This window comes from Hippocampus zosterae, chromosome 11 (genome assembly GCF_025434085.1).
Source record: "Hippocampus zosterae strain Florida chromosome 11, ASM2543408v3, whole genome shotgun sequence".
In the NCBI taxonomy this organism is placed as follows: Eukaryota; Metazoa; Chordata; class Actinopteri; order Syngnathiformes; family Syngnathidae; genus Hippocampus; species Hippocampus zosterae.
In genome coordinates this window covers 16,605,984-16,713,362 of record NC_067461.1, presented here as the reverse complement: position 1 = coordinate 16,713,362, position 107,379 = coordinate 16,605,984, and the positions used below count along the sequence as shown (strand labels likewise).

Here is a 107,379-nt window from a genome sequence, read left to right as displayed (position 1 = left end):
CTTCCCAGCGACAGCACACTCTCGAGCGATAGCACACTGAGCAGTGACAGCACACTCTCGGGCGATAGCACACTGAGCAGTGACAGCACACTCTCGAGCGATAGCACACTGAGCAGTGACAGCACACTCTCGAGCGATAGCACACTGAGCAGTGACAGCACACTCTCAAGCGATAGCACACTGAGCAGTGACAGCACACTCTTAAGCGATAGCACACTGAGCAGTGACAGCACACTCTCGAGCGACAGCACATTAAGCAGTGACAGCACACTCTCGAGCGATAGCACACTGAGCAGTGACAGCACCCTCTCAAGCGATATCACCCTTTCCAGCGACAGCACACTCTCGAGCGATAGCACACTGAGCAGTGACAGCACACTCTCGAGGGATAGCACACTGAGCAGTGACATTACCCTTTCAGGTGACAGCACACTGAGCAGTGGCAGCACCCTTTCAAGTGATAGCACCCTTTCCAGCGACAGCACACTGAGCAGTGACAGCACACTCTCGGGCGATAGTACACTGAGCAGTGACAGCACACTCTCGAGCGATAGCACACTGAGCAGTGACAGCACACTTTCGAGCGATAGCACACTGAGCAGTGACAGCACACTCTCGAGCGATAGCACACTGAGCAGTGACATCACCCTTTCCAGCGACAGCACATTAAGCAGTGACAGCACACTCTCGAGCGATAGCACACTGAACAGTGACAGCACACTCTCGAGCGATAGCACACTGAGCAGTGACAGCACACTCTCAAGCGATAGCACACTGAGCAGTGACAGCACACTCTCGAGCGATAGCACACTGAGCAGTGGCAGCACCCTTTCAAGTGATATCACCCTTTCCAGCGACAGCACACTCTCGAGCGATAGCACACTGAGCAGTGACAGCACACTCTCGAGCGATAGCACACTGAGCAGTGCCAGCACCCTTTCCAGCGACATCACACTGAGCAGTGACAGCACCCTCTCGAGCGATAGCACACTGAGCAGTGACAGCACATTCTCGAGTGATAGCACACTGAGCAGTGACAGCACACTCTCAAGCGACAGCACACTGAGCAGTGACAGCACACTCTTGAGCGATAGCACACTGAGCAGTGACAGCACACTCTCGAGCGATAGCACACTGAGCAGTGACAGCACACTCTCAAGCGATAGCACACTGAGCAGTGACAGCACACTCTCGAGCGATAGCACACTGAGCAGTGACATCACCCTTTTAAGTGACAGCACACTGAGCAGTGGCAGCACCCTCTCGAGCGATAGCACACTGAGCAGTGTCAGCACACTTTCAAGCGATAGCACCCTTTCCAGTGATAGCACACTGAGCAGTGACAGCACCCTTTCCAGCGACAGCACACTGAGCAGTGACAGCACACTCTCGAGCGATAGCACACTGAGCAGTGACAGCACACTCTCGAGCGATAGCACACTGAGCAGTGACAGCACCCTCTCAAGCGATATCACCCTTCCCAGCGACAGCACACTCTCGAGCGATAGCACACTGAGCAGTGACAGCACACTCTCGAGCGATAGCACACTGAGCAGTGACAGCACACTTTCAAGCGATAGCACCCTTTCCAGTGATAGCACACTGAGCAGTGGCAGCACACTCTCGAGCGATAGCACACTGAGCAGTGACAGCACACTCTCGAGCGATAGCACACTGAGCAGTGACAGCACACTCTCAAGCGATAGCACACTGAGCAGTGACAGCACACTCTCGAGCGATAGCACACTGAGCAGTGACAGCACACTCTCAAGCGATAGCACACTGAGCAGTGACAGCACACTCTCGAGTGATAGCACACTGAGCAGTGACAGCACACTCTCGAGCGATAGCACACTGAGCAGTGACAGCACACTCTCGAGCGATAGCACACTGAGCAGTGGCAGCACCCTTTCAAGCGATAGCATACTCAGTAGTGACAGCACCCTTTCCAGCGATACTACGCTGAGCAGTAGCAGCACCCTTTCCAGCGATAGTCCGCTGAGTAGTGGCGGCACCCTTTCAAGCGATATCACATTGAGCAGTGGCAGCACCCTCTCAACCGAGAGAACCCTTTCCAGTGACAGCACACAGAGCAGTGATAGCGCCCTTTCCAGCGGCAGCACACTGAGCAGTGACAGCACACTCTCGAGCGATAGCACACTGAGCATTGACAGCACCCTCTCAAGCGATATCACCCTTCCCAGCGACAGCACACTCTCGAGCGATAGCACACTGAGCAGTGACAGCACACTCTCGAGCGATAGCACACTGAGCAGTGACAGCACACTCTCAAGCGATAGCACACTGAGCAGTGACAGCACACTCTCGAGCGATAGCACATTGAGCAGTGACAGCACACTCTCGAGCGATAGCACACTGAGCAGTGACAGCACACTCTCGAGCGATAGCACACTGAGCAGTGACATCACCCTTTCAAGTGACAGCACACTGAGCAGTGGCAGCACCCTCTCGAGCGATAGCACACTGAGCAGTGTCAGCACACTTTCAAGCGATAGCACCCTTTCCAGTGATAGCACACTGAGCAGTGACAGCACCCTCTCGAGCGATAGCACACTGAGCAGTGACAGCACACTCTCAAGCGATAGCACACAGAGCAGTGACAGCACTCTTTCGAGCGACAGCATACTCAGTAGTGACAGCACCCTTTCCAGCGATACTACGCTGAGCAGTAGCAGCACCCTTTCGAGTGATAGTCCGCTGAGTAGTGGCAGCACACTCTCGAGCGACAGCATACTCAGTAGTGACAGCACACTTTCCAGCGATACTACGCTGAGCAGTAGCAGCACCCTTTCGAGCGATAGTCCACTGAGTAGTGGCAGCACCCTCTCAACCGAGAGCACCCTTTCCAGTGACAGCACACTGAGCAGTGGCAGCACCCTTTCAAGCGATAGCATACTCAGTAGTGACAGCACCCTTTCCAGCGATACTACGCTGAGCAGTAGCAGCACCCTTTCCAGCGATAGTCCGCTAAGTAGTGGCGGCACCCTTTCAAGCGAGAGCCCCCTTTCCAGTGACAGCACACAGAGCAGTGATAGCGCCCTTTCCAGTGACAGCACACAGAGCAGTGACAGCACTCTCTCGAGCAACAGCATACTCAGTAGTGACAGCACCCTTTCCAGCGATACTACGCTGAGCAGTAGCAGCACCCTTTCGAGCGATAGTCCACTGAGTAGTGGCAGCACCCTCTCAAGCGATAGCACTCTCTCGAGCGACAGCACACTGAGCAGTGGTAGTGCCCTTTCCAGCGGCAGCACACTGAGCAGTGGCAGCACCCTTTCAAGCGATACTACGCTGAGCAGTAGCAGCACCCTTTCGAGCGATAGTCCGCTGAGTAGTGGCAGCACCCTCTCAAGCGATAGCACTCTCTCGAGCGACAGCACACTGAGCAGTGGTAGCACCCTTTCAAGCGATAGCACACTGAGCAGTGGCAGCACCCTCTCAACCGAGAGCACCCTTTCCAGTGACAGCACACTGAGCAGTGGCAGCACCCTTTCAAGCGATACTACGCTGAGCAGTAGCAGCACCCTTTCCAGCGAGATCACATTGAGCAGTGGCAGCACCCTCTCGAGTGATAGCACACAGAGCAGTGACAGCACTCTCTCGAGCGACAGCATACTCAGTAGTGACAGCACCCTTTCCAGCGATACTACGCTGAGCAGTAGCAGCACCCTTTCGAGCGATAGTCCGCTGAGTAGTGGCAGCACCCTCTCAAGCGATAGCACTCTCTCGAGCGACAGCACACTGAGCAGTGGTAGCACCCTTTCAAGCGATACTACGCTGAGCAGTAGCAGCACCCTTTCGAGCGATAGTCCGCTGAGTAGTGGCAGCACCCTCTCAAGCGATAGCACCCTTTCCAGTGACAGCACACAGAGCAGTGATAGCGCCCTTTCCAGCGGCAGCACACTGAGCAGTGGCAGCACCCTTTCAAGCGATTTCATACTCAGTAGTGACAGCACCCTTTCCAGCGATACTACGCTGAGCAGTAGCAGCACCCTTTACAGCGATAGTCCGCTGAGTAGTGGCGGCACCCTTTCAAGCGATATCACATTGAGCAGTGGCAGCACCCTCTCAACCGAGAGCCCCCTTTCCAGTGACAGCACACAGAGCAGTGATAGCGCCCTTTCCAGTGACAGCACACAGAGCAGTGACAGCACTCTTTCGAGCGACAGCATACTCAGTAGTGACAGCACCCTTTCCAGCGATACTACGCTGAGCAGTAGCAGCACCCTTTCGAGCGATAGTCCGCTGAGTAGTGGCAGCACCCTCTCAAGCGATAGCACCCTTTCCAGTGACAGCACACAGAGCAGTGATAGCGCCCTTTCCAGCGGCAGCACACTGAGCAGTGGCAGCACCCTTTCAAGCGATTTCATACTCAGTAGTGACAGCACCCTTTCCAGCGATACTACGCTGAGCAGTAGCAGCACCCTTTCCAGCGATAGTCCGCTGAGTAGTGGCGGCACCCTTTCAAGCGATAGCATACTCAGTAGTGACAGCACCCTTTCCAGCGATACTACGCTGAGCAGTAGCAGCACCCTTTCGAGCGATAGTCCGCTGAGTAGTGGCAGCACCCTCTCAAGCGATAGCACTCTCTCAAGCGACAGCACACTGAGCAGTGGCAGCACCCTCTCAACCGAGAGCCCCCTTTCCAGTGACAGCACACAGAGCAGTGATAGCGCCCTTTCCAGCGGCAGCACACTGAGCAGTGGCAGCACCCTTTCAAGCGATACTACGCTGAGCAGTAGCAGCACCCTTTCCAGCGATAGTCCGCTGAGTAGTGGCGGCACCCTTTCAAGCGATATCACATTGAGCAGTGGCAGCACCCTCTCAACTGAGAGCCCCCTTTCCAGTGACAGCACACAGAGCAGTGATAGCGCCCTTTCCAGCGACAGCACACTCAGCAGTGACAGCACTCTCTCGAGCGACAGCATACTCAGTAGTGACAGCACCCTTTCCAGCGATACTACGCTGAGCAGTAGCAGCATCCTTTCTACCGATAGTCCGCTGAGCAGTGGCAGCACCCTTTCAAGTGAAAGCACCCTTTCCAGTGACAGCACACAGAGCAGTGATAGCGACCTTTCGAGCGAAAGCACTCTTTCCAGTGACAACATGCTTTCCAGTGATAGCACCCTTTCAAGTGATCGCACCCTTTCCAGTGATCGTACGCTGAGCAGTGACAGCACCCTGTCAAGTACTGGCATCCTTTCCAGCGACAGCACACAGAGCAGTGATCGCACCCTTTCAAGCGATATCACCGTTTCCAGTGATAGTACACAAAGCAGTGACAGCACCCTTTCAAGTGATACTACGCTGAGCAGTAGCAGCATCCTTTCTAGCGATAGCACACTGAGCAGTGACAGCACCCCCTCACGTGATAGCACCCTTTCCAGCGACAGCACACTGAGCAGTGGCAGCACCCTTTCAAGCGATACTACGCTGAGCAGTAGCAGCATCCTTTCTAGCGATAGTCCGCTGAGTAGTGGCAGCACCCTCTCAAGCGATAGCATCCTTCCCAGTGGCAGCACCCTCTCAAGCGATACCACTCTAAGCAGTGACAGCACCCTTTCAAGTGATAGCACAGTCACTGAATCAATAGCAGAAGTTGCAATCCGAAGATCAGCAGAGACCGCCGTGGCAGCATCCACAACTGCTGCATCAGCAGCAGCATCATTGGCAAGCTCAGCCTCAGCAGCAACAGCTGCGTTATCAGGAGGATCAACTCAAACAGAAGAAGCTGCAAAAGATCTTTCATTTCTTGCAAACGAGGCAGCCACTGCTGCATCTTCATTTTCACAAGGCAAAATAAGTGCAGTTGCAGCAGCAGCTGCAGCAAACAGTGCAGCAGAGGCATCTGAAATTTCTGCAAAAAGAGCACAAGAAGCTGCGGAGGGAGCAAACGGGATGTTGGCCCTGATTGCACTCCAATTCTCTGAAGCTGCGCAAAATGCAGCTACCATCGCGAGATCAGCTGCAACTACAACTGCCTTAGCAGTGAATATTACAGCTTGTTGTGCTTCTGCAGAAAATGCAGCATCTATAATAGAAGATGCGAGAATTGCAAACCAAGAGGCTGAGATGGCAGCACGAGAACTACAAGCTTTACTCAATTCAGGGGACTTACCGGAAGATGTAGAGGCCAGCATAAGAGGAGCTCTTGAGGCAGTCGAAAGCTCAGCTTTGTTGGCAGAACAAACAGCATCTCAGGCTTTAGCGGCACTCGACACAGCACAACGAGCTGCGGCCCCAACTGATGGCGATACAGAAGCTGAATTAGCTGGTGAATTATCTCTCCTACAAGTACAAATTGCAGCACAAAGCGCAAGTGCAGCGGCAGAAGTTGCGGGAGCACCAACAGCAGCTATCCAAGCTTCAAGAGAAGCCTCCCTAGCAGCTGCGGCGGTGTCCCTCGCAGCCTCAGCGGCAACAGTTACCCGGGCAGGAAGTGGAGCGGATCTCGACGATCTTATCAACATCGCCTTTGACATCGCAGAGGGAGCAAATCGTGCGGCTATATCAGTTTCAAATGGAGAGGCAAAGCCGCAAGATGCTAGAGATGCCGCAGCAAGAGCGGCAGACGTGGCAGAAGCATTGGCTGAAGCGGCGGAAGCAGCATCATCGCGAGGAAGCATTGATTTGGAAGCGGCACAAGTTTCGCTTAAAGCGGCGGCGGTGGCCAGACGAGCAGTGATGGCAGGACCAGATGAATTTTCCAACACCGCGACACAATTTGTGGTGACATCCAGAGATGCTGCAGAATTGTTTGCACGTCAGATGTCATCTATGCTGACACCTGAAATGTTTGCAACAATTCAGTCTGCAGAAGAGGTTGCCTTGCTGGCAGAAGCAACAGGAATTGTAGCAGGAACTACAGACAATTTTGAAGCCACAAGACTCTTAGCGAGATCTGCAAGTACAACCACACAAACAGCGAAAGAAAAGATGCGAGATCTTCCGCAAAGAACGGCACTTAGCTTAGCACAAGACTCACTAGTGGTCGGCTTGACAGCTTCAGCTGCAGCTATAACTGCAACGAGCTCGGCAACAGCAGCAGCAGCCGGGCCAGGGGCAGAATCAGCAGCCAGAGCCGCGTTAACTGCCGCAGAGGAAGCGGCGAGCGCCGCCACCTTACTGAGTAATAGTGAATTTACCCTGAACTCCACAGTCAATGCTGGACTTGAGGCGTCACTCAAAGCCAAAAATGCAGCTGACGTAGCCATCGCAGCATCACAAAATGGCTCGGCTCTGGACATGCAGTTGGCCGCCCTGGCTATGGAGGCAGCTGGAATAGCGTCCAGGGCAATAGGAGCTGCACAAAACGTCACCTCAGCAGAAGCAACGACGCAAACAATAATGGATGCTCGCCAAATGGCCAAAGAGGTTGATGACGACTGGAGAGCATTCACGACGAGGGTGCAAAACATGCTGACAGGGACCATGCAGGAATGCTCAGGGGGGTTAGTGGACCAACTGGCGATCTTGACTGTGGCGTCCACAGGGCAGGTGTGCACGGACTTTACCAGACAGGTGGCAGAGTTGGCTTTGACGACAAGCACGGCAGGCCAACCCCTTAACTCCGAGACGGACGAGATGCGAGCTCTGGCGTCTGCCACAGCCTCGTCCGCAAATGTTGCAGTGCGAACGGCAAACACAACGTTGGCCACAGCTACGCAGTCAAACAGAGCTCACGTCCAGATGTTCTCACTCACCACCATTCTCGCCACCACAGTGCTCACGCTGATATTGTGAAGTGTTTAAATCGTTTAAATTAAGGACTTTTGAATTTAATGGACAAAGCCATCTATTTATGCTTGTGATATAATGTATATTTCATATATGCACCTCATCATTTATTCAGTTATACTTACTAAAGATAAATGTCATTATCTGTTGTCATGAAAGATAAAACAAACAAAAGAGTGAAACACATGAATTGCGCTTCAACTAATGCTGTGACTCACTACAAAGAGTGTATTGCAATTGTGTATAAGATGAAAATCTTACCAAAGTCATGAGCGAAAAGTTTGACTGTTTCCAACACGTGAGCAAGCGGAAATCCTCGCGGAGCTTCTTAAAAGGAGTGTGTGTGTTTGCAAATAGACCACTATTTGCAAAACAAAAGTGGATCATTGCGGTATGGTGAGATGCGCTCTGCTCTGTTTCACACGTTTGCATTTTTGGTTGTGTTGTTGCACTATTGTTCCTTTCTTGATCAAACACAATAAAAAATACTCGACTGATTGCTTCCTTCCTGCCTCTGCATCCACACCACAGCAACACTACTGTAGCTCTAGCTATACCAAGGCTTGATAAGCTTTTGAAAAGGAGAGCTATTTCTTGAGAACCAAAGAATCCTTCCAGAAGACATGGCAGAGAATTGTCAGTGAAAGTGTAAGGCTGGGAAAACACAGAAAGACAATGGGACTTTTTTTTGTCCTAATTTTGCCCCTTTCTGACCATGGATGTCAATGCCAGAGTAGCCCCTGTCTTAGATTGTCCTATGAGATTATCTTTCGGTCTTAGGTGTTTTAAGATAGGATCTGTTCCAATAATCGTGTCTGAAATAAGGTCAGGGCCAACCATCGTATTATTACGGCGTTCAATATTTATGAGCAAAAATCTTCCTTGGTGTAGGGAAAGCAGACGACACTTGAGTCCCGATAATGAACTGTTTCGTGAGTGGACTGTAGCCAGTCAAAGAACCACCTTAACCGATGAACATGGAAGCTGCGGTATATAAAATATATACACATATTAATATTCATACATGATAATATCCATCCATCCATCATCTGAGTCGCTTATCCTCACGAGGGTAGCGTCCGTGCTGGAGCCTATCCCAGCTGTCGGCGAGCAGTAGGCAGAGTACACCCTGAACTGGTTGCCAGCCAATCGCTCACAGGGACGAACAACTATTCACACTCAAAATCACATTTTGAGACCATTCAGAGCAGGGGTGGCCACACTTTTTGGACAGAAGATCTACTTTTCGATCAACTAACCTCCCGGGATCACAAACAGACACACACACACGCGCGCGCACACACACACACATACGCACACGCCATGATGAGAAACAGCCTGAAACTGAGGCATACGGCGCACTTTTGCAGCCTGTTAACAATCGTAGCTCACAGGTACCGTTTTAAAGTGTTTCCCTGAACCCTCCTAGATTCCTGTTCTTTGCCCGTGCCCTCGGTGAATTGTACATGAAGCAAACTCTGAATGAGAATATAGAGCGCAACAGCTATGATCACAAGCTGCAATTGCAGACTGCTGAGCGCTAACAACTTCCGGTGACGTAATCACGCGCCATCGTAAATTCAAGATTTACCTGCTTTATTTTATTTTTTAAATGTTTTTTTGTGAAAATGAGACTGATAGGATGATTAGGGTGCAGCGTACATTAACACAAAAAATATATTAGTGACATGTACAAAGACACACAAATGGTTGTTTGTTTTTTTTCTCCTCAACACTCCTCGGATCTACTTGGGATCTGTCTTAGATCTACCGGTAGATCAGGATCCACGTAATGGGCACCCCTGATTTAGAGTGTTTAATTAACCTATGACATGTGTTTTTTGGAATGTGGAAGGAAACCGGAGTACTCAGAGAAAACCATGTAGGTAGTGGGGATAATATGCAAACTCCACACAGGAGGTCGCACCCATGACCTCTGAATTGTGAGGCAAAGACATCTGCACACTTGTTGTACCACAAATACTGCTACTGGTCTAAAAATTGTGCAATGATTTTCTGCACCAACTGCACAACTGTTATAGTATTGTATTCTACCACTGATCACTTTAGCTCTGCTTGATACTTTGCACTTTGTCTCACAGCGGTCATGTGTGGTACCATCGCATAACGGTCCCCTTACATTGCGGAATGTCCTTCCATACTTATTTGTCATGTCCTTGTTTATGATGATACAAGTGTAGCCTGCAGTACCGGAGACAAATTCCTTGTGTGTTTTACATACTTGGTCAATAAAGATGATGCTGATTCGGATGCCGATTCTGATAACAGATAGCTGGTTTTGCCTGGTTATGCTAAGGTGCAGCTGAGAGTTATTTCACTGGGCTGGAAAAAGTATAAAGTGTATTGTAATACGCCAAAGAACAGTGAACTGCCCGGCTACCACATCAAAGATCCATTCTGACCAGTAAATAGTCGTAAATTCAATTATCTGTGCTCTGTTATTAAACTCATTTCAGTACCGCAGAAAATTCATCCCCACCAATAAGTTATCTTAAAAACTGAATTTACCAGTGGTGTTTACAGCAAACAGTAGTTGTATGGACACAGCCGGCCAATGGGATGCAAAATCTTTTTTCTCTTTTCTTTAATCATAAAAACTCTCCTGTGAGTAGAACTATATTACTTTGTTGAAGCTGTAATACATCCTTCCTGATAAGAGACGCAAGGCGATTTTAGCAATGACCATTTCTCGTCAAAGATTAAAGCAAAAGAAAATAAAAAGCACCATGTAATGCGAACGGAATGTGCTTGTAATGTGACATCCATGCACACAAAATAATGTCACGTGGGGCAGTATGTTTAACACGAAAGGAAGCACGCCCCCTTGTTTCCTGACGCGTTTATGATAGTTGCGAGGATGTCATTTTGTTCACCAGATCATTTCATGTCATCTTATTTTGGCCACTGACTGTTTTTCTACTCCTTCATCCACCAAACAATGCTATAGGTCAGATGAGCGTGACTGCAGCAGATTTACTGTATTGGCCCGAATATAAGACAGTGTTTTTTGCATTGAATTAAGACTAAAAAAGTGGGGGTCGTCTTATATTCGAGGTCTAGACATTATACCCATTCATGACGCCAGATGGTACCAGATATTAAGGAAGCAAATGCTGAACTTGACTCCCCAGGCCAAAGTAAACCCCTGCCATGAAGAATACAAATAAAAATAGCGGGAGTACGAAGAAGAAAAATAGCGGTAAGAAGGAAAAGAGAAGAAAATAATAGAAGAGATAACAGAAAATGGAGAAACGTAGTGACAATCTGGAGAAAAGTGGGTCAAAGATCAGCCAGGTTAACTGGCAGCTAAGGAGAAGTTATACAATACAATACAATACATGCTGATTTATATAGCGCTTTCACAACAGCGGCGGCTGTAACAAAGCGCTTAACAAAACAGTTAACATCAAGTAAAACAATAAACACAACACATAACATAAAACACGGATAGTCATGCAGTTCTAAACCACTTTTCCATCACACGCTTTGTTGTTTGAAGCAGTTTGAGATGAAAGAGGAGAGAATCAAAGTTTCCTTTAACCAGTGGATCAGAGACACGTCAGCTACAAGCTAAGTTTCAAAGTCAACAAGAAGCTGTAGCATCCATTGACGAAAAAAAGAGATTGCTTCACTTCTCCTGTCCCATGGAAATCCATTTCAATTCCAAGCGGCGACTCACGGTTCCAAATGCGCATCGGCGCTTTGCGCCAACGCTCCTCTCTCCTCACCCTCAACTTCAGCAGCCATCCATTCAGCCGCACTGAATGGTTAATAATCTCCTATAAATGCCACAAGGTGATGGCAAAGCACTACTTTTGTCAAAATGGAAGCTCCTCAAATCACGTTACTCCATTAGATGACAGAAAAGCACTATTTTTTTTTTATAAATGAAGCAGTACAACTCATTTCAAAAACCAGAAGCCATTCATTTACGAATGTGATTGCACTTTAGATTTGAATGAGGTAAAATAACATTCTTTTTCTTTCAAATATATTGTTATAATCATTTGTTTCAGACGTACTGTCATTATTTTCTGTATAAAAATTAATTTGGTGTTCAAAAAGTCTTTTTCAAACTGGAGTCTTGAAAAAGAGGGGGTCGTCTTATAATCAGGGCTGTCTTATATTCGGGCCAATATGGTATATCCACATATGAAAGAGGTCTGGGTTGGAGTGGGAAAAAAAAAAATATATATATATATATATATATATTAGAGCTGTCAGTTTAGCGCGTTTTTATTGGCATTAATTTAAATGAATTTTAACGGGATTAATTTTTTTCTCGCGATATTAACGCGGCACACGTCACAAGCGGATGTTACGGTGCTCTATAAATACACCAGAAACAAAACAACAAGCGCACTGCAGAAGTCCACGCCCATGTCTGTTTTGCCAGCCATGGCAGCGCGAGACACCGAAAACGGATACTTTTAAGAGTTTATGAATGGAAAGTTTACTTTTAAAAAGTTGCCAGATTGCTCCACTGACAAGACCAAAGTTACCTGTTCTTCTCTCTCTGTGTATGATACAGGTATACGATGTATGGAACTATTTTGTGTGGAAGGTTACAGCGTTCCGTGTCCATATAAATGGAGCGGGTGGAGCTTCTCTGTGTTCTTCTGACAGTGATAGTGCGCTGCAGTGGTAGCGACCTAGCGGAAATAAAACGTCTCCAGTGTTGTCATCGAACCAAGTGTAGTCATCCGAAATGAGGTAGACACAAAAACCGTAGAGAGACTTCCACGCAAGAAGGACCAACATAATCAACATAGCCTGACTTAGTTAGGAGGAGTGAAACCCCCCTCTTTCCGAATGGTTTGCCCCAACAGCACGGGGGAAGTGCTTGAGCTTGTTTGTACGGCCGGCAGTTTTGAATACAGCGGCACATAACGAACGCTAGTGTCCGGGGTCTCGTTATTCTCCAACAAACATACAGAAACAGACTGCTGTGTTCAAAGCAAACTTGAGAAAAACGAAGTATGCAACCATGGTTTAAATCCACTATAGGCTGAGTACTAGTTTACCTGAGATGTGCACATTATGTTATATTGCTCTGTTTTAATTTCATTAAAACATCTGTTAAAGCAGCTGTTGTGTGACAAAATATTTTTTTTCACTGTTGTTGATGGACAGTAATATTGTGTGAGAGATTATGTGTGAACAACTGCTCCAAGTGAAAAATGTTCATGTAAAATTGAAAATTGAAATTGTTATTTCAGTAAATATTTCCATTTGGCACGTAGAAAACTGATTCATGATTCCAAGTTGATGAGAGCATTAAAATTGGGAAAAATAGGACAAAAAATGTAAAAGGAAATTCAGAAACGATAAAAAATGTGAGTAATCACGATTAATTTTTTAGTTCACTTGAGTTAATTATGACAGTTGCATTTTTAATTAGATTAAATATTTTAATCGTTTGACAGCTCTAATATATATATATATATGAATTCTACTGTTGATTCATATTGACATAATAATAATTCAGACACATGTCACATTGGGTTAGCACGTCGGCTTCACAGTGCAGAGGTACCGGGTTCGATTCCAGCTCCGGCCTCCCTGTGTGGAGTTTGCATGTTCTCCCCGGGCCTGCGTGGGTTTTCTCCGGGTGCTCCGGTTTCCTCCCACATTCCAAAAACATGCGTGGCAGGCTGATTGGACGCTCTAAATTGTCCCTAGGTGTGAGTGTGAGTGCGAATGGTTGTTCATTTCTGTGTGCCCTGCGATTGGATGGCAACCGATTCAGGGTGTCCCCCGCCTACTGCCCGAAGACAGCTGGGATAGGCTCCAGCACCCCCCGCGACCCTAGTGAGGATCAAGCGGCTCGGAAGATGAATGAATGAATGTCACATTGGGGGGAAATTACGGAATTCACTAGCAGGACATACACTAAGTAACTTGCTTGAAAGTTGCATGTGCGACTTGACTCCAATCATACTATCATATTTAGGGCTTTGTTTGTGTCGCCCTGCAATTGGCTGGCAACCGTTTCAGGGTGTCCCCCGCCTACCGCCCAAAGACGGCTGGGATAGGCTCCAGCACTCCCTGCAACCCTTGTGAGGATCAAGCGGATCGGAAAATGGATGGATGGATGTTTTTGTTGTGGTTTGAATGTGGATATGCTCAGTGCAGTTGCAGACATATTCCTGTAAGATACAGGGCCTCCAGTGACACACCTCAAAATCCTGGAAATTCCAACACTATTATCTTTATCGATTTACCGTATTTAGTTATTCCTCACTGTTTGTAGTCATGTTTTTGTTTCGTTTCGTTGCACTGACAACACTGTACATTTAGGGTCATGAGAACGTCTGACAGTCTGTGTAAAAGTCCCAATCACATTCACAATTGTTGCTAAAATTGATTGATCTGTGTGCACATATGTAAGGGTCTGTGTGTGCATGTGTCCGCAAGTGGGTGTGGTTGTTGCTCAACTGCATTATATAGATTAAAATTCCATTGTTTCATGTGACGAAGTCTCAGGTACACACCTGCGAGAGCCATCAATCAGGGAACTCAACAAACAAGATTTCAAAATGAAGAAATGCTTTTATTGTCAAACGCCAATATGGGCGAATCATACAGAGGATCGAGCAAAAAGAAGGCAAGGGAATGAACAGATTATGCGCGGGTGCCTCGCATCGCCCGCAATTATGGTCGCTCTTCGAATGAGGCGGGTGTTGAATGTGTCAAATGATTTTTTTTCCAGTTGTGCTCACAATGCGCTGCAGGGCATTTCTTTTGTAGTCAGTGCAGCTCTCGCCCCACAAAGTGATGCAGCTGGAAAGGATGCCCTCTCTGATTTCTCTGCCGAATGTAGCGGAACCATGCTCTCACTTGTTCCTTCATTCTACAGAGGGGAGAGCATGAGCCATAGTGAACACAGCTGGAATTGAACTTGTCACTCGTGGACCATTGGTGAGATGAGTTAACCTCCACTACACACTTAATTCTTTAGTTAACAAACCCATATGATGACAAGTAGGATTTGATCACATTTTTATTTGAATAAAATATTAATGTAGATGACAGACCAATAAAACAAAAACGAAAGGTTTAAAAACAATCAGCATGTGAGTACCCCTGAGATATCTTTTAAAAAGTATTTTAACTTGGGGAAAAAAAGGAAAAAGAAATAAATAACCTTCTACGGGTGAGGCGCTTCATGGTAAGCTGATTAAAAATACCTCAAAAGGGTCCCAATATTTTAACAGGTTAAAAAGAAAACTGCGAGGAATAAAACCATCGCTGTGAACATGACGACAAGTAAAAAGTTCTTTGTCGGGTGATGTCTAGCTCCTCTACAAAAAGCTTATACAGGACTGTGACATCATTATTGAAGTGTTGCATCTCCTGTTCAACTTGAACACGAGGCTCTACCGTGAATCACAACTATGGTGACCTGTATCTCTATTACACACATTAGTTTCCAAGCATCTCCTAATGGATCCAGCCTGCTTGCTCACACATTCATATGTACTCCACTAAACACACACATGCAGGTTTCAGTCAGATCCGAGTCTTTCCGACATTCCGCTGTGGCATGGGCCCAGCGCGTGCACGTGGCCACACTCGCTCACAGTTTGGCTGCCATGAAGTTGATGTGAGGCCTGACCAGAGGGAAAAGAGGCAAGCTCCGCTTGAACTCTGTCATGTCCCGGACCAACGACGGCTGCGGAAACACATCAACAGTTCCATCTTTAAAGATCCTCTTTTCAAGCGTACTCCTGACATACTGTTGTCACCCGACATGTAATCAAAAGATTGGAGAAGGTGTTAAGAGTATATTTTAGCTACATTCCAAACGTTTCCCTGAAAGCCCATTATCGTTAACCACAAAGTCCCCTAACCTGAAATCTTTGCGGCACAATGAGGAGGAGGACACACTCTAAACCGACTTGCAAATTAAACATTTCACTATGTTATTGATAAATTGGCTGAAATACGGAGCAGAAGTTTGGTCGGCAAAGTTAAATACCGCTATTCAAATATAGAATTAAAAAAAATCTGGCTGCACTGGCGCGAGTGGATGAAAATTGAAAATTGTAGGTGCACTGTCAAAAATTTTAAGGGGACTCTGGAGCTCTGGACAAGTTTCTTTATATGCCTCATTTCATTCACAAGGTAAACTCATTGGGCTTCACGTAATTAAGAGTAAAATTGTTAAAAGCAAACAAAAGAAAATTGGACATTTCAATTCAAATTAAATAAAAAAGTAGCTTTCTAAAATTTCGAAAATAATTTACAGTGCAAGAACAAGATTTTGGAATAGATGATTGTGAAAATGCTTTGGATTACCTTATAGTATAGTTGTGGGAAGAGAGCATCGTTTGTATTCTAGATTTAAAAGCATTTACACTTCATTCATTCATTGATATTATTCATTCTGATCATAAAGGATACCGGCAAATGGGCAATACTACAAAAGCACAGAGAAAAACCTGAAGACAAAATTGTTTAAACTAACTCTACGTTGCGCCTGGTGGGAGTAAATAAGCATAATACGACAAAGAAGTTTCACATGCACTCACTCATTCATACATTGGTGTAAATAGTGTTCACCTCGGGCAAAGAGGGTGCCGGGGCCAAGTTGACATCATTCTGAGCTGGAAATTCTCCAACGAGGGGACCTAGGAGACACACGGTAAGGTGAGCCCAGACCGTGCTGTGTGGTGTCCTTCCAATTGGTCACGCGACAGCAGATACTTACAGGTGTCCATCTCTCTGGACAGCACGTGAACTGACATCTTGTGTCTTTTGGGAGCGTGCAAGGTCAGGCGCTCCTTTTGGGAGGGATACAAAGGATCAAGTTAAGCCCGATTCTGATCTATGGGGATTTTGTTGCGTAATTTGTGAAAAATACTGTATGTCCTCTGGACTGAAGTATTTTATTGGCTTCATCTAAAGTGCAGCCACAGAAAAGAACCAAAAGCAAACAAAAAATGCATCAGGTATATTCAAGAGGGCAATTTGCTATGCATTTTTTCCACTTAAAATGTGTTTTAGAAAAAGACACTGATCTTGTCAATTTTTTGGGTGACAATTTTATACCCAGTTTTCCTTTTATTTTACTTTCCCAATTGTTAGACTGACATGTACATACAATATACTATTGCTTAATGAATGATGTGTGTAAATGTCTTACTGTATTGTGAGTCACAAATATTGCTGTTGACCCCATGATTTAGCATCTGCCCAAAAATTACTGACAGAATATCACATTTTATGGCACTACAATAAATACCAGGTTTAAAGTGGTAAAGTCTCCATCTTAATCCAGAAGTCCAAATCATCTACTTGTCAACTTGACCCTCTCCCTACTGTTTTAGTCAAAGCTTCTATCCCGGCCCTCTCCCCTCTCATCACTAACATTATTCAAACTTCCCTCTCTACTAGCATTGTACCATCTCATCTCAAAACTGCTGCTGTCACTCCCATACTGAAGAAACCTGGCTCTGATCCCTGCGACTTGAACAACTTTCGTCCCATATCAAACCTTCCGTTCATCTCCAAACTTCTAGAGAAAACAGTAGCTGCTCAACTTCACACCCATCTTTCCTCCAATAAGCTCTACGAACAATTTCAATCTGGCTTCCGTCCCCTCCACAGTACCGAAACTGCCCTCCTCAAAATATGCAATGACCTTCTTCTCTCTGCTGACTCCGGTTCACTCGCCATCCTCCTCCTGCTTGACCTCAGTGCAGCCTTTGACACCATCTCTCACCCCATCCTCCTCGACAGACTCTCCTCCATTGGCATCACCAGCATCCCCCTCTCCTGGTTCCGCTCCTGTCTTTCTGACCGCACCCAGTTTATCCAGCTCAAACGTTTTAGATCTCACCCCTTTCCCCTCACTTCAGGTGTTCCTCAGGGTTCTGTCCTTGGCCCATTGCTATTTCTAATATATCTTCTTCCCCTTGGTAATATCTTCAGGAAACATCACATTCATTTTCATTGCTACGCGGATGACACCCAGCTCTACATCTCTACCAAACCTAATACCATACTTCCACCATCCTCCCTAACCAACTGCCTGCAGGAATTAAAATCTTGGTTCACCTCAAATTTCCTCAAACTGAATAGCAATAAAACTGAATTCCTCCTTATTGGCACTAAATCCAATCTAAACAAAATAAACAATTTCTCCATTCCCTTCGAAAGCTCTTCCATCTCCCCCTCCCCTCAGGTCAAGAGTCTGGGTGTCATCCTTGATAGCACCCTCTCCTTCACCTCACATATCAACCACATCACTCGTTCTGCATATTATCATCTTCGAAACATCCACCGGCTCCGCTCTTCTCTCACTCCTCAGTCCACTGCTATACTTGTACACACCCTCGTCACCGCGCGACTCGATTACTGTAATTCCCTTCTGTTTGGTCTCCCCCAAAAAACCCTCCATAAGCTTCAGCTGGTCCAAAATTCAGCCGCCCGCATTATCACACTCACGCCATACATAAACCATATTACACCTGTCCTTCAACATCTCCACTGGCTCCCCATTTTACACCGCATTCAATATAAAATCCTGCTCCTCACATTCAAATCCATTCATGACCTAGCCCCTCCATACCTATTTGACCTCATCCATATTCCTACGCCTGTCCGCTCTCTTCGTTCCTCCTCCTCTGTCCTCCTCTCTGTCCCCCCTGCTCGCCTCGTCACCATGGGAAATAGAGCCTTCAGTCGCTCTGCTCCCCAGCTATGGAACTCACTCCCCGCTGACCTTCGTAATACAGCCTCATTAACACATTTCAAATCCCGCCTCAAAACACATCTGTTTCGACAAGCCTATTCACTCAGACCATAAAGCCATTATTTTATTTATTTATTTATTTTTTCTTATCTTATTTGATGTAGTTTTTAACATTGTACTCGTGATTTTAACTGCTTATTGTAAGGTGTCCTTGAGTTTCTAGAAAGGCGCCCACAAATAAAATGTATTATTATTATTATTATTATTATTAAAGTGTCAAACTCAAGATGATTTGAATGTTTACACCATCGTTAAGTTTGGCATTGACCAACTTCTGAAGTAAATTTGTGGCATGTGGAATAAATGCACTTGTGCGCGCACACACACGCACACAAAACTAATCACATTTTTATTTATGTTTGAAGCCCATGTCTGAAGGTTAAACAGTTCAAGGAGGGCCAAAAATGTTCCCAACCAACAATAGATAAAATTCTCCTGTCTAATGTTGTCATACAGTAGCCTATACTGTACGAAGTCCTCTCTTTTCTCCATACGTCATTTCAAACCGTGTTGCATCCAGAGTGCAAAAAATATTCATCTCAACACAAATGATAATAGAGGGAGGGTATCATCAATCTCGCGGCTTCCACAGTGAAACTGTTCCAGCATGCTCCACCACATCGCAGCAGCCACAGGACAGAATGAATAGAATTTATAAGTAAGATTTACTTACGCGGTAGAATTGCGTGATGTCATCTTTAGTTAACGCCTTCAGGTGGGAAACCTCAATATTATCTACGGCACAACACAAATATTAGAGTGTTCTTTCAGTCACAATCTTGGCGGTCCTGCAATCATTCAGTTTTACACTGGGTCAGGCTTCTGTTAACAGCTTATTTTGTGATTAAAGAGATACCAAAATAAATACATTTAATTTGACCTACAAAAAATGTGGGTGCATAAATATGCACACTCTCAAGATCATGCTGCACTTTATTGCAGCACCTTTGGCTTTTATCACAGGATGCAGTCTTAGGCTAAGAGTCTATCATTGTTGCACATCTTGATGTGGCAACTATCTGAACACTCATCTTGGCAAAAACACCCCAAAAATATGAGATTGCGAGGGCGTTTCCTGTTCACGGCCCTCTTTCGACCACCCCACATATATTTGACCGGATCAAGGTTTGGACCAAGACTGGGCCATTCCATAACCTCAATCTTAAAATTACAGCTCTTCTATCTATATATATATTGCGCGTCGTCCCGCACGCGGTCTGTCCTTCCGTCTGTCCCTTTTCAAAACGTACCTACTTCACCGCGCCGCTGCGCGCCGCCACTGCGCGCCGCCACTGCGCCGCTCAGGCAGTGGCTCACTACGATCGCGCGGGCATCTTAGCGAAAAAATGTTGTCTACCCACAAGCATTGCAATAAAATTGTTAGTTATTTAGTAGAGCTAAACATCTCTTTATTTTCGCGATAAGCAATGAAGATGAACAAAAAGTTGAACCAAGCAACAACACTTTTGTGGGCCGAACCACCACCTTACCAGCCTTCCGCAGGAACTAGCTGATGAGCCGCCCAGAGGGCGGCGAACCAGCTAGTTTTTTATATGTGGGTAAACTAAAACTGACCCACCACCCCCCTCAAATGAACACAATCCATTTTATTTTTAAACAAAAATAGTCATACCTCGGTTTTCGACCATAATCCATTGCAGAAGGCTGTTCGAAAACTGATTTGTTCAAAAACCAAAACCACGCTTTAAAAAAAAAAAATCTTGACTGAACACGTCTGTTCACAATGGAACGCTACACGAGGAAGCGTCACTTCCTCATGTAAGGAAGGCGAGAGGAGTCAAGTGACGCATTTAAGTGCGCTCAGTTTGTTCGAGAACCGAAATTCGGTCGTCATCCGAGGCATAAAAAAACTCAACATTTTTGGTCGAAAACCGATTTGGTCGAGAACAGAGACATTTGAAAACCGAGGTTTGACGGTATACAATATTTGGTACATGAAGCAACCTCGAGCCTCCCGCCTAATCGCTCCATCCACCCACCCCTTTCTGCATAGCTATGTGTTGAGGAGGAAAAAAAAAAGTTAATGAAGCAATTACAGTAACTTCAAAGACGTGGCTCTTTTACTCGACTCTGCAATCAGCTCATCATATTGTGCACCGTTTAAAGATCCCCTCATTAAGAAGACAAGAGCACATTACCGGTGAGAGACAGTATGAGCACATATTGAAACAGTGGCTTTTTAAAACCACAGCAATTCGTCAATCCGGTTATCGCCCATGCCTTCTTGTCTTATTGTAACACAACATGTGAAACAACACAAATAGGTTGTTGTAACTGCACATGAAGTAGTTCTCACAACTAAAAAAAAAAAACTATTAATTATCGCACAAGAGGAGAGTGGCTGACTTTGTCAAACCTCTGCAAGGGGAGATGAGATCTGGGGAGAAGATCGGTTTCATTTAAGGAGTTGGCTGATTGCAGGTGCCCCAATAATAAGGAAATGGGTGCTGATCGCGACTGATTGATTGGTGCAACACAAACTGTAATACGTCAGACGAGCAACAATATCAGAGATGATCATTCTAATTTGACTACTCAAATATGAGTCAGATGTAGCTGTGAGGTGAGGAGGACCTTTGCAGCAGCTCACCTCGATCAAAATTGTACTGTTGGGAAGTGATCTCCGCCCAGTACTTGGCACACTCGGCAGACAGCTTTTTGGGCTTGTCCAGGCGGCGGATGGCCAAGGCCTGGATGTGTTTCTGGAAGGCTTCCTCGCTCATCTCCTCCACTGATCTCTCCATGGTGCAAAGGAAGGCCTCGATGCGGCTCTCCAAGTAGTGAGGCGCCTTTTCTGACTGGATGATGAAGCGAAGGCCTTGGACCCCGTTGGCCCGTCTTGGCCCGCTGAACACAATGTAGCCTTTAAGGGCACAAAGGAGAAATTGGGTCAGGGCTCAGCGTAACGCAGTGTTATCACCAATCAAGGCCATTTTCAACCCTGTTCTTGTATTTTCCCACAAGGAGTCGAGGTGGCAGGCTGAGGTCTTTGATCGTAAATATGAAGGGTATTCAATTCACTTCCATTCCTACGGCTACGACATAACCTGAATTTTTACGCAAGGTGGCATGCATCAGTTAACCACAAACCTATGCTAACAATAGTCACGTCATAATTACAGTAAATATCACTTCTTGGCCAGCGGTTTGAACATTAAACATTTAGTCTTTGTACTGTATCGGTATTCAATTAAATATAGATTGAACATGATTTCAAACTATTGTATTCATTTTTTTAGTTATGTTTAACACAAACTTCACTGGAATGTACTTTGTACATATTAAATATACATGCACGCACACCCACATGCACACACTCAAATGTGTAGAGGCCATTCAATGAACGAATAGCGTCTCACCCAGCTGCTCTTTAGTTCTCAGCGTGTTGAAGCACGGCTCGGAGATGATCTGACAGAATAACTCCAGCAGCATGTTCTCATGGGTGGTCTGCATGTCAGTCTGGTAATAGATCTCGATGCCGCAGTTGTTGTGCACTTCATTCCTCTGCTGATAAACATACCAGCCACCTGCCAGGAACATGACAATGTTCACTTTTTTTGCACCAGTGGCAAAAAGAAGTAATATGCTCTTCAAGTTTATCGTATCTGTGTTGCTTATCAGTGCATCCGACAAGTATATAAAGCTAGCGTTTGACATTTTATGTTACAGCCTGGAAAAAATTTTAACCCTTCAAATTCTACACACAGTAAAAATGTTTTTTTTTTTAAATTCTTTTTAATGTTTGCAAATGTATTGGGAAAAAAAATCCTAAGCCATCACGCGTACTGTAGATATGTAATCACAGCCTTTGCTCAATACTGCATTTTTGGCAGTAATTACAGCTTTTTCAGCACCCATCAGGTTGGACGGGGAGCATCGGAGCACAGCTATTTTCATCTCTCCAGAGACGTTTGATCGTATTCAAGTGTGCCAGCTGTGCCACTCAAGGACATACAAAGAGTTGACCTGAAGCCACTCCATTATCTTGGCTGTCTGCTGAGGGTTGTTGTCCTGTTGGAAGGTAACCCCCCCCCCGGTTTGAGCAAAGCAGGTTTTCCCCCAGGACACCTCTGTACATTGCTGCATTCATCTTTCCCGCAATCTTGACAGGTTTCCCAAATTTTCCAGCTAAAAAACATCCCCACACCATGCTACATTGTAGGCGTCCCGCGCGTATTAGTCAGGTGATCAGCAGTTCCTGGTTTTCTCCAACATGATGGCTGTCATTGACATCAACAAACTAAATTTTTGCCTCATCAGATCAGAGAATTTTCTATCTCGTGATCTCCATGAACTCCACGGGGCCTGCCATGAGCCTTTTACAAAAGAGCGGCTTTGGTTTGGCCACTCTGACATAGAGGCATGATTGAATAAAGTGCTATTTATCACTCTCGATAGAGAGAGAGAGAAAGTAAGGGAGAGAGAAAGAGGGAGGGAAAGAGATTGTATTTGTTTACTTATTTTTTCATTTAGCTACTTAATTTTCAGTCAGTCGCTGATGGTGTAGTGCTACACACGTCAGACTCATGTGCGGGCAGTGCGGGATCGGTTCCCACTCGGTGACGGCGTGCATATGGGTGTGAATGGTTGTTTGTCTCTCAATGTGCCCTGCGACTGACTGGCAACCAAATCAAGTTGTAGTCTGCCTTCCGCCCAAAGTCAATTGAGAAAGGCTCCAGCAGCTCCCGGTGTTCCTGTTCAGGATAAACTGTGTTGAAAATGGATGGATGGCTCATTAGCGTTCATTTTATGGAGGCCAAGTATTTATTAATCTTTATTTTTAGCTTATTTTTCTCTTGCCAACTTCTCAGTTTTCTGATTTAAAAAAATGTTAAAAGTCCTAACACCAGTGTCACCTCGTGGCAGGCTCCACGCAGAGAGGTGTGCTTGGTCTGCCTGCAAGCATGACATCCTGCCATCAGGGCAACTGGGTGAAGGGGCTTTTCTGGAAGCGCTTGTAAATAACCTTGAAAAATGCGCTTCAGCAGTTTGTTGTGGATGCCCTTTTTTATTTTTACTTTTTTTTTAACAAACAAGGAAGTGTGGATGGAAATATTTTTCTATACGGAGAAGGGGAACTGTATATATATATTTTAAGCCCGGCTGCATATAGACCAGGCCACTAAGAGCTGTTTCTGTACTGTGAAAAAAAATCTAAAACCTAATTGAAATTCATCAAAAAGGCTCAGCATTAACAACCACTTTCCTGAAAATCTTGGTTAAGAAGGGAACATTTGAGGTGGGTCTATAATTTTCCAAAAAGGATATATTCATTGTTTAGAAGGGGCTTGATGGTGGTACAACGCCTCCTTTTCCGGCATTAATGTAAAAGAAATGCATGAACAATGGTAGTGCTGGGTTAGAATTTGCTATTGCCAGTTTGGTTCAACAGCTGTAAACAAGTCCACATATTTACTAACCAGCTCCAAAGTAGCCAACGCCTACACCTTTTTGGTATGCATTGTATAGTACGGGTGACCACAAACCACAATGATTATTTTGTCCGACAGTGTTTGTTCAGTATCTATGTTTTACCTGCCCTGTATTCGACGGAGTAAGCACACTAGGGAATGGGGATGCGATGCTTAACTCCCGATTCGATACATATCACAATACTAGCGATAAGTTGAATCATGTATGTCAATGCAGCCAGATGAAAAGTCAGTCACTCTTACTGACATTTATTTCAGAAAGAGCCGCTGCATGGCTCGGGCACTGGCTTACTCAGATGCCGTAGGGCAGGGGTGTCCAAAGTCGTTCCTCAAGGGCCGCTGTCCTGCCTGTTTTCCAGCTTTCCCTGGAGCAACACACCGATTCAACTAATCAGAATCGTTCTAATGCTGCTTCAGAGCTGGCTGATGATCTGATCATCTGAATCAGGTGTGTTGCAGCTCAGAGAGATGGAAAACAGGCCCGGAGCTGGACATGCCTGCAGTAGGGTGACTACCGGTAGGCTGAATGCTTATGTCCATTGACTCCGCACAACAAATTGACTCCGCACTGCCATCTGCTGGAAGAAGATGGTACCTTCAGGTTTGTCTGAGAAAAATGAGAATCGATTCTGTACTTTGACATACATCGGTATTGAATCTTGCTTGGCATGTAAAACCCCGATTTTTTTTTTTGCACACCACTACCATTTAAGCTGTTTGGCTACATACATATTCTAAGGAATCAAATTAGTTTGGTGAACATTTTTTAGATTGTTCATATGTATCTGAACTGAGATTAAGGAATTACTACCATGAGAGCTATGAACTAAGGTAGCTTCAGACGCCACCAAATCACAAACATCCTCGTAGCTGTGCGCTGTGTGCCAAACCAACATTAAGTTGTTTGCTGTTCTTGGTGTATGCATTTAGAAAAATATATGATGTATTGATGCATCAATGAGTCAAAAACATAATAGAATGGGCACTCAGAAAGCAGTCATGGGTATTTTTACAGGTTTTACAGGATCAACATAACATGCCAGCATGCATGTGACTTGAGGAGCATTTTTATTTCCATGAAAGCAGTTCGCAAATGTTATAAGCATTTCTGACAAGGATGCAAATCTTATTTTGTATTTTTTTGCAAAACCGTAAAAAATGTGAGAAGTTTTAGTTTTGTACTATATTAAAAAAAAAACACACACAACCAGGTGAGTACGCAAATGGTGCTTTTGTAAAACCGGCAAGGGTTGGCCATGTTGCTTTTTATGCATCACTTGTTTAGGATATTATTAAATTGCGCAGGTTTTGCCAGCCTGAGACCAGTGAGTGTATGTCAGCTATTTTCCCTTTTTTTTTACATTGGCAGGCAGTGACTCAGCAGAGCATCAGTGTTTTTACATCTTGTACTCCCTGCCACCTGGAACCAAGCCCGTAAACCTCTCTGCATCCGTCGGTGAGACACAGGTTTTTTGCTGATAGCCCCACATGACCCTGGTTTTCGTCTACAAATCACTCAATGTGCATAACATAATCAGGGCGGTAGCACAGGTGACTTGCTAAGCATGTGTGTGTGTACCTGCCAAGAGGAATGTGTGTACCGGGACTTTTTTTGAGTGAATGAAATCAATTCGCAAGAGGTGACCACAGGTCTCCCTCAGGTGGAAATTAGAAATGTTTAATTTGATTGAAGCCTCTTTCAGTGTAAGGACAACATGCACCTGCAAGAAGGGCGAGTCCCTTTCTGTGTGGTTGCGGTGGAGCCGGGCTGGGTGTTGATTACGAGTACTTAAGCGCAGTGTGAAGGAGTACAAGACCTACCGTCTGGAACCTGCACCTCTCTGTAGCGGATGAGTTGGCTGGGTAGGAGAGGCTTTGTGCGTGCGTGCTCAATGAGAGTGTCCTCCACCATTTGTATCATCCCAAGTGCAGACTAAAAAACATTACCGAGAGGACAGGAAGAAATTAATAAGCATCGAATGAGAACGCAGAAAAACATCGAGCAGCAAACACTATGCCCACATTTCATTTTGTTCCTTAAGTAGGTGCCCTTTTTATATATTTTTTAAAGAAATAAAAATAAATGTTCAGAATAAGCAAAGTTGTTGTGTCTATTTACAGAATATACATGCACTCACACTTCTTGAAATGGTTTTAATTTTGTTTAAATAAAAGATGAATGCATCCATATTCATATTCAGGGTATCAAATGTTGTACATTTTCACCATGTGCTGTTGGACCTTTACATTTTGCACCCAGGCCAAAATACAGCATACCTTTACAAGTGTCCCATTACTTAGGATTATTATACGGGCTGCCGTGGCTCACAAGATAGAGCGAAGGGACCCTCTGTTAGAATTTCACTATGTCCAAGTCATGTGTCGTTGTCTCCTCAGGGCAAGATGTTTACTTCACCCACCTTGCCTCCAGTGCCACTCACACTGGTCTACGAGTGGACGTAAATGCGGTTGGAGAGGCAGTAGGCGCACAATGGCAGCCGCGCTTCAGTCAGCCTGCCCTTGGCTGCATGCGTATCTAACCGCAACCAGCGTGTGAATGTGCGAGTGCATGAAAAAAATATCCATTGTGGTCACTTTCAGTGGGCGGGGCATTACGCTGCTGTCAATTGCCATCAAGGTATTCTGCAGTGTTCTGCTACATCGCCTTAGAGATGAAGTGGATAACATGTTGAGGGAAGAGCAAGCCGGTTTCAGGAAGGGAAGGTCTTACGCCGAACAGATCTTTACCCTTCGAAACATCATAGAGCAGTGCCAAGAACTTCAGATACCACTCATGATCAACTATATCGATTTCAAGAAAGCCTTCGACAGCCTCCACCAGGAGTCACTGTGGCAGATCGTCCAGCTGTATGGTGTACCCCTCAAGTACATCAACATCTTCAGGTCATTATACCACAACTCAACCTGTTGTGTCAAAACCAACAGTGGCACAACCGATGATTTTGACATTGTCACTGGTGTAAGACAGAGTTGCATTCTGTCAAGCTACGCCTCTATATGTCAGTGGTTATCCCAACAGCGATTTACGCTTTGTGAGACATGGATGAAGACAGCCAACATAACCAACAAGTTAGATGTCTTCCATCGGCGTTGCCTGAGATCCATCCTGAGGATCTCATGGAGAGACCACGTCACCAACGAGGAGGTGATGAAGAAGGCAGGAGTGGCTGAACTGTCAGACATTGTCTCTGAAAGGAGAAGGAAAATGATCGGCCACGTACTCCGACTGCCAAGAGAGAGACCGGCAAGTGTGGCCATGGACTGGATGCCAGAGGGTGGAAAGAGGAAGAGAGGTAGGCCAAAGAAGACGTGGAGACAGACTGCCAAAGAAGACCTCAGTGAGATGGCTGTCAGCTGGCATGGGGCAAGAAGGGTCGCCAGTGACCGGACCAAATGGAGGAAACTCGTCGCCCAATGTTCCAAATAGGAACGGGCGGAACTAACTAACTAAACTAACTAACACTTTTAGTGTTACAGAAAAGTGCCGTATAAATCGGATACAGTACTGTTGTCATTATAAATTGTGGTGTTGAATTGGATGAAAGCTGAATACTGACTACCAAACCGTTCTGCTGTTACAATGCAGATAACATTACCGCTATAAAATGTGTTCATTATAACATTTCTACTTCAGATGAATTTTATATGAATATCATTTGCTTTTAAAGATTGTCTATCAGGGAAAATTTATTAGATTACTCATCCTCCCCCTCATTACATGTTATGTCTTGTGATTTGTTGTAACTGTCATGTGCTTATTTATGTGCTGGGGACTTTTTTTTTATCCTGGACTTAAATTATCCTCAGAAGAGGATAGTTTGAGCGTGTTTTTTTCCCCTCTCCCTACCTTGTGGTTTCCTTTCTGAACTCTGACTGTAAATTTCCCCATTGCGGGACAAATGAAGGATATCCTAGTTACTTATTTTCCGCGCTATAAAGTCACACCTAAAATCATTCAATTATATAATCCGATGCGCCTTACAGTGCGGAAAATATGGTATTCTTGGACTTTCTCCACTAAAATATTATTTTCCACAATATTGCTACTTGAACAAACACCAGAAAGTGAATACATTTTCTTTACGGAGTAAAACACAAACAAACCTCCTTGGTGATGTTACCATGGAGAAGGGCTTCAATATGTAACCGTGACAACAGCTGAGGTATGAAAGCCTTGAGTCGCGGGAGAGTTACATCTGCAATACAGATCACAGCTATCATTCGAAGAGCAACGTCATAATGAAATGACTCACTTTCGGCCAAAGAACAAGCCGTTAAAGAAAATTGAGCTCAACTAATGCATTTGAAGATGTATATGAGGGGTCTCAAACTCAATTTATGTGGGGGCTGGGGTATAGAATCTGAGTGTGTCTGGGCCACATCAAGTATTCCACAAAAAAGAGGTTCAGGTATTAAAAAAAAGATGATAGTAAGCGTATACCTTTAAGCCACATTTATAGCAGAGAACTCCATTTGGTTATCGGAGTAAAAGGTCAGCTATTACCACATTCCAGAAATTTGAAAATGTCACTCTTTAAGTTGCTGTCTTTCTTGTTTTATATATATATTTATTTATGTTGAAAAAGTATTATCTCACCTTCTAGAGCATCTCTGAGTTCATCTTTGGTCCAGGCCACCTCAGTCATGAGTAGACGAAGGTAGTACATGGCGTGCTGGTGCGGTTGTTCTGCTCTGAAATTATTCAGAGACCTCATGTACTGCAGAAAGAAATGGAGAAAAAATGTGAGCACAGCGAACACTGCGGTTTACAATCTCCTAGAGCGGGCTGGCTAGAACAGAGTAATGGTGTTTATGACAATAGTAATTACCGCTTCCTTGATGATGTCGAACCGCTTCTCATCGATCTCAAACGTGGCCATCTTCTCAATGATCTTCTTCAAAAGGATGTCCTGCTTGTCATTGTAACCTTTAACAGAGAGCTGGCGCAGTGACAGAGTAGATGGTTTAACAGGATCATTGTGGGTGTCAAATATTGGATTTATTCATTTAGGAATATGATGGTCATCTCCTGGCCTATGAAGGACTATTGGGTCTGGAGACAAGACGGGATGAACAAAATGGCCTCTCAACAGCTGATGTACACAGTCTGTTGAACGAGAAATTAAGTCTCTCATTATCAGATTTGTTTTTGGATACCTGATCTTGTTATAGTCAAATATATAACTTTCAACATAGTTGTATTCCGCTATAGGGAGAAAGGAACATCCATTGCAAGTAAGAGTGGGGTTTTTTTTCGATGCAAATGCACAATTTAATAATGGCAGAAGCGAGGAGAGAAAAAAGGGCGACTGAAACAGGACAAAGTGCCATCTACATCCTTCAAGACCCATCCCGATTCAGCAATCACACCAATTTCTACCCGCATCACAAAGTCCCTTGGTTGACAGACATGTGGTAAAAGTCTCTATCTCTAATATCATTAACCTTGACAAATGGCCACTCTGATACTGCTGACTGCAATCTATTAGGCACAGGTCACAGATACACCAACAGACTGTCCCCAAGGAGAGACCACCATCATTTTGAGAGGTTGTTAATTATCAATACGAGCAGATTATGGTAGAGATGCCCAAATCCGGTGCTTGTTGTGTATGTTTCCCTCATCCAACAGATCCATCTCAAATGCACGGCTCATCAGCAAACTTTGCAGAAGCCTGATAACGATCCTGATCATTGGAATGAGTTGTGTTGGAGGAGGGAAACGTAAAACAGACTGGATAGCTATTAAGGACCGCATTTGGGCAGCTGTTGATAAGCGGGAACGGATTACTCCAAACAGTGCAGAATGTTAGTAATAGAGGGGACAAGTCTGTTGTAGTCAGGTAAAAACATTTTATTGGCATTTGTTAATAGTAAAACCGCAAATTTCTAAATTTTAAGGAGCTCTTTGTCTTGTTAGGTGTGGAGAATGTGCCGTAACAAGGAAAACAAATTGCAGTTACTTGTAAGCAAAGTGAATTAAGCAGATTTGAATTCTAAAAAGGAAAACCAAAACTATGTCAATGCTAGTTTTAAAATGTTTTACAATACATTGGTGGTTAACCTTTTACAATTGTGTGACCACTGATGTTAAAAAATAGATTCTTTACGACTGTAAAAAATTGTGTTCTGTGATGTGAAACGTTGCCTGTATATACAGTAAAAGTTTTTGACACATTATTTCTATTTATGTAATGATCGAAACGTCACGATATATATGAACCTCATGATAAGTTAATTATCACAATATTGTGGGGAGGTTGACAATATAAGCTCACAATTCTGGATAAAAACTCAAAATACTGCTCAATTTTTTCCAGGATATTAGGAAAAGCACAATTATGTTTTTATAGATAATAGCAGCAGTGACAAAGATAGGCCAGCCAGTGATTTTATTGTCATGTACAGTATTCCTATTGCCCCAGCGGCGCAAAATATCATGGCCTTTGTAGGTCACAATGCAGGTTTGGCTGAAGGTGAAAAGTAAGGCAGAGATGTGCTACTTTTAACTCATTCAGTACGAGCCAATTCTGGACCAAGTATGAAAAGACGTTTAAAAATGTCATTGGGAGTGAATGAGTTAATAATGTAATGTGACGTGAGGATACCATTACAACTTTAATTGCACGATATAGCCTTTATCGTTAAATCCCTACTATTAACACCTAAATTGGAATATCCCAGAAAGGATTGTGTTCGACCACAGAGGTTGCACTGTAAAACAAACCACGGTAATACAATGTGGGCAGGTATCTTGTCTTAAGTACAAAAAAACCCCTCAAAATGACATGAATCTAAATTTTTGGACTTTAATTTGAACCCAGAGCCTGAACCTCTGTATAGATTCTTCCCATCAACCTCCAACTGGATTTTAGCTTGAGTTTAATTCCTACAACCTGGAATTGATTCCACTATAGGTTCAAAACATTTTCATTTATTTGAATAGGTTTACAAAGGCCTTCGTGTATCCATTTTTATTTGGCAAAAAAAGTTAGTTTATAATGCTGTGAGGGACTGAAAGCCCCATTTTTAAAATACATGCTGTAATGCAACGGCCAGCAAAATCTCATTACAGAACCCTCCAGCTTAGAAACCATAGCAACTACAACAAACCAAAGTGAGCGGGGACAAGCAAGCAATTTTACTTTCACACTTGAAATGCCTCAAAAACGACAGACCACAACACTTGCTCCACTTGTCTGCAGGACTCAGACGTCTTACTCACTAGGATGGCATTCATCCCGGAGGCTAGGCCATATACCAGCCCTGCCAGGCGGGCTGCATATGTATACTCTCTTAAATCATTCTTCAGTAACCTGAGCAACAGGTCGGTCATATTGCAGTGCAGCGGATTTGCATATAAATAGCGACTACAGAAGGGAGGGGCGGGGACAAAAACAACAAGACAGTTTATGAGAAGGAGAGACATGACGTGAAGAATGACAGGAAGAGTATGTATATGCAGCCTCATTACTGGCTTTGTGTCCCGCATAAACATCTGGAGAAGTCTCATCTTACTTTGTTAGATTCACAGCACAGGTACAGTATAACAAAAACAACAACAGCAATGCTGTGCCTGACGTTGTGATGCACAAGGGAAAGGATTCATAGGAATTAATGTTTTGGGGGAGGTGAACGATTAAAAAAGGGGAGGGGATTGATGAAGGATGAACAGATGTGCATAGAACAAAAGCTATAATGACACAAGCCAGGTCTAGTTTGCGGAGATCAATTCTGTACTTGAACTACCACATGGAAGTTTTTGGGTGTAATAGAAAAAGTGCTGGTATGTTATTTTTCACAATTAATGCCACTGAGGTATGGCTGAGCCACTATAGCCCAGTCGAGGGAAGTGTAGGAGGTTTGGGATGTAACACGAACCTTAGAGTGAGGGAATCTGAATACTTACATACATCCCATAGACGGTATTCTGAAGGTCATAGTTCAAACCAGCTAGTTCGGCTGCATATGCATACTCGTTGAGGGAGTCTTTTAGAAGCTCCAGGTATAAATAAGCCATGTTACAATGTAATGGGTCCACGTATGCAAAAGGGCTGTAGAAAAATAGCAGAGGTCAAAGAAAGAAAGTGCACTGACTACAAATTACAATGCTTTGCTTTGGTGGCCAAAGAAGCTAAAGCCAGGAAAAAAAGAATATGAAGACAATGTAATGTTATTAACTTTAGCACTGACAATTTGGTTCCACATTAAAATGTTGCCTGCTATGAACCATCCAATAGTAAAATGATCAAATAAAAAAAATATATACCGGTACTTGATATTAAAGTCAGCAGTTGTTAAATCTAGAAAGAATAGTCCTGCTCATTCATGTGAAAGCTACATTTTGAACGCAACTGTAAGTTTCCTTTAAATTATTTTGAGAATTTGGGAAATATTTATTGTCATAGTACAAATATTGTTGTCTCGTGTCAGCATTTGTATGAAAACTGACATTCCAACAGACTGCATAGAAGAAGAAAAAAAAGAGGGCTGCAAAATTAGCGCTTGTCTGCTTTTGCTTCTGAGCTTCCCATGATGCAACGTTCTGGGATATTTTCCATGGGTAACGTTCTCTGGGTTATGTTACGAAAACAGAAAAAAGGAGTGAAAGCAGTTTTTTCTGATGCTATTATCACCAACTAATCCATAAATGAACTATTTCATGTTCTCATAGAAGAAGCGGTAATTTTACTGGGTACTTTGCTATTTGTGACATTTCCATCAGCAACTAAATTATTACATACCTGAAGAACTCAAAGTTCAGACATGCTTTGGGAAGAAAGAATTTGTCATCCTGCTTGAACCACACCTTGCTCATTGCTGTGTCCTAAAAGAAGACAGAAACGCGTTTCATTTTGATGCACCGTGATCACAAATGCAGAAACACAGAGAATCCAGTTCCAGTTCAAACTAATTGTGCAATAATAAAATATACCGTCGGCATTATTTTAGCAAACAGCATCACTCATTGGAATTTTTTTTATGTAATCTGCAGTTAAAATCTGACTGCTTGAGTAAGGTATGAACATATGAAAGGTGGCTTTAATGTCAAAACAGCAGCAAACCCACTTGCCTTGATTAAAACAGGGACGGCAGGAGAATCTTTCTCAAGAGGGTAAATTTCCAAGTTGGTCGGAATGAACTCATTTTTCATTGGTAACTTGAACTTGCCGTTGAGGTCCGCACCGGCCCATTTCTGAAACACATACACGACTTAATCTGATGTCATTCATCAAAATCATTTCTCTCAAGAAGAAGAATACCACTGCCTGCACAGTGATTTGCTCGGCACTGTATTTGCAGTGATTCACCTTGATGGTCTCCTCAGAGATAGCCTCCTGTTTGTACTGTGTACCATACCATTCTTCTGCCTTGTCTGTCCGTCCGTCAAATGATTTTGAAACCAAAACAACCCTGGAAAGAGAATACTTTCAGAACTGTGTCATTATAAGCAATTCAGTGTTGCAGCCAGATTAGCAGGAAAGTGGTAGAATATATACATGAGTATTGCCATTATGTCCGTCTACATGTTCTGCTCCGATGTTTGTGTTCCAATAGCTATTGCATAAAGGGTACGATAACTATGACTAAGAATGCTTGTCAATAGCGATTTGCAGTAGACGTTGGCGTTAAGCTAATGGACCATTCTTAAGGCAATATTGCTTTGTTGTTTTAAATACCTGTAATTGGTTTATTTTGACTGTAGTCTTTTGAACCACGGTTTCAACAATCACGCAGGGGCAAAAACAATTGTTTCTAAGCTCTAGAAACAGGTATTTTTATGCACAGACAATGGGTTGCATGCTTATAATGGCACTTGGGATGTACAAATGGTTACAATTCTAAGGGCCATGATTGACAGCGGATGTACAAAAGAGTTTTTTCGATTTGTAGAAAATGGAGGTAGACTTTTTTTTCTCAATTCTAAGTATTCTTGCACTCACCGGACATATTCTGGTCTCAGCTTGTCCAGCACCATCTCAATTAAGTCTGGCCTGAAATCTTCTAAAAGATACTCTGCAGCTAGAACCTCTTCAAGTGGGTAATACTGAAAAACACACAAAATATTATCATAAACACATTTGTGTCACACATCCTGGGAGTTAAGAGCAGCATCGGGGGCTGGTGACAGTCAGGACGTGAGCCACAACAAGCTGTAACATTACTCGATGAAACCAACTTTTGCACAAAGAAAGGACACCTACATGTAGTAAACCAGACACCTTGGAGGTGTAGCCACGGGGTCGCTCCTTGTCTTTAAACCGGAAGGCTACCTTGTTTAAATCCTGTAGAGGAACACAAAACATTGATAGCTCAGAATCATAGTATCAGTGAGATTAAACAAACTAAGTTTGTTTGTTTGTTTGTTTTAATTCAAAACAACATTTATTAAATAATGTGTATAATACTGTCGTTACTTTGCACTCCTGAAACACCCACTCCTGAGGTCCCTCTGTGCGCAATTTCTGGATATATTGGAACATGTGAAAAATAATGTCCTCCACGTGCACTGTAAGGGACAGCCACATGATGAGGTTATTTACAATTCAGATTCTTCCACAAACACCACACTGGAAAACACTCCATAGCCAAATATCAAGAACTACTTACAAAGGCCTTCTTCTGTCAAGTCTACATTGATGATGAAGAACATGAATCCTCTGGCTCCTTCTTTTTGACCTCCAACAAGTGTATTCACCCATCCTGAACACAATGACAATATCACTGCTTATGTACTCACTTTTGATGTATCGCTATGTGGACATTTCATGTTCCCTACCTTTACTTTTTAGTTCGGATAACAAACTTCCAGGTCCTTCATGACCTATCAGATGTCCCAGATAATGCCCTGGGTTTGACTTATAGTATTTCTGCAGGTCTGGGATGGGGAACGTCACATACAGATTCCTTATGTCTTTTATGGGCACCACTTTGTAGAATTGCTGGAACAATAAACAGGAATATAAATAGATTTTTTTAATTCATCAGAAAACAATAAATATAGACATAAATCAACAGCATGGGTAAACAACAGATTCTGACTTTTAGATATTCATCTTGAAAGGGGTGATCAGGAAATTCCGGGATCGGCACATTCTTGTTCTCTACTTCTGCAAATAACTTGACCACCATAGAAGTCAGCTCATCTAGCGATTCTGTGGGTAAGAACATGATTTAACACTTAAATTCGTTGAAAAAAAAAAAAAACTTTTGACTACCGGTACATTCTTTTAATCATTCATTTACTGAACCACTTATCATCTTCCCTCAACAGAGTATCAACAAAGTGATACTCTGTGTATTTTCTTTCAAATAAATTATCATAAAATGCCATTTAACTTGTGAAACATGAACTTGTCCCTCGAGCCTTTATTTTAGGATGTTCATTGGTTTGCACTCCATCAAGAGGCGCATTGAGGTAAAGTTATTTTGATACTAAAGACTGAGCACACCTTGCATATGAACACCAACCCAACCCTTTGCATTGTATAGTTGTGCAGTATTTTCTTAATTCACTTAATTTGTTCAAACATTCAATGAAGATTTATTATCTACCTTCCAACTTTAGGAATTAAAAAGCAATAAAGATACGGGCAGAAATTTAAGAAGTCAGGTCAATTAATCGGTATCATTAAAAAAATCATAAGACGAGTTGCTGTAGATATTGTGCTGTAAATCACTAAACACATTTGTCTCTTACAAAAAAGAAATAATCTAAATAAATAAAACAATTAAATTAATAATAAATAAAAGTCTTCCTCTGTGTTGCCTTACCTCTTCCTAAAACACAGAGGCCCATTAGATTAGAGGAGTAATATGTCGAGTGAAACTCAAGGAGTTCCTGGCGGACATCAATGCCGTCATTAGACGGTCTCGTCTCAAGGGTCAACTTGTTACCTAGAGCAGAGGAGTACAGGTATATTGTATTTATTTCTTGAGCACACTGAAATGAAAGGTGAACTAAAAATGTGTCTTCACAGAAATTTGTCTTTACAGGGGTTTAACACACAATATAAATTAGAATGCAGTGTTTTGACAAGTAGGGCTGGTATAGAACTTGATATTGTGAAGATTTTTTTTGGGGGGGGGGGCTTCCCCATTGTTAAATTGTTAAATCTTCTAACACAAAGCTGTTTTGGGACACCTAAAAACTATGGATCTGATCTTCATAATGAAATTGTTATATCATTTTCAACACCGATAAGCGCTTTGTTACAGCTGCAGCGTGTGAAAGCGCTATATAATTAAAGATGTATTAGATTGTACTGCTGTACAGAGTCACATTGTGAGTGCGGGAGCCTATCCCAGTTGACTTTGAACTGGTCGTTAGTAAGTCACAGGGCACACGCATTCACAACCACACTAAGCCGGAACCGATCCCACGCTGCTTGCTCACAAATCAAGCAAGTGGACCACTACACCATCGGCAATAAAGAAATTGTAAATAGCAAACTGGTGCAAATCACTGTTGTAGGAGAAAAAGGCAAGAACCAAACCTATCTACAACACAAAGGCGGGGCGGTATCAACTTTCTTCCAGGTGGTCTGTATGTACCATGTTACTGATTGAACACAAATAAAAACAAAATACAATCAATTGCAAACCATGTTCAACCTTTTTCGAACAAGACATACTGTAGGCTTAAATATCTTTGTGCTTCTCAAAATCTTTATTGCTGTTTATTTTTCAATTGCAACCAGCTACAATGGGCAAAGGTCTTCAAAGCAACAACAGAGTACGTTCATTTGTGAGAAGTCTACTCAAGAAGGGCTACCTGTTCCAAATTTACTGAAGGGGTGATTTGGGTTTCCAGTGGCCTTCTCTAGTTGAAAGAGCCTCCAAGCATCATTCATCAGGTTCTTGTCATGCTCAGAGTCCACAGCGTTCACCTCACGGTCTTTACAGCTCTCGTCAAACAACGGGCAGAGGAAGAACTGGGCAAACCTATACAGATTACAACATGACAATTGATGCGATCACCATACAGAAGACACTTACAAGACACAATAACTTAATATAATACTACTATATGTTAGTAATAGCGTACAGTTGGGAATGCCATTTTAAAGCACTGAAGTGAAGATTTTTTTTAATTATAAGCCAAATCCATTTTGTGAAATAAGGTTGACAGCAACTCTGCGTATACATAAAAAGTGCAGAGAAAAATTAAGGAAATGAAAAGCAAATATTCTCTTTTAATGTTAATTGTAAATTTACATCAACATGTGGTAGACATCATTAATATTTCATTATTAACTGTAGCCTACACTATTATTTTCTCAGGGCACCAGATGGGCCACGCATCTCACCGGCAGTGGACAACAATTAGACAATTTCACAAACAGACGCCAGCTAGAATAACCTTCATTTATAAAGATGGTAATCCACTCTGTTGAGTGAGTGCTTTTTCACCACGGCTGATACATGATAGATATGACAACAGTCCCCTGTAAAGTGAGGAGTGTCACCTTCACTCTAAGAGTAAAATGGACGGTTTCCAGTGGGGGTGGGAGCTCCATCAGTGGTTTGAAAATTGTGACTCTTAAAAAAGATGGTCTGGGATCGTGGATTCAAAGTGGCAAAATAAAGACAAAAAAGAACAAATGATTAGAGAAAATATTGACCAACGATTCATTTTTACATCGCGTGGACAACAGGGAGAGTGCCTCTGGATTGGCAGACCGGGGTGGTAGTCCCTCTTTTTAAAAAGGGGGACCGGAGGGTGTGTTCCAACTACAGAGGGATCACACTCCTCAGCCTCCCTGGTAAGGTCTATTCAGGGGTGCTGGAGAGGAGGGTCCGTCAGGAAGTCGAGCCTCAGATTGAGGAGGAGCAGTGTGGTTTTCGTCCCGGCCGTGGAACAGTGGACCAGCTCTACACCCTTAGCAGGGTCCTTGAGGGTATGTGGGAATTCGCCCAACCAGTCTACATGTGTTTTGTGGACTTGGAGAAGGCGTTTGACCGTGTCCCTCGGGGAGTTCTGTGGGGGGTGCTTCGTGGGTATGGGGTACCGAATCCCCTGATACGGGCTGTTCGGTCACTATACCACCGATGTCAGAGTTCGGTTCGCATTGCCGGCAGTAAGTCGGAATCGTTTCCAGTGGAGGTAGGACTCCGCCAAGGCTGCCCTTTGTCGCCGATTCTGTTCATAACCTTTATGGACAGAATTTCTAGGCGCAGCCGAAGCGTTGAGGGGGTCCGTTTTGGGGGCCTCAGTATTTCATCCCTGCTTTTTGCAGATGATGTGGTGCTGTTGGCTCCTTCAAACAGGGCTCTCCAACTCTCACTGGAGCGTTTCGCAGCCGAGTGTGAAGCGGTTGGGATGAAAATCAGCACCTCCAAATCTGAAACCATGGTCCTCAGTCGGAAAAGGGTGGAGTGCCCCCTCCGGGTCGGGGAGGAGATCTTACCCCAAGTGGAGGAGTTCAAGTATCTTGGGGTCTTGTTCACGAGTGGGGGTAGGAGGGAGCGGGAGATCGACAGGCGGATCGGTGCAGCGTCTGCTGTGATGCGGACGTTGTATCGGTCTGTCGTGGTGAAGAAGGAGCTGAGCCAAAAGGCGAAGCTCTCAATTTACCGGTCGATCTACGTCCCAACCCTCACCTATGGTCACGAGCTATGGGTCGTGACCGAAAGAACGAGATCCCGGATACAAGCGGCTGAAATGAGTTTTCTTCGCAGGGTGTCCGGGCTCTCCCTTAGAGATAAGGTTAGAAGCTCGGTCATCCGGGAGGGGCTCAGAGTCGAGCCGCTTCTCCTCCACATCGAGAGGAGCCAGATGAGGTGGCTTGGGCATCTGATTCGGATGCCTCCTGAGCGCCTCCCCGGTGAGGTGTTCCGGTCATGTCCCACCGGGAGGAGACCCAGAGGAAGACCCAGGACACGCTGGAGAGACTATGTCACCCAGCTGGCCTGGGAACGCCTCGGGATCCCCCGGGGAGAGCTGGAAGAAGTAGCTAGGGAGAGGGAAGTCTGGGCTTCCCTGCTAAAGCTGTTGCCCCCGCGACCCGGCCCCGGATAAGCGGTAGATGATGGATGGATGGATGGATGGATGGATTCATTTTTACACTTCACCGATTAATTTTTAAAATACTGCATTGAGAATGCATGATCATATGAATTATGCTACCGGAGCAATCTGTATTAAAACAATACTATGACAAAAATGAACAAAATACAACAATAACAAACAATGAGGCACCATGCTTGTTATTGTTTCTTAATAATTTGGCTGGTTCCTGGTTCACGGAAGATGACAAACAGACAAGCTAGAGGTGACATCTGCAAGGGATTCTTTAAGGAGACTAAATAGTTTTTGACAGATGAAACATAATTAAATATCAAAAACAATTGTAAATGGCACAGCCACCTTATCTATATCTGCGAATGCAAACACTTTGTTTTTCTACTTTATTTCTCCCCACAATCTTGCTGCTGTAGACTGTAAACGTCCCCAGTGTGGGACAAATAAAATATATCTTATTTATCTGACCTTGGATAAGCAGTAGAAAATGGATGAATGGATGGAAATATAATCAAATAAATAGCCGATTACCTATCGAGAGCTCCTTGTAAGTGCTCATGAGACACATCAAAGTAGTAGTTAGTGTGCTCTCCACTGGTGAAGGCATTGGAACTGCCAGCATGCTCACTCAAAAACTGGCTGTACTCATTCTCTTTCGGGTACTTCTTTGTCCCCAGGAACAGCATGTGTTCACAGAAGTGCGCCAGGCCTGCGATGTTCACCGGGTCGGATAACGAACCTGAAATTTGAAGGTAAAAAGATCCCTGAGATACAGTCAAACAAGCTGTGGATACATTTTCAATTTGAATATTCTCTACATGGAATTAGTTGGTTATGTTGGCACGTCTTTATGATGCACACCACTAATATGCTACACCACAGCACACATACCGGTACATGCAAATATAGATTTTGTGACTAAGCTTTTTCCATTCCAAAACCTAACAGAAGTAGGCATATCTAAAACTAACAACTGACAAAAGATTAACGCCAACTGAAGTGCCTTTATTGAGGAATGAGTAATAAAGCTGGCGGCTATATTGCACAACAATATACTTCATTCCTTACCGATGTGGACATCCAAAGCAGCGGAGGATTTGTCTGTTGTTGGGTCACTGATGAGCATGGCCCTCAATCCATTGTTAAACTCCAGGCCCCTGTAAACTCGCTTGTCCTCAGGAGAGCGAACTATGTCTGTGACCACACTTTTCAGAGCTGGGTCAGTCATTCTGAGTGGAGAAGATGGCACCAGCCTAGAATAAAAACAATGACAATGTATAGTATGAGCACATATATTCATACATATTCATTCATTCATTCATTCATCTTCCGTACCGCTTGATCCTCACTAGGGTCGCGGGGGGTGCTGGAGCCCATCCCAGCCGTCTCCGGGCAGTAGGCGGGGGACACCCTGAATCGGTTGCCAGCCAATCGCAGGGCACACAGAGACGAACAACCATCCACGCTCACACTCACACCTAGGGACAATTTAGAGTGTTCAATCAGCCTGCCACGCATGTTTTTGGAATGTGGGAGGAAACCGGAGCACCCGGAGAAAACCCACGCAGGCCCGGGGAGAACATGCAAACTCCACACAGGGAGGCCGGAGCTGGAATCGAACCCGGTACCTCTGCACTGTGAAGCCGACGTGCTAACCACTGGAGTACCGGGCCGCCTATTCATACATATACAAAGCCAAATTCCAATGAAGTTGGGATGTTGTGTAAAATACATCTTTATCTGTAATAAAATATGAGCAGACTACAATGATTTGCAAATCATTTTGCATCTATACTTGACTGAAGACAAGACAAAGACAAGATATTCAATGTTTAACCCTGGAGAACCCACTGGGTCATATTTGGCCCCTATAAATTCTGCCCTTGAATCCCAAAGGGTCAGATTTGGTCCTAATCCTAAATTAGCATTAAAGCATTGATTATTTGAAAAAAACATATTTTGGTGTGAACATATAGGAGTCATTTAATGTATAATTCATCATTTTCGAAAGAAGAAAAATGTTCTTGGGTTCTCCAGGATTAAACTGATGAACTATGCTTTTTGGATGTATTGTGTTGTAGTGTATTATGACAAATATTCACCCATTAATGGATTTTATCTTCTGTGGTCCATAATACATTCAAAATATTCAGAGAACCTGGGGAAATCTCTGCACTTAAGCGGCAAGGCCGAAAACCATAATTGAATGGAAAATCCTCCTGGATCCCCCGCACCCTGCCCACCACCTTTTTCCAGCTACTCCCCTCAGGCAGGCGCTACAGATCCATGCGCACCAAATCCAGCAGACACTTAAACAGCTTCTTCCCTCTAGCCATTAACTCCCTAAACAGTCACTGACGTAGTCACTCTTCTTGTACTACAAATACTGCTACTGGTCACTCTAAAATGGTTCAATGATTTTCTGCACCAACTGTACAAACTGTCATAGTATTGCATTCTACCACTGATCACTTTAGCTCTGCTTGATACTTTACACATTGTCTCACAGTTGTCACTGGGTGGTGCCACATTCTCCATGTTACAACAGCCTAGGTCTTTCTAAAACAGTGTGAAGACTAGACCGGCCTGGCAGCAGTCCAGACCTGTCTGCCATGGAAAATGTCTGGTGAATTATGACACGTAAACATTTTGTATCACTGATGATAGGGCAATGCTATTAGTGTTTATTTCGCCCCACAGAGTGCTTTAGTTTTACTTTTGAGTTGACAACTGCACAATAACTGTTCTCTTGATGACATTATCTTAGTTAGTTGTTGTTTTTTTTAATGAGTTTAGTTTTGAGAGTTTCTCATGAGAGAAAATGTTAGGCCCCTGGAAAATAACCGAAACAGTTCATACCTGGCCAGATAACTGTCAAGTTAGTAACTCTATGGGTATGCAAGACAAGTTATTTGTACTGCACCTTTCACAAAGAAAATAATTCCAAGTGCATTACATAAAAGATTAAAAAGAAAAGACAAAATATCAAAATATTGGGGGGTGGATTATGAGAAAATCATCTAAAATTACATTCAAATTATTCAAACGAAGCATTAGTTTTGATTAGAAAATAACATGCAAATGGGGATTAAAATAGGACAATAAGGTTAGATTCATGAGAATCCTACAGTTAATATTTTTTCCAACCCTGACAGTTTCAATAGACCTGAGGTATTAGGGACTTTATTCCATAGGTGAGGATCATTCTAACTATGGACACTACAACAGCATACGCTTTCAATTAATACTTATATTTCATAATTTAAGCACTTTTCATGACAGAGAACTGTAATGTCGGGATGTTGGGACCCATCCACTGTGGAGTGACTGAGTAAATGACTCATCGACAATGAATGTTGGGCCATCACGCGTGAAACAATCGTGACTAAGCACCAATCGCATTGTATTACACAGTTCTGTGATAAAAATGTGTAAAACACACTGATGCTTTAGAATGTTTACACCAAACTCGATATATGACAGACAATTTAAGAAGCAACATTGCAATGCTTAAGATGGGTCGCCGAGGTCAACCACCCGGCTTAACGGCCCCGACTGGTGCCTTCCATTAGTTCAGTAGCAAGGACTAGCTAGCTTGACTCGATGCGTTGACAACACTTACGTCTTCGAACTGCATAAGTCACCAGTCAACACTTACGTAATTTCTTTGCTGAGATGGGGACCGCTTCCAGCTGCTTGTAAATAGATCGTGCACTGCGCCGTTCGTTTGATGCACTTGAACATACTTTGCACCCATGAACAACAAACCTTTCCTTTCACACCACCATCTTAATTCAGTCAGAAGCAGTCGATCTCAGACGTCAGCGAAAACTTGTGAAATATGTAAAATCGCCCAACATTTACTTTTGTAACGATTAGGTATAAATTTGAAGGACATTAAAATGTGTTCCTAACACGCGCAAAATATTATGAACCAATACATTGTTGTTACTGACGCGTATATCGATTACAAAGCCTGTACGTCGAGTGTAATGAACAGGTCTGGTTTCAAAGCTTTGTCTTATACTGCGTTCACCGGCATTTTCACAGCTGTCAGCAGACAAATGGCACGTACTTCTTATATACAACGTGCTGTTTTAACATAACATCGTCATGAATTTCGTAGTATGTTGCGACACTAACCGAATAAAAAGGAGATTAGTCTAAATAGGCAGCGTTAACAACATTTGCGTTCTTATTACATTAAAAATCTTGGTTTCCTTTCATTCCTTTTTATATTTGACTTGCAGAAGTCTGCAAAATTAGCACATCTTACTACTGTATACATTTTCTCAGTATCCCCAAACCACAGCGTCAAAATAAAAAGACAACAATAAAAGAAACATTTCTAAAAAGACAACGAAAAAGAAACATTTCCGTTCATTGCAACAAGAATAACTCCAATATAATATTATTACAGTTAATTTTAATCTTCTGATAGTTTCTTGATGCAGTAGTTAAAGAATAACCTCGGTTCGACTTTATCCTCAACATCTGCAACCATCTGACGTCAACACTCGCCACCACTAGATGGAGACATTTCTTTACTCTCACAAATCAAGGTCCAGTTTTTCCCCAAATCAAACAATATGTATACTCAAGATAGTCTCCGAGACAACCGTGGAAATATTCTGAAGTGATTTACTGAAACATATGCAGAGAATGATTATGATAGTAAACAGATGCAATAAACATGTAGTCATCCATTTGTAAACCCACAAACCACACGTATGTGTTTTTGTCTTCAAATAAGCACAGTCTCACTAACCAACAAAATACCCATTAGGTTAAAGTACAAAGAGCAAAATAATGTAGGGCAGGCAGAGTTAACGTGTGTTTACTTTGACAAGGCTCACATTAATGTCATTTACTTTGCTCCTCCTCTTTTAAAAAATACCTTGCACTCAGCTCTGTTATGCTGGAGAGGACAGTGGACAAGACCTCCTGACTGAGTGAGAGACCACCTGAGCAGGAATGGAAGAATCAACCGAGAGCCTGAAGAAGAAAAAAGTTGTGGCAGTGGTGGGAGGTGGACTGGTAAGACAAAGTGAAAGTAAATACCCATTGTTTTTCTTGAGCTTCATACTGACAGTACCAGAGCAACGTTGGAAAGTCACACAGTGCTTTAATGCTCGTTATAGCTTACATTGTGCGCCAAATTCACCCAATTTATTTAAAGGTACTGTAATAGAGCATGTTAATGAGTGTAATTAACATGCAACGCCAACCGTTCATTTTATGTTTGCAATGAAGTGAGAGAAATTAAATGGAGCCTGGTTCACACTGACCCAGGAACATTCATTATTGCTGTTACTGAGAAACAAATGTAACATGAGAGTTGAATACGCATGTAAAAGTTATATGAATGTATATAAACCAATAAATATTGTCCATTACATCTCATTTTTGGCAGTGACGAGAACACCTATCTTTTGTTTTAGGTTGGTGCCCTGAATGCCTGCTTCTTCGCCAAAAAAGGTTTTGAGGTGCATGTGTTTGAAACACGGGATGGTATGAGCAAAACTTCATCTGATAATATGACAGAATGGACAGAATATAGTAAATGCATGAACTTTTGGCCAGATATTCGGCAAGCAAAAATCGTGAAGGGGAGAAGTATCAACCTGGCTTTATCTCACAGAGGCCGTCAGTCACTCAAGCATGTCGGAATGGAGGGGAAGGTTTGTTGACGCACTTTAATGCTATAGAAGGACATCGAGAACCGGCACGCGGGGACATTAGCATGGCAGCTATTTTCTTAGAGCTCAATAAGATTTTGGGTAATTGTATGTTACTATACACATAGACAACCAACCTACACATCGATAGATAGTTAATTAAGCTAAGAAGCATGTTTTTTAAATGTGGAATGATAAACCCACAGAAACATAAGAGAACATGCAAACTCGACGCAGGAGGGTCCAAATTGAGATTTGTACCCTTCTTGGTTGTGAAGCAGATATGCTAACCACTATTTCACGATGTCATTTAGCTTATACAATTTATATCATTTAGATCAGGCGATTTCATCAGCCTTTTCAAACAGACATGTTCCCATATCCACAGGGATGGCGCTACATTGGGTTAATGGGGGCTTGACCCCATCAGAAATGTGTCTAGACATCGGGCTCAATGTGGCCGATCCTGATTTTCATACAAGCGTAAGCTTGCTGCACATGTTTGCCAATTTGGGAGATCACCTTCACCAAGTTGGGTGTTCTGGCAAAGTGAATGGCAGTCCTTATGCACCAATGCGAGTGACAATTATGAGAGAATGTCCAGCAGATTTTACCAGCTCATTCCGTATACCTGCCAACATCATCTATGCCAGTCATGAAAATAGACCCCATAATGACATTAAAGGAAACGTGTTAAAACTCAAAACTTAACTAACACTGAACAACTGAACTCATCTTTGAAAACAAAGTCATTTCAACCTTGAAAAATACTGGCACTGGACTTTTAAATGTAAATAATACACAACCCCAGGTTCTAAAACATTTGAAGACATTGGTCAGATGACCTCTCGTTAATTTGTAACATGGTATGTCATCTGACCTTTCAACCAGAAATGCTTAAAGCATTGTTATCTACTGATGATGAAGAATTCTTGGTAGAACAAATTCATGTATCTTTATGTGTTGAAGCATCTGAGGCATAAACATCAGATACGTGAAGATATGCATATAATCACTCCAAGTAGCATTCATATTTCAGTTTTGGCTTTGTAACATGAAGTCAGAAAATCTGATTTTATTGATGAAGGGAAAACAACTACCTCTACTTATGAACGTCTCCATTTAACATTTTCAAGTTACGAAACGTCTCAACAGGAAAATATTGCCTCTTGTTTCGAAAGAAATGTCAATATACGAAAGGTGAAAATGCAGTTTACTAGTCGGGCGATCGCTCACTATGCTGATGTTTGCCTTGGACATTTTCAAAGGACTGTTAAAAGCACCTCTCCGTGAGCCGTCACCTTACCGTGGTGGAGGGGTTTGTGTGTCCCAATGATCCTAGGAGCTAAGTTGTCTGGGGCTTTATGCCCCTGGCAGGGTCACCCATGGCAAACGGGGTTTGTGTGTCCCAATGATCCTCGGAGCTAAGTTGTCTGGGGCTTTATGCCCCTGGCAGGGTCACCCATGGCAAACAGGTCCTAGGTGAGGGACCAGACAAAGCACGGCTCACAGAGCCCCTTAATGACAAATAAAATCGATGGTATCCAGTTTCCCTTGCCCGGACGTGGGTCACCGGGGCCCCCCTCTGGAGCCAGGCCTGGAGGTGGGGCTCGTTGGCGAGCGCCTGGTGGCCGGGCCTACACCCATGGGGCCCGGCCGGGCTCAGCCCGAAGAGGCAACGTGGGTCCCCCTTCTCATGGTCTCACCACCCGTGGGAGGGGTCAAAGGGGTCGGGTGCAATGCGAGCTGGGCGGCAGCCAAAGGCGGGGACCCTGGCGGTCCGATCCTCGGCTGCAGAAGCTAGCTCTTGGGACATGGAATGTCACCTCTCTGGCAGGGAAGGAGCCCGAACTGGTGTGTGAGGCAGAGAAGTTCCGACTGGATATAGTCGGACTTGCCTCCACACACAGCCTAGGTTCTGGTACCAGTCCTCTCGAGAGGGGTTGGACTCTCTTTCACTCTGGAGTTGCTCACGGTGAGAGGCGCAGAGCAGGTGTGGGCATACTTATTGCCCCCCGGCTCAGTGCCTGTACATTGGGGTTCACACCGGTGGACGAGAGGGTTGCATCCCTCCGCCTGCGGGTGGGGGGACGGGTCCTGACTGTTGTTTGTGCATATGCACCAAACAGCAGCTCAGCATACCCACCCTTTTTGGAGTCCTTGGAGGGTGTGCTGGAGAGTACTCCTGCTGGGCACTCCCTTGTTCTACTGGGGGACTTCAATGCTCACGTGGGCAATGACAGTGAGACCTGGAGGGGCGTGATTGGGAGGAACGGCCCCCCCGATCAGAACTCGAGTGGTGTTTTGTTATTGGACTTCTGTGCTCGTCACGGACTGTCCATAACGAACACCTTGTTCAAACATAAGGGTGTCCACGTGTGCACTTGGCACCAGGACACCCTAGGCCGTAGTTCGATGATCGACCTTGTGGTCGTGTCATCGGATTTGCGGCCGCATGTTCTGGACACTCGGGTGAAGAGAGGGGCGGAGCTGTCAACTGATCACCACCTGGTGGTGAGTAGGCTCCGATGGTGGGGGAAGATGCCGGTCCGTCCTGGCAGACCCAAACGTATTGTGAGGGTTTGTTGGGAGCGTCTGGCGGAATCCCCTGTCAGAAGGAGTTTCAACTCCCACCTCCGACAGAGCTTTTCCCATGTTCCGGGGGAGACGGGGGACATTGAGTCCGAGTGGACCATGTTCCGTGCCTCTATTGTTGAGGCGGCCAATCTGAGTTGTGGCCGTAAGGTGGTTGGTGCCTGTCGTGGCGGCAACCCTCGTACTCGCTGGTGGACACCAGCAGTAAGGGATGCCGTCAAGCTGAAGAAGGAGTCCTATCGAGCCTTTATGGCCTGTGGGACCCCAGAGGCAGCTGAAGGGTACCGACTGGCCAAGCGGAACGCAGCTTCGGTGGTCGCCGAGGCAAAAACCCGAGCATGGGAAGAGTTCGGTGAGGCCATGGAAGCCGACTTCCGGACGGCTTCGAGGAAATTCTGGTCCACCATCCGACGTCTCAGGAGGGGGAAGCAGTGCACCACGAACACTGTGTACAGTGGGGATGGGGCGCTGCTGACTTCGACTCGGGACGTTGTGAACCGGTGGGCAGAGTACTTCGAAGAGCTCCTCAACTCCACCAACATGCCTTCCTTGGAGGAAGCAGAGCCTGGGGACTCTGAGGTGGGCTCTCCTATCTCTGTGGTTGAAGTCACCGATGTGGTTAAAAAGCTCCTCGGTGGCAAGGCCCCAGGGGTGGAAGAGATCCGCCCAGAGTTCCTCAAGGTTCTGGATGTTGTGGGGCTGTCCTGGTTGACACGCCTCTGCAACATCACGTGGTCAACGGGGAGAGTGCCTCTGGATTGGCAGACCGGGGTGGTAGTCCCTCTTTTTAAAAAGGGGGACCGGAGGGTGTGTTCCAACTACAGAGGGATCACACTCCTCAGCCTCCCTGGTAAGGTCTATTCAGGGGTGCTGGAGAGGAGGGTCCGTCAGGAAGTCGAGCCTCAGATTGAGGAGGAGCAGTGTGGTTTTCGTCCCGGCCGTGGAACAGTGGACCAGCTCTACAACCTTAGCAGGGTTTTCGAGGGTATGTGGGAATTCGCCCAACCAGTCTACATGTGTTTTGTGGACTTGGAGAAGGCGTTTGACCGTGTCCCTCGGGGAGTTCTGTGTGGGGTGCTTCGTGGGTATGGAGTACCGAACCCCCTGATACGGGCTGTTCGGTCACTATACCACCGATGTCAGAGTTTGGTCCGCATTGCCGGCAGTAAGTCGGAATCGTTTCCAGTGAGGGTAGGACTCCGCCAAGGCTGCCCTTTGTCACGATTCTGTTCATAACCTTCATGGACAGAATCTCTTGGCGCAGCCGAAGCGTTGAGGGGGTCCGTTTTGGTGGCCTCAGTATTGCATCCCTGCTTTTTGCAGATGATGTGGTGCTGTTGGCTCCTTCAAACAGGGCTCTCCAACTCTCACTGGAGCGTTTCGCAGCCGAGTGTGAAGCGGTTGGGATGAAAATCAGCACCTCCAAATCTGAAACCATGGTCCTCAGTCGGAAAAGGGTGGAGTGCCCCCTCCAGGTCGGGGGGGAGATCTTGCCCCAAGTGGAGGAGTTTAAGTATCTTGGGGTCTTGTTCACGAGTGAGGGCAGGAGGGAGCGAGAGATCGACAGGCGGATCGGTGCAGCGTCTGCTGTGATGCGGACGTTGTATCGGTCTGTCGTGGTGAAGAAGGAGCTGAGCCAAAGGGCGAAGCTCTCAATTTACCGGTCGATCTACGTTCCAACCCTCATCTATGGTCACGAGCTATGGGTCGTGACCGAAAGAACGAGATCACGGATACAAGCGGCCGAAATGAGTTTTCTCCGCAGGGTGTCCGGGCTCTCCCTTAGAGATAAGGTGAGAAGCTCGGTCATCCGGGAGGGGCTCCGAGTCGAGCCGCTTCTCCTCCACATCGAGAGGAGCCAGATGAGGTGGCTTGGGCATCTGATTCGGATGCCTCCTGAACGCCTCCCTGGTGAGGTGTTCCGGGCATGTCCCACTGTGAGGAGACCCCGAGGAAGACCCAGGACACGCTGGAGAGACTATGTCACCCAGCTGGCCTGGGAACGCCTCGGGATCCCCCGGGGAGAGCTGGAAGAAGTAGCTAGGGAGAGGAAAGTCTGGGCTTCCCTGCTAAAGCTGTTGCCCCCGCGACCCGGCCCCGGATAAGCGGTAGAAGATGGATGGATGGATGGATGTTAAAAGCAGACAAAAGCAAACGTCCTTGGATCATTTCTTTACAAAACGCCAGGCAAAAATTACTCCTGAGAGAGTACATGAACTAAAGAGGGCAAAAAACCATGAGGATGCAGTTAAACGTTAAATAACCATGATTTTTGTTCTTTAATCTGTTCTTTATTTTTTTACATTATACACAACTCTAATTTATTGTGCAATAATCCAATTGTAACAGTTTTTGTTACATATTTTGATGCATTTTTATTCTTTCGGAAACATTTATGTCTGAATTTTTTTTGGAGGGGGTGTAGGGGGCTTGGAACAAATTAGGGCATTAACATGGAAAACGCGTCTCTACTTAGAAAACTTTATACTGAAGAAATTTCTTCCGGAACCAATTAATTTTCGTAACTGTATTCAACGTAACCTTGACCTGTGTGATAAAGCACTTGCTCTCGACACCTAATAACTGCTTGGGCCACCCCTCAACAACAACTGACATCAAGGGCCCTAATTGAGTTGACTGACACCTACGACCTTGCCGTATAAACAGGTGTAACCTAATTTTCATGTTAGCGCAAGTGTAGTCCAGCATTTTTGGGGCCATGATACGCCTCTCTTGGAGTTTGGGTGCATACAGTTGCCTCGCCCCCGACTCATCCGACAATTTGGTAGAAAGTCGTTTGTGCTCCACGTAAAAATTGGTGCATTGTCATATTTGGGTAATCTTTGACTGATATTTATTTATTTGTTTGATGATCTTAAACAAAAAATGTGGAAACTGCAAAAAATGAATAATTTGAAAAGAAGGCAATTACTTGTTCCCTTAGAGTCGATCTAGCAAGGAAATATAGTCAAATGCCAATCGGTATTTGCTACTTCAGTCTTGTACTAAAAAATGTACAGTTTAATTAATTATTATTATGATTAAATTGATATAGTGAGTACAATTTGATTAGACTTTCTATCGTAACGTGCTGTTTTATCTTTTAGATTGTTTCCCAGGGAATCCCCATGCATGCAAGGATGATCCATTCACTAAATAGTGTGCAGTCTCCAATTCCGTATGGCAAAAAGGGCCAGGTGAGTCTTTACAATAGTGTTGTTGTCCACTTTTACCAGTAGAATCAAGGAACTGCTCTGATAATTTTTTCTTCAAATATTCAGTAGAGCATGTTGAGACAAATAAGTATTCTGTCAAAATATCTTGTCTGCTTTACATACAATGATTTATTCTATTCACAACATGACAATGACACTGTTTATCATCATTTTTGCATATTCATTGGATCTCACAAGCGCCATTGCCGTCGTGGAATCCATTCTTCATTGTTACAATTTACCTCATGCCTCGGTTACAATTTACCTCGGTGGCAGTTTCTAGATAAAATATTTTCACTTTTCCCTCATTTGAGCATGCATGTAAATGCATGTTAAATGAATGAACATTGAAGCAATAAAACGGAATATTTCCATACATATATACACAGAGCTGGTTTGCCAAACTTACTTTACCACTCTACTGTCATTATATTTGTTCATAATTGAAAAACATTAAATGGCATTTATGTTTCTAAAAATGATTGTTTCTATGTTACTGAGGACGCAAACATTGAAATTATTGATATATGAAGCCCAGAGGCATCTGGTTTTCTATTTTCAGTAAACAGTATGCTGCCTATTTGTTGAGCTGCAGCTGCAGAACTGTATAATAATGAGACAATGTTTTCACTTTAGTTCATCCTGTCAGTAGACCGAGCCAATCTGAACAAACAACTGCTCACAGGTAAGACCATTATCCGGCTTTCCATAGTTCTGCTGAAATAATTCAATGCATTAACACTGAGAAGAGAAATGTGACAAGACTGCAGTTATAACAGTGAGCAAATTAGCGTAGCACTTTCAAATCAAAGCGGTACTAGGCGCTAAATTTTTGAACCCCTTGCGAAACATATAGTATGGTGGATGATTAAACTTTTTAAATTATACAGTAGGGCCCGACTGATATGGATTATTTCAGGCCAAAACCGATGCTGATTTACTGTATAAAATCCAATTAAAAAAAATCCTCACAATGTATTTCGATTGGCATTAATTATATGCAGATTTTAGGTATCTGTGGGCCCTGCGGGAGGAAATCCATCTGAATCGCATATTGTCAAGAGGGTCATTGGCGTACTGGAGCCTATCCCAGCTCATTTTGAGCAGTATGCGGGATATACCCTGAACTGGTCACCAGTCAATCGCAGGGGACACATAGACGAACAACCATCCACGCTCACAACCATACGTAAGGACAATTTATGGTGTTCAATTCACCTACCATGCACATTTTTGGAATGTGAAGAGGAAACTGGAGTACCCAGTACTACACCCAGTTTGTTAATAGTTATTAATTATTTAGGAATGTTATACAGGTGTATACAGTGTCCCCTCAATTTTTGCTGGTGATAGGTTCAAAGCCCCCTGTCCGCATATTGATTTATTTTTGTTTTTTTGCAAAGTTCGACTTATTTATTTATTTATTTTGAAGGGGTTCACGCCTCTTTTTGTAATTACACTGAGCTGTTTTAAGACAAACTCACAAAAACAAAATTATGAGCCAATGTGTCATTTTGTTTGCTGTCAGAGGCTTTGAGTGCTCCGCTCACAATTTCTGAACACAGCTGTTTACAGTCCAGTTTGTACTGTCTGTACTGGGCTTTATTTTTTTTGGACTCTGAATTTTAAAAACGTTCTGAGTTTTCGAATGGTCTGAGTTAAGCATTGTGCTTGGAGAGTATTTCCGAACGCACTCATGGTGAAGGAACAGGATTGTGGGGGGCGTTGAGCTCTAGGGCGCGTTTGGAAATCTTCGCTGAGCATGCCATGTACTGCTTCAAATCCAACCGTTGGGAAACTCGAAGAACGTTGTGCCATTTGGTTATACAGGGTGCACCAAAGAGTACCAGTGCACACTCTTGGGCTCCAACTGGGGACACGTTGTGCCAGAGTGTCAGTCCAGTCTAGATGGAAACAGTTCAACTAAAAGCTACTGATTGGTTTATACATACATAGGCTGTGTTTGGAAATTAATGTGAGTGGAGCGTGCCCCTCAGAGTGAATTTCCGAGTGCGACCCTCGTGTTCATGGTCTCCATTTTTGTAAAACCAATTTCCCCTTTAGCAAAATCAATAAATGAATAGAAAAATTAACATTTCTTGACTGGTCCGACATAAAAGGAAGAAAATGGCTTGAAATATAGCAAATAGTGAGGTAAAACTGCAATAGATGAACTTATGGTCATAAACAAGAATCCGTGACAATGTGACTCCGCAATAAACGACCCACGAAGTAGCAAGAGAACCCCGTACTAACAATATAAGTTCAACGCAGACTGTAATAGCAAAATCCCTGATTGCACGGAACTATTCATTTTATAGTTCTTTGAATTCAAGTTTAAAGCATTATGTTCGGGATTTTTATTTTTTATTTTTTTTAATCAGTGAAAATAGATTTCTTTTATTAATGTAGTGCCTCGGTTTCAGCTGTGAGATAATGTGTGACAGCATGGATCTGTCTTTTAATTAATCTTGATCTTATCAGTACAAATCAGACTCCTGCATCTAAAACATGCATAAAGATATTTCTAAACCATTAATCTGCACACTAACACATGCACTGGAAGTATGCTGCTGCTTTTTTTTTAAACAAGCATTAAAATGTATCCAAAGTTGGATGGATATAATTATGCCATTCAAAGTTTTTTTTAAAAAAACATTTTACTCCAACAGAGGCTGAGACATATGCAAACACCAAGTTGAACTTTGACCACAAACTACTGGACTGGAGTGCTGAATCAGGGCTAATGACCTTTATCAGGTAAACCTTTATGTCATTGACACAAATAGGAACATACATATGATGAGATGCACACACACGTGTATACTACTTTGTATATTCAGGCTAATGTGGAAGAGTGTGTTGCTAATTTGAATTATTTGTTTTAACTCTGTTATTAGTCGCATTCATTTACCTCCACTGAGTGTATGTGGCCTCGGGCATGTTTATTCTCTGGAGTGGGGCACTCATTGAGTGGTATTTGAAACATGTAACATTTAGCAGTAGACTTCTAATTGGTTGTTTTTGAGGTAAATTCAACATACAATTTATAACCTAACTAACAATGAGGCACCTCAAGGTCATTTTTCTCAAGGGAATTGCATTGAACACAGCACTGATTCATTGAAAAAAAAAAGCTCATCCTTTTAGATCCTGCAGTTGGCTCATAAGTGACAAAAGCGCTATATAACTGGCCAGTTAATAACCGTGCCTGAAGGCCAATAATGTAGTTGAATGAGCCATGAGCCACCCTCACTACATTTGATTGGTTCCATTCCTTACCACACTTAATTTATTCAGCCAAATTCCTTTTCAGCCATGTCCCACCAAGTCAGTTCAAGTCTGCCTCAAGACTCTCTCCTTGGCCACCTACTTTTAATTCCTCCCCCTTGGTACCATTTGTGAACATTTGAAACTGTAACATTTTCTTTCAAAGATTCACGGATGAGACCCAGCTCTATTTCTCCTGCAGCATTTCACTCTATCCCTCCTCTGTCACCTCTTTATCTGAAACCAGCTCTTGATTCACCTATAACTTAATGAAGCTGAACAGCGATAATTGGTACAAAATATATATCCAAAGTGGGCAGTTTTCCCATTTCTGTTGGCCACTCTTTAGTTTGCCCTTCTCTTCAGGCCAATAATCTGTGTGTCATCCAAGACAGTATATCAATAACAGCCTACCGGCACAACATCAGTCGACTCTGCCCCTCCCATTTCCCCTCACCCGCCTCCATTCTTGTACACAGCCTTTCCCCTCCCATCTCGACTACTATATCTCTCTCCTTTCTGGCCTCCCCTTCAAGTCCCTCCATAAGTGTCAACTGGTCCAGAATTCAGCTACAGAAGTCATCACAAGAATGCCCTCCTCCCATTACATCATCCCTTGTTCTCAAGCAACTTCACTGGCTCACAGCCAAATTCCATATCCAATTTAAGCTGCTCCTTCTTACCTTCAAAGCCCTTCATAAACTTTCCCCTCCGTACCTGTCTGGCATCCTCCACATCACCTTTCCAGTCCACGTCCTTAGATCCTCCTCCTCCATCCACCTGACTAATCCAGGTGGGGCGTGTTTCCGTCAGTTGTCAGGAAAACATGGGTCAGTCAGTGACGGACTAAGAGATCCATCGGTATTTGACCCAGTTAGTGATGATCACACTGACGGAAGAAAACCTACTTCCAACAGTTTTCAGTCTTTTTTAGTTTCCCGTCAATTATCATTTGTCAGTAAAACGGGCGTCTGTCAGTGACAGACTGATACACCGTTTGTCAGTACAGAAAAAGAAATAGCTGCGAGTATATATACCTGATAAGGCCAGCAGGGAGGCCATGGTTATGATCATCACTTACCACCAGGGAGACCTCCCGGACACATGGCACCAATACCTGGAACTGCAGCCCCCTGTTCCAGTGGGTGTCACCAACAGTGTCTGATCATTGTGATCGGTCAAATTTCATGTATGCATGCCAAAAATAGGATTCACATCATCATCATCAAAGTTATTTAAATGAACCACAGCTTGGTACAATCTTGTACTGGATCTCATTCTTGTAGATTTTGCGGGTGTATATAATGTGGTGACCGAAGTGAGTGTTTCCATGGTTCCCTGTGCTTTTCAGGCCGGACGGATCCACAAAGCAGATTGAAGCAGACCTCATTGTGGGTTGTGATGGTGCCTTTTCAGCTGTTCGCAAGCAATTTCTTCGTCAAAGCCGGTTTGACTATAGTCAGACTTACATCCCTCATGGCTACAAGGAGCTCACCATGCCGCCTGTCAATGGAGAGGTCAGTTCTGCTTCTAGTGCAATAATCAAACTTCTCAGACTCAAGTGTGTTCGTGTCCATTCTCAGTTTGCCATGAAGGCCAATTATCTCCATATTTGGCCCCGGAACACGTTCATGATGATTGCGCTCCCCAACTTGGTGAGTGGGATTTATGTTTCTCTCTTTATTTGCATACACTTAGCATAATCAGTTGTGAAACGTTCGAGTGATGATTGACCCTCAATGATGCCCTTTGTCGGTTAATTAGCCTCATTAGCCATTTCAGACTTAGGGAACATTACATTGCAAAACTGTCGTAGCACCTTGTGATTTAACCCACTTCTTGCACAACAGTGTTATCTGCTATGTCGCACCCCCCCCCCCCCCTCCATTAAAACACTTCTCTGTCTCTCCTGTCCTTAATCCCAAAATGATTTTTCTGCTTGGCTTAGTCAGCAACTGCTCCTTTACTGTGTCAAGGGAGACAAGGTTAAAACAGAAGACTTCAAAGTGCATCAGCCCTGTCACTCACTGTCTTCAGCCTCTGGAATGTCTTTGGCGTAAGAAAAAAAAAATAAGATGAGCGGTTGCTGCTTTGGATGCATGGTAACAAGGGCAATGAAAATCAGTCCTGACATGAAGATGCTGATGGCAACAACTGCTGTGATAATGGCAGCCATTACTTACACCGGCTGCGGGCCTATAATTATTGGCATTCAAACTGAATAATTAATTTTGCAGGTAAAATACATGGATCCGAGCCATGTATTGAACCTTATAAACAAATATACAGGATGTGGTGTGAATTCATGAAAAAAGTGAAATCAAGTACAGTATATCCTGCATGTCCAGATAATTCTGAAGGCATCATGGCTTTATAAGATTGCGGTTGCTTTTTTTGGGGGGGGGGGGGGGTGTGGTTGTCAACACTTTTTTCACCTTTAGGATGGACTGAATACTGAAATAGATTGGAACACACTAAGCATTTACAGTTGATTCACAGTAGGCTCTTCAGCAATTCCTTTCTATCTCATATCATCACCAGATTTCACAAAAGGCAGGTAGGAATTTAAAATGTCATGTGCTGCTAATTAGTCCTGCCGGTGTTACCGTTTTTTTTTTCCAGAGCTGATATTGTGGTCAAATCAGTGTGGGACTACAAAGCACGGTTTTGAATACCGTGATACTAAAATGCCACTCAGTCAAATGCTGACCACTGGGCGATCAAAAAAAGTTGATCATTCATGGGTCAGTTTGGGCTGTAGATTTGGAGTTCAGAGTGTGGGCAGTCAGGGTTGATCGAATAAATGTATTTTGTAGTAGAATTAAAAGTGATATTGTAAAAGTCGAGTCCAAGATGATTGTGTCAATCATTGAGATTTTTTTTTTCAGCACTGTACAGAGGCCTCCAACCTTTTTGGTAACACGGACTAGTTTCACATGAATTCGTATTTTGACAGACTGCGACAGAAAACAAAATACAATCTAAATAAGTCACAACCAGTCACAACATGCGAATTAAAAACACATGTATTTTTATAAAACAATATCCTATTGAGTAATGAACAATACATAAATGAACCAATTATTTAATTTAAATCACCTTCCTTCCTAGGAGTATCGAAGAGGAGTACAGGCTCTCCTCATTAAAATCAATTGGCCGAAGAGTCCGCCCAAGCCAAATAAAATATCAGCCGCAATTCATATTTGTAGTATTCATGTATTATTTTTGACTTTCGGAATGTCAGTGTTGCCTCTTGTAGAGGAGCCTGCATATATTTTCCATGTTTGAAATCCGTGCACGTGGCTTGATTCATGTTTTTTGTCAGTATAAACGCAGCCATACTGGAGAAAAGAGAATTTAGAATTCTAGGAGCACCTGACAGAGAGTAATCTCCCAGAGTGAAAAGATCTGAAATCCATGTGAATCTTTTTTTTTCTTTATAGGACAAGTCTTTTACCTGCACTCTCTTCATGCCCTTTGAAGAGTTTGAGAAGATTACCACGGGAGATGAAGTCATTGAATTTTTCCACAAATATTTTCCTGATGCTACACTACTATTAGGAGTGTAAGCGACTTCCTCACCTCTACCTCTCTCACTCTCTTCCCTTCCCTTCTTCTTCTTTAGCTTACTCAGATGGGATGACGATGCGGTAAAAGCCAATACAACCCATGTGACCATTGTTGACAAGAATGTCGCTGTGCAAGCAAACACACAAAATACAAGTTCAATAATATATTTTTTTCCATTTATATTCCCAGAGATGCTCTCAAAAGAGATTATTTCCAATTGCCTGCCCAGGCCATGGTGTCCGTCAAGTGCTCCCCATATCACATTGGGGACAAATGTGTCCTTATGGGCGACGCGGCGCATGCAGTGGTGCCTTTCTACGGACAGGGAATGAATGCTGTAAGTGACACAGAGGGAATGGACGCATATGGAAAAGGAATACCAATATAGATTATTTATCAGCCGTTTGTTTTGTAGGGGTTTGAGGATTGCCTTGTCTTTGATGAAATCATGGAGCAGTTCAATGAAGATTTCAGTAAGTGCACGTGAGATGCTCAACGGTGGGGGGGATCAGTTCCAAGAAAGAGTTTTATGGCTGCTTTGTGCACAGGTGCTGTACTGCCCGAGTATAGCAGAGTGCGGGTTCCGGATGACCATGCGATCGCAGACCTGGCCATGTACAATTACATTGAGGTAATACTTGTTGACGTATGACATCATACTTTAAAATGCAACACAGCTGCGACGAAAGAGCTGGTCAAAGGGTGACCAGGGGTGGTGACTAGCTGGATAGGGGTGGGAGACATTTATTTACATGACCGATATTGCCAAGGATCCCAGGCAGCCCGCTGGCATTATTTAGTAATTTTGCAATCACATTGCAAAGAAGTGTAATACCAAATAGCCCCCTGCTTTCTGAGAATGAAAACTGAACTCATTAAACCATGAAAAAACTTTTCATGTTCAAGTCAAATTGTCTCTTATATTCTGTATATTGCACTTTTGAGCTTTACGGAAGGTAATGGAAACAAATGTTGGATCATCTCTGAGTGCAACTGCGGCATGAATCAAAACATAGTCACCATCTAGCTTTAATCCAAAGTAACTTTGTTTAAAATCCTGTTGTCATCTGGGGAAACAGCAGATTTTGCTAAAGTGGATCTGATTTACGGCAATGACTCTAATAACTCTCTATGCTAATTTGTGCAATGCATACCTTGGAGACAGACTGCAAATGATCTGAAATTTAAAATCAGGAACGTGGATACCAACTGACTCAAACATTGTGAAAATGATGGACAACGAATATATGACAAAGAGGAACAAATATAATTGAGACTTGAACACTGAAATAAGCCTCATCTCATTTTATACATCGATTTGCACATTCACATTCATGCTCTCATAATGTAGGCCTCTGTTTCTGTTATTTGTGCAGATCGTAAAGGTGAGAATAAGCGGTACCTTAAAGAACACAACTGGATCCGAAATTTAATTTCTCAATGATTTAAATGATTAGAAAAAAGTGTTTACAAACCCACTTGTTGTCTATTTTACAGATGCGAGCGCATGTCAACTCCAAATGGTTCCTTTTTCGAAAGCATGTTGATAACATCCTCCACTTTCTCATGCCAAAGACAATCATCCCACTTTACACCATGGCAAGTGCAAAATATCAAATATCACTTGGAATTCTATGTGCACTTTCATTCCAAGACCAAATAATCAGCAGTCTTTATTTTCCTTCACCCCGATCAGGTGACATTCACAAGAACACGTTACCATGAAGCTGTGAATCACTGGCACTGGCAAAACAAAGTAAGAATGAATTCCATACACCCTCAAGTTATGGCACCCACTGATAGACTGCGCACCTCAATTAAGTACTGGATGTGTGGTGACAATTAAAGTGCTTCACATCAAATGGGCGTATAGAAAAAATGATGGTGGTTCTTGGGTGGCTTTAATTACCTTTCCTATAGCCACTTTTGTGTCTCACAGTACATTTGAATTCCGTAGACTGCACCCCAATTCGCCTCGGGCGTGTAGCTGCATGGGCTCTGTAAAGAGCTCATGCACCTCACCAGTGAATTCAACAAAGAACAAAACTGTGGCACAGTGTTGTATGTGTGGAGACAAACATCATTTTCTGAGATGGGAAGAGTGTGCGTGTATTCAAAGTAGTGTTTTCCTCCATTCACCCATCTCTGAGCATTCCTGCTCCTTCCTGCTCTCCAAGCAGACAAGTGACACTCCAGATTGTCCCAAGGTGTGATGGTTGTTCATCGATGTGTGTCCTGCGATTTGCTGGCAACAAATTTGGGGTGTACCCAACCTACTGCCTAAAGTCAGCTGAGATGGGCTGCAACACTCCCACGACCGCCATGAGGATAATCAGATGAGAAAATTTAGCCCTTCGCATTAATCGGCCCCGTAGAAGTACAGTTTTCACTTTCAAGAATGTTGATCAACCATGATGCATAAGGATCTTCCAAGACAACACAGATGGATTGATGAATAAATGCATAAAAATATTCCAGTTCCTGGCATTTTGCAATCATACGTTTATGATGACGATAATACTTCATGATGATGAACTCATACGTACGGAACTTGATGTACATTTTGTACTGTTCAAGTCCACCTCAAACTAAATCGTGGATACTACCGGTACATTGGGAATATAAAATTCAGGAATAGGCACAAAGTTTAGCCTAATGATTTGAGTATGACACTTCATATTTTCATTAAAATGACATAAAGCAGTGGTCACCAACATGGTGCCCGCGGGCACCAGGTAGCCCGTGAAGACCACTTGAGTAGCCCGCCAGTGCCTGGACATTGTGATTTGCTAGTAGAAATTATGATTTAAAAATGCAAACATTGGCAGTACTGTGAGACATTTCGAAACACGATCAAAGTCTGACAATTTAAATCATCAAGTATTAAAAATAACACATCCTCATATTATTGAAGGTATTTTGGACAAATATGTTATTTCAGACGTGTATCAATTTGGTAGCCCTTCACACAATCGGTACACATGAAGTTGCTCTCACCCTCAAAAATGTTGGTGACAGCTGACATAAAGGGATTCAAATTCTAAATATTGTACTCCTCATCCTATATTTCTTTTTCAGATGATAAATCGGGGCCTGTTATTTGCTGCTACAGGAGCGATTTTGGGAGGCTCTTTCCTGTTCATTAAAAATCCCCCACATATCAACAAGTTCAGCATCCCCACTGAGAAAATATGGAACCAGCTTGCGGCATTTTGGACCTCCTAAACACTTGGCAACATCTCTCACATCTGACTGCAGCAATTAAAACCTCACTTGAAACAAACTGCATTCACGGAGACAAAGTAAATCACGCTCAATTGAATTCATTATTGTGAGTCATTATGTGGAAACGGCATTGATTAGAGCTCAGCAGTGCAAGTCAGATTTGTCAGATTTGATGACTTTTTTGGAATTATTTGAAAAGAGTAATTATTATAAAACAAAGGCAGGATACAAATACAAAAATTGTCACCCTCTTTAATAAGGACAGCCCCAGAGATATACCTTTACCCGTCACATAAAACTCGTGATTTATTGTATATACAGTATATATAAAACATTTTAGCTCAGAAGGTGCACTCAAACAAACACTCTCTGCCTTAACTTGGAAGGATTCTTCCGCAGCTCTGTTGTCATGGTGATGTCGTCCACATGTTCAAATTCAAGGTCCCTTTGATGACCTTTTGGAGCTCCGAATGAGGGGGAATCATATGGAGCCAGTTTGGGTGAAGAGAGAGTTTGTTCGATGTTCTTCTCAGTCAGAATACTCAGGGCAGTGTGAGCAGGCACATTGCCATGGTCAAGCTGCCGCAACGCTCTCTTCTTCTCACACACTGAATGAAGCAAATGGCAGAACACCTCTTTGTAGATGTCCTGGTTGATGACATACTGTATGTATATAAAAGCATGTGGAACAAAACATTCATTGACCGCAGTCTGCTGAGGTAACAGTTATACAGTGTACTTCAAGGCGATTTGGTTGGAAGTAAAAAAAAAAAAACATAGTTTCTAAACATACAGCATTGTTTTCTGACACACAAAAACAACACTTATGCCCACAAGAGGCTTTCAAAGAGCCTCAGAATTCATCACAGTTCATCAACCTGGTATATCATTCAGCATTCAGCACAGAGTTATGAAAGGAATGTCTGACAACACCTTGAGCTGCAAGTTTTCTCTCATCTTGTACAATGTACAGAGTGCCCCTCATACATACTGTATAATTCTGCCACTTTCAACAGTGTTGGCCGTATTCACACTGGAGAGATTTCAAATTAAAACACTGAAAGCTTGGGAGTCGGGTCATCAAAAATAGTAATTTTGACTGAATGTATCCAGTTTATTAGTGTACGCTTTATAGCACATACGTTGTATATTATCACAGGTTAGGAGAGTAAAAATGTTATACCTTTTTTTTAAAAATCCTGCTATGTGTCTAAGGTGTTATGAGGATATGATGAACTTACACAGGGTGAAGATTTCCGAAAAAGCCCAAGTGAAGATGTAGATTTAGTTTCATATATGCCAGGTCGTAAGGCATATTTCCGCACAGGATGAGAAGTCGAGTCTTGGGGGATCAAAGCGGCCTCACTTGAATGACATTCACAGAGGACTCTGCAGGGGACGTCACGTCGAAGCGGTGGAAATCATCACTGGTAATGATGAAGACGATGGAGGAGGAGCTGAAGGTCACCCTCTTTTTGGGTCTCTTTCTGCCGCCGCATGAGCTTGAAACAACAATGGGCTTAATGGGGCGCTCGACCGGAGCCAAGGGGCGCTCTTTGAAGCTGTGCTGCAGCCAAGACAACCTTGAGCACAGCAGCTGCAGCAAACAGCGTCGGAACTGTGAGGAAAGGAGGAGGAAAGGGAGGAACGTCTGGTGCTTAATGTGACAATGACATTCACCCCCCTCATTTGCATACCACGCACATCAGACATCTCTCTTTAAGATAACAAATGAAAGTGACAATTTGCCACCCACATTCCATTGTGCCAGTTTACTTAAAACATTTAGTGTACTCATGTTTTCTGCGTCAATCACAAGTGGGGAACACCCCACCCATTTGAACTGACCCATGTGTCTATTGAATGTGATTGGCTCAGACGCTCAGACGGCTACAGTTATTTTTCTGGAGAAAAAGCAAGGTAGAGTACATATGTAATTGCAAAGATGATTAAAAGACAGAAACCGCCAGAAAAGGAGATGTGTGGTTGAGCTAAACAGAGGGCAAAAAATATAAAATATATATAAATATAAAATAATAATATAATATAAAAAAGTTAACTTAGGATGCGGCTAGATCCACAAAACTGATAAATCTCTTATATCGTGGTGGGAACAACCAAGCCAGGGGTCGACGCGGGTCCGAGCAGCAGCACGGCCACAGCAGGTAAGCAAGTACTGTCCGGTGTAACACGGTGCTGTCATGATTTCAGACTTGAAACTAGGTGTGCCACAAGAACCCACACGACCTGTAATCCGAACGTAACCGCACCTGGTAACGCTCCAGCTGCTTGGCGTGGCCACAGTTACAGTTGAAGCCCATAAGCATGACATGCCATGTGTCTTTCTCCGGTCAGTTGTCATGGGGACAAGACGCGCGGACGGTGGTGCACATTTAGATCATAATACATCCTTGGTTTGGAGCAGAGACAAAACAGCTTATAACATTCAAACCTGGACACTTAAAAGAGTGTTCACACGGCAAATTTTACTCCGGTGGAGCACCGGGGCTGCCCCCCGTAGAGCGTTCACACGTACAATGTTATACCGGTGTAGCTCCTGAAAACAGCTTAAACCGGAGCAAATTTAACCCTGCTCCAGGAGGTGCTTTAAAATTTTACTCGAGAGTAAATGCTAGTTTGCGGGGCAGCACCGATATAAAATGGGATGTGTGAAGGCTACAACGGTCTACTCGCTACGCGTAAGAAGAGCTGATTACATATGGGTATCGCTTAACTTGCATCCTGGATATTTAGCACTTCTTTCCTTTCTCTCTCTCATCCTTTTACGGTGTCTGACAGACCACAGTATTGATTTGTCTGGAGAAGTATAAACCATGGTTTTTCGATAGGCGGGGAAAAGGAAGTACACTTTAAGCATGCGCATGTTATCATATTGCATGGTCACAGAAACTGCCATGTTAACGCAAGTGGGGTTAACACGCTTCTCTTTAGTAAGTAGCTTTATACATGTGAACGCTCCACAAAATTTACTCCGGTGTAAGATATATCGCAACAAAATACATCCGTGCAGCACCAATGCAAAGGTGCCCTGTGAACATCCCTCATGATTATTCTTTCACCAATTTTTAATCAAAAGGGTTCACTCTCTCTCTTGTGTGCTTGCTGATGTGACAAACACACTCGGTGCCGATAACGTTTGAAAACAGGTGACTTTATTAACCCAGTTTTTACTTTGAAGGGAGAATTGCAAAATTCCTTTTGAATTTAGCTTGGAATTGCCAACATGAAATGTAGGTTTTCTAGACCGACGAGACTGGCATTACTTTTAAAGGGACGGCTCCCTTTAACGATGTTGTTGATACTATGCTAGGTTAAAAAAAAAGAAAAACAAAGTTCTCGGATCAGTCAAATCATGGCAGAAATGCAAAGTTCTGAACTGGTTTATTTTGTCTTTTTTCAATAGCCCTTTTTGCTGTCATGCAGCTGCACTTTCATGTTAACCACTGTTTACTCAAGTTATTCTTAGATTGCTAGGCCGAGTGGGGGAATGGCACCTTGAGTTGTTTTTTAGAGCCAAGTTTTATTTTGTGTGTTGTATTTATTTTCTGTTTGCTAAGGGACTGGGGACAGAGTGGGAATGGATGGCAATAATACAAAGCAGCTATTGCAATTCTCATCACTGTCATGGTCTATTCCCGGCTTACTTATTCTATACTTTTTGGGGGCTTTTTTCACTCCTTGATTTGCGTGTACAATGTCGGGGCCCTTTGACCTCAAAAGCCATGTGGAATACACCCCAGCTCAAAATCCAAGTCTCTGGAAAGGAAAATGAATCAGGAAGCGCAATAGCTCATCTCTCGCACCACGAACAAAGTATTCAATTATAATGATGCCACACCATTTGGGGGGGCTCTCATTCCAGAATACAGATTTGCTCCCACACACAATGACAATTTGTAAAAGTTTCTGAATGCCCGATTACCAACCTTGATGCTCATGAATACATAGATGAGGGGGTTGTAGGCTGTGCTGGACTTGGCAAAGAAGGAGGGGATGATGGCCACAGTGGGCGAGACCATGCTTTTTCTGCCAAAAGCCACCATCATGGACACAACAGCATAGGGTGTCCAGCACACCAAGAAGCAGGCGATCATGAGGAGAAACATTGCAGCGACCTTCTTCTCGTATCTCAGGATCTTAATGATTTGAACAGTCTGAAGATCCTGGATGGTGCGCAGCTAATGAAAAGAGAACAAAGAGCAGGAATCACTTCATTTGTGGTCAGTATTTGCACATTTGCCTTATCATTGTGTCGGGCTTGCTCGCTGTGTCCCCAAAAATGTTACGATATTGTATGGTGGTTAATTGATAAGTAAGGTGCCTTTAAGCATAAATCAGAATGGTTGTCTGTATTTACTGTACACGTTATCCATGTGATTGATAGGTGATCATTTTTCTTACATTTTTTAATAACGCATAATTTCAGTTATTTTTTTAATCATCATTACTAATTAGAATCTACATTTTGTATAAATGCGACAACTTGAGGTCTGTTGTGAGGGTGGAAAAAAACAACACCTTTTTTAAAAGACGAATAAAGAAAAGGGAAAAAACATACCGGTAAAGACAATGATACAGATAAACAAAACAAATACTGTATGTCAAAGTTGCCCTTTTTTCTTTTTCTATTCCCTTTCTATGAACACTCAGTATGGAGGTGTGATGAACCTAAAAATCTTCTCCATCTGTAGTGAGATTTTCCTGGCACCAAAAATATTCTGGGTTCAGAATATGTTTTTATAACCTCTTCCAATTTCTGAGGTGTGCGATGAGCTCCTCTCATGCATTTGATAGCTTCAGGGACTTAACCGCCAGCCTGGGAGCTTGCAGCCGGGAAGCGTAGTAGCTCTCACTTATACAAATTCTTAAACCATTTCCTCGAGGAGTGGAGATCTAACAGCCTCCACCTCCATTATTGCTGCAGGTGACTGATGTTTCACCACTTTCATACTTCGGCTGCCCAAACCGACAGAATTCACAGATTTCCAAATGCCCACACAATACAGAATTCTATCAGATATCTGCCAAGTGCTTTTGGAGGAATGATCAAGCTTAACACAAATATGTAATTGTAATCATCACATCCCACACACTTGTCCCTTTCATTACCAGGCGACAGACGAAATTAAACCCAGAAGGAACAAAAGCTCATATAATAGATATATACCGGTAATAGAGTTGGAAAAGAAAGGCAGCACTTAGGGCAGTCAGTGAAGGTCACAGCTCAGGACAGCCAGCACAGGATTATTAGGAAAATGTAACACTAATTCCACCATCAGGTATATTATATTTTTTATCAGGAGCACAGTTCATTCGCTCATGATGAAGCAACTACTCGACAAAGACTTTTTATTAGTGGCATTGGATCAATTTTCTTTTATTAATTTTGGGGAAAAAGAACAATTATTTGATTCTGTACTTTACTACTGGTACTTGCAGCCAAGAGCTCTCCGTTTTGCCTCAGTTAATATTATTAAGCCCATCCTTGTCTCATCAAAGGAGACTCGCATTTTCTCATTTTTGAATCGTCTGGAAATCAGCCTTGACAACTGCGTTTGTATGAGCAGGTTAGGAATGCCGTTGAAACTCTGGAGTCAAAAATTGCCGTCTACAGTAGCTGCAAACATGTCCCTTTAAGCAATTAGAAAGGAAAAAACGCCTCATATGCTTGCAAGCGTGATTCCAAAAAGGAGTCTTTCAGCAATGCCTCAATGACTCGACCCGAAGAGAGCACAGACTTCTGTCAAGGCTTGAGTTTTTAAAGTTTTTTAAGATGACGAGGAAAAAAATGTGTCGAGTGTTTGCTTGGCTGTCTGCCTTGTTGGTTAGCAGACTACTTACTTCTTCATGCAGGATGTTGAACTAATGGGTTGTGCCATTATGCTTTTGACGGGGGGAGACAGGTCAATTTTTGCCATAGAGACTCAAACAGTGAGAATAAACACATTTATCTGCTCATTTATGCAGTTCCCATTCAAAATGTAATTAATTCTTCCTTAACCATCCCTCCCAAATGTTTTGAGGGATTTTTTTTTTTACCTGGTGAACTGCATCTATCATCACAACAACAAAGCAAGAGGATGTCTGCACAATACTCGAAGTAGTGGCACGGTCAGTGAAAGCCCCTTGCAAGAGGTGGTTAAAAGAGAGCATTTATAAAAATATGGAGAGTTCATGATAATACAGATCACTCATAAGAAATGTGATGGTGGTCATTTATCGAATTACTTATTTTCACCCTGGAAGGAAATTAATTTTCATGTTCCCTTTACATGAATTTGGATGACCGCATCCCACTCCCCCCAAAAATTACAATGGTTATTCTGACTCATTCATAATTGATACTGTAGTACTACATCAGATTACAAAAAAACCCCAACATATTTACTAACCATTTGTACTGTATAGAGGATGTTTCCGTAGCAGTAGATCATGATGCCAACAGGTACGAAAAAACAAGCCAGGAGGAACAGAAGTATAAACGAAGCATCATTTGGGTCCTTCGATGCCCAGTCCAAGGAGCATCCCAGCTGGTGGATCTCCAGTGTATAGCGGTTCCAGCCCAGGAGAGGAGCCCCAGTCCAAGCCAGGGAGTAAAGCCAGATGTGGGCAATGGCCCGCCATGCCCAGGGAAAGTCTACCACCTGGGCATGGACCACACGGATGTATCGCTCATAAGCCAGCGCCGCCAGCGTCATGATTGATACGATGCCTGATGATGGGAGAGTGACAGACCAGAAGTTATCATGTGTGGTTGGCAGCTTGTTGTAAATTCTTGAAACATTGCACATTTATGGCCTATATTTCTATTGTACAGCTTCTATTTTTAGTGAGTGCCAGCATCGATCTGCCTGGCATGGTTTCATAAAACAGTATCTACAAATCTATCTATCGATCGATCGAACAACAGGAGGATGCTCGCTAAACTAAAAGTTATGATGGACAGCCCCCTTCCAGCCCGCCCTGACAGCACTGGGTAGCTCCTTCAGCCAGAGACTGTTACACCCGTTTTCTATGCGATTGCCAATTTATTATATTTATTCTACAAATATATGCTAATGCTTTTTTTTAATATTGCACGTATATTCAACTGTGTACAGTTCTTTTCTGAAACATTTATTTTGTGCAATGAAACACTTTGTTTCCGTAACGTATTGTTTTGTGTTTTTTGTTATTGTAAAGTGTCCTTGGGTGTCTTGAAAGGCGCATATAAATAATATTTTTTTTTTCTCTCCCCCCCAGTTTTGCTGCTGTAGACTGCAAATTTCCCCAGTGTGGGACAAATAAAGGTTATCTTAACTTATCTATCTATCTATATCAGTGGTCCTTAACCTGTGTTCAATCGAACCCTAGGGGTTCGGTGAATCATCTCAGGGGTTCGAAGGAGCCTCTGCCATGGAGGTAAAGACATACCCGACTCAAGATGTCAATTCCTTATGACACGCCCGGTTGGCCATCGCTGGCTGCAGATGATCACCTTACATCACTTGTCCAATCAGTGCTGCGGGAAATTTAGTTCGCTCAGTAGTCACCGTGTGACTGTTGTGATAGTACGTCATACAATTTTTAAAAACTATACTTGGGTCATGTAATTTTATTTACGTTTTTCTGTTTTTAATAAATGTGTTTTTTTTAATGTCTTGAATTTGTAAAAAAATAACATTTTATTTTTCACTTATGAAGGGTTCGGTGAACATGCATATGAACTGCTTGGGTTCGGTACCTCTAACAAAACAAGGTTAAGAGCCACTGATCTACATCTGATCATATATATATATATATATATATATATATATATATATATATATATATATATATATATATATATATACAGTATATATATACACACACACACACACACACACACACATACAATTACATGCCCTACTACCCTTGTCAAAGCTGTCATAATTCATTAATCCTTTCATTCATGAATGGTAGGCTGAGTCAACGTCAATAATTGGACAGACAAGCTTTGCAGGGAGTTGCCCGAGTACATCTTCCCACATAAAATTTCAGCAGCATGGACGTTTCGCCAGACGTGCCAGCCGTTACTGCTGCAGCTCCCCTTGTTTGCCTCTGTGTCAGTCAACAACCTCCACTGAGTAATACTTTGGATGTGGTGCAAGGAGGATATGGCATATTTGTCAACACAGGACATGTTTCCCTCACTTGGAAGGACACCGAAGAAGGATGCCCGCTGTAATTTTGTGTGAGCCAAATCTGCAGGACATTTCAATGTCACTGCATTGAAGACACACGCAATTCATTCGATGAAAAATGTAAATTAGAGATCCACTTTCAACCAGCCAATTGCGAGCCTAGCTTCTCATCCCTTTCTGTGTCTATAATACAAATCACACAGGTCTGTGTTTTCAATTATGAAGTCAAGTGGACCGTGGCTTCCATTTGTAAATTAAAGCACAGAAGAAGCAACCAGCGCATAGCATGACTCTGCTAATAAATAATAGTTGTGGTAATGGGGTATCATCATATATTAGTCCTCCTCCTGAACTACTACTTTTTGTGGAGGAGGAGCTCTCACGAGAAGAATTAGCACCGGCTTTGACCTTCGGTTCTTTCAGATCAGCACAAAAAAAACCCCAAACAACAACAACTTATGTTGTTGTTGTTTTGTTATATTTTTTGTTATATTTTTATGTCAAGTTCTGAAACAACAGGGCATTCTGCTCCTTCCACACACCACTAGCTTACTTTTGTGTGTGTGTCAATCAAACAAAAACATTTGTGAGGAACTGCTGGACAAAAACATGAATCAAAGACAGGGTTTTTAATTTTGTGCGTTTTTGTGGTTTGTTAATTTCATCCAACTTGCACCATATAACAGATAGCTTTCTATATGACAAGCACAGACTAGAATATTTCTGTAAATAATAAAACGAAGAGGACATGTGGTCTAATAAATCCCTTTATAAATAATAAAAATAATTACAAAGAGAGAGCATATGACTAATATGCGTTTGCTCCTTTTGTCTAATAATTAGACAAAAGGAGCAAACGCTTGAACCTTAACTATCAGGAAAAAGAGCTTTTAGGCAAATAATAAGATAGACTGTCAAACGATTTGACTCTTACCGAACAAACTGTTACTGAAGCCGTCCCACACGCATGTTGCCTGGCTCCAAATCCAGCCGCCTTTGACGCACGAAACAAATGTAAAGTTTATTCCGATGAGGGAAACCAGCAAATCACTCAAACTTATGTTGACAAGTAACAAATTGGTCGGCGTCCGAAGTCTCTTGAATTTGCAGTAAAGTAGAATGACCAGAACGTTGTTGCAGAATCCAAAAACTCCAATGGTTCCGATGGCGAAGGCGAGAAGTTTGTAGGTGCCAAAAGCAAACAAGTCGCGTTCGGCGCTTTTCTCGGCTCTGGTTTCATTGTAAGGATTCATTGCGGGGATAAAAATGTGGTTTCGTGCATTGTGGTGTCTTGGGTGTGCGGCTGCAGCGCGCGTCCTGCACAAAGCACGCTCCCTGACAACGAGCGCGCGATGCTCATTCAAACAAACCCAGCACCCCTCCTCTGAAATTGGGTCAATGTACCACTGTCACACGACACACATCTGTGATATTACGTATCCCGTCACATTTGGAGAAAAACACACTAAAATGAAAAGAATTAGTTACAATATTTGAGTACTTAGAAAAGATTGCCTCCTAGTTATTAACTGGGGACACACACACGTAGACTGCAATGTTATGAGATTTAATAAAATAATTGGATTATTTTTTTTTTCAAAGACAGTGTGAAGAAAAATATGTGTATTGATTTTGTTGTAAGTTACTATGTATTAGTCTTGAATGTTTATTTCTTTGATGAAATTTCACTGCTAATTTGAAAACAGATGTGTATAATTAGCATGTATAAATGTGTGTAGCGTAAATGTTTACCTGAACATAGTGCAAGTGAGTGAACCAGTTGTGCATTAGGCTCTACCGACATATATCATCATGCGCAGAAAAGATGACACGACACAAAGCAAATTTTCAAATGGTCAAATTTTCTCACCTGTACTGAAAAATGCGTGTGACATCTTAACTTGCCTCCATAGAAAAGTCAACATGATGTATGGACAATTTCAGGAGAGTGGTTATAAATTTAGGTGGGCTGCAAGATGGCAAACTGAATCACGAGAGGCTGACTGATATGAGAGGTGACACCCAAAGGACCATGTGCAGTTTAACAACCATTGTGTGTGGGAGATCTGTGCATAAATGTCAGCTTCCGCATTGCGGATAGGATGTTTCACATTCACAGGGTTTTAAAAGGAACATCACAAGGACTTCTGGTGACTTTGTCGCATGTCTGTTATTTTTGTGACCTTTTCAGGAGCTCCCTCCATTCTCCAGGTGCCTCATTTTCTCCACAGTGGAAAGCCACATGGAAAAAGGTTGGAAGCCTGCTGTGACGTTATTTACGCCCGACCTCATTTTCAAGAGCCGTCAGGTTGATTGTAAATAGCAGATCCTTCTTGAGTAACACGTAATACAGCGGCTGTCACGTTGTGCCCGAAGCGATAGAATGATCGCTCCATGCACAACAAAATAAGGAAGAGGATCCCCGAAATAGCAGACACAGAAAGATGTTTGTCAAAGAACAAAAGTAGTCTTTAATACGAAACACAAAATAACCCGACAGGGAGAATAACAAAAAGCTCTGGTCAAAATGGGGACCAGGGAATCAAATAAAGGACAACAGAAAACGCTTGCGGAAAAAGATAGCAAGGAGGGTCAGATTAGACAAAGAATAAATTTCACTAGTCAGAGGAACAACGACGCGTAATAACAGCCACAAGGCTAAGAGGCAATGAATCAATTGCAAGTAGGAAAATAGGGCGAGAGAAATTTTGGCACGGCGTGGAATTCTCCGGCAGTAAGTCAACTGCCAGAGCGCACAAATAAAGCCAGTGTAATTAGTCCCCAATGGGTGACAGGTGTGTAGGATGGCAACAGGGCCTGCCCCCTGCTGGCAAACACGGGACGTGACAGCGGCCTTGAAATACGTGACACAGAATCTTGGAATCACACGTACAAACCCAAGCCAACACAGGTCAGTCATATAAGTAATATGTAATCTTATTCTTAAGTGTCCTCAGTGTACTGAATGACTACTGCACTATATAATGACTACCTGCACCTGTATGTACTATACTCAAATCTAAACTACAAGTTTTCTCTATTTAAAAAAAAAAAAAAAAAAACTCCTTAGAGTATAATGCTCTTTCCCAACCTTGACTGCCATGCCTTCATCCACTCCTTGAAAGGGTGCTTCCTAGATCCTCCACAGCTCTGTGGTCATCTTATTTCATCAACCTCTTGAGTTCCATTGATGACTCTCTTGCACAGTCAGCAGCTGTCCTGTCATAACTCTATGAAGCAAATGCCACACGATCTCTTCGTGGGCATATTTGTGTTTGATATTGGTCACATCTGTCCTGGAACTTTTCTGACTTGCCTAATAATCATTTATGAGTGCCATTGTCTCCACCGAGGAGGTTACATTTTCATCCCGCTCGTTTGTGTCTTGGTTATCTGGATTGCGCTGAATCTTTGTCATTAAAAGCAAAGGTTTCGTTGAAACATTAATGTTGTATTATGCCAGCTTGCATAAGTATTATGAGCTTTTTAATTTTCAGTCACTAAAACATGTACCGGTATTTTTCTGGCAAAATTGTAAGCGGTTGTAAAGTTGTCAGATTTAATGCAGAGCCACACTCGGACGGTATCAAGTCAAATTGAGAAACTAGCCTATTCTTTCTTGAAAACATGTCTTCATAATATGAACGTGAATTATGCTAATCATAATACTTATAGCATCTGTTCATCTTATTCTTTTCCCTGGATTTGCGACGACACCGATGGCCCTTTTCTTTGGTTAATAACAGGCTAGGATTGGGATAGTTCTAGAATCAGGGGTGGGCAATTATTTTTTGCATAGGGCCACATGAGAACCAGAAAATATTATGGAGGGCCGGATCAAAAGGGTGAAGTAAATTTGACATAATATTAATTGGATTTCTTTATCTAAAAAGCAATATTTTGCATTTTTTGGCACGTTTTTCAGACTTTAAGAGTACATTATTCCGTCGTATCGAACGGGATTTGCTTGACTTGGCGCTACTGCGGGCTTCTGTATCGTCTCCCCCTTCCTCCCTATGCTCTGCAACTTCAAGTAACTGTGCCACCTGGCATTGAGATGCCTGTCAAAATGAAATGCAGTCCAAATGAAATGAATGCAGTCATTGACATCAAACCTTAATTGTGTACCAACCTTCGGCGGGCTGGATTAAAAAGACCAACAGGCCGGATTTGGCCCGCGGGCCGGAGTTTGCCCACACTGTAATAAATCTAGATTGACTCCAGAACTGTCATTACGTGTAATTTCTGAGCAGATGCTGCTAACGCTCTTGAGAAGGAGCCTTTATAACCAAGAATATTCACATGATGGTTTCTAAACTGAAAATTCACTGTTAGATGCTTTTGACAGTTTAATAGCAGCTTTTAAAATATGTCGACAAATCCAATGCTTTGATGTAATTTGGCCAGCAGGCACACACATCTCACTTTCATTCTTCTGCCTTTGCTTGGTGTGTTTGATTCACCTCACAGAGCATATTGCGGACGTTGTGTGCATGCCTGCAGGCTTGTTCACATATTACACTTTATTTTAATGCATAACTGCACATCACCACAGGGAAGAATAGAGTTAGTAAATTTGTTGAGTTGCTATATTGGACTCATTGGTGCAAATTAATATACAGAGAATATATACTGTAACAGAGCACATTGCAATTGTTGCAATGCAATGGACAGTATCTGTTGCACCGAGCGTCATACAAATAGAGGGATTTGATTTTCAAAGAATAGTTTGTACATACGGTGGCAGTCTTAAATAATATTTTAAATTATTAATTTATAGCTTTTATGGAAACCAACAAATAAATAAATAAGTTAAATACACAATCCTAAATTATAATGAAATCAGGCACAGTTAAAGCAATATAAAGTGGATGCTAGTCACGTTCCCAAATGTCAGAAAATAAATCAGTAACAGGACCTCTGAAGAACTTCAATTCAATTATGTGTCAATATTCCATATTTGAAACAAAAGCTCATTCTAATTATTCAACTTCATATTTCTCAAATTATATTCTTACCTTTAAAAAAACATTAAATTCACACAGGAGTATGATTATTTTCATCGCTTGGAGTCACGGATGCTGGTATCTTCTTCCTTTCATAACTTTTCTGCTGTGAATCTGGAATTTCTCCATTGCGAGACTAATAAAGGTTTTCTTAATCTTTTCTTAATCATTGCCAGAATGACTTTCATTAAAAAAGTTGGATTAAAATCTGCTGTGAGATGAGCAGCATCTTCGAGTCGCAGGATGTCGACAAAAGACATCAAGGGTTACTCTAATCTCAAATCAAATGCACATGTAATCTTCTGCCATGTTGACACAAAGAAAATGCTTGTTTGAAACGGATGAAGACACATCTGCACTTTGCAAATGTCTTTCCTCAAGCGATTATTGAATCTCCAAAGTGCAATCGATTAGTGCGTATAAAAAAAAGATGTCACACTGTTCCTTTTTATCCGGTCTAAGTCAAATGCCATGTAGCCTTCCAAGTGCAGGCAGAATTCACATCTCATCAGTCAAAGATTTCTGTCCCAATTTTACAACAGCAAAACAAAAAATGTCAATAAATTATGCAAATAAAGCTTAAATGGAAGTTAACTAGTGATCATTATTTAAATGACAATGGCTTCATTAGATAATTACAATCTCCCTGCAACCGTTATTATTAGATCACACAAAAAAACTAAACAAAACAAGATTTTGTGCCATCACTGACTTTGGAACGGTATATAGTGTTCTTTTAACGATGAGCACAAGGATTCTTGCAAAAATGAGGACAGGCACGGATGTTTTCCGATGTAAACTAAGACTTCTGTCTTGCTGCTCGATCTAATTACCCAAACGTAAGTAGAAGCTGGGAGATTATTGTTAATGTTCAAAGTAGCAGGTAAATGTCAGAAATATCTGCCTCTCGTTCAGGGTTTTTGTATGGACCAATAATCTCCCTCTTCGAAGCCTCCATGATGAATTTTCATCTTGTCTTTTAATCAATTCTGGAGGCATGCAAGAGTTCTTGAGACTGTCACCATTGGGCCATATTTTCTGAACCGTAGGGTTGTCTTCATTGTGTTGCCTGGTGTATACCCGCATAATATCTTTGAAATTCTTTTGTGCCATTCACTTGACTGAGATCCCTCTGCTGCTGTGGAAGCTCTCTGCACACCATGGCTTGTGCTTTAGAAAAGAAACTAATGTCAGGAAAATCAAACAAGCAGCTGAACTTTGCTCATGCTTATTCTGAAGCCTTTCATAGAGCCACGATTAAAAAAAAAAGAGTTATCTGAAATACACATCCTGTAATTGTTAATGTTGAAAACAATCCCTTAATCTCAAAAGGACACTCGTCTGCAATGTGATATGACAATGGTGAGACAGATGATACACGGGGATTCATTGGCTTCAATTCCGAATGCAGAAACCCCCACATGGTTGGAAAATGTAGCCATTTGATGGGTTGAAACCAGAGAAGACCGTGAAAGGACTGTGACAGAGAGAGGCCATCCAATCTTGTCTGAGTCAACATCTCCTCACTGTGGTGACAGATATCCTGCTTAGGTTTATTTTGGGTAAAGGTCAGGTGGAGGAATATGTACGGTTAGATATCCATTAAATTCTGAGGAGAATTTGTGGCTTTTACTTAAATATGGTATGTTTAATTTGATCTCCGTATGAAGTTTTCCATGTTCATTGAAGTAGTATTTGGAATTTAAACGAATCAGTCTAATTTTGTGTTTGACTGAAAGTAATTAGAATATCTTGAATTTTACCCTCAAATCTAGACTTTAAAGTCTTCATTGCTGTTTTCACAACTCTACTTTTAACTGTTTCATCACAACTGTGCTTGATATTGATGCGTTTCAACTGCCAAAATCAGGTTCTGTGCAAAGAAGTAGTAACTACTTAGTAGTAGATAGTCAGCCAGGACTCCATGCATCCACCATACTTGTATGCATGATGTAAATGACTGCTCTTAGATTGGTCAGTGTTTTCTCATGTATATGGGGCTACTTTGGTATTGGACTGATGCACTGTTACTATGTATAATAGTCTAACTAGAAATAAATCCACATCAATGAAAACATTGGCTCACTTTGTTTGCTGAAACACTTTTGTGGCTATGACAGGACCGGATTTTACATTAATAAAAAGGCACTATCCGCAAGTTTATATTTGATGTGAAAATGGGGCCAAAAAGCATTATCAGTGAAATACATGCATTCGTTCGTCAGGCTCAGAGATCAGGCTCAGTCCTATCCCATCAAGATGTTAGTGTGACATAGGTGGGTGCAAAGAAAGACAAATCACAGGACTAAAACAGCCATACAGGTTGGAAAAAAAAGTAAAGGCATCCGCTTTCACACCAGACCAAGATATCTGCGTTAAAAATAGGGAAATGAATATCGCCTCTGCTTGTTACTGAGTGGATGGATGGATGTTAGGCAGCTATCTCAGTTTGCTTCAACAGAAAACAAAGAACAAAAAGAAAATAGGACATGCCAATGTCAATGGTGCTACGAAACTTGCTGAAATAATGAATTATTAAATGATTACCACTGCTGTCAATTGTAGAAACCGCCAATACTATCAAAACATGCAGTTACACCAGCATGCAAGTAGGTGCGGTACATTATCTGGAGGGGTTCAGAATCAATATTGATCTAAAATATGATAATTTAAAAAAAAACCATCCCAATAAAATGCATCAGACTCACCAGAAGTACTGGAATTAGATGCAATGTGCGCAGATCGATACAGGCTAGCTTTTTCAAGGAAAACTCCAAACAATCAGTGGGTCTAAAAATGGTGACATCACAGCTGTCTGGCCCTCTGAAGTCAATTTGCCAAGTGGTTGGTTGAAGAAACAGTTAAATTGTCCAAACTATTGAAACCGGACGGATTAGTTTGGCATGGCAGCACATCACAAAATCGAATACTGTATCTGCATGGTACAAGCAGAGCAGCTAAGCAAAACACAATTTCATGGAACCCATATTAAAATTCAGGTTGTAACTGGAGGCCAGTGCTTCTGATAGTGCTTGGGTCAGCAGAGAAGGCCTGACGATCCTTCACTCACCCAATATATTGGCCAGATAATGGACACCAGGGTGTTTAAACACTAAAAAAACAAAAAACAAAAAAAACATTTGTATTTATTTTTAGTGTTCTTTCACACCTTTAGTGTGCTTTTTCTGGTCCAAATGTGTTTGTTCATAGCAACAATGTCAAGCCCTGGATCGATTTGCACTCAGAGAGCAAAAATTCTCGTGCTACCCAAAAAATTATCTCACTTTCTTTTTCCTGTAGTCACACGAATGTAAACAAGAAGACGTTTTCTGGACAGAAGCAATAAGCGAACAAATCAGCACAAAGAAACATGAAATGGAGAATGCCATACGCCCAGATGCAATATTGTTAGGAAGACATATATCAGGTCGAGGGATGAAATTTAAAATGGTCCTGGCATCATTTCAAGCACAGCGGCTTAATGTGGGACTGCTGTGTTAGGAATAAGAATTACATTCCCCTTACTATCAAAGCCATGACAAAAATTGAGAGTTTCAGCTCTGCTGGAAAAAAATAGAAAGATGAGGGGGTTTTTTTCCCTTCTTTGCCATCGGAGACCTGTTTGCTCCAAAAGATGCATCATGTTATACAGATTGACTTTCTATCCAATTTACACTGTTGTTGCTTTCATTCTTCGTTTTTTTGCGCAAATATTACAAGTCTTTTTGTGAACATGAAAAGGAGGAAAGGTTATAATGGCTAAATGTCTTTGAGCTATGTTTTCCATCTTTTGTTTTGTTAACCTATTTAGCGATTCATCTCACAGCATCCTTCATGTATATCATTTCAGAATGAGCTTTGGTTTCTGCCAGCTTACCTTTTTCACAGTAATTACCAAATGTCACCGAGCTCGATTGCTATTCAGACTCAATTTGAACAGTTTAACAGATCTATATTTATATGCCACAGTCTGTCATCTTCTGTCAATAGCCTTCGAGCTGCCTCGGACTCAGCACGCATCAAGCCTGATTTGGTAAAGGTTTGCGCGTGCAAACGGGTGTGGAAGCTGATCAACGAATAGAATTCGCAAAGGTTTCTGGTCATGCCAAGCGTGTTTAAATTGCCACCGTTGCTTTTGTGCAGCGTGGGTGGAAATATGCAAACAGATGAATTCAGCACCATCCTTAATCCTTTCATGTGTTCTGCAACCTGATAACATGATAAAGTGTCCACTGTAGTAACCGCCGTCCTTGAAAGGGTTAAGTACCAAATCTGCAAGTAAGTTGCAAAATGGCAGGTGCATTAGTCCCGGCATAATGTCAGCAAAATGAGTAGAAGCGGGAATATGGATCGTTTCTAGTCACGTAAACATTTTTGAAATGCAAACAAAAATGATGGCAACATTTCATCCTTTCAGTCGTGCAGTTTTGGAATGTCGAAGGGTTGAATTAGAGGAAGTTATAAGGAGTCATGCCATATCAAACATCAGAGACAATTGTTGCCTGCTTCTCCAACAGCAACTTTTCACTTGTACTGTCCAAAGTTTTAATCGCAGTGGTACGCACTCCACATCCAGTTGCCACACGCAGGGCAAGTTAACTCAAACAAAGAATGTTGTTTTGTGCAAGGACTGTCTTTCACAAAGTTATCAAAGGAATCCATTTATTTTCTGTAACTCATTAATATGTTTGCCCACACTCACACTTCTGTCACTTCAACTTTATTTTGCGCTCGTGACGCTCTCCCGATTTTCCATGTAAAAACCACACGAGTTATCTGAATGGGCAAAGACTTCTTTTAAATCCGGTGGTCTTAATCACTTTTCACCTGTAGCCAACACTGTTCACAATCTGGAAAGAGTGCATGAGAAAATAAAGTGCCCATAATTTGGAGACTTTGTAAATCAGGCACATAGTGGACAAAATGGAATAGGACATTTCAGCTCTCACCTTCCATTATGCTTCCAGCCCCATTAGTGACATTAGTGAAATGTTTTTGAGAAACCTCTCACTGTCCTTGACAATCTGGCTGCCCTTGAAGTTTTCTCATCTATCCATTAATCCATTTTAATGCAAGGTGCTGGCTAAAAGGCTCGGATTAAATATGCATCTTTCCCCAGGTTATTTGCCTTCACGCTGTGCTGGAAGGATCGCAGACTTATCCTGTATGGGTTTTTTTGGAGGTATGCGCAGTTAAATGTTCATATTGTGCCATGCATACACTCGGACTGAAAGTATTACTGATACTCATGTGGAAGTATGTGATCATGTGCACAAATACAAAGTACAACGACCGTAACTGCATGTGTCGGTGTAACAAATTAGGATTATTCACAATACTGTATCGCTTTTATTGTATTGATTGTATTCAATCCTCCATTCCGCCCTTGTGTCCCTGGCCAAAGTCGCACCCCTCACAGACGTGCATGATACATGCACTGTACTTGACTTGTCATGTATACCAGCTGACGTTAGGCATGGCTGATTATTTATGTTGGAAAGTTTCAAGGAAAGGCAAGGCAGTTTTATTTAAGAGAACTCAATGTGCTTCACATTGCTCAGCTTTTAAACAACAGTTTACACACAAACAACACTCAGAAGCAAATTAAAAAAAAAACTCAAGTAGCTTAGAAAAGAACCCACATTGATGCTATTTGAACATATTAACAGAAAACTTTAAAACCATTTCTAAGTAAAGTAATGAAATAAAAGTAGGTTTCTGAAATAACTACAAGGAAAGAAAATGTTAAATTGTTTAGAGGACATTAATCAATGGGTGGGGAAAAGCAAAGATTTTAACCTGGATACTCATCCCAGCACAAGGCTGCCAATGTTGCCAACCAGTCTCCATCAAGCTGAGTGGGCAGGGGCAGCAGAAGTTGTCTCTTGGCGCTACGCCTGGCTGTGTAACGCATTGGTGGCAAAAAGTTGATGTAAACGTACAGTAACACTTGCTCAGACCACATCCAACACTGGTGCAGAGTAAGTAGACAGTAGTCTACAGTCCCTTAGCCAATCAGGATGCAGAACACAATGCACTGTAAAACAAAAACAAAAAAACTAACAATAATTTAAAAAACGGATGTAAAAAAACAGTGAAAAAACAGGAAAGATGAAGCGTATTATAGCAAGGGATGAGTGGATATGAATAAATATAATCAACTTACTGGACGACTCGGTGAGCCCTACGACTGTGCCTAGGCTACTTTGTTCTATGAACCATTACATTGAGAATATTATGGACTCACGACTGCAAAAGAATGTGACTGTTTTTAACCTTTGCAGCATTAACAGTCCATTAGTTGCGTAACTACCCAGTGTTCCAATGTAAGGGCATCTCTGCATGATACGGTAAGTTGACAAGTCTGCTACAGATATTGGTATACAACGTATTTAATTTATTTCAGTCAATGCCATAGCACCACAACTGTCATAAATGTGTCAGAGAAGTTTGTCAAAACTAGAAATAATTATTTCCTCAAATTAAAGCGGTGAAACTTTTCATTTTTTCTTGTGCACAAATTATTACATGTATTTAATGCCACCTGCTTTTCAATTTGATTCCCACATCGCTTTTCAAAAAAACAGATGTACAGCCCGCCTCGGACAATTACTATAAGCAATTAGCAACTGACACAGAAAAAGGGAAGTGAAATGGCCTCCCTCTCAATTCAATGACATTTTGTGGCTGAGGTCTTTTAACATTTTAACATTTACTTCTTCCTACTCCTTTGAACATAATAATTGAGTTGTATGATGACTGATTTCTCTTTCCTTTTTTCTATTTCACTTACCTTACTTTCTATCAATTTATTACTGAATATGTTTTTATGTTCAATAAACAAACAAACAAACAAACATGTGGCAACTAGCATCTGAACAATCACTCTCACAGTCCCTCCCAGAAAAATAAAGAAATTGTAGATTTCATAACGTTCAATGAGGTCAAGTTTGTGATGACTATTCATAAAGTGTAGTCATATAAGAAATTCCTCAAATGTAATCAAACGGCTGTTTCAGTCTCCTCCTTAAATAACCATATTTATCTTCATTTTGAGTGGAGAATAGTTTTAAAAAAATCAGGTAATTTCCCAGCAAAGTGAAAGTCCCTTTGTTTAAAACATGTAAATACCCATCACACCCACTTTGTGTCTCATTGGACCAGCAAGAGGCAACTGAGTTCAAAATGTCGATAGACTTGTGTTTGTGTATGTGTGTATGTCTATGTTGCACACTCTCGGGTGCAACAAGTATTCAAGCAAAACAAAACAAAATGAAAACAGGCATGCAGACATCACATAATTATACACATATTCCCCCCCCCAAAAAAAAAAAAACAATTGTGAGGTGGCTTGGAATAGCATTACCTTTACACGTTTTCATGCATTACATTTTGAATAAAATTTAAAATTCATTCATTCATTCATTCATTCATTCATCTTCCGTGCCGCTTGATCCTCACTAGGGTCGCGGGGGTTGCTGGAGCCTATCCCAGCTGTCTTCGGGCAAGGAAAAAAAACAACAATCAACGTTCCGTTTTTCTTTCAGAGGTGGTTATCACAAAGCTAGTAGTGATGCATACACAGTGAAATATCTTGCTCTGATAATAATACATCAAGGAAAACACAAATATTTCATTACATAAACAAGTGCGCAGATAGATGCACATATGTGGACGTCAAACAAGGACAGTGTCACTCCTAAAAGTGGATGTACTGATAATGCACAATGATATTTTAATCATATTTTGTCCCATCCCCCAATCAAGTAGGTAGGCGTCTCGATTTGAGACACGAAAACGATATTCAAAAACATGCATAAAAAAGAGGCTCCGTAGAAGAGCAGGGCTCCTTTGGTGTTGCTGTGAAATGACATCACCTTCTATCTGAGATTAAAATTCAGTCGAAATGATGTAACAATGACACCGAAAGGAGCAATCAAATATCTCGTACTTTTGATATGACAGTCAGCATGCAGAAGTGATGTCAATATATGGTCAGGATTAAAGCCTTGATCAGGCAACGTTAGCCATGCGGTTATGTTGTTTCAACAAGAATTTGACATTTGAGAAAACACCAGATTGTGTATATTGTGTGATGATGGTAAAATATTTCACCCCTGTCTTCTGTATTATCAATAGGAGCTCTTCTTTTAATTGCTTTCCTCCTTGCACCATTTTATTATCTTGACTTTTGGCGGCAAGACCTCTCTTGTAATTTCAGGTCAAGATCTCGGCCCAGCAGTAGAAAATGTATGCTTGGTATGGAGAGAAAAATATATATATATATATATATATATATATATATATATATATATATTATATATACACACACACGCACATAGATACATACATACCAGTACATAGGGCACAGCTCTCATCTGCATAATATTTAACCTGTAAAATGTTTTTTTTACTGTTTTGTGTTCCATTTTGTACATTGAGCAACCATTACAGAATGTCTGAATGGTGTTTGTGTTTTTGACTGTGAGTGAATAATGTGTGTGGTGTGCCAAAGTGGGACAGGGGTGCAGTGAGAGAATAAGGTAGATATTTCAAGGTCAGCGAGGAGGATGGAGCAGAGAGAGGGAGAGAGGAGGAAAAGAGTAAAAAGGAACACAATTAACCAAATTGATAAGATTGATTTCTGATGTTTCAAATCAAGCAGAAAGCTGTGGACTGGTGGGCAGTAAACAGCTCAAGGTTACATTTTTTTCTTGAAACAAAACTGCACATTAAAAGGAAGCAAGCGCAATTGGCAAATTGGTATTTTTCTGTATATTAGATCTGATCATCTGTCTCACTTGCTGTTTTCTAAAATGTTTTTTCTTTTGCCTCAAAACCGAGCCAAGTTTCTGCTCTTATGGCTTTTATTTCTTCTCATCTTTTCAGGTTCTAGGAATTGGGTTCATCATCACATTTTAGTAAAGGTAGGCTTTGACAGAAGGTAGACAAATGACAGGGAAGGGTTGGCATCTGTCTGCGTACCACTTTGAATGAGACCAAACACAGCCACACGTCCATACACAACCCGGCAGAAGCTTGAGTATAGTGCTGTACTTCTGCAAAGTCAACCTGTCAAAGCTGTGAGCTGAGCGGTATTATCGAAAGCATCCCTATGGGGGACGAATTGAAAAATACTCTCGCTATTACCACATCATGGTGACAAGATGGTAAAGGATAGGGAACTGCTGGGTTGTCATATGCATGACATTAGCATCCAAGAGATTGATTGCCTTCTTTATCCCTTGCTACACTTTTTAGAAGCTGCCTGTGCCCCCTACACCGGAATACATCTCCAAACATAAACATTTTGTTAAATTTAATATTTTGGATCAGTATGGATAATGGATTTTATTATTTCATAGTTGATATTTTTGTGTTTAAAATACGAGTGTTTTGCTCATATTAGTAAAACATTTATAAATATAGAGAAAAATGGTGGGATTTTGTTTAATCTGTAATGACCTATCACGGTCTAATTGAAAGTAATGTTAGGTATGAATACGTCAGTGTTGATGGCAAGAGGTGGCAATGGCCACCCCGTGTCGATTGTATGGCTCCTCCCACACCAAGGTGACATTTTTTATATCTATTAATTTTTTGCCATCATCACATAAATAAATATTCTTATACCCCTTGCCACTCTGTCACAAGTTATTTTTATGAAGTGCATATGGAAGGATAGCTTCTCGATTGTAGATAGGAGCAGCTGTCAGGTATAGTCTTCTCTCAGTCGAGGAGTATGACTGGAAAGTCACATCTTATACTCTGGGTAAATTCTTACATGGATGCTGCAGACTGCGTGTGTGTGCTGCATGCCAATGATTCTTGTGGCAATCACAGCAGTACAGACAGAGCAGGTACAGAATCTGTAATGACTGTGTGAGGCTTTTCATGAAATGGAATTTGAAAGCCTTTTTTAAATACAGTAGATAAGAGTAAAATCTTCAATTTGACTGATGTAAGCAAAGGACCTGCCTTGTCTATTTGTTATTACTGTAGCCAAATGATTTTCTCATTTCAGATATGCAGTTTTTTTTCTGTAATGGCAAAATTATGTCTGATATCAGGAGTGGCTGCATTAACTCTATCGTACAACTGTATAATGGAGCTATCGGTTGTCTATGCCTACGAGGGAAATCAGGTTCTAGTCCCAAGACCAGTCACGACCAAAACTTTTTTTTTTCACTCCAATGATGTGACAGAAAATTTGGTGTATTAAAGTACTGTGAACTGTGACACAAAGCAGAGCTATTCGCTGAACTGAGCAGAGGTGGTGCCTTGCTCATATTTAGAATTTGTATTCAGCAGACATTTTTATGTGGAGCAACATATATGAAGGTAATTACAATTTATTTTCCTGTGTGGAGCAACATATATGAAGGTAATTACAATTTATTTTCCTGTTAAGCCCATAACCTAAACTGAGTTTTGGTCTCCTGTGTAATTGAGCGTGTCACTCCTGATGTAAATCTTCGGTGGGCTGAATATAACAATAGTGTGCACTGTGTGTGACCAATCAAATTCTAGAAGTTAGCTAAAGTGTGTCGGATTGTTGTGTTACTGTCATGTTTTTTTTTTGTTTGTTTCTGTCACGTTTTGTTTTTACTGTCATTGGGTTTTTATTTGTTTTTGTACTTTATTTTATTGGGGTTTTTCAGGACTTTGCATTTTGGATTTACTTTTTCGCATGCACCCATGCAAATGTTTTTTGTTAATACATTTTGTTCAGTACTCCCTGGTTTGCGTCCACTAACATCACAATTATTAATTGTGAATATTAATCTTTCCATAATCATCCAGGCTTACCACAAGCTTCTACACTGGCGACACCTTTTGAACGTGACTCATCTGTATCATCATCGACTGTGAAAACATTTGTGTCTCACAGTCACATACCCGTCAACCTTTCGGAGCGCCAACGTGTATAAACTACCAAAAAAAATCCTTATAAAGAGCAAAAATCCTTATTACATACCAAATCATTTTATATATCAAAATAACGGCAGAAAAAAAAACCCACGAAATTTTCAATGGTATTTATTGTAGATCTCCATAATACAATGTCTGGTTAATGTCTAATCATCATTCTACTTAGTAGCATTACTGTGTTCAGAGTAAGATAACACCACTGAATGGTGACGGACAATATGAAAGCTTGAATGAAAAATATGTCTCCAAAATCGCCTCGCGTGAAAGGCCCACTTGGGTTGAGTTGCGGATGTCAATTCTCATTTTTCCTGCTGCAATGAACCTGGAGGGCAGGAGAATTTGACCCCGGGGTGGACAGTGGACACCTGGGCATTGGCTGTGCTTGTCCAAAAGAGTTTAGATAAGTGATTGTCTGTGTTTCTGTCATTCCCTCAGGTGCTGCTTGTCCTTTTTACGTTTTCACAGCAGTCCGGTAGGTTAAAGAAAAAAATAATAAATAAATAAAAACTTCCCAACCTTCACATGCTACGGCGTCGAACAGGGCACAAGAACTCAAAAAGGCAAAGGAACATTTGTGACCATGTTCATGTGATCTTTCCATGATGCAATCTGCAGAAGGGCAGGTAAATAAACTCTGTGTTATGATGGGAAAAAACATGCAAATGCTTCACGGTAATTGATGCCAGAGGGAGTCACGAAGAAACCATACAGCTATTTCACAGACAGCAAGGAGTCCTTACCAGTTTTTTTCTTTAAATTAGAATACTATCGCCCAAAGTGAAATTTTGATTGGAGGGGCACATCCTCCCCTTCTCTTTGCTTTAGTTCATTCAGCGTTGGGAGATGGGTTGTGCTACAAAATTTCCTCTCCAGTGATTTGAGCAAATTTGTTATTTCAGAAGTAGCTCTCAGTGCCCTCATCATTTTACCCTTTGTTCGAGGTGTTGAATGCTGTAATTTCAGCTATGATTGCCATTTTCATTCCTCAAGCTAATTTGGTGTTCTGTGTCCCACTTCACGGGACCACATATGTGCATTCATTGAGCAATGCATCATGCAAAAATGTGGCCATACAAACAGTGCATGTACTTCTTTTAGCGAGGTGGAACTCTGGAGCAGTGATTAAAATTGATATCGTCGTTGTAAATTCCTGATTGACTGAAATAGCTCTTTAATCATCTGCTTCTATTTTGTAGCAATTAAGTTTGCTTTGCACCAACACGGGGGGATTACTTTTTGATTGCTTCTTTCATTTATGGAAGAAGACAGCTGGACACGTTGACAGCAGATTTATTGGTAAGAATAAATATGTGCAAATCAATTGGTAGTGCTGCTTGGCAGTGAAAAAAATCCCAGTCAGTGTGCAAGATGGATTACACTGAAAATACTCAACTGGGGAATAAGCAGGGTCTTGTCCATGTGCATCTTGTACGTCAATCGTAGAACACTAGTAGCTAAGCGCCTAAAATAAGTTGGTTGAAACTCATCTGTGTCTAATGCTAAATAATAAAATCATGCTTCTTGTAATAAGGACATCTTTCCTTACCCCAGGAACCGTGCAGGTACAAGTATGGAATCTTAGTTTCTAGTTTACAAACCAATACTCATCAATGGTTTATTAGAGTTGCTGCTGTCATAGCAACAGTCTCCTTTGGTGTCTCTACACTCAGCAAGTAGTTGTCGTGTTTTAAATTCAACAGAAGCAAATGTAAAAAATGTGACAACGAGCAGGCCAGTCTGCCTTTTGTCTGATGTCAATTGGTATAAGCTGCAACTCTTTGGGGCAGCACAGTGGTCGAGGAGTGAGCATGTTAGCCTCACAATGCAGAGGTGCAGGATTTGATTCTGGCTCCGGCCATTCTGTGTGCAGTACGCATTTTATCACCATGCATGCGTGTGTGCGTTTTCCCCAGGTACTCCGATTTCCTCCCACATTCCAAAAATATGCATGGCAGGTTAATGGAACACTCTAAATTGTCCCTAGGTGTGAGTGTGACCGCAGATGGAAGTTGGTCTCCATGTGCCCAGCGATTGTCTGGCAACTAGTTCTGGGTGTACTCTGCCTCCCATCCGTAAACAGCTGGAGTCGGCTCTCGCATGACCGTGAACGTTGTGGGGATAAGCGGATTAGAAAATGGATGGATGATTGGATGCAACTTTTGACTCAGGAATGGCTTCTGAACAGGATAAATTGAATAGAAAATGGATAGAAGGTTGTAAGTTTGGATGGATGCCCATTCATAAATTTCATGATGCTGCCTACAAAACTCACCAAGTAACTGAGTGGTTAGTAGATTTACATATTGTCTACTGGCTGGATGGCATGATTCTCACACGTATATACCTTGTACGTATATACAGTGTATACCTTTTATGTACCAGTACTAGCCTGCACCTGAAAAACAGATTTAGCCTTAAACGTCAATCCCATAACCACCTTTGAGTGCATTTTTATTTCTGGTTCCTGACATCCAGGCGTGTGCAGAAATGGCATAATTAGATTTTAAAAATACCAGTTTGCCTTTTAAAAGAGGCCTGATGAAACCATCAATCAAGGATACCCAAAGACAGGTAACTATACATTAGCTTATGATAGTGATTGATGACACCGCAGTCACCAGGGCTCAGCAAGAACGATGAAAGTCTTTGCCACTCCCAATGTTACTATAGATACTCTGCTTGATGGGTGGGATTGATGGTGTTCTAGTGACTCTGCCATTCCCAGCTAGCCTTTAAAGACATTTCCGTGAGTGAAGCCAAAAGGTTAATGGCATTCCGTCCCATCCTATAGCAAAGCGAGGCATTTAATGATTGACTGCGAAGCAATGCCGAGTGAATACATGATGACTTCCAACAGGGAACACAGTAGCTGTCCCAGGGAGCATAGGGTGCACACTGCGAAACTGTTAGATGTCTGTTCCAGCTGTCTTTAAGCAGTAGGTGGGGTACACCTGGAACTGGTTGCCAGTTAATTGCAGGGCACACATCAATGAACAACCATTTGCGCTCACAATCACACCTAGAGACAATTTCGAGTCTTCCAGTAACCTGTCATGCATGTTTTTGGAATGTGGGAGGAAATCGGAACACCCAGAGAAAATCCGCCCAGGGACAAGGAGAACATGGAAACTCCACACAGGAAGGCTGGAGTCAGAATTGAACCTTGCACCTCTGCACTGTGCTTACCAGTCGGCCACCGTGCTGCCTACAATTTCTTGATTAATAATAATGGGTTTTTTGTCAACATGCAATTAGCAAATGTCATGTGACTATATTTCATGTATTTTTGAAATCCATAACTCATAATGTTATGTTCAATGTAATTCTCTTCCATTCTAAAAAAAAATCGCTTTTGTTACTTTGTGCCTCAGATGAGTGGCAGCACAATAAAACAACATAAAAAACAGAGTCACTGCTTCCTCATTTAATTAATAATGACGCAGCATTTGGAGCAACTTGGGGGGGCGGGGGGTAGGGGGGGGGAATCAGTATCTTGCTGAAGAACACTTCAACAAGGTCGCAATGGCCGCGATAGAACCCTCAACCTCTGGGTTGGGAAACGATCACCATACTCCTGAGCCATGCCGACCAACTTTTTTTAGAGTGAGTTTTTAGATAATTATGTACATTGGTTATGCTCTGATTTGTACAGACAAGGCAGTAACCTGTATTCAAATTGTGTTTACAATATAGTTAACAGACACATAATCCATGTTTTGAGGCGTTTAAGCTCCTAACCCCCAATTTATTATTTGCTTGTGTAACCTTCATTGTGTATGTTAGTGATCCACTGGGGATTTGTATGCCTTGCACTGAGCAGCGCCAAACACTTGACTCTCATCACAGTCTGGGCAGCAACATTCCTGTCATGAAAAAGTCACCAGGGACAGAGACAGATAGAAGCTCTGAGCATACAGTACAGTGTAATGGATGACAAACACACATGTGCGCGCACACACCCATACAATTTGGGCATTGAAATGTAAGCGCCATATAAATGCAACCACTGGGTGGCACATAATAACTATTCAACATTAGCTTTATACAGAACTAGCTGGTTCGCCGCCCTCCGGGCGGCTCATCGGCTAGTTCCTGCGGAAGGCTGGTAAAGTGGTGGTTCGCCGCCCTCCGGGCGGTTCATCAGCTAGTTCCTGCGGAAGGCTGGTAAGGTGGGCCTTCGGCCCACAAAAGTGTTGTTTCTTGGTTCAACTTTTTGTTCATCTTCATTGCTTATCGCGAAAATAAAGAGATGTTTAGCTCTACTAAATAACTAACAATTTCATTGCAATGCTTGTGGGTAGACAAAATTTTTTTGCTAAGATGCCCGCGCGATCGTAGTGAGCCACTGCCTGAGAGGCGCAGTGGCGGCGCGCAGTGGCGCGGTGAAGAAGGTACGTTTTGAAAAGGGACAGACGGAAGGACAGACCGCGTGCGGGACGACGCGCAATATATATATAGATTTGTTCGAGTAACATTTTCCAATTTCCCTCAGTTTTTTTAATCTACATTTCATCTGCATTACAGATGTGCTGTCCTAACACACTGCGAAAAAATTAAAAATGATGAATAAAAAAAAAAAGAAAAATGAGGTAATCCCTTACATATATTTTATACAGACCAATATTTGAGATTTGAGACTGATTTTGACTGTAAATAATTCATTTAGTACAGGAGTCACCGATCTTTTTGAAAATGATAGCTAAATCATGGGTCGAGATGAGTTGGAATGAGTCCCTATTTGATACACGTCTGAAATAACATTTGCTCAAATGACATCGATGTGTTAGTAATAATATTGATGTTCATTTTTCAGAAAGTGATCGGGTTAATGATGACTCATTATAATTAGGAAACAGAAATATCTGCAACACTTTTTAAAATTAAATCTCTGCCAGTGTTCACAGTGCTCCATAAACCTCCCATGCATGTTTTTGGAATGTGGGAGGAAACCGGAGTTCCCGGAGAAAACCCACACAGGCAAGAACGTGCAAACTCCAGACAGGAAGGCCGGAGCCCTAATGGAACATTCTAAATTGTCCCTAGGTGTGAGTGTGTGCACGAATGTTGTAGGCAGTAATTGGATGGCAACCAGCCCAGGGTGTTCTCCGCCTACAGTCCAAAGACAGCAGGGATAGGCTACAGCAGGCCCCGCGACCCTCGTGGGGATAAAGCGGTTCACAGAATGGATGGATGCATAAAGTTAACTCCATCACTTAAAGTTACATAAAGTTAAAAATAACCTGAAGTCGAGTGGGAGGGCGGTAAATCCTGGGTTGGTCCCCAGCCAGATAGCTCAATCAATAACAATTAATTGTTTTTACTGTACAAAATACCTAGTGTTGAACATGGTTCAGTAAATCTGCACAAAGAACAAAACAACGACACTGATTCGATCAAACAGAATCAGGACTATCTGCACTTAAATTCTAATAAAAGCATTTCAGTCATGGAAAATGAATTGTGTTTGCTTCACCCTGTCTTATGAAACACAATGCAAGCAATAGTTTCGCATTTCAAATTCATTTTGGAGAACCTTCTCAACTATACGGTAACTTAATGATTAAACAAGGGCTAAGTGCAGCATGTAAAAAATTCATTAACTCAAGGATGAGATGATAGGGCCGGGCACAACATGAATATGAATCACATATGTATAATCTCTATGAATAGTTTTCCAAATTACCCTCCACAATCTTATTGAGAACTGGGGCATGAATGTGCATGTAATGACACACTTTATTTCCTCTTTGACACATTGCAGGAGTTGTGGGGAAATGAAATCAGTGAGACATTAGTCCAATGGGATCAGAGCATAACAATGGGAGAAAATGAGCCGCGGTTTGTTTGCAGCATGATGCCATCCATTTGTTCATGCCTGTAAGAAAACGAACTGCTCTGTCGCTCTGCAAACCAAAGCCTTTTCTTTAGATGGCAAAATCACTAAGTACCAAACCTAAGTAAGTCTGTTCCCAAAATCCCTCAATTGAATATACCGTATCAGTGTTCTCATTGATTATAGCCGCGTTCCGAACCAGGGCTACATCAGCAAGGCAATGAGTTCATAACAGCTGTCTCAATTTGAAGGTTATTTCACTGGCATCTCACATCCACCCTCCAAAGAATACATCCGAATTGTAACACAGCTTATCAATGACATATTCAGATAATTGTTTGACGATTATAATGTTGGGCAAATTTAATCTAACATGCAACTCTGAACATTAACATTAGTGTGAACACGATGAGAGGTGTGAAGTGTTATGGGCTCATATGGATCTCTTTATTTCAAAATAAAATAAAAATCTAAATTGCTCCGGTTGGGCTCCTCACAATGCAAGTCAAATTTCACAAAATCAACATGCACTTTAACACATTTTTAAATTAGGGTGAAGCAAAGAAAGACATGAAAGACTTGCAAAGCACACCCATAAACTTCATTGGGGGGGAGGGTTCCCTCAAAATCTGAAAAGTACATGTTCCAGTTTATAAGCGGAACACAAACAACACCACAAGCCCCTGAAAAGCGAAAATCGTGACCAGGGAACCAAGACAGCTGTGTAATATCTCATGGTGGCACGATAAAGACTAGTGGTCAAAGAATTCAGTGCTGGCAGTGTGCCACCCAGTGGTTCCCCACATGTCAGCAAGTACACTCCAGTTGTACTTTCTTTTTAGCTCACAACCACATAATAGAGTAATTACTTGCCACAAACATGTTTGGGTTTCACACAAGACAAGAACCAAAGCTTGTGGTATTCAGCATAGGAATAGTTACTGTATAATTAGATTTCACGGGCACTTACAGTGTATGTGCAAAACATTTTGAACACAGTGGATGAGTTTTCTAGGTCTTTTTTGCTGTACAAAACTGAAACAGGATTCTCACGAGTTGCTTTTTTTGGACACGACTCGTGAGAGTGAACTGCCACTCAGAGAGTTTAACAAACAAACAATTTTGACATTGCTTTGCCTGGCACTGTTTTAGTGGTTTTTACAGTTTGATGTACAAGCAATTATTATTGCTTTGTTTACAAATAGTTTCGGCTGTGGAGTGCCTTCGCACACATCAAGTGTGAAATTAAATGCAAGTAAATATTTGGATATCTGTCGATTTCTGAAAATGTGGCTATAAGTGAGCCATCCTGAATTTGACTAAATGTGTCATCACAATTTCGCAAATAAACACAATAAATGCACACACTGAGTTTCTCCATCCATTTATAGGGGTGACCCCCATCATCTCTAGCTCCGCCCATAGTTGTCAGGATGACAAAACGTATGCATACTATTCTTGTATGTATACTTACAGTACATATTGTGTTACTAACGTTTCACTTTCATGAGATGTACTGTATAGTGGCCCTTTGGGATTATGAAGCAACAAGGTACAACCGATGTTGGGGACTCATAATGGTAGCCGTCTACAAAGTCCACAAATCCATTTTATCTGCCAGTTTACAGAAAAAAAAATCATCCAAATTAATTGGGAGAAAAACTTCATCATGCAACAGGACAATGAGCCAAAACACACTGACAACACAACAGAGGATTTCATCAGATGGTAAAAAGTGCAAAGGTGGTAGACGGCCAAATCAGTCACCTGACCTTAACCCAATAGAGCATGCATTTTCTCTGGCGAGAGAATCCCTCTTGGGTAACTGAAAGAGGCTGCAGTAAAGGCCTAGAAAAGCATTTCAAATGAAGATAGCAACAGTTTGGTAAAGTCACTGGGGCTCTGGCTTGATGCAGTTATTACAAGTAAGAGTTACGCCATCAAAGAAAAAAAAGGTTCTTCGCTTTGTTAATTTAATTCTCAACTCAACTGTATTTATAGAGCACTTTCAAACAGCCATCGCTGCATACAAAGTGCTGTACAAATAGCAAATATACATGCATACAACAATAAAACAACAAGTTAATAACAAAGACAGTAGAAAGCACCGAACAGTAAGACTAAGATCAAGTCTGAGTCACGCCGTGTCAAATGCCATAGAATACAAATGTGTTTTGAGACAGGAGCAACGGAAAAGGTTCGACCCCCTCTGAGCCTCCGCTTGGTTCTTTGTACTTCAATCATGTCTGGTCCGAAGGTGTGTCGGGGCGGATAAGCTCAGAGAGGTAAAGTGGCGCGATGCCATTTAAAGATTTGAAAACAAATAAGATCTTAAAAAGAACTCTAAAATGTATCGGGAGCCAGTGAAGGGATGCCAGAGTAAGATTTATGTGCTCCCTCTTATGAGTACCAGTCAAGAGGCGAGCAGCAGCATTCTGGACCAGCTGGAGACGCTTAATGGAGGACTGGCTGACTACAAAGTAAAGTGCATACAGTACAGTAAACCAGCCAGGATGTAACAAAGGCATGGATTGCTGAATACATCTAGATGTAAACACAATGAAGTAAAAGCTGCAATTCTGAACTTTTGTCTTTTTTATCTGAATCTCATGTCTTCAGTATACAGAAAAAAGGAAGTGATCTTGTCATTCTGGTACTTTGAGTGAGGACTGGACAGTAAAAGCAGACTTAAGACAGTGGCATGATGGTAACCACATATTTGAAGCCCATCCATCCATTTTTCCCGGCTAAGTGGCACTTATCCCAGCCGACTTTAGGCAAGAAGTGGGGAACACCCTGTGCTCAGTGGTGGTTCAAGACCACTTTGGCTGAGGCCAGGGTTTTGTAAAATGGGTATATTCAACCGACTTCTAGCTCACGTTACAACAACATAAAACCAAGCAAGCCCGCAACAGGAGCCTGTTATAAGAAACGTTATTTTTATACCATTGCTTTTTTCCCCCCAATGGTTTAAAATAAAGTGGGGGAGGAAGGGGTTGATGTCCTATTTCTGCACCATAAAAACGAAAAACAAAAAGATTTGCGCCAGATGATGTTCAGAGAACTAAATATTTTTTTAAAAGTTGTGAATGCCACAGAGAGAGAGATCAAGAGCGACTTGCTGCACTGAAAAACATTACATTTTGAAATTACTAATTTTTCTTTGACTAAATGAGTGCTCAAAATAAAATCATTTGGATACAGACATATTTTTCAGTAGATGTATAGTCTACTTCAAAAATTATCTCAAAGCAGATGATTTTATTTTATGCAACCACTTGACAAAATACGATGTAGTAAATTCAACACAAACTCTTTTTAGTGTAGACACTGGTTTTCACATAGCCGTAAAGAGGGACAGATGAGAGTGAGGAGGCTGAGAGTGACATACAGTGTAAGCAGAGTGTATATAAGACAAAGTCATAGAACATTTAAGATTCAAGATGTTTATTGGTCATATGCACGATAAAAACAAAATGGTCGAACTCACCCCATATTTGCTTGTGAAAAATTGAGCCTTTCAGGGATGCTCTTTTAAAACTTAATAACGACACTAACCTGTTCACCTGTGGAATGTTCCAAATCAGTGTTTTATTTGGAGCATTCGTCAACTTTCCCAGCCTTTTGTCATATTTGTCCCACATTTTTGAGAACCTGTTGCAGGGATCAAATTCAAAATGAGTGAAACTTTGCAAACAACAACAAAAACAATAACGTTCATCAGTTTGAACATTAAATATCGTTTCTTTATTTGTGTATTCAATTGAATATGTGTTTAAAAGGATTTGCAAATCATTGTATTCATCCATCCATTTTCCAATCCGCTTACCCTCACAATCGTCGCGGGCATGCTGCAGGCTATTCCACCTAATTTCGGGGTACACCATGAACTGGTTACCAGCCAATCGCAGGGCACACAGAGACGAACAATTTGCAGTCACAGTCACACTTATGGACAATTTAGAGCAAGGGCAGGGAACTCTGGTTCATCGAGAGCCCTATCCTGGCTGATTCAATAGTTCAGGATCGTTTCAGGCCTCGACAAAGCTTGCTGATGAGCAGATCATTTGAATCAGGTGTGCTGGAGTAGGGAGGGATCTAAAACACATATGGCTCTTGAGGAACCGGAGTTCCCTACCCCTGATTTAGAGTGTTCCATTAACCTGCCATGCATGTTTTTGGAATGTGGGAGGATAATGGTGTATCCAGAGAAAGCCCTCGCAGGCACGGGGAGAACATGCAAACTCCCCACAGGAAGGCCAGAGCTGGGATCCAACCCTGCACTTCTGCACTGTGAGGCAGACCTGCTTACCAGTCAATTCACTGTGCCACCCACATTCATTATCCGATCCGCTTTATCCTCTCGAGGGTCGCGGGCGGACGTGTTGGAGCCTATCCTGGCTGTCTTCGAGCAATAAGTGAGGTGGTTGTCAGCCAAGCTCAGGGCACACATAGACAAACAACTATTCCCACCCACAATCACACCTAAGGACGAGTTAAAGAGTTTCGTTAACCTGCCGTGCATGTTTTCGGAATGTGGGAGGAAACCAGAGCACTCAGATAAAACCCATGCAGGCATGGGGAGAACGTGCAGAATCCACAAAGAAAGGCCGCAACCTAGACCTGAAACCATGACCTACCCACTGTGAGGCAGACGTGAGAACCAGTCTGCAACCATGCCGCCCAGAAATATCAAAACATAATCAAAAACATTTCTGGCAGTTTCAATCAAAACATTGTATATGTAGCCAGATTGTAAGTGTCCTCTATTTACTGTAATATTTATTTCTTGATAAAGATTTTATGAAAACATGTTGGTCGACAGACAATTGCATATTAATTTGGCTTTCAATAATTACAACTCAAAGCATGTAGTCAAACGCCTCTTTAGACTCCGGCTTTAAATTGATGACTGTACTATACTGCATATGAATTTTGGAAAACACGAACAGTAGAGGGCGCTGCTCACCAGTCTGACAAAAAAAATGTAAAGTAATTTGTGGCATTTTGACTTTTAAACTGCCATCAGTCGACTATTCAGATACAGAACAGGTGTAGCCAATTAAATTAAATTTAGTATTAAGTCAATTCCATAAGGTTTATGAACTGTTCAATTTATGTTTCTTACAAAAAAAAGGCAAAATATGTTTACAACAATGAGGTTTTGTAATGTTTTAGTCAAATGGCTTCACAAAACAATATCCGGATGATTTCTAAATACCACAATCGACACAGAGCAGTCCAATAAGCAATAATTGCCGGGACAAGTTGGAATCAAAGAGCAGCATTTGGAGTTGACTCATGAACTGTAACTAAAAAGTGAAGTTTGGAAATATTTTACTTCCACAGTTGCATGGGTCTTTTTTGGATTTATTTTATTGTTTGTCTCGAAAAGATTAAATTGACAAGTTCTAATTTGACAAAATCTGTAAAGAGGCTTCTGTCGACTGATTAAGTAGATCAAGGACAGGGAGAAATAACAAGACAAAGTCAGATGGGTACAGGTAATAGAACAACAGGTGCCAAAATCAGGTCATCATGCCCCAGTCCTTAACTACGTGGAGAGAAAGATCGTTATACTGTAACGAAGTGCATGTACAAAATGACATCAAACAAAAGTTAACCGTCTCCTTGTTAATGACATTGCACCAATTTCAGGTGGGACAACTTGAGTTAGCCAACTGCAACAATGATCTCCCCTCTGACATGGATTTTTTTTTTTTAAAGCAAGCAACTACAACGGACAATGCAAGACCAAAAGTGAGCTAGATGAAAACGGAGACCTGGGGCCCTATTTTGGTAGACTGGTGCATAGTTTAAAAACGGGCAGGTCAAATGCGGTGCTGGATCTCATGGTATTTAATTTGTAAATACTGTATTACACCAGTATGGCACAAGCCCTCGGAATCCCTATAGAACAATTTGGAATGATTATTTCTCAAAAGTATTTTAATATCACCCAGTCACTTTTGGGGGTGCTGGTCATACACGGATGCACAACTGGTAAGTGCAAGGCCCCAATTGCCTACGTCACACACACGTCCCGTCATAAAGGGGAGAACAGTGCCAGTTTAGATGCTAGTGTCATGTGCAAGTATCTCTGAAGGCCATAAACTTGCACTTATCCATCTTTGCCTTGAAGTGCCTAAAGTCGTTCTTAATGCATGCTCAGCCTCCATCCAAGTTATTCACACTGCTGATAGCAGGAGGTCCAGATGTCCTCATATTGACTGACAGTGAAGCGAAGAAGCTTAAGTCTTGCTATTACAGTATATATATTTGACTTCCACAATGTCAAATGCAAATTAGTTCATTATAAAGACACTCTAATTTAGCTTATTGTTTCAGGCACAATGTAACCCGTGACAGCAGATTATCAGTCGTTGTGTTAAGATACTGTGACATGAATCTGTAACTCTTCTTTATAATAAACTGAATTTAAAAATGGAATCTTCCAATTCAATTTTCAGGCCCAATTCAACTGTGCAAGACTGTTTAAAAAGCTCTTTCAAACAATCATTAAAATAAAAGCCCACCAGCAGCTGTTTAATGTAGATGGACAAAAAAAAAACTGTCTTGAATCTTTCATCTGATGTGTTTGCATGGCTGGTGGGTGACAAAATATTAACGGAGGGTCTGGGGCACTCAGTTAGACAGAGGGATCACGCATGGAGTTGGGAATAAGGAGAATCAGAGTGGGGTCTTACCTTAAAAGGCAGAATCCTGAAGCTTACTGTCCATAAGGTAAGGAATGTACTCCTCTGACCTGAACACTAGACATGTGTATAAATTTCATGTTTTACTGCACTGATATTGGTACAATATCCCATCTGTAAGATATGAAGCAGAAAAAAACATACCAGAGTGGGAATTCACCATGCGAAACATACAATATGTTGGTGCAAAGCCTATTGGAACAAATTAATTTTTGTTCCCAACCCATACAACCAACACAGCTCTGTGGTTCTCACTGAGTGATATGCACGCGCATGAAGCCCAGCAATATATATTAACAGGAATGCGAGTTTTGGATCCCACATTGTCACCAGAGAACCTTGTTAGGACACAAGTCAACATGCATGACTCAGCCTTGTCAGTGACTATTGAATTGATCTAATGTCATCAGGGGTCGACTCCAGCTTGAAGTTACCCCGTCTATCCTGTTGAAAAACAGTATCACTCCCATTCTGTCGTGCACTGGCTCCCTGCTCACTTTAAGATTCAGTACTAAATTTAACAGTCACTTACAGAGGCCTCACTGGTAGGCTCCACTATACTTAGTGGATTTGGTGTTTTCTTATGTCACGTCGCGTGCTCGCCAGCAGGTGGCGGGTTCTCCCGCCACCTGTTCGGCACACCTGCCCGTTATTTCGGGCTGATTACGTGCCTTTATCAGGCGACTCCGGCAGTCATCTCACTGCCGGAGAATTCCTTACCGTGCCATTGCTCTCGATTTGCTATTCTCGTCGTTCGACTATTTCTCGCTGCCCTATTGCCTTACGGCCTCAATCATTCGCGTACTTCTTATATTGATCAGATTGTTATCTCGGTTGTTCCTCGCCCTTTATCGTTTCGCGAGCGTTTTCAGTTTGTCTTCCTTATTTTTTCCTGGTCCTTATTTGACCAGCGTTTTCTGTTACCGTTTTCCCTGTTCGGGCTCCTTTTGTTCTTTATTAAAAACCCCTTTGTTCTCACAAGATCTTTTCGTTGTCTGCTTCTCCGGGGATCCACCTCTTTTTTTCTGTTGTGCACGAGGCGATTCCTCATCGCCTCGGGCTCAACGTGACAGAATTCTCCGGCCACCATGGATCCCGCAGACGTCGAAAAGATCTTGTCCGCTCTTGCTCGGCAAGAGCAGCAAATGAGCCAGCACAGCCAAACCATTACGGAACTCCGCGGCGCGGTCTCCATGCTGGCTCACCGGTTCGAGGATTTCGAACCCCGCTTGAAACGGGTGGAGGAACGAAGACACCCTTCCGGTCTTCGTCCTACCACTCCGGAGGCGCCCCCCTCGTACCCCACTGTATCGAGGGAGCCCTCGCTTCCACATCCCCCGCGTTACGGGGGTGAGCACGGGCAGTGTGGACACTTTTTACACAACTGCTCGCTCGTTTTTGACCAACAGCCGTCCTCCTATGCCACTGACGCCGCCAAGGTGGCCTATATCATGAGTCTCTTGACAGGTCCGGCGGCATCGTGGGCAATCGCGACCAGCGAAGCAAAGCCGAATCTCCGCACCTCCTATCCTGACTTCGTGGCAGCCTTCCGTCGGGTGTTCCACCATCCCGTGCGGGGCAGAGAGGCGGAGGGGCGGCTGCTCGCCCTGCAGCAGGGCAGGCGTTCGGTCGCTGACTACTCCATCGAGTTCCGGATCCTGGCCGCGCAGAGCGGGTACGACGATCGGGCCCTGTGTGGACTGTTTCGCCGGGGTCTCAACACTCAGCTCAAGGACGAGCTGGCTACTCGCGATCACAGCACGGACTTGGAGGAGCTGATCGACCTCTCCCTCCTTATGGACAATCGCCTGAGGGAACGGGGTCGGGAGCGAGGAGGTGATCGGTACCCGTCTCGACGTCTCCCGTACCGTGAGGAATATCGGGGGCACGGCGAGCGCTTCCGGGGCCGGGAGACAGCATCCGCGGAGGAGCCGATGCAGTTGGGCGGCAAAGACGGTGGCGCGGAGGAAGGAAGGCGCCGTCGCCGGGACCATGCTACACCTGACGGCGCACAACCACCCTCCCGCGCCACAACCAGCTATCCGGGATCGTCTTTCCACGCTCCTCCCGATTACTGTGAGTCACGACCTCGCGCGTCACCCTCCGAGTCTAGGCGAGTCGATAAGCGACCAGGACACCCTAATAGACTCGAGCTCGAGGCAGAGGTATTCGGCGAGTCCCGGTCAAGACGGGTTCGGGCCCTGGTGGATTCGGGAGCAGATGATTGTTTAATGGACACTAATCTCGCGTCCGAACTGGGGTGCTTTTTAGAGGAGTTAGTAGTGGCGAAGCGGGTGCGTGATCTGGATGGGCGCCTCCTGGCGGTGGTAACGCATCGAACGGAGCCGTTAAAGCTTTCATTATCCGGTAATCATATTGAGCATCGTCGTTTTTATGTTATGCGGTCCCGGAACGCCCCGATCATCCTCGGTTTACCCTGGCTCCAGACGCATAACCCGGTGATCTCATGGGCGCGCCCCGCTATCGATAGCTGGAGCCCTTATTGTTACCAGCACTGCCTGCAGTCAGCCGTCGGGAGGCACGAACGCGTCACGCCCCCCGAGGAGATCTGCCTTGACGGAGTGCCGGAGTGCTATCGGGACCTTGGGGAGGTCTTTAGCGAGGATCGCGCGCGCTCCTTGCCCCCACACCGCCCCTACGATTGCGCGATAGACCTGCAGGCGGGCGCTCCGTTGCCAACCTCGCGTCTGTATCAGGTATCCCATCCCGAGCGTGAGGCGTTAACGGAGTATATTAACAGCTCGCTCGCTGCAGGTCTCATCAGACCATCACGCTCACCGTTAGGGGCGGGTTTCTTCTTCGTAGGGAAGAAGGATAAGTCCCTACGACCCTGCGTAGATTATCGTGGACTAAATGAAATTACAATTAAAAATAGATACCCGCTACCCTTGTTGGACTCCGCCTTCGCCCCATTGCAATCAGCCACCATATTCTCAAAATTAGACTTACGCAGCGCGTACCACTTGGTTCGCATCCGAGAGGGCGACGAGTGGAAAACCGCGTTTAAGACCCCCCTGGGCCATTTCGAATATCTCGTCATGCCTTTTGGCCTCACAAACGCACCTGCCGTCTTCCAGAACCTCATTAATGACGTGCTCCGGGACATGATCAACATCTTCTGTTTTGTTTACCTTGACGACATTTTAATTTTTTCTCGTTCTCTGCATGAGCACCAGCAACATGTTCGGCTGGTGCTACAACGTTTGCTCGAGAACCGGCTCTTCGTCAAGGCAGAAAAGTGTGAGTTCCATGTTCCCGTCATCTCCTTCCTGGGGTTCATTATAGAACAGGGCAAGCTACGGGCGGACCCCATTAAGACGCGTGCGGTCACTAACTGGCCGGTCCCGTCCAACCGCAAAGAACTGCAGCGTTTCTTGGGGTTCGCCAACTTCTATAGACGCTTTATCCGGGGTTACAGCCAGATGGCGCTTCCCCTAACCCGCCTTACCTCGGTCAAAATCCCTTTTAAGTGGGACCCTGCCGCGGATGCGGCGTTCGCGCGTCTTAAGGCGGCGTTCACTAGTCCCCCGGTTCTGCAACATCCTGACCCTGACCACCCTTTCGTCGTAGAGGTGGACGCCTCGGATTCAGGGGTGGGTGCGGTGCTGTCCCAACGCTCCCCAGTCGACCAGAAGCTGCACCCCTGCGCCTTCTTCTCCCGCCGACTCAGTGCCGCCGAGTCCAACTACGACGTGGGCAACCGGGAACTGTTGGCTGTGGTAACCGCCTTACAGGAGTGGCGGCACTGGCTCGAGGGGGCTAAGGAACCCTTTACTGTTTACACCGACCATAAGAACCTTGCATATCTCCGCTCCGCAAAAAGACTTAACGCCCGTCAGGCCCGGTGGGCCCTCTTCCTCACCAGGTTCGACTTCGTCCTCACCTACTCCCCCGGGTCTAAGAACACTAAGCCTGACGCCCTTTCCCGGCTCCACGAACCTGCGGGGTGGGACCATTCCCCGGAGACCATCCTCCCGACCCAGTGCATAGTGGGGGCCGTCCAGTGGGAGGTTGAACAGCGGGTCCAGTCCGCCCTGGTGGGGGTGCAGGTGCCGGCAGGGTGCCCAGCGGGGAGGCTGTTCGTGCCTCCTGCCCTTCGTTCGGAGGTCCTGCAGTGGGGTCACGGATCCAAGGTGGCGTGTCATCCCGGGGTGAACCGGACTGTGCAGCTCGTCGCCCAGCGTTTCTGGTGGCCGGAGCTCCGCCACGACGCGACAGAGTTCGTCAAGGCCTGCACCTCCTGCGCCCGCGGCAAGTCGTCACATCAACCTCCGGCAGGACTGCTCCAGCCGCTGCCCATTCCTCCCCGCCCGTGGTCTCACATCGCCGTGGACTTCGTCACGGGCCTACCGCCTTCCCGGGGCCGGACGGTCGTGCTCACGATCGTGGACCGCTTCTCCAAGGCCGCTCACTTTGTGCCCTTGTCCAGGTTGCCGTCGGCGCTGGAGACCGCCAACCTCCTCATCCAGCACGTCTTCCGTCTCCACGGCATTCCGGCGGACATCGTATCGGATCGGGGGCCCCAGTTTGTGTCCCGCGTCTGGAAGCGGTTCTGCCGGTCCCTCGGAGCTACGGCCAGCCTGACCTCGGGATACCACCCTCAGTCCAATGGGCAGGCTGAGCGCGCCAACCAGGATCTGGGGGCGGCCCTCCGCTGTGTTTGTCTCCACCGTCCGGCATCCTGGGCCGACCACCTGCCCTGGGTGGAATACGCCCACAACACTCTCGTCTCCTCCGCTACAGGCAGGTCGCCGTTCATGACGGCCTACGGCTACCAGCCACCGCTGTTCCCGTCCCAGGAGGGGCTGGTGGAGGTCCCTTCCGTGCAGCGCCACCTTAAACGGGCCCATCACGTGTGGAGGGAGGCCCGGGCTGCGTTGTCCCGCACTGCGTCCCGGAACCGGCGGATCGCTGATCGTCGTCGGCGCCCGGCGCCCTCATATGCGGTGGGAGAGAAGGTGTGGCTGGCTACGAGGGATCTTCGCCTGGCCGGCTCGCCTGCCAAACTGGGGCCCCGATTCGCTGGCCCTTTCGAGGTCGAGGCCGTCATCAGCCCCGTCGCGGTCAGGCTCCGGCTGCCGGCCTCCATGAAGGTCCACCCCGTGTTCCACGTCTCCCTGCTCAAGCCTGTGTCTTCCAGCGCCTTGGCGCCCCCTCCCGCTCCGCCGCCGCCCCCGCGGGTGGTCGACGGGGACCCGGTGTACACGGTTCGTGCCATCCTGGACTCTCGGCGCAGGGGCAAGGGCTTCCAGTACCTGGTCGATTGGGAGGGCTACGGGCCGGAGGAGCGGCAATGGGTGCCTCGCTCCTGGATCCTTGACCCGTCCCTTCTGCGCGACTTCCACACTGCTCATCCGTCCAAACCGGGTAGTCCGCCGGGAGGCGTCCATTGAGGGGGGGGGTACTGTCACGTCGCGTGCTCGCCAGCAGGTGGCGGGTTCTCCCGCCACCTGTTCGGCACACCTGCCCGTTATTTCGGGCTGATTACGTGCCTTTATCAGGCGACTCCGGCAGTCATCTCACTGCCGGAGAATTCCTTACCGTGCCATTGCTCTCGATTTGCTATTCTCGTCGTTCGACTATTTCTCGCTGCCCTATTGCCTTACGGCCTCAATCATTCGCGTACTTCTTATATTGATCAGATTGTTATCTCGGTTGTTCCTCGCCCTTTATCGTTTCGCGAGCGTTTTCAGTTTGTCTTCCTTATTTTTTCCTGGTCCTTATTTGACCAGCGTTTTCTGTTACCGTTTTCCCTGTTCGGGCTCCTTTTGTTCTTTATTAAAAACCCCTTTGTTCTCACAAGATCTTTTCGTTGTCTGCTTCTCCGGGGATCCACCTCTTTTTTTCTGTTGTGCACGAGGCGATTCCTCATCGCCTCGGGCTCAACGTGACATCTTATTGTCCTGTTAGGTTGCTGCGGTGTGCCGACTGCCTTTTAATTACGAAATTAAAAACTAAATGTGACAATGCTTTGTAGTTCATTGTCCCCAAATTGTGGAATGCACTTCCTTTTGAGGTAAGAGCTGTCTCTTCAGCGGACATGTTTCAAAAAAACATTTAAAACAACACTTGTTTAGGCAGGCATTCAGGTAAGATTAGATTGTTTTGATACGTTTTTTACTTGTATTTATCTTCTTTTCTTCTTCTTGTATTTTCTGCCAAATGTCGTTTCTGTCTGCCCTGCGATTGGCTGACAACCAGTTCAGAGTGTACCCAGCCTACTGCCCGAAGACCGCCGAGATAGGCTCCAGTACGCCCGCAACCCTTGTGATGATAAAGCGGATCGGAAAACGGATGGATGGATGTTGTTTCTGTCCGACCTACCTACACACTTACCTTTCTTACTCACTTGCTTGCTAACCTACGTACCGAATTAAATACTCGTTTGTTTGCCTATTAACGAAATTACTACTCAACCCGGCTTTATATTTACCGCTTTCACAACCGCTGCAGATGTAACAAAACACTTTGCAGAACACATGAGATAAAATATGAACGAGAATACAAACATGACAAACCAACAAAATCTTTTTCTCCATTCCTTCATATGCTTTGTCTGAAGTGGTTATATATGAAAGAGGAACAATTCAAAGTCTCCTCTCACCAGTTGATCAGAGATTCCATGATGACAGCATGCTTAACGTCACGCATGTTTGCAATAAGCCAAGTTGAAAGTAAACAAAGGGTGGCCCGGTAGTCCAGTGGTTAGCACATCGGCTTCACAGTGCAGAGGTACCGGGTTCGATTCCAGCTGCGGCCTCCCTGTGTGGAGTTTACATGTTCTCCCCGGGCCTGCGTGGGTTTTCTCCGGGTGCTCCGGTTTCCTCCCACATTCCAAAAACATGCGTGGCAGGCTGGTTGAACACTCTAAATTGTCCCTAGGTGTGAGTGTGAGTGTGAATGGTTGTTCGTTTCTGTGTGCCCTGCGATAGGCTGGCAACCGATTCAGGGTGTCCCCTGTCTACTGCCCGAAGACAGCTGGGATAGGCTCCAGCACCCCCCGCGACCCTAGTGAGGATCAAGCGGCTCGGAAGATGAATGAATGAATGAATGAATGAATGTAAACAAATAAATGTGGCATCCATCCATCGAGTCGTACCATCACAGGCAGTCCAGGAGCACTGACATTTCAGTTGAAAAACATGGAGCTGTTGCAAAAATGCTAGCCATTTAGGCACAAAAAAACAAGTACCGGTACCCCGTGTCGACATTTCTCTCGAATGGAAACAAACGGTCATAATGCAAGCATGTACTGCCAAACAGGCGTAACAGAAATCGTGATGCCCCGCATGCGTTAGCTTTCAGACCTGCTTTTAGGTAGTCTAAAATGTTGCCTACTTTTTCTGAACAAATAGGCGTGTGAAATAGAAAAGCGCTGTGTGTGCCGAGCAACATGCAACGCGGCCTATCAACTTTACAATCACAGTAAAGCACAAAAACAAAGATACACCCGTTTTTAGGCCGAGCGCAGTCTACTTCCTGTTACCAAATTATCAAGCGGGGCGCGGCAGCTCTGTGCGCCGGAATTCTCAGTGAGGCGCATCACGGTCACAAACATGCTAGACCTGACTCGCACATTTTTTGGGGGGGACAGGGGGGTTACTTGTGTGATGTGCTATATCACTCAATAGTAACTGGTGGGTGCAAGCCACATAATCTTATATTGGCAAATACAAGACTAGACACAAAATAGCAACACCAGAGTTATCAAACCGTTTCCCCACGTACACCTCAAAATGGGCTGTCAAAGTTACATTTTAAATTCACACTCCGTTGTTTATTAACAAGATCACACACCTAAAGTCACGCAGGAAGTGAAGGGTGAAACGGGATTTGCACCTCTCGAGCTGTGGGGCCTTGCTCATGGAATCAGACACAATCTCTCCAACTATAGCTCCTATTTTCGCATTTTGTCTGCAACGGAACTCCAACTGAGGTCATCTGGCTCCAAAACTAAAGTCTGTCATGTCTTTTTTTTATTGTGTTTTAGCTCCAGCTGGGGTGAAGGGCGTTCCCCTGCAGCAGGCACACCTGTTCCACGTTTCCCCATCAAGCCGTGCCAAGTACTTAAGGACTGCCAAGTTGCCTCTGTTGGATTATTGACCTGGCTCACTGTTGTGCTTCAAGTATTGTTTGTATTCTAGACTTTTTGATGTCTTTCACAGCGACTCTCATTTTGTCATAGAATTTTGTGTTTCCATTATTCCTTTTTATTAATCTTGATCTTTCTTTCACATGATTGGACTTTTGATATTTCGTTTGTGTATTCTCGGCATCCGATTGTACCTTGCAAGAGCTGTTTGTTTTAGGGTTTTTTAAAAAAAAAAATTTTAAATCCTGGCTCCTTGTGACCAGCGATTTGAGTTTTTTTTTGTTGGTTCGCTTTTCTGTAATAAATATTATTTCACACTTTGAGCCTGCATTTCTCGAATCCAAAACATTATTCGGTTCGGTTCAGAACCTGACAAAGTCATTCGAGATGACCTACTTTTAGAGCAACAAATTAGAACTAATTATAGGACAGCCACTCATCCTCACTGCCCTGACCGCATAACTGGAGGTGACAGCAGTCAAGTCACTCAATAGAGTGACAGGGATGCTGTTATTGGCTCACCAGATCAAAAGATGCCACATGATGTCAAGCAGCATATATAGGGGAGACAATCGCTAAAATCAGCGCCACTCCTTCCAAATGGTATTATGGGAATTCAGAGACGGCTGCTTGGAAGAAATGTAGCAAAGAGCAAATGTATAAATACAGTAACAGACCAAGCCCTCTACAGGAACATGGCGGGCTGTTGCTGCAATGCACCGGGGGCATGTAAAATGTAAAATAAAAATTGAAGCATGTGATTTTAGCAAAGATGACGATAACTTTGCGTCACACTTTGAATAACAATCGTAGAACAAATGCAGCTGTTCTGAGCCCAGCCCATTTATATTCTTTCTCAACTGAAATAAAAATGAAAGACTCCACATTAGTTGTTCATGATGAGGCTTTGTTGTCCTCAAGACAAAGTAAGCACTAATCCAAGTGTCTTTAAGCAACTGTACAGTATTCGTCACAATGTTGGCAGGGGAATAGATATGGTCCCACCAATATAAGGCCTAGGCAAACATGCAGTACAATCTGTCTAACCTGCTCATTCTAAACATAAAATACAAAAATATGATCGAAATTCTGCCTTAACATTTAATGACATCTTAAAAGACTGAAAAGACCCAATAAAGTGGCTGCAGATTGTGTAGTGTGTACTGCTTGGATATTTTACTGACATGCAATGAGCCTGACATTATTTTGTCAATATAAGAAACTCCTCTTTGACTTCAGATTTCAATCAAATGCAACCTCCCACCACGCTTCTAAAAAGACTGTCTTGTGTTTGACTCAACTTGCATGGCACCTTGGCTAAATGTGTCTGGGTTTTGTCACAGAGGTATTCTGGTGCCTCAGAGCACAGTGCTGTGTTTAGCTCTTGCCCTCGTTCCTGTGCAGCCCTCACGTGCTGAAGATACAAACCAAGATTTCCATGGTTACTGTCAGACAAACAGCAGTCAACAGTGCGGAGAACTCAAGCTATCAATAGTCCGCCATCCTGTATGAGCTTACTTGCATCTGCACTGCATCAACTCTGACTCATGCTCTTTTTATTCAGCCTTGTGAAGGACCTCACTCTCAAAAAAATAAAACGAAAAAATCCTTTTGTTGTCTTTTGAAAGGGATCACCAAACTGGCCCTGCTAATTCAGCAAATATTTCGAACAATTAAGTCCACATTTCTTGTGGGGAATCCATAAGTACATTTTTCCAGTTTCAGTCTTCCCGTCAGCAGTCGAACCTCCTTTCAATTTACCGTGTTTACGTTTCCACCCCTATAGCATTTCAAAGTCCCGATTTCAAGTTCAATTCATCAAACCTGGGGCCAATTTTGCTTACAACGAATACCTTTCTAATGTAAACGTCATCATAACGACCAGATTTTTGCCACAAAGTAGTGAATAGGCCGTCTTTACAACAAAGCTAATTGCCGCCGTGACCTTGCTTTTCTGAACAAAATGCACAGCGCAGGATTCCCCTCTGTTGCTTAGCAACGCTTCA

General features: G+C 43.1%; 4 protein-coding genes across 5 annotated transcripts in view; 2 read left to right on the top strand and 2 right to left on the bottom strand.

Annotated features, from left to right (window-relative positions):
• LOC127610800 (serine-rich adhesin for platelets-like) overlaps nt 1–7,764 on the top strand; it is a 25,615-nt gene extending 17,851 nt beyond the window's left edge. Inside the window, exons 6-8 of the mRNA XM_052081242.1 lie at nt 422–963; nt 1,237–5,587; nt 7,181–7,764. Of these exons, the coding sequence (XP_051937202.1) occupies nt 422–963; nt 1,237–5,587; nt 7,181–7,764 (5,477 nt within the window). The remainder of the gene's footprint in view (nt 1–421; nt 964–1,236; nt 5,588–7,180) is intronic.
• A 6,547-nt stretch (nt 7,765–14,311) lies between these two features.
• On the bottom strand, nt 14,312–43,032 carry ide (insulin-degrading enzyme). 2 transcript variants are annotated; one of them, XM_052081359.1, is made up of 26 exons: nt 42,696–43,032; nt 40,106–40,290; nt 39,569–39,776; nt 36,788–36,957; nt 35,788–35,910; nt 35,056–35,168; nt 34,793–34,955; nt 34,624–34,716; nt 34,431–34,522; nt 34,218–34,298; nt 33,957–34,060; nt 33,324–33,426; nt 33,086–33,208; nt 32,757–32,839; nt 31,922–32,066; nt 28,842–28,952; nt 28,610–28,730; nt 28,117–28,208; nt 25,813–25,924; nt 21,919–22,086; nt 21,150–21,422; nt 19,212–19,273; nt 16,493–16,565; nt 16,345–16,412; nt 15,363–15,454; nt 14,312–14,632 (listed from the first exon to the last, which is right to left on the bottom strand). In XM_052081359.1, exons 1-26 carry the CDS (start codon nt 42,779–42,781, stop codon nt 14,530–14,532), a joined length of 3,147 nt encoding a protein of 1,048 aa, XP_051937319.1. In that variant the 5' UTR covers nt 42,782–43,032; the 3' UTR covers nt 14,312–14,529. The 2 variants fall into 2 exon arrangements, with proteins under 2 accessions (XP_051937319.1, XP_051937320.1); XM_052081360.1 differs by having other exon boundaries at nt 14,312–15,454; nt 42,696–43,030.
• Nucleotides 43,033–43,874: 842 nt separating this feature from the next.
• LOC127610874 (kynurenine 3-monooxygenase) lies at nt 43,875–60,691 on the top strand. Its single transcript, XM_052081362.1, has 15 exons — nt 43,875–44,074; nt 44,479–44,548; nt 44,621–44,718; nt 50,418–50,507; nt 51,162–51,210; nt 53,198–53,285; nt 55,147–55,312; nt 55,379–55,450; nt 57,239–57,360; nt 57,555–57,702; nt 57,781–57,838; nt 57,914–57,996; nt 58,863–58,964; nt 59,062–59,121; nt 60,444–60,691. Exons 1-15 carry the CDS (start codon nt 44,012–44,014, stop codon nt 60,588–60,590), a joined length of 1,416 nt encoding a protein of 471 aa, XP_051937322.1. The 5' UTR covers nt 43,875–44,011; the 3' UTR covers nt 60,591–60,691.
• Nucleotides 60,692–61,573: 882 nt separating this feature from the next.
• Nucleotides 61,574–70,137, bottom strand: opn3 (opsin 3). The gene is made up of 4 exons (XM_052081361.1): nt 69,708–70,137; nt 67,004–67,323; nt 64,538–64,789; nt 61,574–62,208 (listed from the first exon to the last, which is right to left on the bottom strand). Exons 1-4 carry the CDS (start codon nt 70,024–70,026, stop codon nt 61,942–61,944), a joined length of 1,158 nt encoding a protein of 385 aa, XP_051937321.1. The 5' UTR covers nt 70,027–70,137; the 3' UTR covers nt 61,574–61,941.
• Between the last annotated feature and the right edge of the window lie 37,242 nt (nt 70,138–107,379).

What these genes read in the sequence shown, in the direction of transcription:
- ide (XM_052081359.1), bottom strand. Translation starts at nt 42,781, where the DNA reads ATGTTCAAGTGCATCAAACGAACGGCGCAGTGCACGATCTATTTACAA. An exon ending in ATACCGTCTATGGGATGTAT is followed by an intron (nt 28,953 to 31,921) that starts GTAAGTATTCAG and finishes TCACTGCGCCAG; the next exon opens with CTCTCTGTTAAAGGTTACAA. An exon ending in AACTTCATGGCAGCCAAACT is followed by an intron (nt 14,633 to 15,362) that starts GTGAGCGAGTGT and finishes TCCCCTCTGTAG; the next exon opens with AATGAAGGAACAAGTGAGAG.
- LOC127610874 (XM_052081362.1), top strand. Translation starts at nt 44,012, where the DNA reads ATGGAAGAATCAACCGAGAGCCTGAAGAAGAAAAAAGTTGTGGCAGTG. An exon ending in TGTGTTTGAAACACGGGATG is followed by an intron (nt 44,549 to 44,620) that starts GTATGAGCAAAA and finishes ACTTTTGGCCAG; the next exon opens with ATATTCGGCAAGCAAAAATC. An exon ending in GCTACACTACTATTAGGAGT is followed by an intron (nt 57,361 to 57,554) that starts GTAAGCGACTTC and finishes TTATATTCCCAG; the next exon opens with AGATGCTCTCAAAAGAGATT.
- opn3 (XM_052081361.1), bottom strand. Translation starts at nt 70,026, where the DNA reads ATGAATCCTTACAATGAAACCAGAGCCGAGAAAAGCGCCGAACGCGAC. An exon ending in TCCTCTATACAGTACAAATG is followed by an intron (nt 64,790 to 67,003) that starts GTTAGTAAATAT and finishes TCTTTTCATTAG; the next exon opens with CTGCGCACCATCCAGGATCT. An exon ending in ATGTATTCATGAGCATCAAG is followed by an intron (nt 62,209 to 64,537) that starts GTTGGTAATCGG and finishes CTTTCCTCACAG; the next exon opens with TTCCGACGCTGTTTGCTGCA.